The sequence below is a fragment of the Astyanax mexicanus genome, chromosome 12, assembly GCF_023375975.1.
Source record: "Astyanax mexicanus isolate ESR-SI-001 chromosome 12, AstMex3_surface, whole genome shotgun sequence".
NCBI lineage: Eukaryota > Metazoa > Chordata > Actinopteri > Characiformes > Acestrorhamphidae > Astyanax > Astyanax mexicanus.
The window spans coordinates 1,778,055-1,903,117 of record NC_064419.1 but is presented as its reverse complement, the minus strand read 5'-3'; the positions used below and the strand labels follow the sequence as shown (position 1 = coordinate 1,903,117).

The 125,063-nt window shown below is 39.7% G+C and overlaps 1 protein-coding gene across 1 annotated transcript; it reads left to right on the top strand.

The window, feature by feature from the left end:
* Positions 1–3,939: 3,939 nt before the first annotated feature.
* fibcd1a (fibrinogen C domain containing 1a) lies at positions 3,940–114,480 on the top strand. The gene is made up of 8 exons (XM_049486224.1): positions 3,940–4,374; positions 4,662–4,744; positions 28,403–28,882; positions 42,356–42,521; positions 43,433–43,569; positions 70,905–71,001; positions 98,597–98,776; positions 109,419–114,480. Exons 2-8 carry the CDS (start codon positions 4,673–4,675, stop codon positions 109,679–109,681), a joined length of 1,395 nt encoding a protein of 464 aa, XP_049342181.1. The 5' UTR covers positions 3,940–4,374; positions 4,662–4,672; the 3' UTR covers positions 109,682–114,480.
* The last annotated feature ends 10,583 nt before the right edge of the window (positions 114,481–125,063 follow it).

Sequence of the window (125,063 nt, the reverse complement as noted above, 5' to 3'; positions counted from 1 at the left end):
AAGGTTTTTTGTTCAATTAACTATTTATTGTAGAAACTACACCATCAGGTGAATGAAACCATGTTTTTCCACTACTCTTAAGGGCATTAAGAGTGTATATATATAAAAAAGTTGGTATATAACCAGATACTGCAGAAAAAGGGGATTTATTTCTGACATGATCCTCACAATAGAGATTTCTATTTTAAGGCTTTCATACCTTAAAACCTTCAACACATGAAAAACAGGCACGTCAGAATTTGAAAATAAACGCATGTAAATGAATGGCGTCTTTCACATCCAGTCCGGCCAGGACCTTTACACGGACACGTGAATCCATCGTAGCACGCACTTCACGCCTGTACCTGCGTGCCCAAATTTCGGATAACTCAGCGCTTTTGCGGGCGCTTACTGCATGGGTTGTGCACGACTACAAAGAGGTTTTTATTTATGTTCAGATTAAAATTATAAACTGAACACATACTTTGCGCTGCACAGCGGGGTGGTGTTCTCGGAGATGGGAGAACAGGTTTGATGTATTTCCTCCTTTAGCTGTGACTTTACGGCCACATTGATTACAAGCTTGTTGATTACAAGATTACAAGTCTGTTTTCAGGCTGTTTGAATGAGCGAAATATGATCAGAATTATGTAAATTAACACTAACATAGAAGCATAGAACTATTATTTAATTAAAATTATTTTTAAGAACAGCTAAACACAGTGCGGAGAAGTTCACGTGCGAGAGAGAGAGAGAGAGAGAGAGAGAGATTTGCGTGTTCTGATGTGAGCTACTCACAGGTAAAGGTTCTCTTTTAGCTCCTCGTGCTCATTTTAGTCCAATACATAATTCTGCAGTTTCTCAGTGTTTTCTGTCGTATTTTGCGGCTAGCGCGAGCGCTTACAACTAACACCGCGGGCCGCGAGGTGCTGCCGCGCTGCCGCTGTTGTGCCGAATCCGACTCCCTGCTCAATCCGACTCCCGCTTCGCGGACAGAATCGGCACAACACCTCCCGCTGTAGAACTGCGGGAGTGAAAACAGCGCTTATAAATGAGTTAGTTAAGTTTCACTTTCAGTTTTCGTTATTTGGTTCGTTTTCATTAACAATAATAATTGTTAATGAAGCTCTAGTCTGATGCACTTTCTGCCGTTCTCACCGCTGTGTGCTGAGTAGCTGAAGCGGAGCAGAGTTGCGCATGCGCGGGTGAGTTTCTCCGCTGGCTTGCGTTTTACCGGTAATAAGCAAACACACACGGTATGATAACCGTGCATTTTAATACCACGGTATACCGTGAAACCGGTTACCGCTGCAACCCTAGTTCAGACATTCAGTTCCAGGTCCACTCATTTTTTGTAATCCCTTTTCTAGCTGTTAATGTAAGATATAAGCATTTCTTAAAGCCTAGTTTCTAAGAATAGTCCATTCTAAACACGTGGCCATATTTATGAATGCTCATGGATGTACACTCTCAGCAAAATGAGTGGCAATCCTATATAGAAGCCTTTTTTAATAAAGGTTTAAAAAAGAACCATCAACAAAATATTTTCCTTGTTTCTAAAGAAAACCTTTTTCAGACAGAGAACCATTCAAATAGTTATTTGGTTTGACCTAATATCTGTTCAAATATGAAAAACACACAAAATCCTTCTTTGCTTGGCCTTCAAGAATTATTAAACCAGACAAAGGATCATTCAAACAATAAAAATGTTCTTAAGAGTCATTTAACCTTGCAAAGCACAATGTAAGCACCCAAGTGTCTATTTGAGTTGTCATCATTCTTTTTGTAAAACCCCTTCTCTGTACTTAAAATGAACCTCTGAAAAGCCCCTCTTTAAATAGTGTATCAGAAATTAATTGAATGTAATGGCAATATCATTTAATCAGGCAAAAGACAATTTTTTTTTGAGTTATCATGGTTATCTTTTGTAAATAACATTTGAAGAACCACATCAAAAACACACAGTATCTTTCTTACAGTATCTCTCTTTCATTTGCAACCCTTTTAACCAGGCACAAACCTATGTAAGCATCCAATTTGTCAAGTCTAAATCTAAATTAAGGCATCTATAGTGCACAGGTTTTTAGTATTGTGACGGTGCAAAAAATATGCATGCACATGTCAGAACGCGCAAAAGGGATGTACTAATTCTCTTAATTAAACATGGTTGTGTTTTGGGGGGCATCACATGAAATATACCAATCTGTGTATCAGTTGCCATTCACTTTAAGAGGCAGGTGAGCTCTGACTTTGGCATGTTCGTATCGTAACAGCGCAGCACTTTCGTGAGTCTCAGCTGAGGAAACTGAACTGCTCGTTTACGGCAGCAGCTCATATAAGAGAACAGCAATGTTATTTTATTCTATATTCTGTTCATTGTTGCTGTAAAAGCTGCATTCGCACGCTGCAGTTCATGCCCAAGTGTCTGCACAAGGTGGCTTGACATAATTAAACCACTGTTTGTGTGTTTTCTGTCCTGTAGGCTCATTAAAGCCTCTTCACATCTGTTTGCAACCATTCCTTGACACCCGACTTATCTAAGAGCGACAGATTAAATATTAAATATTAAATCAAAACATGACTGTTACTAATTCCATCTCATCTCCAAAGTCAGTCAGCTCAAAGGGGCCAGAGCAATGGGCTGACAGAGCAGAAATGCCTGAGAGCTCTCTGTGGTCATATTCAGAGACTTCTTTTTCAAATGTTCCTCCAAATTCAACAATTAAATTAAATTAATCAATGAAAATCAATGAAATGAAATTAAACTTAATTTGGTGCAATTCAGTTCTGTAATATGGTGTAAAAGAGTGCAAATTGATGTAAATGATCAAAGAAATTTTACTTAGGTCTTTACAATAATGCATGACACCGAACTCATGCACAGAATTTTTGATGGGCATATATGAAGCTGAAGCAGGGAGCCTAGTGCATACCAAATGTATCAACATTACCATTTTAATACAACATTATAGTCGTAATGGCTTTAAAAAAAAGTGTTTTGGGGAGGGGGGTAGTGCACTATAGGACCTTTTGCTCTTAATGGCATTTTCCCCTTCCATTACTTTAACTTTTTTACTTTAACCCTTTCAGACCTAAATTATCTCCAGTAATGGAAGAATAACAACGCACAGAAAAGAAGACTCTAATATACTACTATAAAATCTATATGTCAAATAAATCACATTAACCAGTACTGAAACCACATGAAACCAGTAATTTCACACTTTTACTCAAATAATAATAACCTGAGTTGATGCTTCTACTTCTACAGAAGTTTTTTTAAACCCTAGTATTTATCTCTACAGCCTGAGCAATGGATTTGAATACTCTTGGCACCTTTGCCTGCGATTTATTTTTTATTTTGTGTAGTTTGAGCTGGAACTGAGTAAAACGATGGAAAATATTATGCAGTCAATGCCCAGCTTGAAACAACAAGAAGCAGACATGGTGGATGTTATTATATACTTTGATTGGCTGTAAAACACAAACAGCCTGTTAATAAACAAGTTTTTCCTTTTGAATGTGTTGTTATTATTACTCATCATTATTCAGAATTAAAGCTAATCATGTATTCTACAGTGAGAGGTTAAAATAAGAAGCATAAATCGCCTCAGGGCTCCAAATATCCTCTACTTGAACCTCAATACAACTAATCCAGTATCCCAGTCCGCTGCTTCTTCTGTCTCCAGAGAAATCCACCGCCTCTCCGCGCGGGGTTTAATCATTTCCCACCTGTATTCGTGGAGAAACCCCGCCTCCGGTGCTGGCATTGGCTGGTCAAAACAAGAACCCGCCTTTCATTCTTGTACAGCACTCTATGATTGGTCCGAACTACTCAAGTGCGCAGAGGAAGCCAATGACTGCGGAGGTGGAGGGATTCTTTCAGCCAATCAGTACGCTGCTTCGAGTCAATCTTGGCGTAGATAGGCGGGACTTAGCCTCAATACGGGTGGGTTTACAAAATAACGGTTACTCACTCGCGCTGAGCATCGTCTCGAGCGAGAAGCGTTTGAGAGCGGTGCGCGAGCTTGTTTAAAACGGCGCTTTAAAAAAAGGCTAATTTGCAAGCTAACGCTCGGAGAAGGAATAAAACAGCTGCAGCGGCCGTTGAAAGTGTTATTTTGTCATTTTTTTACTATTTCTGAGGTAAAATCGACATTTTTCTTTAAGACTGGACCGAGGAAGTTTGGGTATTTTGCCTCAGGAGCCCCTGCCAGCTTCACCCGGGGGCTGTTTAGAACATAATCCGTAATCTGTCACCCCAAAACCGGGTGAGAGAGAGAGGGGGGCTCGGGGGGAGGAAGCTTCTCCCGTTCACCACATTTATAAACTATTTTTCAGACGCTTTTTTGTCTTTTTTTCTCGCTGGTTCGTCGGGGAAGAAGTCCCCACTAAGTATGTGATCTACAGCCTATGCAGAATGAACGTAGCTTCAGCAGTAGCGCTTCAGTCTGTGGGGAAATAGTTAACGTTAGTTAGATTAATGTATGTAGTGCGATAGATAGTGAGTGTGTGATAGACAGCTAGCTATCTAACCTAACCTTAACACCTCCTGAAGTAGTTTCCAGTAGGTCCAGTTCCCGTAGAAAACCCGATCTCTCGTTGTCTTCATGGAGAAATGAAAGAAAAACTGATCCTCCCTTCTCTCCTCTCGCCCATGGCACCAACTCTCGGATTTTAAGGACTCCAGAGAATGGTAAATGATCGATGGAAAATCATGAACAGTGTTTCAGAGCTCGAAGATGGACAGCAGCACAAATCCCAGGTAGGCAAACCAAGAATACACGAATACAAGAATAAAAAGTGTGAAGCTCAATTAGTAAATCATCTATCTACCTATCTATCTATCTATCTATCTATCTATCTATCTATCTATCTATCTATCTATCTATCTATCTATCTATCTATCTATCTATCTATCTATCTATCTAATGTTTGGTGCTTATTAGTAAAAAGCATGCATAGCCTACCCAGTCGCATTCAGAAGTAATTTAATTATTTTGCATGATCGAATTAGCTAGATCAGATAAATCTGTGGTCATATAGCTAATACCAGAAACCAAATATGTTTCCTAATGCTGTTATTAGTATTAGAACATGCAAAGTGTGAAGCTCAATTAGTAAATCATCTATCTACCAATCCATCCATCCATCCATCTATCTAAGCAATGTTTGGTTCTTGATATTAGGTATGTATAGCCTACTCATTCAGACCTAAGTGAATTATTTTACATTATCTAGTTAGCTAGGTCTGTATGTTTATCTATCTATCTATCTATCTATCTATCTATCTATCTATCTATCTATCTATCTATCTATCTATCTATCTATCTATCCTACTCCAGTATCAATAATTTTACTTTAATCCTGGATATATTGAAATATATGGAGTGCATTATTATTAGTGTCATGACATTCTGGAAGTTTAACTGCCTATCTTTTAGTCTATCTATCTATCTATCTATCTATCTATCTATCTATCTATCTATCTATCTATCTATCTATCTATCTATCTATCTATCTATCTATCTATCAGTAAGAGGATTGCCATCAATTTACACTCTAGCTGTTGATTTACAACAACACTTGAACATAAAAAGTTTATCATGCAAGCTAATGGTTTTCATAATGGATTGATAATGGTCTTTGCTTTATGAGGGCTGTGTTTAGGACTGCACGATAATAAAAAGAAAAACTGAAATAGAACAATATATTGTTTAATTATATTCTGCAATATATATATTGTGATATAAGACAATACAGGATTTTCACCAGAAGTCAACGATCCTGCATTTTAATATTATATAATGCACTAATATTGGGCAGATATAATCAGCTAATGGTTGCTATGTCAAGAAAAAGGAGAACATTGACAGTTTTCCTTTTACATCAAGCAGCAAACCATGTTTTAACTTTTAATTAATTTTGCTTTATGTGATATTTCACTTTCCACATCGCTTTGGCAATGCTCAAACAATATATTGTGCAGCTCAGTTAACAACAACACTGGACCACAAAAAGTTGGTTGCAGGCTAATGGCTTTATAATGGCTTGATAATGCCCTTTGTTTTATGAGGGCCCTGGTAATGCCCTTTGCTTTATGAGGGCAGTGATAATGCCCTTTGCTTTTTTTGAGCCCAATAATGCAGTGAGCCTTTTGCACGGTCAGGGATATTACTGTTCCCAACTTCAGGCAACATATGTGGCTATTTGTTTTCCAACCGTTAATTATTGTATTTATGATGAAGCAGGGGTGGGCAGTGGGATGATATGTTATTGTTATTGTGATAAATTATGTTAAGTTGTGGTTTCTTGGTATATCAGGGATGCTATCAGTGTGTAAAGAGCACTGCCTGTATATTTTATAAAAAGGCACCATAATGATCAAGTTTTATTGGGATCATTAATGGGGACAGTATGTGAAATACAGAATGAGAACCATTGTACTGAAAGTTTTGATTGCATTTGTAGAATATAGCTGTATACATGATCAGTGCCATCAGTAAAATATGTCTGAGTAGGATGCAAAATGGAGTCCAGTAAGAGTCCTTGGGCAAGACTCCTAACTAGGGATGTATCATATATGCATCAAGTGAACATATTTAACCGAAAATGGCAAAAACACTCTCATTGTTTGAAAAGATATGTTGTGCTTTGTTGGTATGTTTGCTGGGATGTTACACAAGTTCTGTGTTTAACAATATTGTTAAGAAATTGTTAAACGTCTGTAACTTGATTCAAAGGTAAATCTATCTGAATATATAATATATAACATCAGCCAGTGTCCATAAATCTAGTTGTTTTATTACACAAATCCAGTGTACTGTATTTAAACAGAATATGGAAGTATGCACAACCATGCATCATGAAATTTAAACATTTTCCAGTATTGTGATGATGTTATTCTTCTGCTATATTGCCCACGCTTATTCTTACTCTCAAAGTGGGAAAAAAAACAAGCCACAGCAGTAAAGGTCTTACTCAGAGGAGATAAAGCCTTTGAATGTTGTCTCTGGTAAGTGATACCACGCTCCCTGCCCACTGCCCACCAGGGAATGCACTTGTTTCTGTTTCGTGCCGCACACATATGCACAGACAGGGTAAGACTTGAGGGATTATGCTGATCTCCTCAGTGTGCGGGTGATTGCATGTCTGTCTGATAAATTCCTTCATGAGCGGCGGAACTTCTTGCTGCTTTTCCCAGGATAAGGAGGGATACTGCAGAAAAGGGAAAGAAGATGCACGAGGCGGTGCGCAGTGCTGGGCAGCTCAGTCGAAAGGGCATTATAGCTTTGAGATGCTTGTTTTTGCTGGCAATGTCGGTGTTGTTAGTTTAAAATCTTTACAGTCTGGCTGTTGCCTACTTTTTCACAGCCACTGTAATCTGGTGTGAGTATTAAGAGGGATATACATACCTCTGGAGCTTGGGATCGGATAAAAGCTGTAACATCTGTTCCTTAGTACCACAAGCCCTTATGTGATTTCTCCTCTCTTCCCCTCTCTTCTTATGTGGTCTGGCAGCACCACGCGATTGTATAGCCTTACAGTAAGACGTCACTTTTAAAAGGCAACGCTTTTTTCCGTGTCTGCGTAGTGGCTCACTCTTTTGTTTTGTGTGTCAGTGCATTTTTTTAATTGCTGCCATTTATTCACCTGCCTCGCCTCTCCCAAGGTCTTTTGTCATGCGGCACATAACGCAGCCTCTCATCCATTCTCGCCAGCTCATCCCACATCCTACTCCTGTTGTACACAGCATAAGTTATTTCAGGGGTTGCTAATTAATCAGCGTGAATTCATCTGCCACTCCGGCTGCCTGGTGTTTATTAATAAAATACCCTCCCTCCGGAGACAAAGCGGCCCTCGTGGGGCGAATAAAACTCACCTGCCTGAGCTGAACAGAACAGAGTGCTCAGTGCTTGATGGACACGCTTTGTAATCTCTTCTGCTGCTCTTAGTGGCGTGATTTTCCAGTTGAGTATGATGGGACGAAGCAGCTGGCTGCTGTCCAGTTAGGAGTGTACCTGTAAAAAACGGGTAAAAATAGGGCTCGGTGTGATCCGGAGAGACCCAGGCTGGCAGCCTTCCTCAGGAAACATTTTACACAGCTACGGCCTCTTCCCAGCAGTGTGTGTATCAGGGTTATAGTGTAAGCACAAAGCATCTGTGCTTCACACCTTGAGAGCTCCATGCCTCACTTGCCGTCTCAAATTGGCTCTGTTGTGAGTGTGCTTACAATCTGTGCTACACACAGTAACGAGAAAGACAAAGCAGTCCGTGCAGCATCCACAAATGTGTTATACTTGCAAGGTGTTTCAGCGGAAATGAGACGATATGGCAAAATCATCACTGCACAGTAAACACAAAGACTTATTGACTTATTCACCATTTGTGTTACAGACAAAGATGGAATTTGGCCTCCGTCTTTAACCCATTAGTGCATGAAACACTGCACACATGCACACTTATATGGTAAGCACACGTGCCCTGATCGGTAGTCTTCATCACTGCGACACAGAATAAGGACTGTCTAGTATAAAATTTATAGCATATACTGTGGTAGTAATACATTTTAATGGTATCTCCAAACTAAAATACTATTTCATAAAGGTATTTATAGACAATAGTCTATTAATGTTCTCTGTTAAAATCAAAGGCAACGGCATTTGAGCTTGATTAAGCTGGAACACGGTCTGTGCTCTGATGTAAGATATTAGCCTGTTAGCTAATTAGCATTATCTAGCCTTAGCTGACTAGGACTTTCTTAGATGTAAGTTTTTATCATTAGTAACACTATTTATCAAAACTACTGTACTGAGATTTCTGCTGTACGCATTCTCTGTGCATCTGTACTAAAGGCTAACAAGTGAGCTTTAGAAACCAACACCACGTTTAAAAAACCCGGATTCTGTAGTATTTCCTGTAAAACAAAAAGGCAACAGTTGCTACAAAGCAACATATTTATTAGTGGGGAATGAGGATTGGTCACAATGGGGCTTAGAGCCAGTGGGGTGCCAAGTATTTCATTAATGCTTTACAAATGGTCAGTGGCTGGCCACTGTAACTTAAAACCACGCCTGTTATCCCAGAATTACACCTAAAACATTGAGCACCATCTGTGCCTTCCACATGCAAGTAAGCTTTCCATTGTACACAGATATTAAAAGCTGGTAATTGGCTTATTTGTCAGTCAGAAGGCATGTCAGTTGGGAAATCCTGTGGTTCATGGTTTCTGAAAAGCGGCGAGACGCATTTGCTACAGTAAGAAAGACCCGAGCCGTGGCAATTATAACTTCAAGACAGCCTTAGAGCGAGAAAACACTCCTGCTCCTGGATGATAGCAGCCTCTGAGTGGTAAAGAGGATTTTATCAATCCATTTCCTTTCTAAAACGAGCCATTTTACTTAAATTGTGGCTGCTATTAGCATTTGGAGATTGAACCGCCAGGTTCGGATGATTCTCAGGGCTGAATAGCTTTTGCCCTGATGAAGTGGGTCTTTGAGACTGTGGAGCAAATTTGGTGCTGGAGCTCGGTATATGTTTGAAGGCATTTGGGATGCTGTACAAAACCACTGTCTTCTTTCTGTCCATCAAAACTATCCTCCTGTGGCAAACAGCTATTTGAGGTCAACCTAATCCTGAGATTGGCAAACAAAAGATGGGGTGGTAGACATTACCAGAGTGTTTGACAAGTACATCCATACATATATAATCAGTTTGTCTTCTAGGAGTTTTATCAACAGTGGTAAGGTTTAGCATCTCTTGTTACTCAGTTTACAGTGCAGGAAAGTAATGTTTGCTGAGGTAAGATAGACTCATCATTTGTTTATTTACCAAATGACTGGCTGTCTGTCTCTAACATGTGATTTAATATGGCTTCCTGTGTCTATATATGACTTTGACTGCAGTACTATCAAAAGGCTACAGTGCATATGTGCATTTGTTATAATCATTTTACAGTGATGGATAGAGGTATTAATATATCTGTATCTGTTCTTCGCATGGACGCATGGACATCGTAACGTTACATTTTGATAAATCAGTGACCCAGATCGCACCAGCAGCTGCCTCTTTCACACCAAGCTTCTTGCATCTTGTGCCTGATGTTTTTGACAGCTCTTTGGTCCTGCCCATGGTGGCGGAGAGGTTTAAATGAAAGAGATTGATTCTGTGACAGATGTCTTTTATACACATAGCTAGGTGAGATTAAGATAACTTTCTGGAAGGGACAAGACAAATTTTTGTGCTTCATGTGCACATTACCAGTCTGTGGGGGTCAGAGTGCAGTGGATTAAACACCCACCCCCCCCAGACCCCCACTGTAGTAATAGCAAGCTTGACTGCATGGCTGAGCACTATATGGAATGACCATTAAGTCCTAACATTTTGAAATAGTTGCATGGTTCTTCTTCGTACCACAATTTTAGTCCAGCTTCCTGTGACACATGTTGAAATCCATCACCATCGCTTGTGATTCCACTAATAGCATGGGATGCCGTTAATGACAATGGTTGAGTGGTTCATGACAAATTTCTCCTCCAGCCATTGGCTACATTATATGCTCGTCTCCAGCTGAGAGCACTACTTTTGCTGAAAGCTGTAGTTCACAAGTTCCCTTAAAGTGGCATCTGTGGCCTTTTTAATCACACCTTAAGAGAAGCTGCTGCATTAACAGCCTCTTCTTATAGTAGCTGATGAAGTGTAAAAAAATCATCATGTGCAAATTAGTATCGCACCGTGCAGGATGTGCTGTTTAAATCTGTAATTCAGATAAGTATGACAGAGGCAGTAACTGAGGTTTGCAAATTAAATCAACACACGTTTACTGACACGTTTCTCGCCTCGGCCCCTGTCAGAGCCTGCGGCGTTCTCTGGACCTGTCCGCCATGGCTAGGAGTAATGCTGCTCAGCTTTCAGCAATATCTCCCTGATTTCAGCACCTCACCTCAGTCCAGGCCAAGGCCTATATGTATAATTAAGTCTTCTGGCCTTGGTTGCAGCACATTGATTGTGGACGGGTGTGAAATCTCAGCGAGTCTCCAGCTGATGGATGGCTTTTGCTCCTCTGTGGCTGTCTGTGTTGAATTTCCATCATAGGCTTGCGAGGCAGTGTGAGGAGATACAAAATCTGATGCATGCGCTCCCCCAGCAGAGCAGATCAAAGGAGTATGATTGCAGGACATCAACAGCTCTCTCACATGGTGGTGGTTTATCAAAATGCCATCAGTCTCCCTCCCTTTCTCTTTCCATTTGTCTCTGCAGTGCTGTTCATGAGTGACACACGCTTTCTTGGAGCGGACGTGATTCCGTTGATTAGCCTCTGACACTGTATTTGATGTGTTTTTTACTGTGTTTGTGTCACGTCTGCAGTTAAACAACCAGGATTAGTGATAAGTAACTTTTAATTACGCTTTGCTGTATCTCTGACAGTGAAACTGAAGAAAAAAAAACAAGCTAATTTGCTGGAGTTTGGCTTCTTGACTTCTTTGAAAGATATTGCTCTAATTGTCACCAGCATATACTGGCATGCTTTTTTTTCTCTTGCCGTGAAATAAGATTTAATTGAAAACTTTCTCAGTCCCAGTTCAGTCTGAAAAAGCGGTAACATGCTAATGCCATTAATGAAAATTGGATACGATTATTACCCCATTTTAAGAGTCATATGGGTAAGGGACAGATCTATTTTAATTCAGTTCAGTTTATAGGTAGCCAACAGTTTGTCATTGGTGTTAATAGACACAGTCATTTGAAAAAAATAAGGACACCCCATAAAAACCATTAGTCTTTTTGGGTCCAATCCCATTACTTATTTGCACCCCTAACTTTTGTTTACAATGGGAAGTGTCAACCTTCCCATTGGAGCTGAGTTGTGAGGGGTAGCAACTGAGATGTACAACTAGCCTGTGTCTGTTTTAAAGAAACAAGCCATTATACATAACATGTGTCAGACACTTAGTTTAATTTGCTTTTGATGATTTAATCATTTTTAAAATTCTTTTTTTTTTTTGGTTGCATGTATTTACTTTCATATTACCTTTATTATTCAGTACCTTAAACTGAGTTAGTAGATTAAGTAGATTAGTAGATTAAGTAGATTTTAAATAACTAATTTTATTTTCTTATCTGAGTGCACTACATGAATGCATATATCTTAACCTGCACCTTATAGAAATGCTGTTCCAGAATCTCTTTTTACTTCTATCTCACAAAGAACCAGAAAGCAGAAATGTGATCCTGAACCACTGCTACTATTTTAAGCACCTTTATGAATCCCGACCCAGAAGTTTTCTCGAAGAACACTCTGTGAGAGCAGACATCATTTAGGATCAATCAATGCTGGTAGAAGCATGTGAGGGTGTCGGATTTGATTTCCGTCTCAAAGCACCACTTAATTTCGAAGCACAGAGAGCGAACCCAGCACAGCTCCTTCCACACCAAGTGCTGTAGTGCTTTTAAGGCCTGGAGAACAGGGTGGTTTGACCAGGCATGCCCAAAACACAATCTTCATTAGAGAGCAGCAGGCATGTGGGCACGCTGTATCTCACAAGGGAGATGAGCATTGGAACCCCACTGGAAACAGCTCCATTTGAAGTCATAAAGAGCAGATATTAATGGTTAGCTTGCCCTCTGGAATGTCGCTCAGCCTGTTAGCTCTGAGGGATGGCTCATTAAGGCATCTCTGCTGCTGCTTACACTCACGCTTACATTGTTCCCTTACAAACTGCCTGCATAGATTTCCTGCAGAGTTGTTAAGATGCTCCGGAACTCGTGGCCGATCTGAAGAGTCAATCTTAAGTAAACTAGCCTTGAACCGGTTTCTGCTTGATTTACAGATGCTGTATAGCCAGGATTCACCGAGACCGCGGAGAATCTCTCTGATGGCTACCACGTGCTGGTTGTGCCCACACCCTGTGGAGCAAGAGCAATGGTTTTAGAGAATGTGAAATACAGGAAAATATAGCAGCATGACTGGGATGATGTGTTTTTCACATCGGGGGGTTCTTTGAGTGGAAAAGACTGGCTGGATTGAAAGCACAGTTAATCCAAAATAATTCTGTTGTCTTGCCAGGAGGACTGGATGGTTGTTTTTTTTACCCCCCTATTTGATTGTCATCAATTTTGTGTGATGCGGTGCTTTTTCAATGGAATTTTTGATCAGGCCTTTTTTTTCTCTGGCTTTCTACATCAAACAGTCCCATCTGTTGTTGCAGAGAAGACCAAGTGCATATTGTGAATGAACCAATCAACAAGCCAGACATTTTTCACTGCAGATTTATAGATGTTATCCTTACAGACTAATATGACTTTGTTTTTTTTGTTTGTTTTTTTGAAGATTATTGGTGAGACACTGGGAGTAATGCACAGTTTTGTCACACGCTGGTTAATTTTGAGATATTTTTTATATTATATTTTTATACTTTAAAATATATTCTTTGTGACCACTTTGTTTGTTTGTGTTTGTAGATTTCTTTAAAAAAGACAGAACATGCAGTACTGCACTGTATGGCACTTTCTCACCTGTACAATGTTATCAGACCCAAATATAGTCATTTCTTTTTGTTTTTAACAACCAGACTTTTGTGTACACTTGTGTGTACTGTCTATAGTAGAGCTACAACTAATAATAATTTTGGTAGTTAATCTGATGATTACAACTACTTTGCCATGCCCTCTGTCATTTTAAAATAAAAGAAACAGCTGAAAGTGTGAATAAAAGGTCACATTTCCATGTTTTTTCTCATTAATTCTGCGATGGCCACTAGTATAAATGAATGCGCTGTGAGCCATTTTTTTTGTTACTCTGGTTTCATGGATATCTCCCCCAGAATAAAAAACTATTCTATTAGCAGCCCTTCTCTACAAGGACTAGACAAACTGTGTGTGTGTGTATGTAAACATCTGTGCATCTAAAAGGTGCAACTTAAAGTAGATAAATGTATTCATGAGAAGGATGTCCACAGACTGTTGGACACAATGGTTTTCTCACACATTGAGCCAGAAATCTCAACCTCAGTAATAATTGCACACCAATATTTCCAGTTGTTTTATCCCTATCTACTGTATATTTTGAAAGGTCTTTACAAAAGGGATTATTAAAATGTCATTCGTAGCCTGACATTAGATGTTATATAACATCTAATGCATGGCAAACATGGCAAAAATGGGGTTGTTATGGTTGTTATGGTTGTTGAGATGATAATTTCAAAAAGTCCAAAAGGACTTTATCCAGTTTGCTTTATCCACTGTTTGGTTTTATGTTTGTGAAAAAAAAATAGTTTGAATAAATTAATTAAAAAAACATATTGTCTTAATTAATTGGACAAGTTTAATTTTAGTCTCTTCTTATTAGAATTTCTACGTATTTATCTGAACTGGCCATGCTTTTCCATTTTTAAAGATTGTTAGCAACACCTATTTGCCCTTCTTGCAATTATAATAATCAATGCAGATAAACCATAATTGCAATGAATACAAAAGTTTATATTTGCGGCCGTTTAGCAGCTACTTAATGTGCAATCTGATGAGGCATGACTTTTACAACGAAGGGCCCATTTGCGCAATTACAGCTTGATGCCACTGTCAGGCTGAGGAGATGGAAAGCAGTGAAAAGTTAAAGGGTAATAATATCCTGAGCATTGTTCCTGTAGTCATTAAACCAGGACCAGTGGCTTAATGGAATCTATTATTAAACTCATCCATATAAGACTCCAAGGCACACTTGTAAACAAGTGGGGGGGAGGGGGAGGGGATAACAGCACTTAAAAAAGGCACATCAGAGGTGCAGTCCAGGCAGGTGTGGTATGAAGGTAAGCATTCCCTTTAGCTCCTGGTTTGCCTTCCTCGCTAATCTCTCCATATCCACAGTTTTCTCCATTTCCAGCTTACAGTTTTCTCTCTGTTTATGGTGCATTCAATGTGACCCCTTCATCCCCCCGTTAGTGTTTCCATAATAAGCCGAGCGTTTTGTGTGTCGCGGGGGGATTCCTGACGGCTTTTAAAGTCCTGTTAGCGTAGGCACTGGAACACTGGGGGTCGTCTCCCAAGTGGCGTCACCCAGCAGAGGTGCAAATGGCTGTGACCTCTGCCGGCAGCTGGCCGCTGACTTTCAAGAATTTTAAGTAAAGCCACGTAGGAGATGAAAGTTGAAATGCTAAAAGGAAAGGGACTTACAGCTCAGATACAAAGTCTGTTTTATACTTCAGAGCGGCTTCTGCAGCTGTCTTCTGGGACCGTGGACACCAAAATAGCATTCATTGTGGACAAGCTAATTAGTCTCTGCATTCTAAAGCCGTAACAAGCTCTGTCGTTTCATCAGTTCGGCGCTACTTACTTCAAAAAACAATTCAGGTCCTCTGACGGCGTACGGCTCGATAATTCACTGAGGTTCTCAGTGTTAAAATCAGGTTAGTGGGATTGATAAGCACTTATACTTCTGCTTTCAACCTCTACAGCACAGGCATCGTGTTCAATTAAAGGAGGAGGTGCCCATTTTTATATTATGTTTTATATGGTGCTCCTGAGTTAAATGTTACGCTAATTAAAAAAAGGCAGTTGTGTGTGTGTGTGTGTGTGTCAGGGTTGTGTATTAGCAAGAACCTGGCAAAATTAACCACTGTCTCCCATCAGGCTTTACATGCAAACTAAAAAATTTGAGACAAAATTGTAATACTTGGATATATTTCCTTACGAAATATAATAAATGTACATATTTGAGCTTGTCAGATATAAAATAGATGCTCATATAAAAGAAAAAATATATGTAAATATATTTGTGCAAAATATATATGAAACCTATTTGAAGTATTTTGATTATTGACATATTGGTCTATATTGGTCAAGCACTAGGGGGATGAAAACAATTATCATACTGTTAATGCTGAAAAGAGTGGAGAGGTGATAATGGTACTGGTGATAGTGAGCTACTGCCTGATGGTGAACTACATGATGATGCTTTAACAACAGACATCATTATCGAACACTTAATAAAACAACTTAATAAACCTTGTATGAACAGTATATGAATTCAATATATAATACTATTTGAAAGGAAAGTAAATTAAATGCATTAATTATGGATTTAACAGTGGACTATTTTTATGTGCGGGAAAAGGTGAGGTAAAAGTTGAATGCAGATAAAACACAAACAGTCCCATTAAGTGCAGATCCCTGACAAATCTTATTACAGCCTGTATCAGAGTAACTCTCCATTACCTTCACTGGACTGCTTAAATATTTGTTATTAGGATTACTGCAATGATGTATGGAGCGGTGGCTTAATTCATTCCCAAATGATGTTATTACTTCAGAGCATTTTCTCTCCATTCATGTGTGTGTGTGTTTAGCTTGTAGTTGTGTGTGTTTATGTTTATGTGTGTGTGTGTGTGTGTATGTATGTGCAGCTGCAAAGCCTGCTAAATGTGGCTCTGGAGAAGAGCAATGAGTGGATAACTGAAATGAATGACCTTGATAACCCAGCACGGGCTATGACTTCACAGGTGATAAAATGCTTCCATTTGCTTTTCCTTTAAAGTGCTACCTCGCTGAGCATTTATCTTCTCAGCCACTGAGTTTAAACAATTTAGCCTGACACCTTCGTATAGCTGTGCTGAGGAAATCTGGCGACAGCGCGCGCGTGCGAGTGCCGCCGTGCAGCGCGGCGTCCTCGGGGACTTCTAAACTAGTGAACCAGCTCCTTATCAAGGGCACGGCAAGTGCTGCCTCTGTATCGCTCGCTCCGTTTTGCCTGTGTCAAATATTGGATGCATGTTACAATTTCCTTGTAAAATTAGGTACAGCTCCTGCGGCGGTTTCTTCATTTGAGAGCCACAAACGAAAAATGTCACAAATGGATTTCCCTTGCTTGTTTTTCCCTGCTTTCAACTGCGGTGCGAAAGCAGTCAAAGACAACTTGCATTCTCCTCGTGTACAAAGCCTCGTGTGGCTCTCATTGCACATGCACAAGCACACCCACACACACACACACACACACATGGACGCACAAGGCTTGGGAATTCTAATTCTCAGTGGATCTAGCAGAATTATCAATGATTGCTATGGACCTCTCTTGACATGTGGGTCTATGAGTGTGTGTGTGTGTTTGTGTGTGTATCTCTGTGTGTGTACTTGCCCTGATAACATAACTAGGTCTCCTGTTTTCACAATCGATTCGTTGCTCCATTGTGGTTTTGATTAATTGATTAATTGAAAAAAGAAAATGTGCCATTATCTTTTTGTCAGAGACTAAACTAAAAATCTATTTTACTGTATGCATTAATCTTATTTATCTGAACAGCACCTTTACAGGATAAGCAAAATCCTTCCATACAGCTTTCAGTGGAAGTCACAGTGAACAGATTTGATTTTAAGTCATTTTGAAGCATTTTTATTCTTCCATTCATCATCAGATTTGGGCACAAAGTAAAGAACAGCTGCCAGATTCAGGTTACAAGTTATAAAAGTTTAGCATGTCAGCAAAGATAAAGTACTTTAAAACAACCCCCCCCCCACCCCCACAACATCTGTGAAAGAACAAATATCATCAAGCTAAATAATCAGAAAATAAGTTGCCAAACATTTTTCAAATTTACATTCAGTCATTTAGCCAGATGCTTTTATCCAGAGCTACTTAACTACTTTAGTTCGTTCGATGCACAATTCTCACATACTACATATTACATGCATATTAAATAAAGTTAAGAATACAGCCTATATCACTGTTACAGATTGTGATGATTAGTTAGCATTAGCATTATCAACCCTGAGATTAGCAACCCTTAAACCAGAGAACTTCCAATTTGAACCTTGTGTCCAATCTTTGTTTCTATACCTGGTGATACTTTGGTAGGATCGTTTTTCCAGAAAACACCCTCTCCATTAGTGAATTTGAGGGTGGGTTCAGGTAAACATATTGAGCACAATGACAATAAACACCATGTCCATATCGTCGCTGTCCTATGAAAAACACTTTTTTCCATTTTTGTCGATTTTTAGTTTACTACATAATTTGCACAGACAGACGGTCCCTCACACTGTGCCAAAATTTCTTGATGAACGGACTAATAAAAACTCTTCAAAATTACCTGAAATAAACTCTTTTTACATTGACTTCCATTGAAAGTTCACAAGGTATTTCCTCTCTCCTGTAAAGTTACTGTTTTGGAGATAAATGTTTTTCATTGGACAGCGACGATATATACAATTTACAATAATTCAATACCTTAATTACTTGATACTGACTGATCCAGGACTGGAGACTGGATTTAGTGTCCAGTATTGCTGTCACTGAGAAACTGTGCCGATAACTGGGCTGTTTTTTTTTCTCAGTAATATCAAAATGTCAGATATGATTATATGGTGTCATAAAATAGTAATTACAATGCGTGTACTAAGTGTACATCTTTATAAATTATACATTTATAAATTATTATTATTCAAAACCTTCTCAAAACTATAATTATACAACTTCTCAGCCAATATTCCATATCCTTTACATGATTTACAATAATTGTCCACTCACCTCAGAAACATCAAGGCCTTAATTATATTAATCAAGGTAATTAAATAAATACACTAGACTCATTTACATGCTCTCAGTTTTTTTTTCTACACACTAAAACAGTGCTGCTCTAATATGGTCAATGTAATTAGTACCTTTTCATACTACACTGAATATCTACTAATTTCATGGGTCAAAAAGTAATTCTATTCACTGACTGGTATACAGTGTATGTGTGTGTGTGTGTGTGTGCTCTGATCTTTGTGTGTTTTTCTGCTGCCTGAGTGGACATTATATCATATTATATAAATATTGTTATTTATATGCACAGTATACATTTCTAAGCATATTGTGGGGGTCTTTATTGCTTAGACAACACTGACTAACTATACTTTTATTAAAAAGTGTAATTAGTTATGTTTAATTGAATGAAAACTTGAGACGGTTTCAGACCAGATTTAAAGAAAAAATTAAAGTAAAACTTAAACTGCACTTTTAAAAAAAAAATTGTGTCCCTTGTTTTAAGCCAACTTTGGACGCTACGTGGGACGAACAGCTAGCTTATAGCGCCTTGGGCTACCGGAACACTCAAGGTTCCTCAGTCTAGCACTGTCAGGTGGCATTTATGTCCGGCTAACACTGCTAAGCGCTGTTAGCGGCTAAAGCTAATGCTGCTTATTGCTGCTTATTGCTGCTTACTCTCCAGCCTTATTGCTGGAGAAACTTCACTGAAAACTCACCCTTAGACAAAATATTGAAAAGAATTACAGTTTTGTTTACTTTATTCGCTTCCTCCAGCTCTCCCATTAGAAGGGAAACATGGCGAAACCCTTGCTGACTTCGTTGCAGGCATCCTTACTAGTGTCACCTAATGTGCCTTATAATCCAGAGCACTTTTGTATGAAAATAGACCAGAAAATAGATTTTATTTAAAGTGCACCTTATAATCTGGTAACTTTTTGACCATAAAGTCTGAAAAATATGATATGTGTTTCCAGCTCTTATTTTCAAGTGCCTTTAGTCTAGATTGTGAGCTACACAAGGTTGTACAAAAGAGTGCATTGTGTGTGTGTGTGTGTGTGTGTGTATGTGTGATTTTGTGTGTGCATGAGTGTATGAGGGAATCTCTTGTCCTCCTGTGCCTTGATCTGGTGAGTGAGACGGTGCGGAGCAGGGCTGTGTCCTGTGTGCTGGTCCTGAGGGAGCAGAGAGAGAGAGAGAGAGAGAGAGAGAGTGAGGGCGAGAGAGCATGGTGACATATAGCAGCCCTGCAGACAAAGCTTTCTGCAGCCCCAGTGCAGGCTAAAAGACAAATCGCTGCCTGCACACTTCACTGCCTGTCCTTGGAGTGCACTGACAGGGAAACCTGCCGAGAGTAGGCACTGTCACTGTTGCCATTGCCCGTAGATTTACACGCGGCCTCTCTCTCTCTCTTTCTCTCTCTCTCTTTCACAAACACACACACAGACATATATGTGTGCACACACACTGGCACACGGTGGAGCCACTCACTGAGGCTAAATCATGTCAGCACTCAACAGTTGTACGCACTTTAGTTGCATACACTCATTCCGGTTACTTTCCCGCAAATACATAAAACATGCCAGAGAACGCCGGCCGCTGAAGAACCCACTTACATGAAAACGGCAACAACTTAAACGTTTTCCACACACAACCACAGTAGCTCTCGTGCATACACACCTGGCAGAAGTTCTTTAACATCAAGTCATTCTGAACTGTAAGAGGTGAGGTGGTCCACAGCGGTGGTCTATGATTAAAATGTGATGTCGGAAAGTGAGCAGCCACAGATGGCTACAATTTCCTGAGCGAGAGGGTGCCGGCGAAGTGCTGATTTCCCCACCACACAACCACAACCTTTTATTTCCCCTAAGATGCTGTGAAAGCTCGCCGCGCTCTTAACACATTATCAGTAAATATCTTCGCATGAAGCGCTATGCTGTTACATGCCGAGGGATCATAAGCTGCTACACCTGACACTGAGAAAGTGTGCTGTTGCTACTGTAACTGAACCTTCAACTTGTAGTTTTCTGCTGCACTTTTCTCTCGCTGTTCCAAAGTTTCTCAATTCCTTAGACTTCAGGTCAATCTTCAGTTTTTGGTTATTTCAGGTTTTGTTATGCAACGAGGTAAACTTGGTGTTGAAGAGGGGTGTGAATCACAGGGCATCTCTTGATGCAATATTTTTATGATACATTGCTAGCAATAATTGTATTGAATTGTATTGCAAACCAGTTTCCTACGACACTTCATAGCTTCTAAGTTACTAAAGAGGATAAAATACTCCTAAATTAGCAAATACCAAAAATTATGGATTTATTGGTGTCAGTTTCACCTAATTTTACCACCAATATTCTGCAAGTTGAGTAATAAAGTTAAATTGGGGGCAAGTCTTAGGGATTTTAGAGCTCCCTTGTTTCAATGAAAATATTGATATTCGACACCACGTCTCGATACGATATAATAGGATAAAAATAATACTATTACTACAATAACTACAATCACTATTTTGTCCTAAAAGTGACTCTAAGCATAGCTTACTAAAGAGTCTTCTCTTTGGTGCAGAGCTGGAATCTGCCATTGAATGCATTTATTAAGTATTTTAAGTTGTATTTTATGTAGTTTAATATATAAGTAGTAAGTAAACGACTTTGCTTGGGTCAAAATGTTCTGTTGAGATGCTGTTTTACAAGCCTATTTATAGCTTGCTTATGCAAGCTTATGTTTGGGAAGTGAGTTTTTTTTATCTTGTCATACAGCACAACTAGCACAGATGGTTTTAGACTTTAGATGTGGCTTCAGCATCATCTCATCCTGCTTTAATATAAAAAAAAAATGCAAAATTCAGTTTGAATTTGAATGTTTGAAATAAACTGCATTTATATATAATTTATTAGACAAGAACTAAAACCAGCGACTTCTGTAGGATGGACAGAAAGATGAAATTAAAGCTTTTTTCTGTGGGGTGATGGTTCTGTAGCCCACTTTCTGAGCCAGTTTTTACATTACTAGCTCGGTTGCTGATCCTTTTTTCCTTGAGATACTGCTTTAGGATATTATCTTAAAGGCTTGAGATGTTAAAGTTTATAGATGTATATACTTATATACTATGCACTTGTGAAACTGTTCCAAAGTATTTAAATGTATATATCGAGACTAAGCTCGATTAAGTTTAATGGAATGATATACAAAGTTGTATATGGTGGCCTAACCCGAGGTATGTTGTCCCCTACATACGGGGAGCAAGGTTATATACGAGCGAGGCCATGTTAACAGTGTGGGTGGAGGAGTTGTAGGGCAGTTAGAACTGGAGCAGAGTGCTTCTGACAGCCTGAAGCATGAGCGTGATCTCCCTGCGCTCTCTTAAGTAATCATTTATCATCTGAAACCAGTTAATGAAGCTGTACTTTCTGACACAGCACCTAGTGTCCTGATACATATGTGTGTGTGTGTGTGTGTGTGTGTGTGTATGTGTGTTTTGTGTGTTTATGCACGTGTATTTATATAGAATTTTCTGCTCCGGTGAGCTTTGGTTGAGCTGCTATTGAGTCAGTGCCGCACCTCTTCCTTCTTTCAGCTGTCTCGTATAAGCAGTACGAGAGCCAGAGGAAGAGGAAACTGTGCATTTGTAAAGCCATTTTCCAGATCACGGCTAATCCTGTGCATCTGTTCTGCCCATATTACTAAGACCTACTTGTTGGGATTTCTCACTTTCTATTTATGTGCTTTTTTTTGATAGGAGACCTCTGGGTAATGCTGGGCCGAGCAGCATTGCATAGAAGACCTCTTAATCCAGGGCGACTGACGTTGCTTTCAGGGATTTGGCTCTTGACGGTGTCTAATTTACAGAGGAACTGGAGCTTGTCCACGTTTGTGTGTAGATTTGTGTGTGGTTTTTTGAGGTATAGGAGTGTGGCTGGTGTCTTTAAGTGATGCTTTGTTTGGAATTTTGGAACAAAAGGCCGTTTCACACCGAATACATTTTGTTCTGAAGTAAAAAGCAAATGCAATTTTTAATGTTGTGGAACTTTTACACCAAGGTGCATTGCTAATGCAACCCCATTAACAGTCTATTTTCACTTTTCACCTTGCCTTGCACCTGTGTAATTTAAATAGCAACAGTGCTTGTGAATATACTGTATCCATGGTGATAGGCGTGGTGGTTTGGAAATGAGGTATGTGTGAGTAAATTTCTGGTGTATTGCTATCTTGGCAACAGAAAAACAGGTGCACCACTGACTGATTAGAACCTAGAAAACAATCAACTGTCAGAACGTTCATTGCTATCTTTGCAATGCAGGTGTGACACGCCAACACCTACACATGTTACACACACACGTATGGATACACAGCAGTGCACAAACCCAACTTTTACATTATGAACCTTACTCCAACCTTACTTTTACACAAAGTCCTGCTCACGCACCTTTACAGTGTGAACATGCAGGTCAGTTTTCATCTTCTGAGAAGCTCAAAAGTTTTACGTGTTTTTTGTCTTCTGTGTTATGTAATTAGGGATATAAACTCCATAGCTCATAGTTTTCCCGGAAAATCTCTTGCTGACAACTTTTATGAAGAAGCACATTTCATTTTCCAGCAGGACTTGGCACACAACAATACCAATTTGTTGTACATAATATTAAAAAAGACACAGATTTTTGGGTTTTCATTGGCTGTAAGCTTCATAATAATCAACTATAAAAGGAATAAATGCTTAAAATAGATCACTCTGTGTGTAATACATCTATATAATATATGAGTTTTTACCTTTTTAATTGAATTACTAAAATAAATAAAGTAACTTTTCAATATAACCTCAGAAAAAAGGCTATATCTTCAGATAAGGCATCTGATGAAACCAACCCCAGCAGATAAAAGGTTTTTAGCTTTCGTTGTTGTTGTTGTATGCAGTGAAAAGGGATATTCTATGTGGTCGGTTTGTTTTCTGTTTGAAAACAGTAGTATTATCTGCTCATTATCCAGCTATCTATTTTGTTCAGATTAAAGTCCACCCAGCTGTTCAATCTTCTATCCATCCATCCATCCATCCATATTTTGTCATAGTTTGAACTGTTGTGTAGGCAGACACCATTTCACCAGTCCATTATCCAGAATCAGGAATTAATCAACTCTGGTAATGTAAGCTATGTGTGTGTGTGTTTGTGGGAAGTGAAGAAAATCCAGTCGTGTTTTTGGTTTCTGATATCAGATCCATGGTGAAATAATCCAGGCTGGCTAAATCCTGGATTTAGCTCAAGTCCTGCTGAATGTGGTGAGAAGCGTAACCCTGCACCCTCTCTGGCTCGTGTATAATAAAATGAGATCGCTGCAGTGATGTCTGCAGCATATGTAGCCAGCAGGTGGATCAGTGTTTTGATCTAATCCCTGGCTGGGGAAGATAGGTCTCCTTTCCGTCATATGAGAGGCCCTAGGCTTCATCGCTCTCCCAGACTTCTCACAGGTCAGGGGCAACCTTCACTTGTGTGATAGCAGAGCATAGATAGAGCATAGTGGATCTATATTGCAATGCATTCTCTATTCTCTCAAATATGTATTGCGAGGATATAGAAATGTATGAGTAAGCACACTGCAGTATAGGATGTAGGCGGCGGCCTTTCGCCTGAGTGCGGTTATCAAGTTATAGGTGCGCCATTCAGCATATATATCAGTGCAGATTTAATATCTACCTACATCGAAATCATCTTTTCTAGAGGATTGTATATAATATATAATGGTCAGTCGGACACTGAGCGGCACCCCTGGCCCACAATACAAGCCCATTCAGAAAGTCACTGTATAAAACATCATTCAGATTGCCTATACACTGTGGAACTGCCTGTTCAGTGGATTCAGTAAGAGTACAGTGGAATAAAGGCGCTTGTCGAGAAAGAAATGTGAGTTTGACTCCCCTGAATCCTAGACATTGTGGTATTGTAATAGAAGTGAGAAACCTGACCCTGCACTTACAGTATATCTATCTTCAAAGAGTTATAGTGTTGATTGAGTCAAATACATTCATTCACTTTTATAAAATGCCTCAAAAAAGTTGATGGTTGGAATCGAATTTAACTTTATAAGTGTGCATATAATGATCTACTTTTTTTAACTGTATGCAATATCAGATTCAAAGGATAAGTCTATTGAGGACACCTCTACAGTTAAAAAGAAGGCTCTAGTAATCTTTTGGGCCACCTCCAGTGGTCAATACTGGTAACTGGTCGTAACAGGTAGGCAAACAGACAATTGTATAACGCTTTATTGAGAGAAGAACATGCAATACTTAGCAAGGGTGTGTGTGAAGTGAGGGTGTACAAATAGATCTTTACAGTTGTACAGTTGATCTCAATACTCAGGTGATTCACTTCCTGGAGGTGCTGTGTACGGTGTCCTGTGATTGGGAATGGGTGTTATGTCAGTGTGTGGTGCATTCTGAGTATTGTACTCCGAGAGTACTGTAGACTTTACTCTACGGAGTGTGTGTCCCCTTCCCTAGCTCACCATCAGTGTGAAATCTTGCCTAGTAGTGTTATTTTCTCTTTAGTATGTTGCCATACTGCTGCCAGTATTTTACTGTTCATTTACAGTGAAATTCTTTTAAGTCAATGCTTATCTATAATTCTACAGTATTTCGTTGCCAACTGAAGTCCCCAAACATGTTAAGTGCATATAGGTATTGTGAAGAATAATGACACTATTATAATATATTGATTTGTGCCAAAACTGGGACAGTGTGTTGCTCCACAAATCTGAAAAGGCAGGATTGATTGAAGCTCTCACTCCAAGCCCTCCTTACTTGTTGCTAAAGACGATTCGCAAAAGACGATATATATCATCCCAGGATTCACATTCATTCCCAAAAGCTGACCCTTAGAGTTATTATTTAAGCATTTTTATGTCCTCTTGGTGGCGACAGAAGGCCACACCTGTAATCATTTACAAGATATAGCTGCATGAGACTCGTATATACATAGAGAGGCTAGAGAATTGAAGACGACCACAACAAAGAAACCTTCTCAGTTGATAACCCTTCAGTTTCTCCAAAGTGCCCCTGTGCTTTATTTAACTTTAAATGAAAAAAAGCAGCAGCAAGGTGAGAGACCACGACTTCTCCACGTGACTCTCCTCACTCTGAACCTGACACTTCACCTTCACCTCCTCAAATAAGTAATCACAGCTGCTGTCATCTCCTGTGTGTCAACGTGGTTGACCTCCCAACAACGTGACTGCCCTCCCTGCTATCATTGCCGGTCCGCGGCGGGTGCTACAGCTCTGAAAGACGAGCTGAAGAAGAGGAGAAGTCATTTTGCTTTTGTTTTAAGCTACCCTCATAACCCCTGCACTATACCCAACCCACCCCACCTCACCACCACACCATCCCTCAACTCTCTCACACACACACACACACACACACTTCCCATCTCCCACCTCCAGCCTTGCTGGCATCGCTTCAGTGGCGACACATAAAAGCTCTTATCAAATATTGTCCGCGCTCAGCCGAGCGTGGCCTCCCGATCTTGACCCGTCACTGTCCAGGGCAAGAGGTGCCATCTATGCGGCCACCGTCTTGCCTCGTTGGTAGAGGAATCGGGAAGTGGTAGGGTGCGAGGACCCCTCTGGGCTATCCACGGTCAGTGCCTGGGTTGAGATGCAGGTTGTGGTTTGCTAAGCAGAGTGTTTAAGTGGCTGCTTGCTCTTTTTGCGTTTTCCAGTAGAGCTCCTCGAAGGCCCTCACTCTTTCCAAGTGTATATAAAGATTACCGAGGCTACATAGGCGCTGCCTAGCTCAGTGTGCTGCCAGATTTTCTGCTATAGGCCTGCTGGCTGTGTTCACAAATAATTTCAGACGAGCTATGCCAATTTGTGATCCGATTACACCCCCTGTATATGGTGACAAAACATCTGATCCAAGATAAGCACACCTGCTTTCAGCTGCTACATCAGCGTAAGCCGGCCTTTGTCGCTTTTTTTTTTGCAGCTCCAGACATCATACCACCTAATTCCTGTGGGCAGCAGACGTTGTTGCTTTGCCTTTATTGTAACAAATTGATCTATAACTGCTCTCTTGTGCTGTTTTGTGAGAACTGGGGACTGGAGTCTTTTGTGCACATTAATTATCTTTAAAGAAAATATGACAGTGCATGCAGTGGATGCTGCAGGGTGTGGGAAAATAAGTTCTGCGCTCATGCTATGCTTTGTTTCGCTCTATGGGTGCACTGCAAACAGCCGCTACACTACAGGGTAATATTAATTCAGCCTGCAAGCCCCTAAAGCATAATGATCTCTTTCATGGATGGGGGAATAAACATAACGATTGCAAATTTATAGCAGGGAGTTAGCAGTGTTAGCAGCCGTTGGATGGCATATATAGATGTAGACATATTGGATATTTAAATGATTTAAATGATGTAGAGAAAGGTTTGCCACCTGAATTTTATTTTACAGTGTGTGAATGTGTGTGTGTCTGTATTACGTACTGGCTGTTGATTTAACACCTCATGAATAGCCTCCATAGGGGACACATTGTATTCATAAGTACCAGCCTGTTACTGTGGTTAGGCCATACCTCTCAGTGGTTTAATTCTGTTCGCAAATAGCACCCTAGCACATGGGCATTGACTCACTCTGGCATATATATAAAGAAAGCAAGACAATGAAAATGTTCGAAACGCACCCAGCAATTGTACAGGAATGTGGCGTTCGCAGCGAAGTGAAATATCGAAGTGGCAGTCGTAAAACTACAGGGGGGAAATCACAGTCATGGAACAAGCTCACTCTGAAAAATAAGAAGAAAAGAAAAAAAAACACTAAAAGATAAGCAGGGCCTCTTGGTGTGGTGGCTCCCTAAGCCTCAGTGTTTGCCCATCAACTCTTATTCACTTCATTTGTCACTATAGCCGCCTTTGTTGCTATATGTACACAGTCTAGTTCTTACACAGAGGAGAGAGTTGTCAACTCCAGACACTTAACCAAACCTGAATGGATTGAGCTGCAGGGCTCGTATCAGTATCTTCCTTCATTCTTCGGTCTCTCGCCCTGTGGGGATTTTTCCTCTCCGGTCCCACAGAGTAGCTGCAGAAACAAAGCGCCTCCTGTAGTTTATTATTCCAGCCCACTACTCGCAGGCCCAGAGCAATCACAGAAATCAGTGTAAAGCATTCACTGAACTACACTGAGCTAGTACCCCTCTCCACCCCCTACCATTTCTCCCAGCGTGTACCTGCTGCACGCACAATACTGCACGCCTGCGCACGATCTGTACTGCAACACAGTCAGTTTGCACTTATTCATGGTATATGAGTGTGTTGAAATCAGCCGGCGAGAGTCGTGAGAGCAATTTAAATAAATGACAATTAAAACCCAGGATCCTGAATGCCTTTAAATTACACATTAAAATATGTATGCAGATGACTGGTCTTGCGCATTATGCTGCCGCTGTTGTTGTTTCTGTTATGAAATGAACTATGCCTGTCTTTTTATGATAATTGGATCTCGAGCACCAGCAAAACTGGCTTTTTGTCTGTGTTCAAAAACATCATTTCATCAAAATGAAGGGGTTCCGCGCAGCCAATTTGTTGGATTCTTTAGCTGACGCATAATAGCAAACCACATGCAGTTCTTTTTTTCCATGTCTGTCTGTGTTTATGCGCAACAGGGATTTTTATTTATTTATTTTTTTTTAGGTATGTGCTTCCTAATGCTGAGGAAGATACAAAGAACCTATTTCTTACTCTTTCGTTTTTGTGAATGTTTTTTTTTTTGTGCTTAACCACCCCTGTTTTATTTATATGAAGTTTCTTTATAGCCTGCAATTTCAGAGCTGGAAAGTGCATTTGCAGATTTGCGGCGTAGACGTTCATTCCAAAACTCTGAGCAATTTTCTCTGTCTCTTGTCTCTCTGTTTCTCTCTCGCAGAGGATGAGCTGTAGCTACCTCCTGTGCACCATCCTGCTCTTTGTTGCTGTTTTACTGGCTGTCACAGTGACCGGTACCATCCTTCTGATGAATCACTACCAGGTGCCCTCCGGCCCTGACGCTCCTCCCATCATCAGCACCAATCAGGACGAGGGCAACGCCCTGGTGACGGTGGAAAAGGGCGATGGCTCGCGTGTTAACATCTTCATCGACCCCAACTGCCCCGACTACAACAACAACTTCCTGCGGCTGGAGGGGGTGCAGACGTCGCTGCTGCACTCGCTCACCGACCACGACACTGATCTGAAGTCAGTGAAGGGTCAGGACCGGGCCCTGCTGGTCAAACTGGCTGAGGAAGTGGCCAAGCTGTCGGCCCACGCCAGCCAGCTGAAGATGGAGTACAATGCGCTGAGACAGGGCCAGGGGAGCATCGGGCAGGAGATCAGCACTCTCCAGTCAGAACAAGGCAGACTCATCCAGGTTAGAGATGCTCACTCATACACTCACTCATCCAGTATACAGAATAATAGTTGATCTGATGTGGAGGAGACGTTAGGAAGGAGTCAGATTGTTGTCAAACATTAAATAAAATAAAAAAGACAGAAAAGAAGTAAAAATGAACAACAGCAGGATATGGGGACGATAGGATCTGTCAGCAACAGATTGTTCATTTGGCAAATTAAAAATAGTCTTGAGTGTAATGGCAACAAATTAAAAATTAATTTATATAGTTTAAGACAAGCAAATTTCCCAAATTAACAACATGCCAAACATGTACACATTATAGTAACGGGCATGCATTTTGATCTCCTAGTGCAATTAAACAGTGATAAATGTACGCATATTGTTTGATTTCTTATTTCCTGCACTTCTTTCAGCCAATCAGATTCCTTTATTTTCACCCAAGCACCCTGCCCTATATCATCTTGCCTCACCTTGTCTAGCTTCACGCTTCAGTCAGATACCTTATTAATGATAATGCTGTTTATTGCATGCCAAGTTAGCATCAACGCTAATCCAGCTAGCTACCTACTGAGCCATCCACTACTTTCATTTGCTTCACACACTCGCTCCGTCACTCTCTCTTTCTTTGTTTCTCACACACACACTTTAAATCAGGAATTAAAATGTAAGATTTAGTGTGTTTTTTGCTATTTAAAGTCCCTAAAGATAAAACAACTGTTTCAGATATGAAGACATTCGCTGTGTGACCAGAGCCTTAAGTCCAATTTATACTTCCCCGTCAAACCTACACCGTAGCCTACGTGTTGCCGTGTACCTCACGGTGTAGCCCATGCTGTAGCTCGCTGTTCACCTCAATGGACAGCCGCAGCTAGTCCCGGTAGTTCCCACCCACACATTCCTGCCTTCCCGGATTAAACTGCAGAGTGATGCAGAGTCACTGATATGCGCACGCAGAAGTATAAACGCGCTCCACTGCATAGCACACTCTCGCTTGCTACACGTAGTCTACGGCGTAGGTTTGACGCAGAGGTAGAAATTTGATCCTCCTTATGATTTACACACTGAGAAGCTCCTTCAGCTTCTTCTTCTCACAAAGCTTCTAGAAATGATTTAACCATTAGTGAAGTTCATGTGCTGTCTAAACAAATGAGAACCATCTATATGCTCTTCTGGGTATATAATATCATGAGTGGGCAAATGCCAAGCCTCATTGCACATTATGTGCGTTAAGGGGGCGAACAATGCTGTTCTGCAGGTCTATAAAGCAAGGTGAAACACTTACTCTGTGTGTTTTACGTAAATGGTGTAAGCTCCACACAGCGTAGTGCACAGTGCCTTTGTTTATGTTGTTACTCTTCAGACATTAGCAGGATATTTTCTCATCTGACTATTTTAGTCTCGACTCTCTGCATGCATTAATTGCCAGTCTACTGAGTGTGTATTGAGAAAGAGCGGTTCTTTTCTCACTCAAAGTGCAATAATTGTCTGGAGAATTGTCAGGAAGCTGAGCTCTTTTACAAGAGCACTGTCCTAATATGTGTGAGGCACACTTAATTATCACTGTGTAACACAGACAAAACAAAACAACCTGGGGCTCAATTAACTAAGAGGCGTAAAGTTGAAAACTGAGAATGCTTCCCAAACCCTTTGTAACAGTCATTCACCTAACGTACCCTAGGTAGTGCCTTAAAAAATGTGGAAACTCATTTAAGAGCTTGTAGGTACAATGTCAGCACAACCTACACACAGTGTGCAAAGTACTTTCAGAATACTTCAGTGACAGCACTCACAAAGCCCAAAAAAGCATGATTTTTTTATTGAATCAAAATGATGCTGTATTTTTATCTTACAATAACAGCGTAAAATCATTCTAATACTTTCACTGGCTGTTCAGGAGAGAATGGTGTTTTTTCATTGCCACTCTGCATTCAGAACAGAAGCTTACTGTACTATGGAGCTCTGGAACTGTGTACCATATTTTCTGCACGATAAAGCACACTTAAAATGCTTTAAACGCTTTATACTAACTCTTTAGAATCCTTATATATTAACTGTATCAGTCAGATTATAAGCAGCATTAAAGCCACTTCACTGAAGAGCAGCGTTTTAAAGGAGTTTTAGTAAAGTTTCTCCAGCACCGAGGCTGAAGCAGTATCAGCATTAGCCGCTAACCACAGAGCTAGCTCTTTTGTCGTTTAGAGGTGAGTATATTGGACTTTAGTCTGCGTGTTTACTGTGTTAAAACAAGCTACGTGGAATGAATCACTATCTGAGAGGGCCCTGGGTTACCAGAAAATCTATGGTTCCTCAGTATAGAGCTGTTGGGTGGCTAGGTTTACTAGTGCTAAGCTCTGCTAATGGTGGCTACCCCTGCTGCTAACCACGGCAAAAAAAACGGAAATCTAAGCTTACTGAAAATAAATAAAAGCGCTTTACTTAACCAAAAAAAAAACAGTTTTCAGGAGAGAAATCTGTGTAGGTTAACATCCAGCACTTGTTTGACTTTAAAAGAAAATGTTTCTTTAAGAATTACAGTTTTGTTTACTTAGTCGCTTCCCCCCAGCTTCCCCATTAGAACAGAAACATTGCGACACCCCTGTTCTTTATTACCGTCGCATAAAATGCACTTTATAATACGATGCGTCTTGTATTGCATAAAAAACAATTACAATCACATAATAAATGCATGCATGCAAAATAATTGCATTATCCAACAAAGTGTTGAACAAAAGTGGCTTTTGTTATTGTTGCTGCCTTTGCAGTGTAACATCTGGTCTTAACCTGACCTTGTCCAATACATAAGTGCACCTTAAATACTCTAATGCCAAACTGAATATCTGGCACAAGCAAACCTTTGAACATGGATTTCTTATAAGCTGTTAGGAATGTGCATAAAGCCCTTTTTACAATTTCATTCAAGTTGAGAGTTACATGGGAATCATCAGGGTTGAACAAGGGACTGAAGCATTAAACAAGGGACTTTTATCCAGGGCATAGCAACAAATCCATGGCACTGCCCACTAATATGGTATTTTTGCTGACCCAGTAAAGGAACACTACAAACAAAGCTTAGTAAAAACCTAGCAGAGACGCAGGAAGTTTTATAAATAACTTTATATTCCTATCCATGTTACTATCATTGTGTTATTAATAGGGATAGGACAAAATATCAATATTACTGTATGATATATTGAATCAATTTGTTTGTGATACATTATTAGTATATGGCACCAAATATCGATTTTATTTTTTATTAAAACTTAGGGACTTTAACCTTCCTAAGACTCTTCCAAATTTATATTACTGAAGTTACAATCTGGCTGTTATATTGGTTCTGTTGAACTTACTACCCATGCTACCCATTTGAGTTACTAGCTACTGCTGAGAAAGTTTTGTGGGGGTATTTGTGTTTCACCCTTTTTGCTCATGCACAACCCTATTCTGCATTCACTGTAATCTGTATTCTTCCACTTTCAGTCACATGACATTAATGGGACATGCAAAAACAGTTATTAAGCAAGCTAATCCATACCATGATTTGTTGTCAATAATGTTTTAGCAGCGGCGAAACACAATGCTGATTAGTTGTTGAAGATCTAATACAGCTTTAAAAATGGAACATCCCTCAATGAATTCCAGCGTGGTCATTGATTTAGCTTGGTTGGCCTAGAAAACATACTTGAATACAAAGAAAAGACGCTCTGTCAGGTGTCAGAAACAGATTAGCTGCAATGGATTCTGACATAGAGGTGGAATCAATGAAAACATGCATGATTGAGCAGAAACAGAAGACTCATTATCTTGCTTGATTTCAAACTGTTCAGACCCTGCAGCTTCTCCAGCAGTTTATACGCCATTATATTGGGGCGTCTGCATCTACTGCTCTGTCTTCACATAGATTAGTGCAGAGGTTCACAAATGTTTTCATGCATAGATACATATTTAGATGCAGTGAGTGTTGTGCTGCAACTCCGCCAAAAAAAAAAAGACAGTGAGGAAGTCACTGCATGTCTTATACAACTGTTTTAGGCTTCCCATGTGGGTAACCCTTTTTTAAACATGCATTTCTGGACAAGCTGAGAGATGCAGAACCATCACTGAAAGTGATAGAGGCATGTGGACGAAGGGGATTATGTAATATTACAGGACACATCACACTCTAACATGACTTATGGGATTACGCAGAATTATAGACTGTAGTTCTCGCATTAAGTGCTGCCCTGCCTGCTTTACCAAAGTGGCATTGCCGTACAGAAGCAGGCATGCTGATCCAGGAGTAGCAATAGTAGCAAAAAAAGACACTACCCTCCATATTACAGTTGCAAGAAAAGGTATGTGAACCATTTGGGATTACTTGGATTCCTGCATATTGGAGTTCACAACAATAGACAAACACAGTCTGCTTAAACTTAAATACCACACAAAAAAACAAATCTTAAAATTATATGTTTACATGGTTTTATTAAACACAACGCATTAACATTCACAGTTATGAATGAGTTTCAGTAAAGTTTCTCCAGAACCGAGGATGGAGCAGTATTAGCATTAGCCGCTAACCACAGACAGAGCGGTTTCTGCTTCTCTACAGTGCAATCGTTCTCCAAGCATAAATGATGAGAAGACCCTAGTTATGTCTGAAGAAGTTGTGCCAGTTGTGTACAGAGGTTCCCAAATGTTTTTATGCAAAGATACATGTTTAGATGCAGTGAGTTTTTTGTGCTGCAACTCCACCATAAAAGACAGTGAGGAAGTCACTGCATGTCTTATACAACTGTTTTGGGCTCCCCATATAGGGCACCCTTTGAACATGGATTTCTGGACAAGCTGGGAGATGCAGAACCATCACTGAAAGTGATAGAGGCATGTGGACGAAGGGGATTATGTAATATTTCAGGACACATCACACTCTAACATTAACATGAAGTTGTGCCATTACTGGGACGTAATAACAGTGTTATTCCAACCCTGATACCAGAGACAGACTGATACCAGCGGTGTGGGAGACAGATGGGACCAGCAGCCCCAACATTTAGATCAGCATTTAATGAATTCAGCCAGTGAACTAGGACCATGCTTTCATTAGATTTCCTCAGCCAGGCAATAAACACAAGGCTGTCTCCCATAAACCTTTGCTGTGTGCCTGGTTATTATTTGTCATATATTCTTAGATAAGCTTTATAATAGGGTGTAGTTCCTGGCTTGAAGGGCAGCTTAGATTAAAGATTAAAATGAGATGTCTTGTTGATGAGTTGTCTACTTTAATCTCTTTGGCCATATAGGAAAAAAAAATAAATAAATAAACGAAGATCACGTTAAAAGCCGCTGTGGTGAAATACGGTGAAAGTATTTTTGGATGAAATCCACCCCTCAATGGAAGGTATCCTTTGAACAGCAGTGACTCCGCTCAGGGAGGGCAAAGGGTGGCGAATGTTTCTTATAACTCTCAAGCTAACGACTATGTTTTGCTGTTAAATTCCTCAACCTCTTAGAAAAGAAAAGCTCAAATACTGACTCTGACTTGTTTCAAGTGGACACAATAACTGAAGTGTTGCCTAATAGCATAGAAGGAGTAGAAACCCTCCCTTTTTCCCCGAGCAAGACCTTTTCTCAATTGCTTTCTCTCAAGCGTCTGAGCCACATTCCACAGCAGGAGATCAGACTACAGTTCAGTTATCATCTCTTCACAGAGCCAGGCTGTTAAAAGGCAGGTTTGATATTATTTCTGTAAAATACACTAAATATAACAATAATGCCTCACAATTATTGCATGATTTTGTCCTTTCCTAATAAATAAAACGCTTCTCTTCGAGTAAAATAAATTGCTGAGATGCTAAGTCATTTTGTCCTGTGGGTGCCTTTGAAGAGAAAGGGTAAAGGTTTCATTTGTGGATCCCTAGGTACCAGTCATCTCAGCACAAGCGCTGGGTCATTAAGAAAGCAGGAAGGCTGTGGGCTCCCGTTCTCATTATCCCCCTTCACTGCCCGGAAAACACCGCAGTGGCGGCGGATGTGCACAAACCCACTGGTGTGAATATCCCAGCATTAGGGGGAAAGGCATTGCTTAAGCCTTTTACATGAGTAGAGATATGCTGACAGAAGACAAATGAAAGTGAATTGAATGAAAATATCTTTTTTTAATGCCTAATTGATAGGATAAAGATTTTCATCTTTGCTGAACGCCAGCAAAATACCAGCAATTTTACCACATAATCATATGCATTAATATTATTATTAATATTAAAATTGCATAGTGCCCTCTATGTTTAAACACAGAGTAATGTAATATTTATTTCAGACATGTCAGTGTTATATTTGGTATATAATTGTAATTGTATATAGATCCAATAGTGTCAGGGCAGTTTCTCTTTAAAAACAACAGACCATAGTCTGAACCACCAACATTCTGTACATTTACAAGGGAAATGCTCTGCATTTACTTTTGACTTGGAATGAAATCTTTTTACATTGACTTAACAAATTAGGTTAAATATACAGTATTTTTTGCACTATAAGGCGCACTTAAAATAATTTTATTTTCCTAAAAAACGTGCACCTTATAATCCTTATTATGTATTGATTCTACCAGTCAGATATTAAGGATCAGTAAAGCCACTCTGCTGAAGTACAGAGTTATACAGGAGTTTCAATGAAGTTTCTCCAGCAGTGAGGCTGGAGCAGCATAAGCATTAGCCGCTAAACACAGCGCGAGCTTTTTCGACGTTCAGAGGTTTGTGTATTGGACTGTCGTCTGTGTGTTTACCGTGTTAAAACAAGTTACGTGGAATGAACCACTAGCTAATATTACTAGCGCAAAGCACTGTTAACTATGGCTAGAGCTGATGCTGCTAACCCCGACTAGCACTGCTGCTGCTAACCGTGGCTAGCGCTGATGCTAATCACACTGTTGAAAATATTGGAATTTTAAGCTTACTGTATATAAACAGTTTTCAGTAGAGTAATCTGTGAAGATTAACTATTGTTGTGTAAAAAACTAGTTAAAAATCTGGAGTAAAAAAACACACATTCTCTGAACATTCTCTACTTAATGAATTAGTGTGTAAAAATGTAATTTTCTCTACTGTTGCTCAGGAATGTGTCAGATCGTCATTGAAAACTGACTAGACTGACGCATCCTCGGCTTTAATACACTGTAAAAGCTTTAAGGACTTTTCAAGTATGAATGAATCTTGCTCTGACAGGATGGCAGAATGTTTTAGATTCCATTAAAGAAGAGGTAGCTGAAGCCTTTCCCAGTCTCACCTCATTTCAAGTCTTCCAGAGACTGGAGAACTCATAACTAGGTCAGCACCACGGCTGTGGATCTGGCTGCAGATCTGAGGTGGTGAAGGGATAAGTGGAATAAGTTAGGAGATGTAGTTCACACTCCGTTCTTTAAGTTTAAAGGCATCTCAGGACAGCTCGCTGTGTCTTGAAAGTCTCGCTTTGGCAAAGGCCAGATCAGAGAGTCGACATCACTCCTGTAGGAGTGCTTAACATATCCTCTAGTTAATTATCAGAGTGGCCTCATTAGAACGAGTGCCACGGGTAATTGCCTGGCAAGTCAGACAGCGCGCGTCTCGCCCATCGCCTGGTGATCAACCTTTGTCGCCTAGACAACTCGCTTTTGCCCTTTACCTTGGAGAAGTGTCTCGCATGAAAGAGACTGTTGACTCATCTGTCAGAGCTACGATAAAATTAATAAACGTTCCCCTGATCTGCCGGCAAAGACTCATCTGTAATCTGACAGAAATTACTGGAAAATTGAGATACAAAGGAAAAAAGAGTTGGTCTAAACTTTCTTTGACCCCAATAATTTAGCTTCTGATTGAGATGCAGCCAGTCACTATTGAAATACTGTTGATTCTGGAGGCCAAACCACAGAGTATGCTCTCTGGAAATAACGGCCCAAGCTACGTCCGCCCCAGGCACTCTGCTTGATCAACTCAAGGAATATTTTGACAGCACTGAGACTAATTTTAAAGATATGTGAGTGAGTGCGCGCCAAGGCACAGCATTAAACCAGCTTGACCATTTTCAATGGCCTTGTCTCAGTTTAAATAAGCCAGTTTTATACATATTTAGACCACGTCAAACCTGGCAGGGATTTGCAGAGATTTTCAAAGACGGCAACAAAAAACTTGACTGCCTTGTTTTATAATGGCATGCTTCAGTAAAGGCTTAATGCAGCGAATGTCTTCAAGTCCTCATTAGAGTGGGTGTGCATTAAGAATGGGTGTGCTTTGTCGTGGCCTAAGGGATTTTAGTCCGAGAAAATGTAACGGAGCAAAGCCAGAACAGTGGGTTGCACTGAAAGACTCGCTTCTAGAAACCAAGAGAAGAAAGAGAGGAGGACTGCGTTTTGCCCTCAAGGAGGCCAGTTAATCATATAAGGATAATGTTTGGCTGCAGAGTTCTTTATATTAATGGTTTAAAGGTTGTGTCTCGTTGAAAAGAAGAGATGCTATGTTAAAGGGGACATGTCAATGTCAATCTGATTTTCTTGGCATAACTTTAAAATATTAAGTGTTAAATACCTGGAATTGATATACAGTGCAATTTAAATAAAACTTTAAAGCTGAAAAAACTTAGGAAAGGAAACCGGAATCAGTGCTAAGCTAAAAGCTAACAATAGCTGAATGGCTTTTTATTATCTTTCCACGTTTTTATTATCTCAGCTGAATCAAACTGGAATTAAACACAAATATATATATACAACTATAATAGTTTTCTCAGCATCTTGAAGGAAGGAGTTCCTGGAGGTGCTGAACAATAGCTGCTGGTTTTTATCTTCAAGCTGTGATGCTCCAGCTTTTCCAAATCACCCATCTTAGTCCCAAATCATGTATTTAATACAAACATTAAATGAGAAAGTGTGTCTAAAAGTACTTTTAGATGCATAAAAAGTGGTTTAAAAAAGCACAGAAAGCTGAAAATACACTCTACAAATTAAGGTGCGTCAAAAAGTTATTTTAGTGATGCTACAGAAGAACCACTTTGAGTTCCATAAAATAAAAAGCCAAGTTTTTAAGTGTAAAAAAATAGGATTACACCAATTAACACTCCACAGGATTAATTATTGTTAATCAGTTAAGTAATGTCTTAACTAATTATTAATTTAAATTATTAAACTGCATTTTACTGCTTGTATAAAATGAATTGATTAAATGAATGACATATATAAGTAGTGTCAATTAATAATTTTTGAGACATTGTGCCATACATACTGTTAATTAATGTACCCTTATTGTAAAGTGTTACCAGAAACATTTATATTAGGTAAAAGAGTGTTTTATATGTTTAATTGAAGCTAAAAAAAAGATATAAGAATAAAGAAGTGTGATAAGCTTTAGATTTTAGATTTAAAATGTTTCCCACATTGTTTCTGCAACAACAACAACAAAAAAAAAAAAACTAAAATACGAGGGAAAAGAGCAGAGAAAAAAACAAGAATATAAACTGTATTATGCTGTAGAAATATTCTCATATGTTTGCAGTCATTCATGCTGTAAGATTGAAAGTTTTGATTGTCTGGCATGCAGTGCTATTTTCTATTCCATTTCTAGCAGTGCTGTGCTGTTCATTAATCTTTCCTTCTCCAGTGAGCATCAGGCTTTCTGTGTAGTTTTTTTTTTCTGGGCTTTTTTGAGTGTGAGCTGCGTTCCAGACTCAGATGCCCAGTCTGTTAGGGAGATTATTGATGATATGGGAGACTGCAGGAAAAGCAGCTCTGAATGTGTCTGTGATTAATGGATGCACCTCAACAAAGCAAAAGGGGCTTTATTTTAAATAATGTTCAATGCAGCAACAGCAGCCATCAGCAGCGTGCTCCACACAGCTGATAGTATGTTTACAGAGCAGGCTGGGCAGCAGAGATATAAAAGCATGCTTTATCTCCTAACGGAGGACCAGAGGAGCGGTGCGGCCTGAATTCTAAGCGAAAGACATCTAAATCCCGCTCTGTTTTTTCACCGCTTCGCTTAAAGATTCCATCAGGACCGGCGGAAGCGGCAAGCTGGTTTCCTGGGGATGCGTTTTACTCAACATGCAAGAGCAGTTAGATGTCATAATTGGATATGCTGCTATTCAAAAGCCTCTGCTGTTAAGGACTAAAACGTGGCCAACCAGCTACAGAGATTCTTAATTAGGCCTTTAAGACAACATCAGTGCACGCAGCGAAGTTGTTCTATGTAATCTATGATTTTTATTCTAACATCAATGGAAGGAGTCAGGAGAAGACGTTCCATAACATGAGCTCTGAAATGAACGATCAGATGCAGGGGCTGCAAGATAAACCATATTTTTTTATTGTTAGCTTGATAAGAGTTTTCACAATAAATACATCAAAAACATTGCAAATAACAGCAAACTAAAATTGCACTACCTGCAGATATAAACAGAGGATGCTCTTTACACTGCAGACTGTAGTCAAGTGGAAGAGTGAGGTTAAGAGAAACTTTGGCTCTATATTGACTCAATTTAGCTATAAATTTAATGATACATTGACCTGAATTTCGTTTGATTGTCTAGTTTCAATGTCCTCAATGTGGCAACCAGTGTGGCAATCACATATTGGAAGGAGGGGGCAAGATATTGGTACATTTAGAACATAATGGGTCCGATTAACACACTATGTATTAAGGCGTGTTGCGATGCTCATTATTACACTATGTTACACTAATATCTTGGCAACGGAAAACACAGGTGCACCACTGACTGATTAGAACCCTGACAACAGTCAACAGTCAGCCATCAATACCTTCCATATGTCCATATGCCCATAGATCTTGTACAGCCATGCAGGGGTGCCGTGTTCCCATAAATGATCCACAGCATGAACAAGCAGGTCAGTTTCCTCTGCTGAGATGCTGAGAAGCTTAGAAGCGCTGCACCTTTAAAATAGCAATCTGCTAAAGTCATACCACACCTGGCTCTTAAAGGGAATAGCAAGTGCCACATTGATTAGTTTAGTTTAGTTCATGTTATGTTTGAAACCCATGATTAATTAAGAGAATTAGTACATGCCTTTTGCATTTTGCATGCATTTTTTGAGCCGTGCAAGGTGTACTTTTCTCGTTGTTACGATAGCAAAGACACACTGACACGCCCAAAATAAAGTTGCACGGTGCACAGTTGACAGCTTAGCTATAAATCACTAAAATCTGGCCCAGTGTATATAATTCCTTTAAATGCACTCTCATAAATCATTTGAATCAAAGTTTTTGGTAAAAGCAAATATTATTATACAGTATATTTTTACAGAGTCATGAAAATGGACCCTTTTAGATACTGTGTTCCAGTTTTTTCAGTCTAATCAACTTTCTCTGCACATTATGAAAAGTGCAGTAATTGCAGGCCAAGCCTCTCAGGAATTGTTTTTTTGTATCCCGAGGTCGTATGAGTAGGGCAACAGGTTTATTCAACGGTGGAAAAGCATCAACAGGTGACGCTGCCTCTCCCCTTGCCGTCGTCATGTTTTTCTTTCTCTATTCTCCCCGCTATTGGGCCAACCTACTCGTGAATGACAGGTGAGCACGGTTGCTGTGGCAACATGTGAGGAGAGGGCGTGTGAGATGAATCCGTGCTGAGAGCAGAGAGCGTTAATGTCCCCACTGTCCGCTCGGGAGGTGACCAACACGTCAGCTGCCATCATTGTCAACCTAACCAGCGGCCACACACACAAATACTTAGCTTCAGACGTTGCCACACACACCACCGCATTAGCACATGCTCCAACTCTACACACACACAAATACACACAACTGGGTGTTTGTTCACTACACCCCTGAGGGCTTCACGTTTTCAGTGCGTCGAGGGGAAAGAGGAGAGCTTTCAAATATCATTTCCTCTAATTGCAGACTGGGATTTACGTACAGCCGGATGCTGATGTCTCATACGTGAGGACCTGCCCCACATAGTAACTGTGGGGCACAGGACTGTGTAGTGTAGTCTGCATCACTCAGGGTCAGCGCTAACTGTCACACCAGACTGTCGAGTAGTAGACAAGCCTTAGCAGCACTGCTGAGACAGACACAAAAAACTGTGCCTCTGTCCTGTCGTCACCTCTCACTGTGCTGAAGGACAGAATGTCTGATGTAGTGTAATCTTACGGAATGACTTGTACTTTTACTTGTGAAATATTTGTTCTTGTACATCTTGTTCATTGTGTAACTGTAGCCAAAGTCCTCACTGTTTCCACTACATTACAGCTCTGGATTGTTTTTGTTGTTGCTATTTATAGGTTTATGTTTGAGTAAAATGAACTTCGAACAACATTTCTCCTAAATTCCAAATAAAAATATCATCATTTAGAGCATTTATTTGCAGAAGATGAAAAAAATGATTGAAATAACAAAAAAGGTGCAGAGCTTTCCGACCTCAAATAATGCAAAGACAAAAACTAATTCATAGTAATAACAAGTTTTAAGAGTTCAGAAATCAATATTTGGTGAAATAACCCTGGTGGTTTTTAATCACAGTTTTCATTCATGCATTTTGGCATCATGTTCTCCTCCACCAGTCTTACACACTGCTTTTGGATAACTTTATGTTGCCACTCCTGTTGCAAAAAAATAAAAAAAATAAGCAGTTCAGCTTGGTTTGATTGCTTGTGATCATCCATCTTCCTCTTGATTATATTCCAGAGGTTTTCAATTTGGTACAATCAAAGAAACTCATATATATACTCATATGTATACATAAGGGTACGTTATACATGTTTGTATACTATGTATGCATATAGATAAATTGATGGCTAATTTCACTGGTACTTGTGACCATGTGACAATAAAGGCAACTCTGATATGGCAAAAACATGGTTATTGATAATATGTAACTTTAAATGTCAGCAGTTCTTATATATATTGTGGTAGACCCTGGGGTTAGGGGCGTGACCACTGTGACCCGGAAGGAGGAAGCGCACAGATAACACAGACACGGGGAGTAAATAACTCAAAACGTACCTTTTATTTGGCTTTTAACTGCCCTCCACCACACCCAAAACAACTCAAATAAACATACTCAGCCCTAATGGGGCTCTAGAGTCTGTATAATGACTTTTCTTTAGTTCTTAAATGTCCGTGCAGCCTCAGCCCTCAGCTCCCCAGTCAAGCGTCTCCTCCTCAGTGAGCTGAGGCTGAGTTTTATACCTGTCCCAGCCGGCTGCTTAATCAGTCCTGAATGCACACCGGCTGGGCCAGACATGGCTGTGAGTTCCGGCGTGGGGCGGACCCACGGTTCCCCCGCCTCCTCACGCCACAATATATATTATGTATATTAAACACAGTTAAAGTTTTATAGATGATGTTTATCACAATAAAACCAGCAGCCTGAAACAAGATTCCTGGTTACGCCTTGCTTTTGTCCTTGAATTAGTCTGAATCAAAAACAATTAGTCTCATTCTCAACAACATTCTCTATCTCTCCCTTGTTGTTTCTCCCCCTGTCTCTCTCTCTTTCTCTCTTTCTCTCTCTCTCTTTCTCTCGCTCCAGCTGTTGTCGGAGAGCCAGATCAACATGGTGAAGGTTGTGAACTCAGTGAGCGATGCGCTCAACTCCATGCAGAAGGAAAACGGCAACACGAAGGGGCGCCTGAAGGCAGATCTCCAGAGGGCTCCGATCCGCAGCATCCGGCCCAAAGGCTGCGCCAACGGAGAGGGTAAAGAAGCTCCTCATTACCCCTCCATCTCCAACCGGTCAGCTAGTCATAATGAGCCCTACAGTGGATCGGGTCTCTCTGTAGACGGCCGCTCGGCTGGCCTCTCTCTCTGCGGGCTGCAGAAGTCAGTGACGGAGGCACACTGAGAAGCTGCTGCTTAGGCTGCATGTGTAAGATGACACATGTCGAGTGTGCTGTATTTAAAAAAGTTATATACTCTCACCTCAGATGCTCTGACTGGGAGGAACAAAAGGAGAGTGGAGAGTGGAGCTCTTAACCCTTGTGTGGTGTTCATGTTTTTGTTACTCGTTTATTTTGTTACTTGTATTTAATTCAGCAAAATTAAGCAATTTTACATTAAAAATGCTTTTCACATGCTTGCTTCACCTAAATTGCAAGCAATATAAACAAACAGCTTACATGGTTAATATTTGCCCTTTACCTTTCTTATGTTACATTTCTTTCAAAAAGTGCAACACCTTTTTTTTATTATTTTTTTTTTAAAAATGTAAAAGAAAATTAATTAAACTCAAGATATGAGTAGAAAAATTGTTTAGTTTCAAATTTACAAAAGAAGCAATGTTTATTAGCCCTTGGCCAAACATACTGTATGTAATATAAATGTGTAGGGGGGAAGAGGGGGGGGGGGTCTACAGTGTGTGTTTATTGAAAATGTGTTTTGATATATGTTTTTAACAAAAAATGAGCCAATGCCAATGAGTTTGAGTTAGAAAAAATATTTTTTTAGTATCATTTGATGAAAAATGAAAATGGGTCCCACAGACCCAATCACCACACAAGGGTTAAGCATCTCTCTTAATTTGGATGATGATGATGATGATGATTATGATGATGATGATGAGCTTGGCTTGTCCTGTTTTTAATTTTTTATTAATTTTTTCCCATCCCAGGCTCCCGACCAAGAGACTGCAGTGACATCTACGCCAGCGGACAGCGGGAAGACGGGATTTACTCTGTGTTTCCCACACACTTCCCCGCAGGCTTCCAGGTTTACTGTGACATGACCACTGACGGAGGAGGCTGGACGGTGAGTGGCCGCTCGAGGACGTTTTCCCCGCCAGTATCTGTTTAGACCCAGACTCAAGAAACGTGTTTGTCTTGTGTTTGAAAGTTTTATTTTTTCCATTAGAATTAATTTCCCTGGACTAACACACTTGATTCAGCACATGATGGGCATGATAATTAATGTCATAATTAGTTTTTTACCGCAGGGAAGAAACAATAAACTGTCCAGGGTTTTGTGAGGACAGGGACTGAGAGCTGTTGTCTTTTTTAGCACAGAATGTTTTATTGCGAAAAAAAAAGTGTGCATCATCTGATATTTTTAGGCTGTAAGCTTAAGTGGGTTAAAAATCACTTTGGATTTTTTTGGAAATTGATTATTACAACATTAGAACACTTTACCTCATGGATTGCAATAGCAGTAAATGGGTTTAAATCAGTATTTTCGAAAGGTCAACACTGATGGTGTGGTCTAGTCACAGTCATTACCCTGGTTCTTACAAGAGCCATAGCTTGTTCAAAGTTCAAAGAATATTATATAAGACCATTGGTTACTTTTGGAGCAGTGTGGGCAATGTGCCAAGTCCTGCTGGAAAATGAAATCCTCATCTCCATAAAAGTTTTAAAAAAGTCAGCAGAGGGAAGCATGAAGTGCTGTAAGATTTTCCTGGAAAAACAAAACTACACTGACTTTGGAATTGATATAACTCTGCTGACAACTTTTATAAGCATGTGGATTTCATTTTCCAGCAGCACTTGGCACACTGCCCATACTGCCAAAAGTACCAAGTGGTCTTATATAATATTCTAATAAATAAATAGATCACTCTCTGTGCAATACATCTATATTTCACATTGAACTGAATTACTGGAATAAAGCAACTTTCCAATTATATATATATATATATATTTTTTTTTGAGATGCCCCTGTAACACACATATATAATTCATGTTTTACTTGCCATCCAATCTTTAAAAAGCCAAATACATTGTTTTTGCATAACTGTTTCATGCAGGAACCAACAATGTATAAAACATGGACACTGTGGTTCCACTCCTTTCTCAATTCTATAGAAATATAGTAGAAATATACAAAAAAACGTCCATCATGTGCCAGCCTGAGACAACACACTGTCACTTGCATCTTATATAAGTGGGAGTTATGTAGTAAAAATAAAATATCCCATGAATGAATTGTGGCATATGTGCTGGAATATAGATTAACATATAATTCTGTATAAATATATCCAGGCTGTGCTATAAAAATTCACATGTACATATATTTAATATATGTTTAAATAGCACTGCTTGCACTGTGTAACTGTAACCTGTCGTAACATTGTACACTTACAGAACTAAAAGGTTTTTATGTGCTAAATTAGAATTAAATGAATGGCTAGATATGAATAACTGATACTGACTCACCCCATTAGGCAGTCATACATGAAATGCTGACACCCACACACACTAATATCACATACACAGAGCACACACACACACACATATATATATATATATATATATATATATATACACACACACATAAAGAGACGTCTAGAGATGACTGCTTATGTATATATATTTCATAAGAGGAACTCTATAAACAGGGTGAGTGAAGGGGCTTTTCCTAGCATGTCATTTCTTCATTCAGCAGACATACATAAAAAGATGGACTCCGGATAACACAGTCCTTCCCAAACATTAATTATTTCCATTGTTATCTTTAAAGCAATTTACATTTGCGATCCCCTGTGTTAAGCAGCAATCACACGCACAAGCTCACTTGATTGCTTTTTTATCAGCGTGTTTTCAAGCTGTCAGGCTTTCAGGAGTCAATTGTTGTGTCCTTTTTCATCTATTTTTCCAGAGCCATTATTTATTCATAGTTCAGTGATTTAGCGGTCTCGTTTTAAAGGCCGGCCTGTTGAGGTGCGGTGTCAGAAGTGCACTGCAGCGGTTCACTCGGGGTTACGGCACACAGATAAACCCTGTCTTCAGTTGACCCTGCTGAAAAAAAAAAAAAGCTCAAGACTTTAAATTCTGCCTCAGTGAAAATATAATATAGAAAGTTTTATGAAAAGTAGTGTTATTTGAATATTTTTGGGGGGTTCGCTGTTGGCTGGCTGTTTCACTTTTGCAGATACGGTGAAGGGCTTTGGTTTCTGAGCGTTTCTGCTGTCTCCTGTATTTCTAAAATCCTTCATCTCTACACTGGAAAGAGACACAGTCAGGGATTTCTGAGCAGCAGTGTGGCAGCCCTGTCTGCTGCCTGTGAATTTTCTTAAATATAACAGACAAACAGAAGGAGGGATGGGAAATATTGCATTTCTTAAAGTTATAGATAGAGCTGTGAGACTAATTCAGAAATCTGTATCTAAGTATCTAAGAATACATTTCAAGCTACACAGTTTTGATGGACGTTTGGAGTTGAATGGGGAAGAATGGGGAATATTCAAATAGTTGATATGCACTATAGCTTTTCTGTGACTTTAATTTGTAGCACTTTTAGCTTGTTTGCTTTTGCACATATTGAATACGAGATGATAAGGCACACCCCTAACTGACATATTAAAAAATACAAGAATTTTATCGGATTTGTAAATGATCGAGGATTTCACGATACTAATATACTAATAATGCACTCCATATATCTCCATATATCCAGGATTAAAGTAAAATAAATGATACTGGACAAATATAATCTGTCTCTTGTAGATATACAGTATATATAATGGGAAATAAGAACAGTGTGAATTTCTCTTTTGCTTAAAACAGTAAAATAGTAGTACTGTCACGTGGTCCCTGTCTGTTCTCGTGTTTCTGTGTTTATTTACCTTTTCTGTGCCTGTCTCTGCTTGTGACTGTGAGTGTGTCTCCCACGTGATCTGTGTTCCTCAGTGTTTCTTGCCCTCACCTGTGTTCATTTGTAACTCCGCCCCTTAGCCCCAGGTGTTTTCTGTTTCCCGTGTGTGTGTTACACTATTTATAGTCCGTGCTCCTTTTCCCTCGTGTCGGTTCTTGTGCTTTGTTAGCCTGTTATGGTTGCGTCTCTGTTCCCCATATTTCTTGTTTTCAGTTTAGTTTCAGTTTATTTGTTTATTTTTGTCTTTTGTTACTTGTGTAATAAATTCACTCGCATTTGCATCCGCTCTCCTCGTCCTTCCTTCACGCACCCTGACAAGTACCCTGATGTGATGATTAGGGGTGGGTGATATGGCACCATATTTTATGGCATAATATTGCTCACAATAATCAAAAATGTTGGCGATAATATTGTGTAATGATATGATATGAGCACATTCATGAGGGTGGGGTGGGAACTAATGATTTAGCTAATGTTTTTACAGTCGTGTTACTTTTTTCTTTACTTTACTTTTCTTCACTACAGCATTAGATTTACTGATTGCTCTCAACATATAAAGATGATTTCAAGTAATATAGCAACATCTGTTTTACTTCAATTTTTTGTAGAATAGTCTGCTCTTGCTTTAGCTGCATGTTTTGTAAAATAGCAGAAGACTCTTGAGGCACATATCGGTTTGGTTTTGATTGGTTGTGGCCTGTTTTGTAGGCGGTTGAGAGATAATGAGATAACCAAGAGCAAGAGTTTCTAATTTCAACATTTCAACAATGCAAAGCAAAGAAGGCATGGTCCCATCGCATCCTCTTCACTGTAGGAGTGATCCTAGGCTGTCAGAAAACATATTTTCTTTATTTGCCCTCCGTCTCGCGTCTGAGAGGGGGAGTCAGTGATTGCAGTCAAAGCTGCTTTGCGCGTTGAGAGCATTAGCTTAGCGAACTTTCCTCCCCTCGCGAGCACGTCGCCAGCAGTGGGAGCCTGAAGAGGAAGAATGGAGCTGTTATTGGGAATTAATAGTTGCAGTGCCTCTATTCATCATCTCTGGCCTCCAGCAGTTTCTCTGACGAGGATGCGGGGCTTGCTGGCGCTGGAGAGGAGCAGGCTGGGTTCAGACGGCTCGGGGGAGGGGAGAGGGAAGGAGAAGGGAGTGGTAGTGGCAGCACTCTCAGGTTCTCACTCTCTGATGTGCACATGCTGCAGCTCTCCCGGCCTCATTTATCAGACGCATACAAATTAACTGCCTTCGTACTGTTTTCCTTCAGCCCTCACTTAAGTTCTCTTGTGCTGTTTGATTAATTTCAATTTTCTCCCTCTGCATTCTCATTTCAGCGTCTGACGTACAGAAACTGAGAAAAGAAAGTGTATTAAAAAGAGAGAGGGGGCGGGAGGATGCAGTAATGGACTGAGACTGTTTGAAGGACAATTTTTGCCTGTAAATACTAGAGGGTTTTTTAATCTTTGTTTCATAATTGACAACTATTTACTTCGTGTCTTATGTTTGTACCATACTGTAGTTTTGTACCATCAAATACAGTTTATCCTATTGTGAAATACTAAAACTAAATCAGAATTTTTGTCTTACCGAGCATTGTAAGCATGCTTTCACACATATCTTGTTTGGTCCAGACTTTCAGACTGGGTCCAGATCTACTGAACAATGGTCTGGTTCACCTGCAGTGTGAATTAAATAGTAAAGTTCTGTAGTTCACCCATTAAACTGCAGTATGAATTTTGCATATTGTAGAAACTCACTTAGAATATTTAGTTTTAGTTTTAGTATTTTATTTACTTAAAATAAGCTCAACATTAAGTTATTCTTGTTATTCTTGTTTTCTAATTTTAAAATATAAAAAGAAAATAAAAAGAGTAAGAGAGCGTGAAAGAACAAATGAGAGAGGAAAAGTAAATATGCTCTCCTCTATAGTGAGAGCGGCAAACGTAAAGAAAGAGAGGAAAACAGAAATAAGGGAAAAAGATAGAGACATAAAGTGAGAAAAGATAAAGAAAAGTGGAAAAAGAGCAAGAATTACAGAAGAAGATATGAGAGATGAAAATAAATAGTGATGAAAATAAAGAAGAGATAAGGTGACGTAAAGAAAAGAGAGAAAAGAAGATGGAGAGACAAAACAAGGCAGATGACATTGAAAGAGAAAGTTAACTGGAGGGAGAGAGATAGAGTGGGGGTCAAAAAGAAAAAAGAAAACTAGAGAGAAAGATGAGGAGAGAAAAAAAGAGAGGGCAAAAAAAGGAGTAGTAAGATAAAGATGGAAAGAGAGAGATGGTGATAAAAAGAGATGAAGAGAGAGAAAGGAAAAGAAAGAGTGAGAGATGTTGATTGAGAAAGTGAGAGAAAATAAAGAGAGAAATAAACAGTTAATTTATTTATTAAGAGAGGAAGAGAGGGGATAGGGAAAAGTAGATGGCAGAAAGAGAAAAAATGAAAACAGTCAAAGTGAAATGATAAAAGTGAGAGAGAGAGAGAGAGAGAGAGAGAGAGACAGCATGCTGGAATACAGGCAGACAGACAGACAGACAGAGAGACAGACACGCATACACCCAGAATCTGTCAGGCGGAGGGACAGCAGCAGGCTAGAGAGAGAAAAACAAACCCAGAGAAATGACTTTTGGGAGGATAAGACGGAGAAATCATCAGAACATCTCGGCAATTTGGAGCAGATATTTCATCTGTGCTGTAATCAGATGTATTTAACATCTGGAGGGCAGCTGTGGCTGTCAGCCATGTCTGGATTATCTCAGGTGCGCGAAACTCTGCCGCCTGCAATACTCCTGTGGATCAGCGAGCTCTGTGGGGCTGTGAGGAGCAGTGTGGGCTGTGGGCTGTGTATTAGCGTTGGTGTAAAGCGGGGTCTTTTATATAAGCTTTATCTTCAAGGCCTCGTCCTCATTCATCCCTCCGCTCATCAGCAAAGAGCACGACATGCTCACCACTCAGCACAGACCTCTGTCAGCGTCTACCGGCTCTGCAGGAAGCGTGGAGATGATGATCTGTTGCCAGAAGGGAGGAAACGATGACTTGAGTAATTCAAGTTACTCCATAGACTGTGTATAGCTGGACAGAGCATCGTCTCTCAAAAGTGAAGCCACCACAGGTCGGGCGCCCCCTGCTGTTCGGTTGCAGAAAGCTGCGTAACCCCACCCATCCCCATAGGTTTCAATGGCAAAACAGACAACTTTCAACAGCAGCTAGAGTAACCTCTGCTTATATTGTCAGTTTTTTAAAACGGTATTCAGCTCTATTCTAAAAGGTGTGGTTATTGGTGTGTAAAAGGGCTGGGTTACACCTAGCCTGGGTGGGACCAATGACTGTATGGGCGGGACCATAGACTGTGTATAGCTTTGTGGAGGCAGCCCTCAGAGGCGGGGTTATTAAAATGAGTAGGCTGTCTCTCCCAGAGACTGTAAAAAAGATGTCTCCGTTCCCATTCATTCAATGAAAATTAAGCCAAAATTTTCTGCCATGTTGGCGATCCTGAAACCCGAGTCTGCGCAGTAGAGACCAGAGGAGGGAGAAAAACTGTGAAGAGACAGCCTACTCATTTGAATAACCCCACCCCTGAGAGCTGCCTCGAGGTCACAGGCTGCAGAGCCTAGTGGAGCTGACAGTCTGTTATTGTTCCCGGACATAACCCGCCGTTTTTCATTAACCACACCTTTTTTGAAACGTGATTGAAAGTTGTTCTGTTTTGCCATTGAAACCTATATAGGGTGGGTGGGGTTTCACAGCTTTTTGAAACTGAACAGCAGGGGGCGCCCAACCTGTGGTGGCTTCACTTTTGAGAGACGATGCTCTGTCCAGCTATACACAGTCTATGATCTCTCCACAGTCTTACTCCCTCCTCTGGTCTCTACTGTGCAGACTCGGGTTTCAGGATCGCCAACATGGTCTGGAAGATTTTGGCTTCATTTTCATTGAATGAATAATCGACAGATGCAGCCCTAGTTGCCTGCTTTTCTTTTTTTAAAGAACATGGAGCAAAGTGGCGACACCAGGCGGGTCCGGGGTCCAGCCGTCGTTCGAAAGCAAAATTTGCACAAGGCATTTCCAGGCTCTGTTAGCACGGGCTGCAGAGGGCCGGCAGGGCGTTTGAAAAGAATTTGCGCTTCACGTAGGTCGCTCAGTGGCGGGGCATCGCCTCGACTGTGCGGTGCGATGGCACAAGCTCCAGGAGATTCTTTCACACACTGACACACTGCGTTTGCGTCAGGTCGGCGCCTCCGCTGAGCCGGGCTAATAGCGCGGCCGACTCCTGCTGCACTGCGGGACAGCAACGCTGACATTTGGAGCTTCAAAGCTCATTTAACACTGAGGGTCACACACTGTTTCCCTCTCACTCACCCTCTGGCGTTTTCTAAGAACTTCTGATTACTTTATACTTCAATGCATCGGTTTGTTTTTAAGTGTTTTTCCTCCTATAGTTGAACTGAGCTCGGACTAACCTAAGACAAAAATACTAAGTGTCAGATCCTCCGGGCAAATAAAAGCTTCAGCTGCTGCACATCACAAATACCCCCCCAGAAATCATATTTATAAAAGGAGACAGTTGAGAGAGAGTTTGAGTTGGAGCAAAACAATGATAAGTAAAGCCCAAGGTCTAAAAACAGAATCAGAGCTTGTCAGTTAAAATAATAAATAAAAAAAAACAAGAAGTGACTCTTTAAAATGCTCTAAACAAGCCAATGAAGTCAACCAATGAAGAAAAGCCCTAAACTTACCATATCATTTAAAATAATGCCCAAATGGAATTGTTTTTAAAAAAGACAGCAACAAAACATGATGAAAAAACAAAAAAAAACATATTCCAAATCATTTTGAAGATTCCTGACGAGTTTATTATTATGAAATTGTTCTTAACTGAGGAACAAATGTTCCAGTACATGTGTAACATGTAGATCAGATCTAAAAGAACTCTGGTTCTTAAACCAGTTCTGTTCAGGTTTTCAGAATCGTGGTGCTTTACAGTGAACCAGCCCGCATTTCCACATCAGTTTTAGTGGAAATGTCAAAATGTCAGCAGCAGTGAACAGAAGTGGTCAGAGTTTGCGCTGAAGAACCTAGGTTTCTTTGATTTCTGCTGCTGTAGTTGGTTTGGTTTCACACAGGCACAAACCTAAACTTTTCCCACGAGAGAAAGAAAGTAAATACAGCTAGAAGATTCTGTATTACAGGTCGTATATCTGTATATCTGTGCAGTGTGAAGCTGCTTTAACACAGAACGCTAAAAATTTGCGGCTGAGCTTTCAAACACAGTGTTTTTTTAAATGGGACGTGCAGTGCAGATGTACAAGTAGTAAACGCAGTCATGCGGCTGTGAGCAGTGAGCGCTGCACATGCATGCTGTGTAAAATCGCTTATCATGGAGCAGCATTTGTTCACAGTTCACAGCTGTGGTAATCAATGTATTCTGGCTAATATATCAAATTAAACTGCACCTTATCAGCAGGAGCAATGGATCGAAACCAGATCACGTTCTTATCACAGGCAAACCAGTTCAGAGTTCGTTTGGAACCTCTTACCTGGTCTCGATGCAGTTGTTTTAGGCCAAACCCGAGAGCAATTTTTTTTTTTTTTTAAACCTGCTCAAACCTGAATCTGTTTTAATCTGACCAAATTGTGCTGGTTTGAAAACACACTAAAAATAGTGTACACCATAGTCTGCTATTTACCAGTGTTCACTTCTTGTGTTACTTCACTTAAAACCACTTAAAAACTTAAATCCGCTCTCTTTATTATTCAACAGATGTTAATAAAGCAAACTGTAAAATTTTAAAGCTTTTTAAATTTTCCATTAGTCCATTTGTCATGAAAGAGCTAAAGTTTCATGCTCTCAGAAATTAGGCTTCAGCTACAGACATCTTCACAGAGGCGGACGTCATCTGAGCCGGCCCCGGCTACAAGAGTCTCTCTGAAAGATAGCCTGACACGAGCTGCAATCAAAGCATCGGAGTGGAAATTGCAGCGCTGCTAGTGTCTTACCTGTTTGGTGAAAAAAAGAGAGACATGGCAGGGGAACGAAATATATCAATCTAGTTTCAATTTAGTTTGAACCTGGGTAGTTTTTTTTTTTTTTTTTTTACGCTTCCTGCCTCCATTAAAGGCTGTCTCTGTGTTTCGTCCGCTCTCCTGACGTCCCCCCGGTCCTTTCCTGGCCCTTCGGTAATTGCTGTATTTTTCTGCACTCAAAACTCTGGGACGCGGCTCAGCGGACGGGCAGAAAAAAGGGGGTCCATTTTTGATGGTGGAGCTTAAAAGGTGATGAGAGATAAAAGTAACATTAATACGAGAGCGAGGAGAAGTCCTGGCGTATCTTTCCTTTTCTTTTTCCGTCTCCGCGGCTTGAATTTTACATGACCACTAAAGGTCTGAAGCTCTAACGATTCTTGGAGTTGCTCTATTTATATTCTCAGAGCCGGCGCTGCGAGAGTGTGGCTTAAGGTTGGTTTAAAATGACTGAACTCTGCATACTTAAGCAGGCTGCCTCGCCATTGATCTCGCAAAAAAGTAATGATTTTCCGCAATTATGGGCGGGAGAAATCCGTATCCCGAACTTCACTGACGGGAGTAAAAAGGAGCGACATTCATCAGTGTGTAGTTCACACGACGCAGTTGCTTTGGAAACTGGTCGAGTGACCCTAACGGAGTCCACCCACAAATCAATTTTTTATTATTAATATTATCATTTTGATTTGGTAAAAGGATGAGAGCGAATCGAATGCTTTATTTATATCAGCCCACCACACAACTGAAGGTAAAGTGCCTCTACTGAAATATTTAGCGCTTCTGTAAAGCGAATCGTACAAATGCTTGGTCAGAAGTACGAAGTACGATTGCGTGCACTTTGTGTAATGTTTCTGGAGTAGAAGTGGTGGTAAGCAGCCTCTCAAAGTGCCCTTGAGTTTGAAAGCTCCTTGCCTTTCTTTCTTTTCGAACTCGGAGCATCTCTCCATGGGAGTCTGAGCTTTCATAATGTTTGCGAATGAGCCCGGCGTATATTTCACAACAAGCTTCCTTTCCCAAGAAGCGCGAGCACGCTCTGCTCTTTCATCTACCCAATAAAACTGCTGGCCTCCAGGACATTATTGCTGTCCAACTCCATTATCCATCACTGGCTCCAGTTTCCTGCCGTCACCTTTTTACGGCGTCATTAATCCCGCCAGACATTAAGGATTGAGCTATTTACATAAATCCAAGAGGAGGGACAATAACAATGTACAGAGCTGTAAATGACTCCTGACTCCATTTCTGAGACATTAAGCTCGTCTCCTCCAGCTGTGCTTTTCAGGGGAGGTGTGTTAGTTTTCCACCTCTCGCGCAGGAAAACACTGCCTTAAGTACGCGTGCAGTCATAAACAGACTTTAACATGAAGTGAGTTTCTGTTTCACCAAGTCCGTCTAACGTGAGACGACATGAGAAATCAACATGACAATGAGAAGAGCTTTGTGACTCAGATAATATAAGAATATATATATATATATATATATATATATATATATATATATATATATATACAAACAATTTAGCTTTAAGCTGGGCGTAGTAGTATTTGTTGTTCACTTTCATCAGATCAGTCTTTTTTGCATTTTAGCAGTAGTGATGCTATTGTTTTAATTAATACATTTGTAATATTTTTAACTTCTAGGTTTAAACAGTGAAAACACTGTTCTATTGTTTTAATACATATGGGGATGTAAACCCCTGCCATTAAAAATATACAAAAAGAAATAAATCTTATAAATATATAATACGTAGTGATTGAAAGTTGATGATCCCTTTAGAATGTTGTGTATTTTAAAAACATAATCAGATTTTCACAGTTGTAAAGTTGTAAAAGTAGATAAACAGGCTTCAATTAAACAGTTGTGACAAAAATGTCATACGTGACATTAACACTAAGTTATTAAGTGCTTATTAAATATTAGGGACATTATCCAACATAACATAATTGCAAGTGGTAAATGAATATGTGAACCTTTGCATTCAACTCTGGGATATTATTCTGATATAATTAAAATTAATTTATTAATCCATCAGTGAAGGAAAATCGTCCTGGCCCAGATAAAAAAGAGAACAAAAAGAGCAAACCATGATACTACCACCACCATGGTTTACAGATGGTATAAGGTTTTTTTCTGCTGGTATTTTACTGAATTTCATCTTCAAACCAACTGTTTACAGCAGATCACTTTTTATTTTTTATTTATTTTGATTATCAGGACACTGACGCTGACTAAAATTCATTCAAACCACTTTCAGGAGGTGATCTGAGATGCATATGAGCCCTTTATAGCAGTGTAAATGCAGCTAAGACACATTCAACAACCAGAACCCTTCCCAGACAAATACACAAAAAACTGCATGCTTGTATAATAAAGAAAATCTGCCTTCATTTATGTATCTGAAGTTATTAAAGTTAATAAAGAAGTCAGTTACAGCTCTGTGGAGCTGCTGTTTGCTGCACTGCAGGGAGCTGCTCAGAGCGACATGGCATTTCCCCGCAGCAAAAGTTAGAATGTACTGAACATTGACCATCCGCTGCACTGACCTTCAAACAGACACACAATGACAGTAGGCTATTTTTCTGGAATTCTGTCACTGTGGAAAATTAGAATATTAAAGATTAAAAGAAAAAATCTGTTTAAAATAGGGCTGGGTATAATTTTAAAATTTTCAATGTATTTTTCTAAATTGCAACCAAAAAATAGGAAAAAAAAACGATAATTATTTAACAGCTGACATGAGAAATCTCATTCTTATACTGTCACCATGGGAGACTCCATCTTTCTGGATCTTGTTGAGGTGTTTGTGGCACTTTATTAAAAAATAAAACAGCATTACTTTAACTGCTTAAACTACACATATTTTCCCTAAGCATAATACTGGATGCATTTCAGTTTTTCAGAGTTAGAGAGAGATTTTTAAGATATATCAGCATTAGATCTGCATTTGGCACGTTTGGTGAATATGCAATGCAAAACAATGCTCTAAAATCTAGTATAAAGCAAGCCCAGAACAGTAGAGACAGTTACTCCAACAAAAACAGGATAAACTCTATTTTAATACCCTTGATTTCAGAATAAACAATAAATAAATCCAAAAAGAGTTTAGATTCTCTGCCCAAGCCCGAGCCTGACCCGATCCCCGAGTCGGGCCAAGATTTCCCACCACTTTTCTTGGACTGGGTCGGGCTCAAGAAAATGATCTGTGATGTAGGCATCTGGTTTTTAATCCTATTTTTATTTTATGCAATGTTATAGCATGATAAACACAATATAAAATATACATATAAAATAAAAAACTGTGTGTAGCTTTTCTTAATAAACATTTTTCTTTAATAAACATTGTTCTTAAATAATAGGTCTATGCTTCTTCAGTGTTGCAATGTTCATTAACATCATTCTGAACAGATTTCACTCATTCAAACAGCCCAGAAATGCTTTCAAAAAGCTCAGTTTTAACGCTTTACTTACTAATCTGGGCTCAGGCTCATAATAACCAGAGAACATGCACTGCTTTGGGCCGGGTCGGGCCGAATTTTGAGCCCGATCTAAGCTTTAGATGCAAAGTATCCAAAGTATTAGGTGTCCCAATAAATTTTGTACTTTTGTCTATAGAGTGTGTCTGTTAATAGACTCTATCATCTATTTACAATCAGATTTCTCCATCTCCATCTGGATTAACATAAAAGTGGCTCAAAAAAACACTTTATATCACCTTTATTTTTAAGAGTTTATAAATATGACTGCAAATTAAAACGATGTGTTAATAGATGTGACACTTTTTTTTTAAGTGTTTGCTTCCACTGATACAGGATTGTGATGTATACAGTGTTTATAAAAAGAATATAATTAGATTTGTGCATCCAGTTTTATAAGCATTTATAATCATTTTTCTGTTCTGAATATTTCTTAAAATAATTGGACCAGTATTTTAGATGCACAAGGTCATTAAAAATGCACTAACTGCACTAACAAAATGCTATGTGACAGATATGAGATATGAACATTTTAAATGCTTTTAAATGCATACTAACACTCTACCACTCCTCATTTAACTGCAATGCATTTTGTTCCATAATAGACATGCTAATACTTTGGTTATTTGATTATAAATAGCAGAATTATTATAACAAAGAACTCAAAGAATTCACAAAACCTAAAATGACCGAATGATTCAACGTCCTAAATAAATTCAAGAGCGTAACACAGCCCTCTTTATATAGCAGTAATGATTAATGTAGCTCCTAGAACAGGGGCAAGCTTGTGTTAACCTTGAGACTTATAGAGCAGAGCTGTGTAAGCCTGAGCCGTTTCTCTGTGCCTTAAAGACAAAGTAGCCCAACTCCGTGACCCAGTAGTCTTCAGGTACAGCGTGTGTACTAATAAAGGTGGCGGAAGGGCCGTCATAAGCCCGGGGAAACCGTGCTCGGGTACGTCAGAGTTCAGCCGCTATAATTACAGCTGCCCTCTCGCGCGCTTTATCTTCCGAGTGCTCGCCGTGCCCATTTATTTGACGAATGTAGCTGTAGAGCGCTAAGTGTCCTGTGAAAAAGTGGAGGGGAGACCCAGCTGGTATCTGCAAAGTCGTTCGCCCCAGATGCTATCTGTATAATCCTCGATAGCGCGACTGTCTTTTATTGATTCGCTGGTGGAGGAACTGCGAATGTCCAGTGCCACAATTCAATTTGAAGCGCATTAGCGGGTGTTAAATTGCTGATGGGCTGCAGATGGTCCCAATGATTTTGACTGGGCACTTTCTCCCTGCTCTGATTTAATTGCACACTCTGCATATTACATGATTAATGAGTATTTACAAAATTATGCTAAGGGCGTGTTAACCCTTGAGTCACGTTTTTTTGCTGTGTACTTCTTGAAAAGAGAGAGAGAGAGAGAGTTTTACGGCTGCAAAGCTCTCTAAATGTCATTCCGAAATCATTAGAAATCACGCAGGGTAATGGATGGCAGATCAAATCTCAATCTAAATCTTCAGAATAGTAGTAGAATAACTGTTCAGCATTTGCTCTTTTCCTCTTTCCGCAGCTAGCTCTGGCTGTAATGAATGGTCTGAGAAAGGCCGAGAGAAAGACAGCAGGGGTGGAGCATAATGCGAAAGCTTTTTGGCGTAGAGCTTGGACATGGCGCCATTGTAGAGGCCGGATAAACTTGTTTGGTAAGGCGAGAGGAAATAAGCTTGTGCTGAGCTCGAGTCTCTGTGAGGTGGAATTCTTCATCCTCGGTTTTGAGTTCCCATGTCAGTGGCCTGCTTCACTTCAAAGTATGCTATCTACAGGAGCCTGCTCTGGATTAAGAGCCTGAGTTGATTAGGTGTGAAATGGCTCAGCAGCCTATGAAAGCCTGGCCCTTTGAAGTGATGGCGCGCCGTCCGGACAGCGTTGTGTGTTTAGGCCAATTCGGTCCTCTCAGAATGGAAGACAATAGGTGCAAGAATGCTGAATTTATCATGAGGAGGAGGAGAGCATCATCTGGAATGCCAGGGGAAAAAGAAAGAGACAGGGAAAGCGAAAACGACAGGAACAGTGGGAAGGTTGGAAGGTTGATGTGCACACCTTCGTTTTTTTTATGGCTTGTCCTTTTCCTTGCTGAACGATTGAAAGGATTTTGTGAATTGCAATGGTTTGCAAATGGTTTCAATTAGCCTGGCTCTTCAAAAGACGCTCTCATAATGTGACCTGCCTTTTTTCAAGGTCAGAAGAAGCTCCTTCAGAGAGATTATTTGGGGTGAAAACATCTTTAAATCAATATTCATATTGTCTACTGAATAGTGCTTATTACAAGATGCTTTGAAAGGATGGTTCTTAAGCCCAGTTTCAATCATGATGGCTCTTTATTGAGCTATATGTGCAATACAGCTCAAGTAATGTATGTCCACATATGTGTGGACACCCCTTTTAATAAATGGATTTAGATTTAGACTTTAAGTTCCATATATTGCTGACACAGATGTACAAATTAGTCCCTGTTGATAAGTTTTGCCATTAGGGGTGGGCGATATGGCCCTAAAATAATATCACAATATTTCACGGCATTTTCGCAATAACGATACTCTTGGTGATATTAAAAAATACAAGAATCTTATCAAATTTGTAACAGAAGTCAATAATCCAGAATGTCATAATACTACTAATGCACTCCATATATCTCCATATATCCAGGATTAAAGTAAAATTAATGATACTGGACAGATATAATCTGTCTCTAGTAGATATATATATATATATATATTTTCAATAATCATGTATATCATAATAGATGTATTAGTTATATGATTCTGATACGCATTTCCAATATTTTATTACACTATATTTGCAGTGTCTGTCACTAAGAGACATTCATTGCATAGTGATGTGAGTGGATTCATTTTCACTTTAAGTTTGTAAGCGCAGACATCAATTGTGAGTGTTTTCAGAAACACTTTGGCTTTTTTTGTTCATATTTATATAATATCAAAATTCTATTGTTCTGTCCAAAATGAAACAATACATTGCAATATAAATGTTGGTCTTATCGTCCAGTCCCCAGTATTCAGCTTTGGATCAGTGGGACTGTCTTCTATGGAATGATGGTGCTCTAACCAGTACTTTTAGTATGTTTTGGACATTTGAGGCGGTGATCATCCAACATCCTAACCTCACTCATGTTTTTTTGCAGCTGAATTCAATCAAATCTTCACAGCAATGCTCTAAAATCTAGTATAAATCCTTCCCTAGACAGTAGAAACAGTAACTTCACACTCCTTTTTTAATACCCTTGCTTTCAGAAGACACAATAAATGAGCAGGTGTCCCAGTACTTTTGTCCATATTGTGTTTTTCAGCTTACTTGATTAGTCTCTCTATTTCTGGCTGCCTGCCTCATTTGATCACTTGTGTTCACAGCCAGGACAAGACATCCTAAATGGATGTTGGCATGCTGCAGTCACTCACTTGGGCGCGATTCAGAGCTGTGGGGCTGCTGTGACGCAGTCGACTCAAGCCGGCTCCTCCTGATCATCACCTTCCTGACCAATGGCAGCTCCTACACCGGGCCCATAAGCACACCTAGCCTCTGAGCAGGTTACGCTGCTGCACATTAAGGCTTTTACTGTAATAATGAGATTACACGGGTGTTCATTTGTGGAGTTAAGAGGAGCAGCAGCACTTCACAGGTGGTTGAGATGGCTCCGAGCCTGTTCTTCTCACCTATTTAAACAGCATGGACCTATAATCCCCGAAGCTTAACACCGTAACCCCTAAAGCAAAGCATTAGGATCAGGATCAGGAACACCAGCAACCTGTGACACAGATGGTCCTCTTACGAGAGGTGTGACCTTACCTGTCCCTAATGGGCTGTTTGTTTATTTCATTTTCTACATAACATCATATGCAGTAATATGGCCTGAAATAGCCTAGTTATTATAGCTTTTATCGGATGCACAGTTTCCACGTAGAAACAGGATTTCACAGAAACCACAAAAGACATTTTGATCAAAACTTATTTTATGTGATGTAGTTTGCTTGCTTTCCATCCCTTTATCCTCCTTTACAGTTACATTAATTTTGAAACTTTACACCAAATACCAGTTTTCTCTTTGTTCGTCCGCCATCAAACTGTTTGAACTTTTCTTAAGTTCTAATTAATCCACAAGTCCTGAAATTGTCAATCTGCCTGCTCTGGACTCTCATACACACATTAAAGACTCCAACTCCCAGCATGCACTCACACCGGACCTTTCAGACTCTGCTGATCAAGTGACGCAATGGTGTTCATGCTCTGATCACGAGCTTCTGATTACTCACACCTGTATGTGTTTGTATAAATACCCTCTTGTTTCAGTCGCTCTTCGCCAGGTATTCAATTTAGTTTCCTATTGTTACCGACCCATTTTCTATCGTTGTTTTACCGTTTACGAACCTTATGTTTGTATTTAGACTACCCTTTTTGCCTAGCCCTTTTTATCTGTTGGATTTTCTCGTGTATGACCTTTTGCCTGCTCCCTCTGATATTTTCTTTATTCTTTATTGTTATTAATTGTTATTAACCATGCCCATCCTTCGTTGTTCATGTAAACTTTACCACTTGATTAATAAACTTTATGGAAAGTGTCTCAGGTCGAGGAGGTGAAAAATGGCAGCGAGAAGCATGTAGCACATGCGTGAAAGCAAAAAGACAAATGAATTCCAATTTGACCGTTCACAGTAATGACCCATGTCCACGGATCAGATATGTATCAGACTTAGGACCATATTTGGACTCTAATTTGAAAGAGTCCAATTTGGCACGGATTTGGCACGTTCACACAGCCATGAAAAAAAATCCGATCTGAGTTCACTTCAGCTTGGTTATCTGAATATAGCCTTAGATTACTCGAAAATTAAACACTGAGGATAATTTTTTTTTTTTTTAGGTATTAATTAACTAAACAGTTCCTCTCGTTTCTCCTTTTTTTTTAATTTACTCCACGGTTTATGGTCAAAAGCAGGAAGAGGAAAATCGTCTCGCTGCAATATACATCAATCAGTTTATCTCTCTCTCTCTCTCTTCTCCACATTTCTCTCTCTCTTAGTCTCTCTCTTTCACTCTTTTCATATCCCTTTGCTGCAAATTACCGAGGGTCAGAGAGCCGCGGAGGAGGGTCTTGGAGGCGCTGTGGATCCCATCTGTCTCTGTGGAAAGTTAAAAGCTTTGTTTTCGAAATGCCGCCGTTGATGGAGCTGGGCAATTTGCACTGCGGTGGGAACAAGGGGAGGCAGTAAATTGGAAAGAAAACAAGGGCTTTAAAGCAATACCTTCAGTCCCACGTCCCACGTCTTCCTGTCCCCTTTCTGACCACATCTGCACGGCTCACACTTGCCAGATTTCAGGGGGTTTGAAAGCTTCGCATCCCCTTCCACGTCACTTTAATAGAGCGGACTGATTACGGGAGGCTCTGATTGCGGAGCGTGGCCGACGCCGAGGACGCTCTCGGCTCTCTGGGAGACAATAGCGTCTTACGATGGAGTCAGACAGGACACAGCTGCAGCGCTTTGGGCGTGCTCTCTCCTCCTCAATCACTTCCTCATTCCTCTACTCTCTCCTCGGGTGTGCCTCTGACCCCCCGACTCGCCGCCGAGACGCCGAGTAGGTGGAGGAAGCTGTGGTGTCGAGTTGATTGACATCCCTCAGGGAGCGGGTTGACGAGAGCGCCCTGCCCTGCGAGCGGATGGGCTCTGTTGCCTGTCAGGGTGACAGGAGGAGGCCATGTTTGTTGGCGCGAGATGTCCTCTCCTCTTCCAGCCCAGCAGATTGTTATCTTCAGACTGCTGTGCCCTCCTGGCTACGGGAGGAGCCTGCTGGGGAATACGAGGCAGCAACATGATTTGATTTCTGTTATTTTTGCAGCAGAACCTGTTTTTTTTCCTTCCTTTCTTTCCTTTCTTTCTTTCTTTTTCTTTTTTTCATCCTCTGCTCACAGCTATATGAAACCGGGCCGGCCGTTGCCCAGTAACTCCCCAATGAAATGAAGAGCACACCTCTGCTGCAGCTGCACGCAGATAATACTACACACACCCTGGATATGCTCTCACAAACACACATTCACAAGAAGAGTTATTTACAAGCTTCATTCTGTCCTTCCTTTGGTTGATGTAGCAGCATGGCTCCTCAAGCTTCAGGACAAAACCTTGCTGATTTGAGTTCTTGCTATTATTTTTAGCATTATCAGCGTTAGCATAGATGTTTGTTCATTTTGTGGACAATTAGAAGTGCCACGAGACCACTCAGTTCCAATAATAATACTGCAAATTGAAGTATCTGGCAACAGTGATACCAGTCAGATCCCATACTTTTCTATCTTCTAACTAAGCTTTTAATAGCACATCTTTCTGAATGTGAATCGGATATTTTCCACAGAGTATTAGATCGGTACAACCACAACTCTATATAGCACTTTTTTGTCTGACTTGAAATAGGGAGAAAAATGTCTCTCCTTCAGACTTAGAATGCTGTTACTGCACTATATATAACTTTAGTTAAACAGTAAGGAAAGTGCTTGTGAGAACTGTGTGATAGATAGATAGATAGATAGATAGATAGATAGATAGATAGATAGATAGATAGATAGATAGATAGATAGATAGATAGATAGATAGATAGATAGATAGATAGATAGATAGATAGATAGAAGATATAATAATACATTTAAAAACAAATATATATATATATATATATATATATATATATATATATATAAAACAGATAAACGTAGTGTCTTTTAGTGTGTGTAATATATATAGTGCAGTAAAATACAGTAAAACGATAATGTACACCAGCTGTTGTGCATATTGAAAAGATATCTGAAGTCAAGCCTACATACAGTTATAAATGATGCTGCATAGCCTTAGTCTTTTGTTGTGTAAATGTCACAAATATCGCTCTATCCCTTCAGTCCACATGATTATTTGACCTTCAGTTCTAGGTCTAGTTTTGTACCTTTCAGCTTGTCCAGAAATGCATGTGTAAAGCGTGTCCTTCGCAAATGTAGCTGTGTAGTAAAGTGTGAATTACAGTTTTTGACTGTAGTGGGAGCTCAGATTAATAGTACAGTGTGAGAGTGTGAGACTACATAGCAGTGCTCAGATTTCTGAGATTGAAAAGGGAAGTTGAAATGGAAATCATTCTTTTGATGATCTGGATTCTTTATAATTACAATGAGAATGAAAAGAAGAACTTAATGTAATTAGTTATGCCAATAATAGTAGTTTTATTATGAGTAGTAATAATAAAGAGATTGATCTTATCAGGGGGGTGGGTGAAGGTTTTTTTTAAATGGGTGGATGATGCATGTGATTCCATGATATTGAAGACCATTCTCTGGCCATTTATTATCTATGGAGAGACACTAAAGTTGCAAACCTCCTTACTGTTCCCAGGCAAATCAGAAAATAAGACACCTGTATGGTCACCTGGCAGATTCATGCACTGCTGAAGCACTGAGCAATGCTGTGCGGGTCCAGCAGTTTGGGAACAGATACGACAGCAGCCTTCACACACCGTGGAGTTCCTGTGTGCAAACCGGTGGAACTGTCAGGAGAATGGGGACAGAGTACAATGAGGACTGACTGCGAATCAGCTAGGAGAGAACATATGAACGGACCATTTATTACACCACCGTCTCTCACATGGCTGTAGAAATAGAATAGCGTTTTACTCCGTGATAAAGCAGTATAATCTACACACTGAGAAAAGTAAGTACAGATTTGTACCTAAAAGAGTATAAAGCTTGTCGCTGGGGCTGTATCCTATATTGAGGTACAAAAAAGTACCTTTCAGTGAAAGTCCTTTTTTGTACCCATGGTTTTTATGCCAGTAAAAGATTATAAAAATTATCATCAATTAAATATGGCTCAAAAACTTGATGATCCAAAATTGTCTGGCTTTCAAATAAAAAATGTGGAATTAAAATATATATTGTTTATTAGTGCAGTGATACAGAATACTGAATGTACCCTTTGTCTGCAGGTTAAATGGTACAAATTTGTACTTATTGCTGTTAGAAATGTCTTTGTACTTCAGAGGGAACAAATCTGACCCTTTAAAGACCAATATTGTACCTTAGAGGGTACTATTATGAAGAGTGTACCTTTGAGTACAAAAAAGTACTCATATCGTACCTCTATTTTTTAGAGTGTAGCACTGCACAGAGACTGTATTACAGAGCCTTTTGTTGTTGCATTGATTAACTTACAGTCATTTTTCCATTGTCTCAAATATTAACTGCCTAAACTGTACTGCAAGTCTCTATGCAGGCATTCAGAATCAGTTTAGCATGGCTGATAAATTGCTTTCGGGCCACGCCCACAGTGTAATTAATGCTTTGCGGAACCAGATGTTATCTGAACCACCCGTGGATATTCTGTGAACATTATATAATTAGTTCATACAAAGACAGAGTGAACAATGGTGAATATAGGACAGCGAGGATTAAGAGAAGAACAAATTATTATACAGATTTACAAATGCTGAACAACAGTAGGGTGAACAAACTTCCACTTTTTTAGGATATCTCCACGTGATCTTAGGAAAAAAGTGTAAAATTTCAAGGATTTTTTATGTTTCTGTATGGCGAACAGCACCACCTGCCAGTGAACTACCACTACCTATAGGAAACTGGGATTCAATTCCCAGTTTGGAAGACTGTGCTATTCAACACCAATACAAGTCTTTAATCAATACTCCTAACAATATGTTTTACCACCTCTCTACCTCTCTATGTCTAATCTCAGCCAGCACTCTTGGCAAATTCATTTTCTGGCCTGGACTAAGTCCAAAAATCATTTATAACAGTTTATACTGTAATTTTCCCACTATAAGGTGCACCTAAAATCCTTTAATTTCCCTTAAAAATCATCAGTGTGTTTTATAATCCTTATGTAAGAATTCTACCAGTCAGGTATTAAGGAGCAGTAAAGCCACTCTGAACACTGAAGTACAGAGTTATACAGGAGTTTCAGTGAAGTTTCTCCAGCACCAAGGCTGGAGCAGTATTAGCATTAGCCGCTAAGCCCAGAGCTAGCTCTTTCGCTATTCAGAGGCAAGTATATTGGACTGTAGTTTGCATGTTTACTGTATTAAAAGAAGCTACGTGGTTCAAACCACTAGGTAATATTGCCCTGGCTTACCGGAACACACAGGGTTCCTCTATATAGCGATGTCGGGTGGCATTTACTAGCACTAATTGCTGCTAACCGTGGCTAGCGCTAATGCTAACCAGACTGTGAAAAACTAGAAAATTGGGAATCTAAGCTTATTTAAAATAAACATAAGAGCTTTACTCTTTTTACCCACATAAACAGTTTTCACGAGAGAAATCTGTGTAGATTAGCGTCATTGCGACACTCTTGATGCTAACTACTGTCGCTTCAAATGCGCCTTATAATCCAGTGCAACGTCTATATGAAAATAGACCAGAAAATAGAGGTTCATTGATAATATGGTGCACCTTATAGTCTGTAAAAATATATGGTACTTATTACCCTGTATAGAGTGCTTAAGGAAACTCAATGAAGGCAGTCTGAGGCACTTGTTTTTCTCAGTTTTTTAAGAGAAGTGGGAAAGTCTACCAGATTAAAAGATAGTCTGCGTTCATCTCTCGTCTCTATTAAAGAGACAACGACTCTAAATTCATTCTTTTGTTCTTTTGTTTCTTCTTTTCTATAAAACGGAAGACAAAGCAACTACAGTGTCCATACCGTATACAGTCACTGCTATTGGAAGCAAAATATCATAACTCTAGCCAACAGTAGAATAAAGAAAAAGCAGTTCAACATGACTGCTGGCTTCAATTTAAAATGACACCAGGGAGCGAGAATTTGCCGTCACGTTTTAATATTTAAAATTCACAAGTGTAATTTAGTAAAGTGCTGGTGCTAATAGGAGGGAAGTTCATTCCTTTAGAGCGATTATTCATTTCCACCCTCTCGCAGGAGGGTTTCCATTTTTGTTAACCCTGCTCCCTCCGGCTGCTCCGTCTGCCGCCGCAAATCAAAAAGCACTTAATTAACAGATAACCGGGCGAGTCTTAAAGTTTACTTTTCGCTCCCAGCTGATTGCCGGGGCCGCACAGATCGCCGGCTGAAGGCCGCGGAGCCGTTACACCTCGCACTTGCTATGCTGCACACACGCACGTACCGAAGCCAAGCTTTCTACAGCCATCGCGCTGTCTAATAACAGTTTGTAGCATGTGGAACAAGGTCATCCTTCTGTGTTGTGCCTGCAGACAAAGTGGGCCGTCGTGCATGGCAAAGCGGTGTAATCTGGAGCTGAGGCTCATCTGGGCTGAAGGACTAGTGTCTGCTATTGTGTACTCTGTTGGCAGTGGACATTCATTATAGCTGTAGAAATTGCTTTGGGGACACACAGTGTGAAGACAGGCTCAACCGAAACAGATGTATGCCGGGCACGAAGGGAGGTGGAGGGAGCACACATCACGCATTTACCCCCACTGGATCTAATGCTATTATAACATATTTCTTTCTTTTTTTTTTCTGTACACCCAGCGTACGGGACTATACAGTCAGCAGTTTTGCCGCAAAGTTATTACAAGTGCCCCATAGCCATGCCCATCAATCACTCCCAATTTCTCTTCTATCTGTGTGTCTGTGTGGAGTTCCCAGAGATATGCCTGTCCAAAAAATGTAAATGTAGTTAAATGATAAAATGTAGTAACGTGCCTTTCCCTTTTTTTTTTTTTTTTAATTTACAGTCTAAATGCTTTTTAAATTGAAACCAGTCTGCCGGCACCCTGGTGGGAATATTCATATCCATTCTTATGAAATATTAATTGAAACACGAGAATTTCCCTGTATTTTAATTACCTATTTTATACTCCAGATACAATAAAGATTGGGAACGCTTGCTGCTGAGAGGTGACTTGGTGAGCAGAAACAGAGGTTATGGTGAATAATTAAAATCTCTTTGGTTGTTTTGCGGATTGGAGGAGAGGAACAAGAGCGAAAGAGAAGAAGAGAGAGAGAGAGAGAGAGAGAGAGAGAGAAAGAGATTTATTCAGAGTCAAGCTCAGCCTCAGCCATTAATTTTTTAAATGCGGCCCAAAGCACCTGCGTAGAGCGTTGGCATGTTTTATTGAGGGAATCTGTGTTTTTTTCTCCAAGATCTCATGCCCGAAAAGGTCCAGCTCGGGGGCTCCCTGTAGGATCTGGGTTATAAGCTGTACGCATCCTTGCAAATGAACCTGCCTTCAGTTACTCGCTGATAAACGACCCTAATGAGCTCCTGCTGAAGTCTGCTGAAGTCTGCTGAAGTCTCAGGCGCAGACAGCTCGCAGTTCGCACCTTCAGAAGCTTTTCCATGAAATAAATGCCAGGTGACAAGGAGGCTACAGAACCCTGACTCCACACGAGAACGGAGACAATGTCATTATTTCTAATTCAGGCCCGAGGAAGCTTCTCCATCACCGTTTCTCCGTGGATCCGTTCTTGTCTAGTTTGGGGAGGAAGAGGAGTGGCGTGTGGGAAGTGTCCCCCGGGGCCTTTGTGCCTGTGTGTGTTCTCTTCTTGGCAGGAGCCGCCGAGCGCATGAGGAGGGCGCTGTTCTTGGCTCATTTACATTGATGGCCAGGCTTTGCCTTTGCTGGCATTTTCAGCAGCCATTGATCCACTGCCTGCCTGATTAATCTTCTATAACGGGATCAGCAGTCAATTAGTGTCTGAATTTCTCTTTGAATTCTGTCCATGCCTCACCTTCCCACCGTTCCTCTGCCAGGGCCAGGAACTTTCAGTGTTTATCATTTACGGCACGCCTGACAAATATTTACCATGACTGTATTTACATCTACACGAACACTTCGTCCTAAACTGCCTCTTTGTGCCTTTTGTGTTTTGTGTAAAGTACAATATCATGACCTCATCCTCCCTCATCTATGTTTGTTTAAAGTGTAGTCACAAAGACCTTTAAAAACATTTTGAACATGATGAAAGCGGCACTCATCAGGACCGCTCCAGGAAAGGAAGAGCAAGAGTTCCCCTTATCTTGCACAGGATAAGGAGAATCACCAGCCTAAGAAACCAGCTAAAAGCTCCCCAGATGATTTACAGAGTATTTTGGTTTGTTTAACACTTGCCTTCCCATAAGATGGATGACTTCACTATTCATTTACAATGTAGGATAAAAATAAAATATAAAAAATAAAAGCACTAAATAAAAGAAAAAAAAAATCCATCTTTTCAATCTATTGCTAAACATCCATGCCAACATACAGTAAAAGATGCAAAGAAATACAACTCAGGAAAAAAGTAAGAGAGCACTTCAGTTTCGGAATCAGTTTCTCTGATTTTGCTTTTTATAGGTTTATATTTGAGTAAAATGTAAAATGTAAAACATTGTTGTTTTATTCTATAAACTACAGACAACATTTCTCCCAAATTACAAATAAAAATATTCTCATTTAGAGCATTTATTTACAGAAAATGAGAAATGCCTGAAATAACAAAAAAGATGCAGAGCTTTCAGACCTCAAATAATGCAAAGAAAACAAGTTCATATTCATAAAGTTTTAAGTTTTAGGAGTTCAGAAATCAATATTTGGTGGAATAATCCTGGTTGGTTTTTAATCACAGTTTTCATGCATCTTGGCATCATGTTCTTCTCCTCCACCAGTCTTACACACTGCTCTTGGATAACTTTATGCTGCTTTACTCCTGGTGTAAAAATTCAAGCAGTTCAGTTTGGTGGTTTGATGGTTTGTGATCATCCATCTTCCTCTTGATTATATTCCAGAGGTTTTTAATTTGGTAAAATCAAAGAAACTCATCATTTTTAAGTGGTCTCTGTTGCACCTCCACTTCTTCTTGTTTTTCTGAGATAAGGAAGGCATGACCTCACCAGACTGACCGGAATATCACTGGTATCGTGGAGCTCTGGGTTTGATGTAGCACCGCCGCCGAGTCTGTTCTTCTGTCTGTTCTAAATGTAGCTGTCCTTCCAGAACCACACATCCCAGACAGCTCCTGGGAGGATTAATATGTGGCACAGACAGAGGGCACACCTGGAGGCGAGCGAGGGCTGGAGATCTGGATCGGTTTTCTGAGGACTCAGCGGTTTGGAGGGAGGAACAGGAGAGAGGGCTGATAGAGGATAATGACAGATGGTGCTTTGGTCTCCTCTCCACATAATGGTCATGTGCGGTCTCTGAGTGTCGGAGAGGAGAGCTCAGATGCTCTCAGCCAAGACAGACTCTGGTTTCACTCCAGTCAAACACTGCTTAAATAAGCATGGGCTATCTCACTGTGTAATGCCAATTAACATTATCAGGCACGGCATCAGAGATATTGCACCAGTCTATTTGGAGACTGAGGTGCTATGTTTCTGTGGAATAGCATGTTATTAATACTAGAGCTTATATATTTATATACAGTGGCGAGAAAAAGTAGGCGAACCCTTTAGATTGTCATGTTTTTTTGCATAAATTTATCATTAAATGTGATCTGATTTCAATGCAAGGCAAGGGTATTGTCAAATATAATGTGTCTTTAATATTAACACAAAAATTATGATCATTCCAATTTGACTGATAAAAAGACACAGGAAGGATACCCATATCAAGTCAAGTAGTTTTTTTTTATACTGCATATGTACAGGACATACAGAGAATTGAAATGACGTTACTCTCCTTCCCAATTTTACAGCAAGTACAGATAATAGATATAATAAAGGAGAATGGGAGACACTATGGGTACAATACAGCAGGGACACAATAGACATACATGAGACAGAAGCAAGGTGCAGTAGTGTGGGGGAGAAATAGATATATAAATATAAGTAAAAAAAAGAAATAGATATATAATATAAAAGAGTGGGAGACACTATATGTACAAAACAACAAGACACAATAAACATACGTAAGACGTAATAGTGCAATATTGATGGTGATTGAGATGGAATGACAGAATAAATAGTATATAACAGTAGTGTGAATATGGTATATGGTATATGGCTTAATGCTGGTAAAGTGAATGGGGAATTAAAGTGCAGAGTTTCAGTACTGTATTAGTGGGGGTTCAGGATGCTGAGTGAGTGTGTGCTGGGGGCAGGATTGGGATGGGGGTAGAGCAGGTATGTGAGCCATACCACACTATATGTCAAATGAAATTTGGTAGAAGTTCTGTAGAAGTTGGGTAACGCAACAGGACAGTGACCCAAAACACAGTAGCAAGTCCACAACAGAATGGCTTAAGGAAACCATGTCTTCCTCGGAATGGCCAAATCAGAGCTCACATCTCAAAAACTATTGATTAGTATTGAAACATCAATTGATTTCAAGGGTCCACTTACTTTTTCAACTAACATTATGAGCGTTGAGTGAGTGTGTTCAATAAGGACCTGCAAGATCATAATTGTTTTTGTGTAATATGTTGTGCTATTATGGACATGTATATTTGTCAGTATAATTCAATTCATCATTCAAGCGATGATCAGACATCATGTGTTTGTGTGTATATAATGCATCTCAAAAAATATTAAAAAAAATAGTAATTCAGTTCAAAATGTGAAACTTATATATTACATAGATGTATTACACACAGAGTGATCTATTTTAAGTGTTTATTTCGTATTCCTCTGGAATATAATCAAGAGGAAGATGGATGATCACAAGCCATCAAACCACCAAACTGAACTGCTTGAAAACTATACTGCTTTTGCACCAGGAGTAAAGCAGCATAACGTTATCCAAAAGCAGTGTGTAAGACTGGTGGTGGAGGAGAACATGATGCCAAGATGCATGAAAAAAAAACTGTGATTAAAAACCTTCAGGGTTATTCCACTAAATACTGATTTCAGATTTTTCATTTTCTGTAAATAAATGCTCTAAATGACAATATTTTTATTTGGAATTTGGAAGAAATGTTGTCTGTAGTTGTCTCATGTTGTGATGAGGTATCAGTCTTCTTGAGATCAGAGTGGCAATTTTACACACTTCTTTTTTCTCCCAGGTGATCCAGCGCAGAGAGGACGGCTCCATAAACTTCTACAGGGACTGGGCTGCTTATCGCGAGGGCTTTGGCAAGATCACAGGGGAACACTGGCTCGGTAAGCTCTGCTTTCATGCTAGCCGGCAACAAATACTATACACAGCAAGCAGAAGTACAGAGAGGTCCTGAGTAGCTTCAGTCCAGCTGCAGCTACGAGAGCTGTGTGTGTGTGTGTGTGTGTGTGTGTGTGTGTGTGTGTGTGTGTGTGTGTGTGTGCGGACAGCCGAGGAGCATTATCCACAATCAAGAGCTGTAACGTCAACGTCCGTCAAATTTAGTGTCTTTCTGGCACTTAATTGGGGCTTTATCATTGAAATGAGTTTTTCTTTTGGGTGGTGATGTTTTGCATTTGAGCAAACCAGATTAGCAGCTATTCCTGAGTAAATGGAGAAATCATCGCTGTCCTCACAAATGACTGTTGATGATAAGTGTAATTTACTAGAGAGAGATTAACTGCAATTAGTCTTCCTGAATTGCCGTAAAGAGTCACAAAAGCTTGCTGAGTAGATTTTCCACCTCCCCACTGGGCAGCTAACAGTATTTTGATGCTGATAATTGCGCTAAATTCATACCTGCCGACATTCAACCAGGAGACTTACAGTATTTTTTAATCCAGTGAAAACACATTTAAAGCAATGTGAATGAAAGCTTTTTAACATGAATATGTAAAAGTGTGTAAGCTCAAAAATGTGACTTTTTAAAATCTTATATATACATATATATATATATATATCGTTCCTCTGCATATATCAACATTCCTTTACTTAATAATTACACATTTGAGGAGTTGTGCTCGTATTGAGTACTTAGAAATGAAAGTGAGGTTAAATCTAATAATCTAATAATGCTGTGTTTTGGCAAACAAAATTGTCAATGCAAATTACAATATTTACGACAATTATATATTGCACATACACTACAACTGTATTTTCATTGGGTTATTTTATTTATTGTTTTCTATATAGTAAATGAGTAGTGGAGTGATCTATCAGACTATACAGAACCACACAAGGAATCATGTAGTAACTTAAAAACTTTTAAGTTAAACAAACCAAAATACTCTGTTAATGCTGAGTATGTTAACTTAATGTTTCTGAGGCTGGCAACTCTGATGAACTTATCCAGAGGAAAGAGGAGGAAACTCTTGCTCTTCCTTTCCTGCAGCGTTCCTGATAAGAGCCAGTTGCATCATGTACTCATCATTGTACTCATATGAAGGTTCATTAACTCGAATTTCATATATAAAGTCTGTAAGGAAGTACTTTATTGTTAATCCAATGTCTGTGGGAGGCGCCGGTAACCAAGGTAAGATGGATAAACACTTCAGAAATGAGGAGCGTTTTCATGTTTTTTTAAAGGTCTTTATGAAAAGATGCACCAATCTACATATATTTACATATAAACTATTAATTACATAATAATCCAATACTTTAGTGTTTCAATATTTTCTTCCACTCCTAATTTATACATACTCCTATATATATATATATATATATATTTGGTGTAAAGTGCAGATAAGAGATGAGATAGTTACAAAAATAGTCTTTTCTCTGTCTCTAATCTGTCCAGTCAGATTCTGTATCTGAACATTAACTCTCGCCTTATCGTTTTCTCCCACGCGTAACCAGCTTGTATAGAAAAGGCACATCTCTCTGTTTTCCCGTCTTTGACAGATGACTGCGGGGAGTAAAAGAAGAGCGATACGGTGTGTTTGTGTAAGTTTGTGTGTATGTGTGGCTCGCGCACGTGCGTGTGATGGACGGTTACTCTCAGACGCCTCCAACATAAACAAGATAAATGGCATTTTCTTTTATTTACTGCACGGTTGCCTCTACTTCATCAAGAGAAGAAGATGGAGAAAGTCTGGCTCTGGCGGTGACAGGGTTGATCCGCTCTGGGTCTGAGCTGCTTCTGCCTGACACCACTATTTCAGGGATGGAGCTGTTGTCTTATTCCGCACTGTTCGGCAGGCGGCACGAGGCGCATGTGAGGAGCGCAGTGTGTGTTACGGACCGTCTGTATGTGTGTATGTGTGTGTGTGTGGGGGCCTTCGTGTTTTTTGCGTTTTTTTTTTTTCTCTCCGGTCTACGGCTCCAATAATGTCAAGTGACAGGCCTGTCAGGGAGTGACATCTCCCCGAGATTGACAGGCTCAGCAAGAGGAGACGAGAGGAGGCTAACGTCCTTCGCTCTCTCCTGCTGCGGCTGGAAATGACTTTTCCCTCGGCCTGCTTGTTCCCGACCTGCTCCTGCACCGTAAGTAAAACTGGCCCGTAGCGCTTAGCCTGCAGCGCGCTGGGCGGTGACATGGCGCTGAGTGTTGACTGGTGACTGGAGGGGTTGGTCCCTGTGGGAATGCCCAGGAACAAGTGCTCTTCTCTGGGGCGGAGAGGATGATGGCCCCGCCTGATGGTGGAGTCAAGCTCCAGAATGCCTCCGCCGTCAATGAGAATGAGGCTAAACCTCCCCCGCTCTCTGATCAATAAGAGACAAGAGGGAGCTGGGGACAATTAACCTCTGGGGCCACAGAGATGAGCTGGAGAAGCAAAAGAGGGAAGAAAAGAAAAACATCAACAATGCGGAGCCATCAGAATGAGGTGACAGAAGGAGAGCAGAGGCCAAAGCCCCCTAAGCAAAGACAATCTTCTAGGAAGTAGGAGAAAGAAAGAGAAAGAGAGAAAGCATAGAAAGATCTATGTTTCCTTTTTTTAAAAAAAAAGGGGGATGAAAAATACATTTCAGGATGACAGCACAGCTTGAAGTTTCACAACAAGAAAAAACTCCAAAACGCCTCTACTGATGGGGAATATTCAAGAGGGGATCGTTTTAGTGTCGCATTAGCAATCAGCAGGAAATACACGAACGCACAGAAATGTAGGGGCGAATATTGCAGAAAGAAATGAATATTAATGAGAGACAGTGTATTTTTGTGTCATCAAAGGGGAAGGTTTGAATTACCATTCCATAATTCCATAATTTTCTTTTGTAGTATATTAGCATATCCATTCAAAATCAAACTAGGAGGGCGCTATAAATAAACTTAGCCTTTTATCAGTAATTTTGAAATAAATCAACTCGAAATGGTTATAATAAGTCGTTCCCACTCCCTCAGAACCCTCGCAGATATTTACACAGAGTGCTAATACAAAGCTCAAGTGCTCATCAAAAGTGCTCTCTCTCTTTTCTCTCTCTCTCTTTTTTGTCTCAGCCTCTTTCTTTCCCTCTCTCTCTTTCTCAAGTACCCACACGAGCACTGCACACATACACATGAATCTGGGGTGTGTGTGAGAGAGGGATTTTAAAAAGCCTAGCTTCTCCGCTTTGTTGGAATCCCATTTATGAGCTCTTCTTTACTGATGTGCTCCGGTATATGATGACCAGCCCCCAAAAAAAGACGACCTTAAACTTTATCCCCTCGGATCCTGTCTGAAAAAGAAGAAAAGAGTGTTCCCAATCGCGTTAACCTGATCCCGGGCGCGTCCCCGGAAGCCGTCACGCAGCACTGCTAAAATCCAGCCCGGTCCTGCATCAGCACAACCCCAGAACCTTAATCCATAATCTCACTGCTTCAGACCAGCCCTCGCTCTCTGACAGACTCATCGATGAGGTCAGAAGTCAGCACCGTGATCCGGCCAGAACACAGTTACTGCCTCCGTTTCCTGGTTTTGGATGTAGAACATCCTTCAGGGGAGGTGATCGACAGCATCAGGTTGTGGGAAAGGTCTTGTGGTGCAGTGCGTCGTTGGCAGCGTGGAAAATGTTGTTGAGGAGGACGCAGCGGAGCCGTTAGGGTCAGTGAAGTGAGAACAGTCCAAGTTAGAACAAAGACTGTTGCCAAGTCTGTTTTATTGGTTTGGATGTGGAGCTTCATGCAGAGATTGAGGTCAACAGCAAGAGGCTGTGGAAAAGGTCTTACCATCCAGTGCTTTGGTGGTAGCCTGGGAAGTATCGCTCAGAAGGACCCATCAGAGCTGTTATACCAGAGTGTTAATGCAGTAATAACAATTGTTTGAACAGAGTTGCTGCCTCCATTACTTTCTTTTAGAGAGAGAACATCCTTCTAGGGAGGTCATCAACAGCATCAGGTTGTGGAAAAGGTCTTATCGTGCAATGCGTTGTTGGCAGCAAGGAAAAGCTGTTATGTCAGAGGCTATTTCTACCAAAAAATGAGAGGTCAATGCCGTGATCCGGTCAGAGCACAGCCTGGTGCTATCTCTGTTTTATTGGTTTGGATGTAGAGAAGAGAAGACTAGAGGTCAGTGAAGTGATTCAGGTCAGAACAAAGATTGTTGCCTTGTCTGTTTTATTGGTTTGGATGTGGAGCTTCATGCAGAGATTGAGGTCAACAGCATGAGGTTGTGGAAAAGGTCTTACCATCCAGTGCTTTGGCGATAGCCTGTGAAGTATCGCTGAGGAGTCCCCATCAGAGCCGTTATACCAGAGTGTTAATGCAGAATAGGCCATAGTACCGTCATGAGCATTGGACTACTTGTGTGTAAACATAGTGTACTAAAGGTACTATTTGAATTTCCAATCCATAAAGAAGTCTTAAGGATGATGATTTATCTTATTAATCATTTGTCAGCCCTAGGATAAACACCGCACTTAACAAAAAAACAGTTTCTGATCTCGTCTAAAAAACTCTTACATAATAAAGGTTTAGAGATCTATAGAGGACCCACGACTGTGCACTATAACAGCTTTGAACATTAAACATTTGAGAATGATAGAGCACATCCACCACGCATAATCAAACCACACTGCTGGATGTTGTTGTTTTAATACCGTGGGGAGCGAGAAAGAACCACTGATGAGACCATATTGAAAATTCAGCACAGTTGCTAATGAGCAATGAGGCGTCACCTCTCAGCTCCCGCTCAATACGCTCAGAGGCATCAGCAAAGTGTCGCCGGTGTCATTACTGCAACGATGCTCCAGCATAACGGCTCTGATGCGTCCTCTTCAACGACAAGCTTTGCGTCGTAAGACCTTTTACACAACTTGATTCTGCGCTTCTAAAACAAGGAAACAAAGGTGCTGTGCTGGGCAACTTTCACAATTAATTTGGTTATTTCGAACAACAGCTCCCATAGACTAACCCGTGCATATTTTCTAAACATTCCTCTGAGGACTACCCTATGTTTACACACAAGTAGTCCAATGCCCATGACGGTACTATGGCCTATTCCTGCTACCAGCAAAATCATAACACTGCTTACTCATAACTTACTACGGGTTTCTTTAACGCTCAAATAAAACCATAAACATTCTACTCTTTTACTATGAAGGTTTATTATTATGTTTTCAGATGCCAAGATAGCAATTTACGAACACAGCTTATCAGTGTCGATATATTCACAAGCTCTTTGCTGTTTAAACAGCGCACAAAGGCATGAAAATAGAGTGTTGGCAGGATGAAGTGAACATGTTGAAGTGCTCTAAAGTCTGGCTCTACTTCGAAAAAGAGTTTCTGAGAGCATCTACAGGTGAAGTAAATGTCTTAAAAATAGTGGCTCATGCAATAAAAAATACTGTTAAATAAATATATAGACTGCATTTTTTGTCACAATTGAGAAAACAGTATCAGAAAAGGAATAACATTGTTTAAAATGATACCCAGCCCTAATTATATACTATAATGTTATTATATGGTAATAATGTTGAGGTCACTGTGACATTCAGTTTTATAACCTTTCTCTAAAATGTCCCTTCACTTTAGGCCATAACTTAACAACACATCACTTATAATACTTATATAATATAAAACTTTGAAATATAGATTATTATTGTTTTACAGAATTAATCAGGGATCCTCACCGAAAAGCAATGGCGCTGCAGTAGAATTTATTTCTAGATAAATATTTCCTTTTTTTTACCGGGTGTTTGTATCAAACGTGCTGGAACAGTGCTGGAACTTTTTTCAGTATGAGCTCAGTCCTCAGAGGAATGTTTAAAAAATATGCGCGGGTTAGTCTGTGGGAGGTGCCGGTAACCAAGGTAAGATGGATAAACACTTCAAAAATGAGGAGCGTTTATTTTAATTTAATTCTTATTGTTTTATGCAGGTTTAAATTCTTGGGGTCATGTTGATCCAGAGAATAAAGGGTTTTGCAAATTTGAGGATAGTAGGAGGGTTAATGATTTTGATGGTTGATGACGTGCTTTCTGCGCTCAGTGGTACTCAGTGCAGCTCTGTGCTGATTCTGGGTGTTGGGGAAAGGAATCAGGCTATGAGGTGTAATGTGCCTCGACACATTTTCTCTCTCTCTCTCTCTCTTTTTCTCTCTCTCCTGCTGCCCTGCTGAAGCTACTACACCTCCTCCACTGCAGCACATACTGCTGACTCCAGTAATATAGTAATCCTTTATCCTTCACACTCTCTCTCACTCTCTCTCTCTCTCTCTCTCTCTCTCTCTCTCTCTCTGTTTCCTCTCTCGTTATCTCTCTAATACTTTCCGCCTTTGTTGTAATGTTCCGTTCCTCTCGTCCTGCTGATTTCACTGAGCTCAGACGGGTTGCCAGTTCTCCATTGATCCAGACTTCCTGCGGGCTGTCCTGCGTCGGACCAAGTGCATTTTCAAAAAGTGGGTTAAAAACATGGCGCCTCCTCTGGGGTGTTCCTCTCCTGCCCGCTGATTCATTATGCTACACCGAGCCTGGGTAAAGACACTGCTGTGCATCCTGTTAGCCGTGCCAGTCTCAAAATGAGCTGTACTGCCACAAGAGCCCGGCGCGGCCCACGTCCTGTCTCTGCTCTTGGCTGGGTGATGCGCCTCACTGGTGTTATTGCTTTATTTGCTTCTTATATAAGCTCTGAACACTGTCACGAAGGACACAGAGATACCAGTGTGGGGTTACTTTATCTTAGGATGTTATAGAAAGCTTGATTACGCCATTAAATGTGATTACTCAATAGGGGTGGGCGATATGGCCTAAAAAAACAATATCACAATAATTCATGGTATTTGCGTAATAACGATACTTTTGGCGATATTACAAAACACTGAATTAAAAATCAATCAATCAATCAACCTTTATTTACAATGCAGGCGAGCAATTACATAAAGAAGGGATTAACATCAACAACAACAACAACAAAAAAACAAAAAATATATAGATAGAATAAAATAAGTGATAGAAAATAAAAAACTGCATTTTAATATGGTATAAGAATTATTTTAAAAAAGGATAATTTCAAAACTATTAAAAATAATCATTTACGAGTAGAAATCACAAAATCATAAGTAAAAAAAAGGTAATAGAACTAATAAAAATTCAACTACAGATGAATAAATAAAAAACTAAACACATAAAAGAGTAAAATATAAATAAGCAATACCTAAAAATAATAAAATAAAAGAAAGAAACTAAAAAGAAATGTCAATAACAAACCAACTGCTAAAACGAACCAACATTTAAAAAACGAAAAAGTTAACTAAAAAAAATAACAATAATCATAAATGAAAAAAAACAAACAAAAAAATACAATCAGCTAAAACAGTGGCATATACATGATTCGATATGGCACACCCCTATTACTCAATTATAATAATTATAAAAAAAATTGATTGCATTTTCTACATGAATCTACATGATCTGTAATCAGATGTAAACATACATCTGTAATCAGTCATTAGTATCAGGCATTTTATAATGTATCCTTTATATTCTTCATCTTTGGATATTATTATTTTATACTATACTATTATACTATTATATATATAGTACTAGTATAATATTATATATATATTCTATTTTAAATACAGTATGTCATTTTTTAAAATAGTATGTAATATTGATTTATTTTATTTATTAGATAAATAGAAGAATTATTAGAATCTTAAAAGAGTTTATTAATATAATGAAACAGTTAAGATGTAAACAAGGATGTTTAGAGATGGAATTTTCAGTACCTGCAAAAGTTTGGATGCACCTTAAATTTAGTGTAATTCAGAAAACTGCATTAAATTGTTAATTGTTAAATTTTAAATGCTTTATAGTAGCACCTCCTGTTTAGATGACAGTTTTGCACATCTTTGCAATAGATAAAAAATACTGATGACGCTGACAATGGAAGTGTCTTTAGAACAGAGTATCAGACATCTCTGATTCACTTTGTTTACACCTTAACGACGGATCTTAAAGGAACCATTCATTTACCATGCATTCATTTATTACTGTGCACATTCATTTATTATTTTGCATTCATTTATTATTGTTTAGTCAAGCCATTGTTAATCGTTTGACCTTTTTAAGAACTGATTACTCGATTAGTCATTACAGTCATCATTAGATTGGATGATTACTAATAGAATTTATAGTGACAGCAGTGAAGAAGTTTCACAGATTGTGGCACAGTGGTGTGTTCTAGACCCTGTTTATTCACCGCAGTATCAGATATGCCAGAGCAGACAGTGATTTCTCATGCCAGAGCTTGTGCGCTCTCTGTTGCAGCTCCCAAATGTCTTTGTTTCCTGTTGTAACACATGACTTGCTTCCATTACGAGTTGAGTAGATGTGCGAGGTTCATACACAGCAGCAAAGAACACTATCAAAGGGGAAAGCAAAATAAACGTAATAAACAACGGGATAAATAACGGGAAAAAAACAATATTCTTCAAGGGACAAATGTCTATAACTAGCTATAAAGTACAATATAGTACAGAGAGCAGTTGAAAACAATTAGGAATCAGGTGACTGTGATCTTTGTGAGAGGTGTTCTGGGAAATGGAGTTTGTTAAGCAAAGTCTTCTGTTGGAGACAGGTGTATGCAGCACAGGAACATCAAAATCGGATAGTTGTGACAGATTTTAGGGTTAGCATTAGATTGGATGATTACTAATAAACTATAAACGGATTTATAGTGACAGCAGTGAAGAAGTATCACAGATTGTGGCACAGTGGTGTGTTCTAGACCCTGTTTATTCACCGCAGTATCAGATATGCCAGAGCAGACAGTGATTTCTCGTGCCAGGGCTTGTGCGCTCTCTGTTGCAGCTCCCGCATGTCTTTGTTTCCTGTTGAAACACATGACTTGCTTCCATTACGAGTTGAGTAGATGTGCGAGGTTCATACATTTACATTACATTTTACATTACACAGCAGCAAAGAACACAATCAGAGGGCAAGGTGAAATAAACGTAATAAACAACGGGATAAATAACGGGAAAAAAACAATATTTCAAGGGACAAGGGACTTCAAGGGACAAATGACTATAACTAGCTATACAGTACAATATAGTACAGAGAGCAGTTGAAAACAATAAGGAATCAGGTGACTGTGATCTGTGTGAGAGGTGTTCTGGGAAATGGAGTCCGTTAAGCATAATCTTCTGTTGGAGACAGGTGTATGCAGGACAGGAGCATCAAAATCAGATAGTTGTGACAGATTTTAGGGTTAGCATTAGATGTTTTAGTTACTAATAAACTATAAACGAATTTATAGTGACAGCAGTGAAGAAGTTTCACAGATTGTGGCACAGTGGTGTGTCCTAGACCCTGTTTATTCACCGCAGTATCAGATATGCCAGAGCAGACAGTGATTTCTCATGCCAGAGCTTGTGCGCTCTCTGTTGCAGCTCCCACATGTCTTTGTTTCCTGTTGAAACACATGGCTTGCCTATTCTCCCTCTTCTCCTCGCTACACTCCGCAGATTCTACCGAGTTTTCCTGAGATGTGTGACACAGATTCTGCTGACAAGCATATTCACTAGTCAGTGTACAGTCTTCTCTCCTTCCTTTTTTATATTCTCTACCTCCGAGCTGCTGCTGCTCCTCCCTCTCTCTCTCTCTGTCTCCAGCACCCCCTGTGCGTATGTGTGGTGAGTGTGAGGGCTTGTGAAGCTTTGTGTTATGACACTTTGCTATTGTTTACTTTTAGAAAATGCGGCAGCCAGTTACAGAATGACCTCCTTAATATTTCACAGCCCTCAGAGTTTCAAAGAACTGGTAGCATCCGTCGAGACTCTCTATTGTACCGAGGCACGAGTGTGATGTTCCTGCCAGAATGTGTTAATATAGAATGAATATTTTAGGAATCTAAAGTACAGTTCATGCCGTCGTTAGCTGATCACAGCGGGGAGGGAAGAAACCATTGAATCTCACTGGTGGAGAAGGGACTGACATTTCCACATAAAACACTGCAACAGCTCAGCCATATTTTATTTATTTACAGCTCCGTTTAGCAAACATTTCCAACTCTAGCCCTCTTTCAATCCTGCTCCTGCGAACATCCTGAATCTGCCAGCAGATTTTAGGTCACCTTTTTAATGCATTCGGCAGATGCTCTTCGCTGAGTGACACCACAAAGCTGTAAAGGAATAATCTTAATAATAGTCTTAATTTGCACGTTCTTGGCGGTGTGAAATAAAGCTCTTGTCTTTAATGTCTCAGGAAATGAGACAATAATGCTCTTTCTTACACCAGTTTCTATTTTCACTATGTGCTCTCTGTTGGTCGGTGTATCACTTAGCGGAGAGACAGAATTGGGTATCGTCACCCTATCGTATCCCTTATCTGACACTCCGATTGTGGCGGCTTTACACCTTCAGGGAGTCCTGTCCAATCCCGTGATGTGCAAGAGTAACACCTTAATAAAACATGAGTTTTTACTGAGCAGTAAAAACAGTATCGTAAGTCTTACACCACATCAGACTTTTTGTTTCTAATTTTTCCCATTTATCCCCAATTTACATGGCCAATTACCCACCCAACTCACTAGGACTCCCTCTATTACTAGTGATGCCCCAATAATAACACACCAGGAGGGTGAAGACTAAAACATGCATTCCTCTGATACATGTGAAGTCAGACACCACTTCTTTTCGAGCTTTACAGCGCTAACGCTCGGAGGAAAGCGCAGCGACTCAGTTCCGATACATCAGCTCACAGATGCCCTGTGCTGCGGACATCACCCTAGGAGTGATGTGGGGAGAGAGTGCCACCTATTGTACCCACCCGGAGGGAGCAGGGCCAATTGTGCTCCCTCTGAGCGCCGGCAGCCTGATGGTAAAGCTGCATGACCAGGGGTTCGAACCTGCGACCTCCCGCTCATAGTGGCAGCGCTTTAGGATGCTGGACCACTCTGCGCCCCGATACACTTAATTTTACATCACTTTAAGGTTGCGGCACTGTTTTGATTCCTTTTTTATGCAATGTATGTTTATGAAATTATGTAGGGTTGTGTAATGGCAAGATCACATACAACACAATACGTATTACATTACTCATTACATTACAATGAAAGGCTCTGTTTAAAAAGGACAGATCAAAACCAGTCTTTTGGCAACAGAAGGCAAATATGCAAAAGAGGGTACAAACTACAAGTAGTTAGACATGCGAGGGTCATACACAGCAGCAAAAAAAAAAAGTCAAAATCATAAACAAGATAATGGAAACCACTTGCTGTTGGGAGAACTGCAAACAATAATCTGCAGGAAAGGAAAAATAACAAAAAATGGATGTACAATATAGTACAGATAGCAGTTGAAAACAATTAGGAATCAGGTGACTGTGACTGAGGCAGTGACATCATTTTTAAGTGATCTCTTATTTTTTTCCAGACCTGTATATATATATAGATATTTTGATATCTCCTTATCAAAATAAGCTTTAAAAGAAGCACTGTAAATGTAAATCCATTTTCACGGACCAAAGCTTGACTTCCAGTGATGCCACAGCCATCCACAAGAGCGCAGCTGGAATCCGAGAGCTGCCCGCCGTGTAGGAAAAATGGTTTAATTTCTCTCCTGTCAATCTGCAGTCCTTGGGCAGTCGGCACTCTGCAGGCGAGCGCAGCTGACCTGTGTTACTGTACGAGCCGCAGATCACCAGCAGAAAGCACCTGCACTTCACAGTTTCTCCACCAGCCAATTGAAAAGTGTGAAGGCGAGCACGGGCTTCCACTGGTTGGCGCAATATGACACGAGGGGGAACCAACAGCAGGCGGGAATTGGTGACTACTAACCTTGGGGAGATAATTGGGCAACAATCCCTAAAAAATAGAAGAGAGAGAATTCACACCTCAGCGGGCAGAATTACAGACATGGCACAAGTGCAGCACCTGCTGAGTCCTTGAGAACTAAAAAAATATTGCCAATGTTCACGCTCTCTTTATCTGTGATTTATCTGCAAGTATGATCTACCGGAGGCCCTGAATAAAATATAACCTTGTTCTGCACCCACAAAGCGTTCAATTAATCCTGCTTCTGATTGTTTGAGGCTCACTACTTATCTTTTTCTACTGGAGAACACTGAGCGGACTCTACTCGTATTCATGGCTTACGGTTTTATACAGAAGCTGAGAATAAAAATAAAAAAAACCTCAGTAATATTCTTTTTTGTTTGCTTTCTTTTCTTTTCATTTTTATTTAAGTGGAACTTTGAATCTGCATAAACCAAGGCTCTGATTCACCTTTGATACAACAAGACATCAAGGATTTTCAGAATTCCGAATTAAGAGTTCAAGGTGTTTAAAAAACTTAAATTGTTCTTTAAGAAAAGATGCTTCAGTGCTTTACACCCAAAATGTTTTTTCACTTTTTGATCTACTTCAAGTCTGGTGGTTCTTCATCACATTGTGTCATTGTTACACTGGATAAATAGTTCAATAGAAAAGCTCTAAAATTACTTGGAGTTAGATCTCTTTACATATTTTTATTCTTCGATTGAAGGTTAAGACATTTTTTTCCTTCTCCTGAAAAGTAAGTGAAGGATAACCAAAAAAGCAAATTTACAGGAAAGAGATAAAACGAAATGAATGTAAAAAGAGTTTATTTCAGGTCATTCTGGAGAATTAAGTATAAGAGGCTGTTTTATGTTAAAATTATTTAGTAAAATACTAGGTTTTCTTTGGGTAGTGATAAAAACATGTTTATTAAAGTGTAACATGGCATGACCAAAGGTTTATAGATTATAAACCCAAGAAAAGCATTGCATTCCAGCATAAAAACCTTATTCCACCTGTGAAACATGGTGGCGGTAGTATCATGGTTTCAGTCAGGTTTGCATACTTTTTCCATTTACGGATATGGAATATTGGATAATTTACAGAACAACGTTTCAAACTTGTTTATAAATAAAGGTCACACTTTACTTGAATGGTCCAGTTGATGGTGCTCATTTGACATTCAAAAAAGCTAAAAGTTGAAAGTAAATGATTCTCTATTGAATGTAACCCAACATCCAACTCTAACTCTACACTTGGGTTCATATTTAAAGTTTAGGTTAGGGTTAGATGTAGGGTTATGTTCTATTTTAAATCATTTAAATTCAACATATGTTTAATTGTTGCATTTAATCGACATTAAGTTGAATGTCAGTTGAGCATCAATGAGGCCATCAAATGGACAATCAAAGGAAAGTATTACCTAAATTAAAAAATGACTAAAAATGCATAAAATAATACAAAAATTCTGAACTTTCAAGCACCACTGTATGTTTTTTTTTCCGTGACAATAACACCATGCTTCACAGGTTCACAGTTCTATAGGCTGAAGAAGGTGACGTGTAAATTAAGTGAAATATTACGACCTCAGTCATTTTCAGCTCTGATTAATTATCCAGGCATTTTTTTTTTTTAATTCCAGCAAAGCAAAATGAATTTACGAGTCGTGTGACGCTTAGAGAGAAGATTATCCACCCGAGCACTGAAAAAAAAATTCTCATACTTGTTTACAGGGCCGGATACAAAGCGTGCTGCTGTGAGGTATGAGCGCTGTTTCGAAGATAACTGGTTGTACTCTGTTTCATGATTCAGAAGCTTAATAGGAGTGATTTTTCAAAGGCCATTATTTTCTTAGGCTCTGCAACCTTCTGGATGCTCCACATGTTTCTTCGCCCCACGGTGCCCATTTATTTAGCTGAACCTGAAAGCAGTAATGAACAGTAATGTGTATTTTGTGAAGCGTTTCGGAGAGAGAAAGAGGCAGCCAGCTGGAGAGGGGAAATCGGGTCAGCTCTCTGAGAGATACGGCATGAAGCTGATGTCCCTGATAAGATTTCCGTCGGTGGCGACACAAAGCCGCCTCGGTGCTATCAGAAGAATTTCTCCACACAAAATGATCAGCCATTAGTGCAGCCTTGGTGAAGAAGAAGGAGAAGAAGAAGAAGAAGATGGAGAAGAAGGACTGCTGTCACACTAATAGTGATATAAACTAGCTTAAAGCCTGTAGATACACTTAAAAGGACCAACTCATAGCATCAGTGCATAACCATCAGATTAATACACTACAATCTACTTTAATTGTTGATCTAATTGATTGTTGGTATATTATGAATCATACAGGACTGGCAAACAATGGCTAAGAAAAAAGTATTTTTAAAAACAAAAACAAAAAAACATTAACCCATCTCTACCTTGTTTTTACATTTATTGTCCATTAAATAAGCTCCACTTAGCATTTAAGAGCATGTTGTACTTCTATAACTATAACTACATACTGTAGTCCTGTATTTGTATCTCTGCATACTTTATTATCCGTAGTTTACCCTGTTATTCACAGAGCTGCTTGTGGGTGCACTGCTCAGAAGCCTTGTGACCAACATTTTTGTCCTTTATTTATTTATAAAAAAATTTTTACCTTATAATCTGTTGCTTATAAGGTATGAATTCTATCAGTCAGGTATTAAAGAGCAGTAAAGCTTCTCCACTGAAGTACAGAGTTATACAGGAGTTTCATCAAAGTTTCTCCAGCACTAAGGCTGGAGCAGTATTAGCATTAGCCGCTAACCGCGCTAAGAGCTAGCTCTTTCGCTGTTCAGAAGTGAGTATATCAGACTGTACTCTGTGTGTTCACCAAGTTAAAACAAGCTACATGGGATGAACCGCTAGCTGAGAGCACCCTGGGTTACCCGAACACTCAGAGTTCCTCAGTGTAGCATTTACTAGCGCTAAGTGCTGCTGCTAACTGCGGCTATCGCTGCTGCTAACCATGCTAAAATACTGGAAATCTAAGTTTACTGTAAATAAACTTTCGTTTGACATGTTTTGTTGACTTAGGCGACTTGAATTAGAAGGCAAAGATGGCGACACTCTTGTTCAATTCAAGTAGGCATCATTAATAGTGTCGCTTAAAATGCACTTTATAAATGGTAAATTGAAGTTAATGCATTTTGCAACAAAAAGATTGTATATGTGTGTTTATGAAACAATATTAATAAACTCTTTATAAACTTTTTATGACATACACTGGTTTAGTTTTGTAAAGATTTGTGAAACACATCCTAAACTCCACCTCCTCCATTTTCAAGCAATATTAAAAAAGGTGTAAAAAATGTTGAATTGCAATATTTCGTTTTGCAATACTGAATCAATCTTTAAAGCGTTTTACTGCATTTACTGCATAATTATTCACATGAAATAATTGTAAAATCGTATAGCATTTTTTTCTCGGATCAGATCTATCTCTGGGTAAGGTCAGGTTAACCAGTTCTTGGCAAATCCTGAATCAAACTTCAGCCCACATTCTCAGTGTTCTTTTCACAAATCCTGAATCTAACTCTCTCTCTCTCTCTCTCTCTTTCTCTGGTTAAATCCGATATTTTTTACTGTTAACTCCTTTTCCTGTCTTTCCTCTGATTCCACAGTGAAGCAGCCGTGGTTACAGACATCTTTGTGGATAAAGACAGTTGGGATCAGGTCTGTTCGGTATAGCTCTTTCTGATCCTGCAGTTCGGTCTCTGCACATACTGGGGCTTTTGTAGATTGTATATTCCATGCAGTCAGCGCTTGTTTATTTCCTCTTTTCTTTGCGTCTGGGTTCATATTTCAGTGTTTTCTCTTGAATGGACAGATCCTCGTTCCTGCGGGGGTCAGTCGAACAGTGACTGCCTCTACTAGAAAAGCCACTGACACTACAGGAGACGTTATTTCTGTCTGTAAAATGTGCACGGGGGGGGGGGGGGGGGGGGAGAATAAAAAATAAAAAAAAAAACAGAAAACAAGAACCTAATTAAATTTCTCTCTCTCTCTCTCCTGATTTGCATATAATTGAGCTCAAGGCAGAAAATGGATTCGCCAAGACAGTTCAGAGGAAGGAATGCATGTGCTGAGCATTTTTAATTCACACGGGGGCATGGAAATTGAGCGAAATCAATATTGGTCCAGAGGTGTGTGTGTGTGTGTGTGTGTGATGTATTTGGAGGTTCAGGCGGTTGGGGCCAGGCTTGTTATAGAGGAATGATTCATCCTGGAAAGGGCTGAAGCTACTGTCACTTAGATGCCAGGTGTTCAAAGACCCCATACCAGGACCTGAGAGCACAGAGGCACGGCATAGTCATCTCTAGAGTACATGTGTGTGTGTGTGTGTGTGTGTGTGTTTGGAATAAAGAGAGAGAGTGCTAGAGGGCGATGTGTGTGTGTGTGTGTGTGTGTAGTTCATGCCGTGTGTGTGTAAGTAGGCAATGTGCTTGTGAACATGGGTACACCAAACTGAACGCAAAAGGAAATAGTACAGTAACTGTAATGTTTGCTTGATCATAAATTAGGATTATCTGCCTTTTACTCAGGTTTTACTGATTCCATTAAATTAGCATTATTCTTTTCCTTTCCCTATTTGAATGTGGTGTTGGAGATGTGGTGTTAGGAGCTGCTTTTATACACCTGTGGAAATGGAAGTAACTAGAACCTGTGTTTCAGTTGGATGGGTGAAGTTTAAGTGCAAGTGTTCAGAGGAATTCGTTTATTAGAAGCATCAGATGTAGATGTATTTAGAGTTGAATTAGGACTTAATTAGCTGAGTATAAAAATCTCAGGAAGTGTTTGGTATTGCACACATGCTCACAATAGGGGGGAATGACCATTTAAATGGCCTGGGCGATATATGTAACGGACAGTATTAAGTATTTTGTGTGCACTGTCCCTTTAACACGGGTACACGTGTGTGCATAGAGAACCAGAGTGAGTGCTGTACCTCATCACGGAGACCACTAGACTAAATATCTTTGTTTTATTTATTTTATTTCTGTAAATAACGTCATAAATGTGTAAATAAGCACATGCAATACTGCCAGAGCAAGTGCAAGTGTCCTATCTGCTCCATGTGCTTTGTGTATCACCTGCCCCAAAGCTTACTACAGGTATCTGGGTCGGAGCTGGAAGTCTGAACCGAGACTCTGTCATTGTGTTGTCTACGTTGAAGCCTCTTAGTTGTTCGGCCAGAAAAAAATAAATAAATAAATCCAATATCTTACAGCCCTAGCCTTAGTTTTTATTGCTCATATTTCGCAGTACTTCGGTTTTTTTTATAATGTTCTAAAAATGTTCTGTCCATCTGATGATAACTACTAGTCATTAATATGTATGAGATCATTAACCTGCCAGACTTGTTGATTGGCTGAAGAAAAGACCATATTGGTTCAAAGACAGCCACGAATGGAAAAATGCCATATAATGCATTATTTTATCATTCTGCACATTTTGCATAGCGTAGCATCATTACTGCTACTACTAAGTTTTGTGAATCGTATCCAGTATGTTTAATCTACATTATAATGAAATTCACATTTGAACATCGATGTGCATCGATTGTTTTCAGTGCCACATTAGACTCTGCCCTCAAGGCTTCACTAAAATGTGTCCAGACTGTCCAGATTTAGCTAAACGACCTCTGCAGCAGAGCTCATATCTCGCAGAGCTGGACCAGCGCAGAGGGGCAGCTGGCGGAAGGCAGTGACAAACTGATTACAGATTGATGTTAAGTGTGATCCAAACAAGTGCAAGTGAAGCCTCAGAGCAGGAGTCTGGGAAAAAAGGAAAAAATCACATGGTGCCAGTTTTATAGTGCTGTTTTAAAGGAAAGAGCTGAAAACAACAATATTTGCACTTTTATTAGTGCACAAGATTTCTAAACCATCTGAGTAAAGCAGACTGTTTCTTCTTAACTGTTTGCCCAGATAGTTAATTTCAGTTCATTTAAGGTGTTTTCACACCTGTACTTTGTTTGTCTTTGTTTGTTTGAATCAGTTAACAAGTTTTTTGTAGTAATTTGCAGTTTTTCACCCTTGTTTTGGCTTGATTCACACATTATACAGATGAGATTGGTAGATCTAAGGGCTTCTTTTTGGATTTTTATTTAATTATATTTTTATAATTATGTACTACTTCATCTTGGTCTATCACTTCAAATCTCATAATAAAATATATATATATATATAGGATTGGGAAAAGTTCAAGCGATATAAATACTTTGCAAGCCACTGTATATTCCACTTATTTCAATGTCATTTTTCATGTAGCAGCAGAAGAGATGGCATTAGTTCAAAGCAGTAGTTGTTATCTAGGTAATTAATCAGGTTAAACTGCACCTGAACAGCCGTTCAGCTCAAACACAAGGAGTATGTTTGATAGTTGGATAGGGTTGGATTGATTGACTGTATTACCATAGGTTAATGTGTAGTTTCAATGTTTTATGGCTGAATTCTTACGTTGTAATGGAAAAATAAAATAATATAAAAGCTAATCAAAGCTAATTTTCTTGAAGACATACGATAAAATATGCCCTAGTTTTACGTCTTAAAATGTTTTAAATTCAAATCGCGATAATAAAGGGCTTAAATTGTCTTAAATTTACTGTAGATATAATTTTTTTAGATGCCACATTTAATTCCAGTGGGAAAAGCACGTACTAACATTAGCTGCGAGTTACTTGGGAAAGAAATAAGGTTAGCGTAGAGCTAGCTAACATTAGCTGCGAGCTAGCTAACGTTAATGGGGAGAGAACTAAGGTTAGCGTGGAGCTAGCTGATATTTGCAGAGAGATAGCTAATGTGTAACGGAGAGAGAACTAAGGTTAGTGGAGTTAACATTAGCGGTGAGCTAGCTAACATACTAACGTTGGAGGCGAGTTAGCTAATGTTACTGGTGAGAGAACAAAGGTTAGCAAATTAAACATTAGTGACAAGCTAGCGAACATACTAACATTAGCGGCAAGTTAACTGTGTTACCAGGGAGAAAACTAGGGTTAGCAGAGAGTTAGCTAACGTTAGCGATGAGCTAGCGAACATGCTAACATGTTCTGCATCACAATGGAACAAAATTGAAAAAGAAAATTGATTACAAATGGGAAATGTTAAGTTTTAGTTTTCAATACAAAAATTTATTTTCTACTTAAGAAGTTATGACTAAATGTTTAGGCCTTAAATTATATTTATTGAGGTCTTAAAAAGGTAAAGTTAACTAGTTAACCAGCAGCTAGGCTACTGAACTTTAGTGCTCCACTGCTATCACATCTTGAAGGATTGTCCCAATTCTTAGGGGGACGATTTCACCCCAAAAAAAGGAGATAGGGGTAAGTTGTAGGGCCAAGGTGTGAAATGGGATTGGGCTCAACTAAGTCTCTGGCCTCACACTACTAAAAACTACTGTTCTACACATCTAATCTTAACATATATCCACCTTAATTTAAGTTGTTGTGAATGTATGGTTGTGTGGCTGATGGCGGTAATGTTTGTTAGTCTGGAACACAAACACAGATGGCGTGGATGTGGTTTACAGACAGGCTGGACAGCATGTCTTTTCTGTAGAACTGATTCTGTTATCAGTAACCTATATTCAGCGCGCGTCTGTTAAAATATGCTTGAATTATGTGGGCAGAGTCTGGAGTCGTGCGATGACTCTCGATGGCATGGTTTAGGTCTTGTTGTGATTATTGTATCTTAGTCATTAATCTAAATAAAGCATTACTGTGTATATTCTAAGCTCATGTCTGCTCCCTCTCTCTCCTCCTCCTCTTCCTCCGTGAGCAGCAGAGCCCCTCCTGCTGCACAGATGGACAAGTCTGATTAAAAATTAATGGCAAAGCCTTGTTGCATGGGGAGAAAAGGAGAGTAGCCCTGACTCTGCCAGGCTGCTTTACTGCCACGGTGCAACATGTGAGCTATCGTCCCTCTGCAAGCAAAAAAGACTTACGCTGCATTTATATAAATACATTTATATATATATATACTGCATATGCTTGTATGTATGCGAGCACAAAACTCATCTCTCAGTTTACTACTTTAATGCACTGTAATACACTTCCCTTCATTTTAATTTTGTGCAAAAGAATGTGTCACAAAAGCCACATGATATATCTTGTATTTTTCAATGCAATTTAGTATAAAGCAGCAAAAGGTGACATTAGTTCATCGCTGTAGTAGTTATCTCTATAATTAATCAGGTGAAACTGCACCTGAACAGCCAATCAATCAATCAACCTTTATTTCCGCTTGGTAATGCTGAAATGGGACTGAAATATAAGTTTAAATTATAAAAACAAGCAAAAAATAAAATATTTAATTAAGAAGAAATAAAATAATAATTCAGTATAAAAGGATATGCAGACAGGCTAAAATAAATTATAAACACAATTATAGAAATAGAGGACTAAAATAACACCACAGTTATAAAAAAATATGTGTTGGAACTAAAATAAATAAGAATAATAAGTAAAAAAAATTAAAGGACAAAATAAAATTAATAAAAATGAATAAAATAAATAAAAGGTTGAAATGAATAAAATAGAAGGGCTAAAAAGTAAAACATAAAAGTAGACAAATAAAAAGACGAAATCATTAAAATACATAAAAAGTTAACAGAAAAAACTCTAAATGCTAAAACAATAATAGGCTGTCTAAAGGTGATATTTAAAGTAGATTTTATTTATTATGTTTTTATTATGTTCATTATGTCATACACAACAGTGGTCATGCATTTCTGTAAATATATATTTATATATATATATATATATATATATGTTTCATTTTATTAATAACAAGCTCACATAAGCATCCTAGTCTAGATAGTCCTTGAGTCCTTCACACATAATTATACTGCTATACTGCATATGTCTGTATGAAAAGAACATGCAAAACTAATCTATCAATTTTCCGTCTGCGCTACACTTCCCTTCATTCATAACTCTTATTTACGGACAGAGCCTTAATTAGAAGTCATTGAATATCTCGATTCGCACGCTAATCAGAGCAGGCGATTCCCGCCTTTCACTCAGCTTCACTCTGAGTGTTTTGAGGTTAAAACGCAATATTAAAGTGCTTTTTACAGATAAGGTAATTAAGCACTGTAAGGGTAATTATTACGACTATACCTGACACTCTCTCTCGCTTTAATTCAGAAAAATATAAAATATCGCTCGCAGTTTGATGATGAATCTTCTCCAAGAAATGACTTTACTTCATGAAATGAGAGATTCTCTGGAGATTTAATTAAACCCTTAAATTATGTAAATTCTGAGGAAACTGACTGTTTAAATATAAGCAGGGAACTTAATTTTCCTTTTCTTTCATTTTTTATTTTTTTGATGCCTTTGAATTTTACATTATTTGCCCGGAGATGTGTATTCTCTCAACCCAATAGCCAAGAGCCATGCTCCAGCGTCTCTCTCGCGCTGGAGTGTGAGAGTGCTCTAATTGGGTAAGCACAGGGATCAGCGCATGAGGTGTAAATTTATTCCATAAAGTTTCATCATTATACGAGAGCGAGCCTCAGCATATGGCTGGAGAGACGTATTAGTGATTCTGGATTAAACAGGAAATAATGACACGTATTTGACAAGGCATATAATGGCCCATTTTTATCAAGCTTCAAGTTCAGCGTGGTGAAGTGCTGCCAGAAATATGAGGAATGACATATTAAAGTGCAGCGTTTTTCATATGACGTGTCTGTTATATAGAAAATGTAATGTGTGAAAATAATGAAAAATGTACAGAGCTTTCAAACCTTAAATAATGCAAAGAAACAAAGTTGATATTGGGTTAAAAACAGCAATGATAGTGGTAGAATTAATCACAGTTTTTAATCACAGCTTTCATGCATCTTGGCATGCTTTCCATAAGTCTTTCACACTGATTTTGGGCGACCTCATTCTACTCCTAGCGCACAAATTCAAGCACTTCAGCTCTGTTTAATGACTTGTGATCATAAAACGTACATCTTACATGATTACATGAGGTTTTTCAATGGGGTTCAGAAGATTGTCTTTTTTTTTTTAATGTCAGTCTGCAACCGCAGAATGACATCAAGTGACCTACAAAAAGAATGGCAGAAATAGCAGTGATTCATATAGAAAAAATGAAATGTGATGTGCTCTTCTTGTTATACAGTGGCTTAATGTGATCAGGTGTGTTCTTTAATAATTTATATGATGTAGCTCATCTGTGCATCATCTGTTTTCTGAGCCAAGCTTTTATGTTCTGCTATAGGCGCTATAGGAGTTCTCAAAATCATACAAAATCATCCAGTCAAACATGATAAACTCAGTGAAATTAAACAGATTTTACAGTCTTACACAGAAAATACAAATGCACTTATTATAGAGCAGAATAATATTGTTCAGCTCGAACCACCAGCTAAAAATAAACGTTTTCAAACAGAAACTCAAGTTACTTTTAATTAGATTCAGTTTTTCTTAATCAGAATTATGTCTTGTTTTCTTAAGTGTAAAAAAATAAATATAACCACATATTTATTGCATGCTTATTAATGTAGATAAAGACCTACAGTAAGTAATTACTGTCACTGTGATGATCACAACCTTTTAGTTCTCTAAAAACATTTAATACAAAAATGAATTAGTTTGCAATGGAAGGCCTAGAAAATACGTAATTTACTGAGGTGCGTTTCCCAATAATGATTCATAATCTCAGCGTTTTAAAAATGACTTTAAGAGTAAATTAACAGTGGATTTGTTAATGGTTTTCCAAAAAAAAACACCTCTATTTGGTTGAGGCAACAAATGACCTCAAATGATTTGAGTAGTATTAACTTATAAGGGTTTACAATCTACCTTTAAAATAGAGAGGCTATTTGCTGCACCAAGGCTAATTTCTACTTTCTACATTCTACTTTATATTTCAGCCTGTTTAAATGAACTGGATTCTTTAATGACCTCGTATTTCGTGTCTTATCTAATATCATTAAGCTGCTACGCTTCAGAGCCCAAGCTTTCAGCTTCCATTTAGCTGAGCAGGCCTTGTAGGACATCAGTTAGATGAAAGGTCCTGAGATTACCTTTTTTATCGCCGTCAATAAGCCCTCCAGATTATTGGTTCATAATTAATGCTTTGAATTAGACTCAAGGTAGGGTTGGTGAAGTAGGTTTTAGTAAAGCTACTTTACTTTTAATTCTATTAAACCGGGAGCGTGCGTCTGATTCGCTTCGTTTTCCGAGAAGCTTTTAATTCTCTTATAATGATAAGATAATGACTGTAATAATCGTGCTGAAACTGGACGCTTTACCGAAGATGCACTGCTTGTACTGTGCCAAAAGCTTTAGGTCATCAGCTAAGAAGAAAGAAGGGAAAAACAGAAGAACGTCTTCTGTTTTATAAAATCATAAACGACCGGAATTCAGAGGACTGCTTTAGTTCATAAACACTAAAAACTAATATTAAAGGCCATATTGAGTTAAAAACAGCAATGCTGTTTCAAGTTTTAAGAGATCAGAAATCAGAAAAATCTTTGTAGAATCATCCTTATTTTTAATCACAGCTTTCATGCATCTTGGCATGCTCTCCATAAGTCTATCACACTGATTTTGGGTGACCTCATTCTACTCCTGGCGAACAAATTCAAGCAAATTCAAGTCCAAAGTCTTGAGGTCATCAGCTAAGAAGAAAAAACGGAAAAAACTGAAGAACGTCTTCTGTTTTATTAAATCATAAAACGACTGGAATTCAGAGGACTGCTTTAGTTCATAAACACTAAAAACTACGAATATTAAAGGCCAAAAGGTGTGTGTTTGATTTCGCTGGGTTCTATGTATGTCGGCTCTCGAGGATGGCAGGAAGAAGCAGCCTGTCAGCGGAAGCAATCAATGCTCAGAACAGCAGATATCAAACTGGCTTTGTGTAAACAGCCCTGGCTGAGAGAGGACAGAGCGACGTGACTTTTCATTAACTTCACATGAAGCTTCAGAACTTCTGAGTAGCACTTCTGTGCAGAAAAATCCAGAAAGGCAGGGTTTGGATAAAACTTCTCTTTTGGACTTCTCTTTTAGTTCAGTATTTTTATGCCGCATCCCAAAATGACGGCGTCTGCAGCAGCACGCTCTCTGTCGTTCATCCCCGTTATTAATTTCCATGCCTGAATGTGTAATAAATAATTTACAGCCGGAGCGGGACCACGAGTTAATGGTGCGAGTTTCCACATACAAGGAAAGTCTTAAAGTTCAGAAATACCCATTTGTAACTGCAACACTCCCAGCATAGCAGTAAATGTCTGTAGACTGAATATATGATGTAATTACTCTCTAAAGTTGTATCATATCATATTTTTTGGACTTCAGAGATCCTGCAAGTTGCTTTTTGCTCTTTTGGTGCTGTATATTGAACTGCACAAAGTGTTATCCTACATATATATATATATTAACACTGACTAGTTAAACATTGTAAAGCAATATTGCAGGTTTATTAAGGAAGTACAATAATCCACAGGCAAACAGACAAAACAGACAAGGGGCATCCAAAAGTCATGGTCGAGGTACACTGAGAAGTATATTTCATTATGGTTGGCTCAATAGTATCTTGCATCAATTTAATGAAAAAATACAGCAACGAACATCTTGCCATGTTCTCCTCCACCAGTCTTACACACTGCTTTTGGAGAACTTTATGCCAAGGTTAAATCAGTTGGGTAAATAAACCGCAGATAGAGATTATGCTTCAAAATGAATGAGAATACAGACAAGACGTCGCATAGATAGTCCAGAGTAGCGTTCGTGGCTTATTTACTGAGATAATGACTTAGAGAAACCAGGTGTGCATTGCACTAATACTGAAGTGAGAGCGACCTCTTGAGGATAGGAGGCGCAACATCAGGGTTACCGGTAACAATTAGCTTGAGGTCAAATTAGATTCTTCTAACAGTTCACGTGCTACCTTAACGATTTTAGATCGAAGTGAAATCAAATTGGATTAATGTTTACTTTAACTCTTAAAATCTATGGGCTCTAACGTATAACCTGTGCAAGGCGTTTCATGATGCTCGTTGCTATCTCACATCCTGTCAATACTCTATTTTCATGCCTTATCCCTGTGCTGTTAAAGTTAAGGACATATTGAGGAATATATCTACACTGATGAGCATGGTGGTCTGCTGGAAGTGAGGTGTGTTCAGGTAAATTTCTGGCGTGTTTATAATTTTGGCAGTGGTGCGCCACTGACTGATTAAAACCCTGACAACAGTCAACACACCCATGATTGTTTAAGAGAATTATAGTACATGCCTTTTGCGTTTAAAGCATGCTTTTTGTGCCCTAACGATACTATTTGATGCTATTTTACTAACATGGGCGCAAGGCGTGAAAATTTTCCTTTCACAGGGAGTACAATAAGGCAGTAGTTCTTTAAGAAATGTAAGTTAATCTGTAATATATTGGATCTGCTGCCTCCAATGAATGTGTGAATGAGTCACCATCACAAAGCTGCAAATGTGCTCAGGATGCTGTGAAGAAAAAGTTCTTTAGCCCCGAACTTGCTCTTGTTAGTAATTCTACAATTAATGCTAATAATGACTCAGTTCTTCCTGGCATCTCTGAAGCATCTGCTAAGCACAATATGTTGTTTTTGAAGCGAGGAGCTCACGAGCAAGCAAATCCGGCCTCCATCAGATGCATCGCTATCACCTGACACCTTCCCCTCTATTCAGTCGAGCGCGTGCTACTGTATACATCCACTTTAGAGCACAGCCAAGTCACGATTATACCCAGCAAAACTCGGCCATATTGATTTTCTGTCCTGTTTTGTAACACACACAAACACGGGCTCACGCCACTGCATGGTCTTCAAAGGGAATTTATATGTAGGCAAGTACATTAGTTTCCTGTCAGACGGGCAACCTGCTCTTCATGAAGCCAGGGTAAGAAATATTAGGCGTGAAAACTTACTGGAATTGGAGTCTGCAATAGAAGTATTGATTTTAGAGCAGGACTTGTACTTTGTAGTGCTGCTTTACTCGCCTTTAAACAGGAGTCGACCTCCTATTAATTGCAGGATTCACTCTGGAGAGCTGTGGAGAGGAGCAGTACGGCCACCCACTGCTTTATTGGATTGGGATCAAATAGTTATATAATGATACAATCACACAATGTACCATGACAGTTTGGACATGTCTGTTTTACTTTAGCTCCTTATAATCTAGTGCACCGTATGTATGAAATCTACCAGCAGTAAGAGAGCCACTCTACTAAAGTTTCAGCATTATACTTGCGTTTTAGTAAAGTTTCTCCAGCACCAAGACTGGAGCAGTGTTAGCATTAGCCGGTAACCCAAGCGCTAGCTCTTTCGCCATTCAGAGGGGATACTGTAAATCTGACTGTTAATAGTCTGCGTGTTTAACATGTTAAAACAAGCTACGTGGAACAATCCGCTAGCTGGAACACTCAAAGTTACTCAGTTTAGCTCTCTCAGACTACATTAGCCGCTAACCACAGCTAGCGCTGGTGGAAATCTGGAAATTTAAGCTTACTGTAGATAAACAGAAGTGCTTTACTCACCCAAATACACAGTGTTCAGGAGATATGAGAAATATGAGTAGACTAACATTCAGCACTTGTTTACAATAGATGTTTTAGCTCCATATTCCACAGAAAAGCACATTTAGGGTGGTCTTAGTCAAGTCCAAAACTTGGAGCCGGTTCATTTGTGGTGAGACCATAATCTGACCTTAAACTGACCCGAATACTCCGCAATTTGAGTTTAGGTTTAAAGCAGGTCCACGTTCTCACTTTCAAGTGAGAGACCTGTGAGCTTCGGATTGATCTACACAACTTTGAGAACAGACCCTCTTTTGCACAGTACAGATCCTTTGAAGTTCGTTTGTTCTCGACCCCGGTGAGGGTGCTACCCCTTAAGCATAGCGGACTAATCGGCCAGTGTGGTGGTCTCTGAAAGTTTAACTTTCAAATTGCTCAAATACAGGGGTTGGACAATGAAACTGAAACACCTGTCATCATTTTAACGTGGGATTTTAGGATTCATGGCTAAATTGGAGCAGCCTGGTGTTCAATCTTCATTAATTGCACATTGCACCAGTAAGAGCAGAGTGTGAAGGTTCAATTAGTAGGGTAAGAGCACAGTTCTGCTCTAAATATTACAATGAACACAACATTATGGGTGACATACCAGAGTTCAAAAGAGGACAAATTGTTGGTGCACGTCTTGCTGCAGCATCTGTGACCAAGACAGCAAGTCTTTGTGATGCATCAAGAGCCACGGTATCCAGGGTAATGTCAGCATACCACCAAGAAGCACCAACCACATCCAACAGGATTAACTGTGGACGCTGTAAGAGGAAGCTGTCTGAAAGGGATGTTCGGGTGCTAACCCGGATTGTATCCAAAAAAACATGAAACCACGGCTGATCAAATCACGCAGAATTCAATGTGCTAATTAAGATCATGTAACAATGATGCTAAAAATGATTAGTATTCAGCAATGTTGCATCATTTTAGTGAGGACGGAAATATACAGTATTCTGTGAGAAGGTAGACTTCCAATGACTCAAGGGCTGCTGATGCATCCAAATACGAAATATCACAACCAAACTTTTTACAGTTTTATTGAGAAACCTTCGCCTGCACTTTGCACTTGCGCTTTTATTTTAAACTTCTTTAAACCCAGTCCAGTCATGTCTTACCTGACCTCGCTGCTGTTTTTCAGGTTTGAAGCGGATCAACATCCTCACCATTCAAGCTAACTACGAGCTGAGGATTGACCTGGAGGACTTTGAGAACAGCACTTCCTTCGCGCAGTACGGATCCTTCGGAGTGGGTTTGTTCTCCATCGATCCCGACGAGGACGGCTACCCGTTAAGCGTGGCGGACTACTCGGGCACGGCCGGTACGGTGCACTCCCTCACTCCCTCTTTGTCCAGGAACTTTAGTATTCAGCTGCTGTGCTGAGTGCTCCATATACCAGACTGCATCTATTAGATTTATGGGCAGGAGGAACCCTCTCGGAGATGCATTATGTCCTATTGCTTTATGAATTCTGTATTCTAAAGACACACTGTCCAGCACAACAGCAATCTCCACAGCTTTCTTTCCTCCAGAGCAAAGACTCAGACTATAGGCTAAACCAAGGGGGAAAAAAAAACAAGAGACCAATCCCAAATTCCAAATAAAAATGTAGTCATTTAGAGCATTAATTTGCAATGAGAAAATGAAAAGTTATCAGATTAAATACAAAGATGCAGAGCTTTCAGAACTCAAATAATGCAAAGAAAATAAATTGATATTCATAAAGTTTTAAGTGTTCAGAAATCAATATTTGGTGGAAGAATCCCGGTGGTTTTTAATCACAGTTTTCTTCATGCATCTTGGCATCATGTTCTTCTCCACCAGTCTTACACACTGCTTTTGGATAACTTTTTGGTAAAATCAAAGTAACTCATAGTTTTTAAGTGGTCTCTTAATTTTTTCTACAATATCGCTCAGTCCTATTACACACTGTATATCAGCCTGGTGATTATATTGGGGGCTAAAATGGAACTGGGAAATAATACAAATATAAAACAGTCAGAGGCTTTAAACAACAGCATTTTTTTATTGCTTTTCTACCGCTGGAAAATTTTAGCATCATGCCCAGGGGAGATATATTAAAGTCTAAACAGTTTGCGGTTTAGTATGTGAATATACTGAAATTCAGTGGATACTGGCGTAGCGTCTGTATATTTTGGATTACAGCAGAGTTTGAGGCCATTTGTTTCTGGAAAGAAAGAATTGATATTTTTACATTTAGAAGAGTTTGTGTTTTAATTCTGAAACCCAAGAATAGAAAGTAGAATATAAATCCATATATTAATTTAAAGCCCCCAGTCCTACAGTCAATACTCACACAGTAAGGTAGATATATTTCCTCTGCGCAGCGTGAACACACGGGGCTGTGGGTTATCTCGTTCTGTGGTGAGGCACAGAGAGCGGCGATTCTCTATGCTTCACCTGTGCTGCAGCCTGGGCCTTTTTTTAACATTAATTGGGTCTCTGCACTCGATCAGTCCCGGGTTCTGCTCCCCTGCCGCTGGCCTCCTCACCGGAACCGGGTCCACAGCTGACCTTCGGATGTGCCAGAAAGGGCACGGATAATGAAGCGACCCAATGCATCTGTGGCATTCCAATAAAGCGGACAGTTTGCTTATTATGGGATACATAAACAAACACTCCTATTAACATAAATCAGAGGGAGAATGCTGCTTCTGGTCTGGCCTAATTAGCTAGGATGCCTTTAACTTCCTGCCTCACAACATCCAGAGCATTAATTCCTTTTCTTATAAAGTAAAAAAAAAATATGTGTTTGTTTTGTTTGTTTGCATTTTCCTTTATTATTTCAGAGTAATCAAAACATATGTCATATTCCTTTTCCCCATTATTAGCATTGGGTTCAAATCAGAGTGTAGGTGCTTTATAGATAAGATTATTTATTTATTTTACTTTACATTTTTATCCCATTTACCCAACCCACTCATTAGGACTAGTGATGTACCCCACAACAGAAAGGTGAAGACTAGCACATGCCTCCTGCGACACACGTAAAGTCAGACTCCGCCTCTTTTCCTTGCAGCGACTCGATACATCAGCTCACAGACGCTAGTACCTTGTGCTGATCAACGTCACCCTAGGAGCGATAAGGGAAAAGAGAGAGCACCATCTACTGTACTGTACCCACGCAGAGAGCAAGGCCAACTGTGCTCTCTCAGGGCTCCGGCAGCTGATGGCAAGCTCGGAGCCCAGTATTCTAGCCAAGAGTTCTAATTATTACTTATATTATTATTATTATTATACTACTAGTTCTACAAGTATTTGTACTTTATTACTTAACACATCTGCATTCAAGCTTACAGGCTCTTCACCTCTGCAGACTCATGTTGCCTCTCAGTGTGTTCCAGTGTTCCAGTCACTTGGGAACTGGAATTTTTTAATGAATTGTTGTGATGAAATGGCAGCAAGCCATGCATTTAGTAATCCGTCTGAGTAAAGCTTTCTGATCAGTACAGGGAGAATGAAGCACACTGAGGTCGTTTATTAGCGGCGATTAGCAGTCCTGCACTGACTCTGCATCAGTGCATGCAGCACCACTACCGCAGCCTGAGCCCGGACTGAGTCATCTATCAAGATCTAGTCCCAGATCATTAAAGTTATTAAAGTTTCATGCTCCAAACATTTTAACAGACGCTAAAAGCTAAATCTGAACATAAGCATCGCTATTTATGTCAGGATGATAATTAAGGTGGAAAGAAAAGAGCCTTTTTTCTTTTCCTTTTAGCTTATACAACCAAAAACCCTGCTCACAGTCCAACAGGCCTCTTTAGAAAGCTGCATTTCTTATCTTAAATAATTGTGTCTTTTTATTAATGTTTGTAAATGTCTTTTCCAGCCCTATGATAATGTTTGTTGGATCTTATATTGTATTCCTATATTTTTATACAGTAAATTCATATAGGAAAAACTATTTAACGATGTTTCGCTGTAAAATTGCAGAATACAATGCATCTTGGGATGTGCTATAAAAGCAACTGCCACTTGCATATCGTCGCTGTCCAATGAAAAACACTTATCTCCGTATTTGTCGATTTTTAGTTTACTACATAATTTGAACAAACAAACTGTCTCTTACACTGTGTCAAAATTTCTTGATGAACGGACCAATAGAAACGCTTCAAAATGACCTGAAATAAACTTGTTTTTACATTGACTTCCATTGAAAGCTTACAAGGTTTTTTCTCTCTCCTGTAAAGTTGCTGTTTTGGAGATGTGAAGTGTTTTTCATTGGACAGCGACGATATATACCAATAATATTCAAGTTAAGAGTTAGTGCTTAGATTCAACCCTAAGTTAGGTCTGTTCAAATCATTTGAGGTCATTTGCTGCCTCAAATGAATAAATTAATCTTAGGGTTAAACAGATAAACCACAAATACTTTACACTCAAAATGTGGTGAACCTGAAACTTAACTTTTAGTTTAAAAAAAAAACTTAGTTTTTAAATTTATAGTAACTAATGTACAACCACTTTATCTTACTTGTTTAGGTTTATTGCAATGATTACATTAATTTAGGCATAATAACTAAAGGTTTTAATCTATTTAAGATTTCAGTAAATATTACTTAAACAATGTGAAACAACAAATCATCTCAAATTAGTACATTTGAGTAAATTCAATTACAGTGTACTTGACGCTCAAAATGTGGTGAACCTGAAAAGTAACTATTGAAATATGTCTAGCTTAATTGTTTACGTTTATTGCAATTATTACATTGAGTTGCTTTCTCTCTGCATATTTATATTGTAGTATTTATAGCCAAAAATTATAAAATAAAAGGAAAATCAAAATAAACAATGACATCAAAGTTAAGTTGAACTCACGTAGACTCTTAACGTAGCCCAGGGGGGAATCACTACACACAGTGATGGTGAGCGTCAGAAACCAGTATGCAAATAGATTGCGCCAGAAGCCAATAGAAAAGCTTATAGAAAATTATAAGATTTTCAACTCAAAGATCTCTGTTTGAATGTATAATATGTGCTCAGAAATGTTCAGTTCACTCAAAATAGTTGAGGAATGTTTAGAAATATCCAATTTTATCTAAAAAACAGACTTAATTTATTTGAGTTCAAACTATTTATGGGTTTACAGTGCAGGATATTACCCACAGTGCTGTGTTAAAATAAAAGGCAGACTGAGGTCATGTTGGGGCGAGAAAGCTCTGCAACCTCGACAACTTAAATAATAGTCTGTCCAACAAACGGACGGCCGCCGCTCCGGAGAGCCCGACCATCACCGAAATGAGAAAAGAGAAATTCCGACAGGAGGTGGAGGTTAGAGACCTATCAGCGCTGTGATCCGCCGCCTGTGCCAGGAAGTAGCTTAACGTATGGAGCATGGTGTTATTTACTGCCGTTCCCAGCAGGCCTCTGTTGTTGTTTGGAAGGATGTACCTGCATAGGTAATTATGAGAGGACCATCCAGACATTAGCAACTGCCTGAAGCATCAGAAAGATGCAGCAGATTAGTTGAAATGCCTCCGTTGGGTGTGAACATATATATTATATTAATTCCACTAGATTGACTCTCTTAAACCTCCTGTAATTTGCCCATTATTCTATAATGTCAGGACAGATATTAAATGCCTTTTGTCTGCATGAGCCCGAGCCATTTGTTGAACATCGCACATCGTTTTCTGCTGCGACAGGATCATAATTCTATCCTGAGAAAACACACGAGTACAAGTGCTCAGGATCATTAATAGTTAAATACTCGATCAGGGAGGAACTGAAGTGTGCAGAAGCTAGCTGAGAGATACAGAACACTGTAAACCTGGATAAATTACATTTACTCGTTGCCTCAATTTGTTTAAGTAATGTTTACTAAAATCTAATAATAATAGTAATAATACACTAAAGTTTTAGTTTTTACACCTAAATTAGGCCTTTATTTATGTTTTTTATGTCAACTGTTTTCCTCAATATTTCTACTCTGAAACATGTGGTCAGGAGCGAAAAACTGATTTTTATAAAAATGCTTTTTCTGCAAAAAAAAAACGATAACAAGCAGTTAATTACAAAATAATAGCATTCAAGTTTACCTAGTGTAGAGGAATGACTACACACTGATGGTGAATGTCTGAAACTGTGGATTTGCAACCAGTATGCAAATCAGTTATTCCAAAAGCCAATAGCAAAGAAGTGATCAATGGCAACAGACTAAACTCAGTTATTATATGTTGATTCAACTCAAATAGCTATGTTTTAATGTACGTATATGTGGCCAAAAATAACGGAAAATAGTTGAGTATTGTTGGGAAATATCCAATTTTACATAAAATAGACTTGACTATAACTATAATTCTCTTTTCCAGGATTTATATACTAAAGCTCCACACTATATAGAATTAAATCTGCACTTTCAGAATAGTTAAAAATGTAACTCCTTCCGAGAGTTCCTTAAAAACTCAGATTTGTAATTGTTTCGCCAACATTGAAAAGAGTTTTAAAAAAAAATAAAAGATGATTAATCAATTCATATGTCAATTTATTATTAAATTATTATTCAAGGGAGGTTAGCTTGTGTTTTAAGTTCACTTCTGCTTGTTCACTTCCAGTGTATTTTTTCCATTTTCTTTATAAAATTTAATTGGATACCCAATGGAAGATAGCCCTGGTGGGCAAGGCAAGACCACACACTGATGGTAAGTTAGAATTGGGGAGGAGGGGAACGCCCATTATACAAAAATTAGGTTATTTGGACGGAGTTTTACTTAATCTCTGTGAAGTTGGGCAGTGTTTATTGGGTTTATTTGGGTTAACACTGAAATGTTCAACTCTGTTAAATCTGAATTATTGAATCCAAGTTAAGATTACACTTTAACAGTTAAAAAATCAAAAGTCTCAGCTGTTTAACTCTGAAATTTCAACTCTCCAGTTTTAGCTGTGATGCCGTTTCCCATTTTCCTTTATAACTCAATCCCAGCAATCATCTCCAATGCTTCAACTTTTCCTCTTTACCCTCAGCTCTGGTATTAATGACAGTTTTGTTGCCGCACGCCACTGTTTTCTCCGCCATTAGGACGGCCGGAAAAAGAGGACCGGAATTATACTCCGTCGTTTGATAATTTTGTAACAATGCTTGTCCGAGTGCAGGCATGAATAATTCTGCTCTGATGTGGTAATGTATTCATGGCGAGCCTGTTTATGCATTCCTGTGCATGCCTAATGACTCGTATTGCTTTCATGGGTAGGTGGGTCCGTCCCAAGATGTTTGATTTGAATTTGTGTGGCGTACCTTTGTGCAAACATGCTTTACCCAGCCTTTCAGGTGCTACTGCAGCTTTGAAGGCTGTTCTGCTGAGAGAAAATGTTTTGGTAAAATGATTGACTCGGTGTATGAGTAGAATATTCTGGTATCAATTTGTACATGATCAAAGATTTGTTATGCTTTGAAATGCGCTGCCTCGCAAATACCCACCTACAGTGGAGTTTGCTCCTGAGGGAGCCTGACGGAGGATTCCACCCAAATACGGCGAGCCGAGAAGAAGCCGGAAAGATCTGAACCGTATTTTCTATAACGCAGAGCTCCTGCGTCTCGAAAACGCTTTGCCCAGAGCAACTTATGGACGGCCTCCCGCATCCCCCTAAGGTTAGCCGTCTTGCTCGAGGGCAATAGCCAATCACTCAGGCGCTCTGTTGCACCTTCACAGATGTTTCTGTAACAGAAAGATTTTTGGAAATGTGAAAAAATCATTTTAGACTCAGGGTCGAATTGCTAGGCAGTATATCCCATCACTGGAATACCAACATTGTTGTCTCACAGTATTGATTTTTCTGTTATCTGTGTATTTTTTCTCTGAGTTAGAGGAGAGTTTGAGTGTTTCTAGGATGATAGATGCTACTTTTAGACGATCATATAAAGTGAAGCTCCTTAATTAAGACAGATCATCTTTAAAGTGTAACTAAACCCCCTGATTTTAGCTGACTCCACCCTCAGCTCGAATTAAAAAAAGACTGGGTGATGTATGGGTTTAGAGGTGAAGCAGGAGGGAGCTTTTTGATTTGGCTGACCATTGTGCTTCTTATAGTGCTGAGGTCATATATGCAGATGGTTGGACGTTGTCAGCAGAGGTGCATTAAAATTTAAAAGGGCTATGAGTGGAGTAGTTTGGGAGGGTCACTGGGTGATGTATGGGTTTAGAGGCGGGAAAGTAGGGAGAGCTAATTGTGCTGACCATTGTGCTTCTCATAGTGGTGAGACGCAAATGATTATATCTGTTGATGATCAGCAGGAGGGGCGGTGTTATTGATTGACTAATTTGCATATTGTGATGTGTCTGCGTACCAAAGTACATGGAAACATCATCATCAGGCACTGTAGAGGCGGAAATTACCACAATAAAAGCGTTTTCTAAAGGTTAGGAAATGTTTATAAAACAATTATTTTAGGCAGGACTGGTATGTTTCATTATGTCAAAGCAGCACATTTGAGCTATTAATGTAAAAAATACGATTTAGGGTTTAAATGTAGTATTGGCAAAGTAAAAAATATTTTTTTATCATTGGTAGTGACCTTATACCAATATAGATTATCGATTTTCAATATCAATACATCAGAATATTAGAATCACTATATATGATGATAAATGCATAGCTCTAATTTTATGTATGAAGATGTATTTTATGTAATGGTTTACCGCCTGGTCATAGTGTTGTAGGCTATAAGAGCAAGTTACTATCTCTTTTGCCAATATGAGGGACTGAATGCTGAATGAAATGAAAATAATAATAAATAATAATTTTCAATTATAGTTAGTTTAAAATGCCATAGTGTCTAAAATGCCATGAATTGCATTACTTTTTTATTACAGATATACAATATATACACAATATTTTATTTTTTCTTAAGAGAACACCACACCCACACCTAGTATTGTAATACTTAATATAAAAGTATTATCTGGACCAGATAAACATGAACTTACTGGTAGTGAGCTGTGGAACAATAGAACTATATTTTATCTGTTCCCAATACGTTTTTTATTAGGAGATTAGGATGAATGGTAGTCATTCAACATTTTAAACTTATTAACTTACTCTTGTTGAGGCATGCAATCAAATCTTCATAGTGATTATGCTCCTAAATCTAGAGTTACTAAATAATAGGGTACAAAATCAGGGTAAACTCTTTTTAATACTCTTTTTTTTTTTTTTTTAGAAGAAGAAGAAACAATGAATGAGCAGGTGGCCCTATGCTTTTGTTCGTATACTGTATATATAGTGTTTATCAGGTTTCTAGGACAGTGTTTCAGCATGATCTGATAACGTAATGCATCTGGATTTTGTTTAACATCCGTTTTTATCCGTTTCCAGCGCTAAGGGACTGTTATACAGCGGAGGTACTGTGAGATGCACAGCATGTCAGTCCCATATTTCAGATGGATGACACTGAATCCCTCTCATTACCTCTACAGTTAATGCAATCCCTTTTCACACTCCAGCATTCAATTGTTTTACTGGTGCCATCATTTCGGCCATTCATCACCCCTCAGAGCAGCGTGATGAATTCACGAGGCACCTGCAGCGGATTTATGACGTGTAACTCTGCTTTACGGCATGACATAACTATATCAATAGGATCTCCTCGGTTGGAATAAAAGGGCGAGCTCGATCCACGCCGCCGCAGAATGGAGAATCGGCGCCGGTGGAGTGCAGAGCCCGGCGCTGCTGTAGCTCCGGCAATAACGGCTGATCTCATCAGCAGGGCCGGGGCTCGGATGAGCCTGGCAGCGGGCGGGCAGCGGAGAGCTGGGATTAGATTAGCCTGAGCTCTCACACCAACATTACATTCACAAGCTCTGCAGTCCATCACACCATTTAAAACGGGCGCATTAACCCCGCTGCTCCCTCCATCTCACTTCTTCTCCTCTCCTGGCCTGATGCATTGTCTTCCTGCTCTCCTCAGTCTTTCCTTCCTTTGTGCTGTCAGGAGTAAACCTCTGAGACAGAAACATTAGAGGAGACGAAAGCGCTGTTTTAATAGAGCTATAGTTTTAATGGAGCTACATTTCTATTGCATTGTGTGTAGCTCAAAAGACTTGTGTTTGGGACTGGACTGCTTTATTCGACCCCTGCCTGTTTTTTCAGTTTAAACCCTGGATACACTAAACTAAGTCCTAACAGAGTAGAAGCAGACTGGCTATCTCATGATATCCCACTAATTTGTGCAGATTTCTTGCTGACTGAAAGATTGGCATCACACACTAAACAGCTTGGCATCACAGACTACACAACTGAGGTTACTGCTGAACTGAACTCACACAAACACACACGCTCTGTCTCGTTCCTAAGAGACACAGTGATCCTGGAGGAACATGGAGACGATTCCTGCTGTTTTCACTTCTGTTTGCACTGAAACAGTCGAGAGGAAAAGACCCCAGTCTATTTACAGAGTATCTGCTATCTCTCTTCATTTGCTGGACATATGCCTTAATAGGCTGTTCTACTACTACTACTAATACTACTAATCTACTACTACTACTTATCTACTAATCTACTACTACTGTTACTTATATACTAATCTACTACTACTGTTACTTATCTACTAATCTACTACTACTACTACTTATCTACTAATCTACTACTACTGTTACTTATATACTAATCTACTACTACTACTGTTACTTATCTACTAATCTACTACTACTGTTACTTATATACTAATCTACTACTACTACTGTTACTTATCTACTAATCTACTACTACTGTTACTTATATACTAATCCACTACTACTACTACTTATCTACTAATCTACTACTACTGTTACTTATATACTAATCTACTACTACTACTACTAATCCAATAATCTACTACTGCTTATAATCTACTACTACTACTAATACTACTAATCCACTACTACTACTACTACTTATCTACTAATCTACTACTACTGTTACTTATATACTAATCTACTACTACTAATACTAATCCAATAATCTACTACTGCTTATAATCTACTACTACTACTATTTATCTACTAATCTACTACTGCTAGTACTGCTACTTATCTACTAATCTACTATTACTACTACTTATCTACTAATCTACTACTACTACTTCTGCTTATCTACTAATCTACTACTACTACTAATTTACTACTGCTACTACTTATCTACTAATCTACTACTACTACTACTACTTATCTAATAATCTACTACTACTACTTATCTAATAATCTACTACTACTACTTATCTACTAATCCACTACTACTGTTACTTATCTATGTATCTACTACTACTAATCAACTAATGTACTACTGCTACTACTAATCAACTAATGTCCTACTACTACTACTAATCAACTAATCTACTACTACTACTACTTATCTACTAATCTACTACTACTTAGTTACCAATCTTCTATGGTTCTTCTGAAAACTCCATTTCCCTGCATTCTCAGCCCATGAACTACAATGACTCAGCTGAACATGTGACTCTGCAGCGATCAGCCTCGCCCACCTTCTGATTGCTCGTTTCCCACACCTATTAGTATTAGTATATATAGTCCTCTGTTTCCTCTGTTCCCTGCAGAGTATTATCTCGTTTTCTCACCTTGTCGTGGCCCTGGTGACAATCAAATGGACCATCCAAGTAAAGTGTTACCAATCTTTTTGGAGATTTAACTGTGTTTTATCGTTTGCAGACACTTCTAAAAGCAGATTATCAGTGTTTTAGCAGATTGTGCGCAACAGAAACACAGAGGCAGTGGGGATTATGTGTGGTTTGACATGCTGAATTATACCCAGCTCTGTTTTCTCAGAGTCATTTAGTCACGTAATAGAATGTAATGGAGCTAATGATTCAGCGTTTTTTTCTTCTTCTTTTTTTTCTGTCTATCGGTGTTCATTAATTGTTCTTGTCTTCTCTGCATAGTGTCACTGTCTCACACCCTAATCATCTCTCTCTCTCTCTCTCTCTCTCTCTCTCTGTGACATTTCAGGAGACTCTCTGCTGAAACACAATGGCATGCAGTTCACCACGAAGGACAAAGACAACGATCACTCGGAGAACAACTGTGCCTCCTTCTACCACGGCGCCTGGTGGTACCGCAACTGCCACACCTCCAACCTGAACGGACAGTACCTGCGCGGCCAGCACACGTCCTACGCCGACGGCATCGAGTGGTCCTCCTGGACTGGGTGGCAGTACTCGCTCAAGTTCACCGAGATGAAGATCAGGCCCACCCGGGAGGAGAATAAATGAGGGGACCCGCGGGACGGACTAAACCACAGCGACCACAGAAACCACAGCAACCATGCAACGAACCACGAGAGCGAGGAGAGCCGGCCTGTAGGTGCCGGCCTGTAGGTGTTAGAGACACTATAAACTACGGAAAAAGTGTGAGAACTGTGTGATGTAGTATCTTCTATCTTCCCCTTCCCATTTTGCGTGGCTCTGTTTTTAAGCCCTCGTTCCTAAAAAGTTCCCGACCCTTCCTGTCCCATCTCATAGTGCATAGTGTTATAGTGCTGAAGCGCATTAGGCAACAACCGTTTTGCTCTTGCTCTCCTGGTCAACTCTTTGAATTGCTATTATTATTATTATTATGATTATTATCATTATTATTATGAAAAAAAAAAGTGTTGATAAAAATGCAGAAAAAAAATCCGTAGCTGTTGCATTTAGCGAGGATTATGTGTAGCCTTTTTTTTATGTTTCAGAAGACAAACGACGAGTTAAACGAAGAATTATCCCTCTAACCCACAGAGATCCAGACAGAGATCCAGGGTTGTCTTCAGGGCAGAAGAAGACAAGCCTCTGTTTCGTTTTCTTCCGTTTCTCTTTCGTTCGTTTTTTATTCTGTCATCGTTCTGGGTTTACGCTTTGTTAAGTAGCCGGGTGTGTCAGGTTCGCGCCGCTGTATCCGACCCCTGCTTTGGTAACTATGAGATAACTGACTGCCCCATGTCGAGTAAAAGGCGTAATTGACCTGCAGGGAAGCAGAAAAGGAAGACAGTCGCTCCGGCGGCTCTCAGAGCGATGGGCCCCAATCAGAACAATTTTTCACTCTGACAACTCAATGGCACCATAAAGCGTACAGCACAGCTACCGCCAGGCTTATCGGTGGAGCGGTGAGGTGCTCCATGGGTACAGTGCCCCTATTCTCACAGAGCAGTTTGTTTCATTATGTTGTTCAGGAATTCTCTCACACCGACCCGGGCCGGCGGTCAGGTGGTGGCGCTATTGTAGCATTTTATGGAAAAAAAAAACGTTATTTATTTTATAAGAAACAGCTTCATTCTGTTCTGATTTACAGAAATCATTGGTCTGAAATAGATGTGCTCGGGCTGCAGATCCTGTCAGTACCAGACTCATTTAGGACCAGTTTCTCCAGACGTTAAATATTAGAGCCAATTCATTTTAGTCCAGGCTTGGATTAATCTGGATTAATCTGTGTGTTTACTGAACCTTCCAAACGTTCACTTTCACTGTAAAGGAAAGTGTTCATCATCTCCAACTCTCAACTCAACAAATCTCAATAATTGTAGATTCCATAATCCATATACATAAATTCACCAGTTCAGAGGTGAGTGTTTCCTTCCATTCATTCAGCTGTTTGGATCCAGGGGAGGGGGAGGACAGATTAGAGCAGATTCAGAGCAGATTCAGAGCAGATTCAGAGCAGTCAGATGGGGGTTCACCATAAAGCAGTTCAGTTCCAGAAAGTAGAGCCTGACGAATATGGAAAGTTTATGGCTTATGTCACCAAATCAGATTTTTTAAGAGACTAACTAATTCAGATAAGTGATAATATCAGCTGATATCAATTTTATGGACTGCTCTTATTAGTCAGCTCATCAAACCAACAACCTTGTCAAAGCAACCAAGCAAAAACTGTACAAATGTACATATATTAAATATATTAATTATATTAACTTATAAGAACTGTAGATACAACTGCAGAAATAGCCATTAAAGAGTCACTAACCACCTTGATTTTAGCTGATTCCACCACCCTCTGCTCAAAGTAGTTTGGGAGGGGCACTGGGTATGTGTGATGTATGGGTTTAGGAGCGGAACAGGAACAAGAGCTGATTGGCTAAGCTGCATATTGTGTACCATAATAAGTACAAAGAAACATCATCCACACCTATAGCACAGTTGAACCTGAGGTTCAGGGTTATATATAGTTTAGGGTTTAGTGACTCTTTAATATCTGATTCAAACGGTGTAATCCTCATCACTGCCAATATATCTTCTACGCATCCTTTACGTTGGCATTACGATGGATGTCTAGCATGTTTGGTTCCACTGGAGGGCAGTTCAAAGTCAAAAGTTTATGACATTAACACGTAACACACATGGTGACAATTATATAAAAGTGTGTACAGAGTTTTTGTATTTTAGTGAAGCTGCACCCAAAGTTTTACACCAAATACCAAAAAAATTAAAGTGTGTGTTAAAGTCGATATCAGCCGATATTAAAGACAGAAGTATTGGTCAGGCTCTACTGTAATGTTTCCTGGGCTGGTAGGGGCGTGTGCAATGTTTCTTAAACTCTTAAATGCAAACTACCTATAATTTATAAATATATATAAATATATAAATAAAGTCTTTATCTCTAACAAAGCAAGTTTACAGCACAGAGCCAGTTCATGTGTAAATAACTCATGATAAACCATAATCAGTTTCTTAGTAATTCACTTTTTATGGATTCATGTTCATACTTTGATACTTGCTGATCAACATGAATCAGATTAATAGAACTGGTTTATACAGAATGTGAATCGGGAATTGGATCAATTGGAAAGCTTCAGCCTGCACACACACTCACACACTCTCACACACACACACACACACACACACACACACACACAGTATGGTGTCACAGTCTCCAAGTGTGGAAATGTGTCCGTCTGTTCTGTTATTTTATCTGTTATCTGTTAAAATGATGATATTTGATGTTATTGTACAAAAAAAGAAAAATTGATTGTTGTTTTGAGATGGAAGGTGTCTGCACTTAAAAAAAAAAGCAAAACAAAGCAGTGTTTTCATAGCAACGTGTCACCTTTATATTTTTACTGAAAAAAAAAAAAAATGTGTAAGAAGTGAGAATGGCACAGTTTTCCCCTCACGCTGGAAATGAACAGCCGTCGCAATTTTAGTGGTGTTATTTTTGCAAATACTGAAAGCTAAAGAGGAAAAGTGTGATGACTCCTGGTGAAAGGCCAGTATTTACGTGTCGAAAAGCTAACTCACTGTCAGCGGAGCTCGGAATTACAGCACCATGAATAACTGTCAATGGCCCTTCAAAAGTAATGCACTCAGGCAAGCTGACGTTTATTATTTTATTTTTTCTTTTCCACGATTATGTGACACATTAACTCCCTCAATAAGCCGAGCCCGATGCTTCCGCCAGCAGCCAGCGCCTGAGAGATGAAGTGATTTTTATAGGGGATGATGTCCTATAGACGGAAAGGGTTTGACAGCTAAAATATTCCCCTCAGACGAGAGTGGAGGGCTTTTTGTTCCAGCATGCAGCGACAAGGCTAATGCCATTACCTGCACCATTTCACCGGCTCCACAATGAGGGGAAAGCTTTTCACACAGCGCTCTGCGTACGTCTCCTCCTTCCCTGCTATTCCACTGCTTAAAAATGTCAGAGACTACTGTTCAGAAGTTTGGAAAGACTTTTTATAACAGTTCTTTTTTACTTATATATACATATCTGGAAAAAATATGTATATTTATAGATTTATGTTTGATTAAAATGAACATTATTGTGTTATTTCAAATAAAAATATCGTCATTTAGAGCATTTATTTATTTGCAGAAAATTAGAAATGGCTGAAATAACCAAAAAAAGATGCAGAAGATGGATGATCACAAGCCATCAAACCAAACCAAGCTGAACTGCATAAAGTTATTCAAAAGCAGTGTGTAAGACTGGTGGAGGAGGAGAACATGATGCCAAGATTATTTCTGAACTCTTAAAATTACTTTATGAATATGAACTTGTTTTCTTTTTTTTTTTTGCATCGTTTCTTGTTATTTCAGCCATTTCTCATTTTCTGTAAATAAATTCTCTAAATGAGAATATTTTTATGTGGAATTTGGGAGAAATGTTGTCTGTAGTTTATAGAATAAAACAACAATGTTCATTTTACTCAAATATAAACCTATAAATAGCAAAAAATCAGAGAAACAAATTTAGAAACTGTTTTTTTTTACAGCGCTGAATGTGTTAAAAGGGTTAAGTTATGTAATACTTGTAAAAAGCTGTTGGGAGTCTTGCCCAAGAGTTTTTATATATATTGGTGTAGTGTAGCAGGTAATCATACCATAGTCTTTTTAGAGGTATGTTAGGGTTGTTATCCATTACACTACAACATCTAAATGTCATAATGCTCTTCTCAGCTTCTGCACAGTAAAGTTGTCAGTGTTAAATTAACAGTTTGTTTAAATTCTACTGTGTGGAAATCTGTAAAAGTTGTTAATCAGTGTTTCCAAACTTTTGAACGGTGCTTTGGGTGCTTTATTTTAATACGAGCACAAAGAAATACTTATCTGAAAGGCGAAGGCCTCAGGACGCTCACTATAAGGGGATCTCTGAAACTGTACCTGCCTCCTGTTCACCTATAGGCCTTGTCCACTCATCCACTCAACCTGTATGAGCAAAATCCCATCCTTCACCTTCTCCATCTGACAGCATCTCTCACCCTCAACCTTCTCAACCCCCTCAAAACCCTCAAAACCCCCAAAACCCTCAACACTTACAGACTCTATGACCAAGTACAGCAGGAGGGATTCAGAATTCTGTAAATGGGAAAAGATTGAGGATCAGATCAGCGCTTTTCTCTCTTTTAAAGGAAATTCAGTCTTTCAGCATTCGGCATGCTCCGTCCTATACAGGCTCTCTTATTCCAGCTGGACCTTATTTCTCGTCTCGTAGGCCTCGCTCCATCCTTCCTTCCTTTCTCTGTTTCTGTTTTCCCTCTTTTTCTTTTCTGTGTCTCAATGTTCTGAGTGACATTTAATAAACCTTCAGAATTTCTAAACTATCTGGTGTGAATAAAGAGCTGTTTTGCTGTTTTATTAAAGGCAATGAGACGAAACTCGGAGATGTGCATCTGGATGGAATTAAAACTACTGGAGGACCACAGAGTTCAGAGAAAAACAGTAGATAATTCAGCCTGTAAAAACACGTACGTGGTCGTTCTGGACGGGAATAAAATTACAGAGGATAAAAAAAAAACATAAATAAGAAAGAATTACCCCAGAACCCCCTGAGAACAAAACTATTGGAAGCACCTTTATTTTAAGAGTGTATAAAAGGTTTTTTAAGTCACATTTTTGTCATGTCTCAAGATTTAATCAACTTACTTTAGTTGCATTATTAAATTGTTTTTTAGAATCATTTTTAGAAACATTTTAGAATCATCTAGTTCTAAAATCATTCTAGGTCAAAAAGTTGCATTTTGACACTTTTACTCAAATGTACTTAAGTTACACTTTGACATTTATTATCATATTAGACAAAGACGTCTGAGAAAAACACGTACATGGTCGTTCTGGACGGGAATAAAATCACAGAGGATAAAAACCCCCCATAAAAGAGATGAGAAACTAATCCCATCTGGACAGGGCTTATGCATCAGTCTTTCTTCCATTCTCTGTTTCTGTTTTCCCTGCTTTCCTTTTCTTTGGTTCAACCTATGAAACGTGTCTCAATGTTCTGAGTGACATTTAATAAACCTTCAGAATTTCTAAACTATCTGGTTTGAGTAAATAGCTATTTTATTAAAGGCGAGGAGACAAAACTCAGAGATGTGGATCAGAACGGGATTAAAATTACCGGATGACCACGATTACAGGAGTTCAGAGAAAAACAGTAGATAATTCAGCTTGTATTTTTTTTATCTCAGAGGACGTCTGAGAAAAAGACGTACATGGTTGTTCTGGACGGGAATAAAATCACAGAGAATAAAAAGAGAGAGAAAATTACAGGAGGATCTCCTTAGAAAATAATCCTGTCCGGACAGGGCTAATGCATTTCTCTTTCTTCCTTCCTTCCTTTCTCTCTTTCTATTTTCCCTTCTTTCCTTTTCTTTGGTTCAACCTATGAAACGTGTCTCAATGTTCTGAGTGACATTTAATAAACCTTCAGAATTTCTAAACTATCTCTCTTTAATGCGTGTGGTGTGTTTGGGAGGCGGAGGTAAAGCGTATCACCGTGTGGTAATTACTCCTCCGCGGTCAGCCGGCACACAGTGGCTGCGGGTCAACTCATTAGTAAGTAATTGACTAGATGGACCGGGCATAGATCATTAGCCGAAGCCTCTTCTGTGTGGACGTCGTGGGAGCATCACTTTTTATGCTTTTTATTCTTTTTAACTCGGGATCTCGCGGGGAACGGTCCAGAGAAAAGAAAAAAAACAGGGCCTGGGGTTTCTTCAGAGAGCCGTAGGGTACTCTGCACTCGCGTCTTTCAGGTGAGCGCTGATCGAAACTGCACAGCGCCTGACATTAAAGATGACAGAAAGAGAAACGAGGGAGTTTTCGCCGTTTCGTCGCTGTGTGAGGATGGATGGGGACCGATGAGGCTCATTAAAAATCTGTAGGCATCAAACATTCATAGCTATGAAAGCAGCTTGAAGTCAGTGTGACTGTCTCGTAACAAATGACGAGCCATATTTCAACATGACAGAGGAGCACTCAGAGGACAAATATAAAATAGGACAAACTTTACTGTTTTTGACATTTTTACGTCGAAATTCTGAAAGGACAGCGCTCGGAAAGAGAGAAACAGCAGCACGCAGTAAAGGGCAGCTTTTGAATCACAAAACTGCAGCGAGCGCCTCTGGAAAGCCCCTTAGATTTCTCAGACGTTTGGATGATATCAGGTTAAATGTCCCCTTATATCATAACCATTTACTGTAAAATTTACGGTAAAAAAAAGAAAGAAATGAACTCAACTGACAGAAGCCCATCATCACAGTTGATCACAATGACAGCTGCTGCTGCTGCTGCTGTTAGTTCTGTGTGGGTTTATATTTGGATTAACATCCATCCATCCATGGGATACACAAAAAGAAAGGATATTTATTCCTCTTTTTATCCACTTCTCACTGCTCAGTTACTGCTTTAAGCATATTGAGGATATCAACATTACGGAAAACAGAATTAATTCCGTTTAATTTGATGAATTGCAGTAGATTTTAAATGCTGTCCTCACTGCATTTCAGTCCCTTTCAGAATGAGTCGTTTAAGGGCTCTGTCACTTTTATGCAAATAAGCTATTACTCCCTAATTGTATAACTTAAATTTAGACACATCAATCAAAATAACTTGACTTGTGACTTTCTTGTGCTTATTTTGGGTTAAAATTACTTAAAATAAGATGAACATTTTAAGTGAGACTGATTGGGGGCTTGAGGAATCTCACACAAAAAGAATTTTTGCCTTGATATGAGATATCAGATTTCACTTTTTTGCATTTCTGCACTCATTAAGACATATATAACATATAACATCTTGATCAAGAGAATATTATTAGAATTTATTGCAAGAAGAGACATTATACACTGCAAATAGTCTTGCCCGGGGGCTCACACAGAGCAGGAATTGAACCCCAGTCTCCAGCATGGTGTGATAGCTCACTAGTGGTGTGGCAGTGGTGTTTTTATCCGTTGTGCCACAATATCGCCACTATAAGTTTAGAAATATAAGCGTGTGTATTTAGTAAGTGTATTTAAGGTGGAAAGCTTTTATTAAACCCGTAACATTAAACCCACACAGACAGCGTTTTAACAGCACAGCATATTTTAAATGGCAGCGGCAGAATCTGGGGAAATCCTGAGATCTGAATAACATGAATATCTATTCATTAAAAGCGCAGATCTTCCCCAGTTCTGAGAGTTATCACACACACACACACACACACACACTGCACACATCATCAAAACTCTGCAGGACTCATTAAGACTAATTATCATGTCCTGCTAATCAGTTCCTGCACACAGAGTTCAGGAAATGAGCTTTAATGGAGATTATAGTAGTGTGCAGTATTATAAAACACTTATGACCAACGTTTAACTGTAGTATAAAGACGATAGACGAGTGAACAGCTGCCTGAAAAACTCAGAGAGAAATCAGATACAGATGGAGAAGCAAACTGTTAACGATCAGAATCTGCAGCAAAAATGAGAACTGAGAGGAAGAAGAGGAGGAGGAGGAGGACGGGTGGAAGATGGAGAAAAGTGTGTTAAAGAAGGAAGTATAAAATATAATAGATATAGAAGAGAAGAAAAGACAAAAGAAGAGGAGGAACGAAATCAGGAAGGAGGAAAACCACCAGAAGTAAGATGAGAAAGAAAGAAAAGAAAAAAATGCAGAAGGAGATGAATAAAGAAAGAGGAGAAAAGGAGGAGAAAATGTTAAAAATAGTTAAAGACAATAGAAAGAGCAGGAGAAAAAAAGGAGTACAAAATAAGGATGGAAAAGAAACGTGTAGGAGGATAAGAATGACTTTAAATCACTGTTATTCAGGGTTTGTAGAAATTCAGGGTGCTTGAAATTCTGGAAAATGCTTGAATTTTACTGTTCTGTTTTTTCCAGGCCTGAGAGGTGCTGGAATTTTGGAGAAAGTGCTTAAAAAATCCTGAAATTCTAACTATATTTTACTTTACAATAAATAACTAAATCTGACTAAATACGTTTACTTAAAGAAAAAAACATTAAATATCATCTAGTTCAATAATTTTGAGTATATTTTGAGTATATGTATGGATGAGTATAAATTCTCTCAACTTTGACTACCCATAATTTGACATATACTACAGTAACTCCATCAGCTCAATCAAATGAATAGAGTAAACATACAGTGAAGAACTTTGGTATTTAAATGGTCTGAAACTGATGCAAATAAATCTTTAATTCCTGCTATTTACTTACTTACAAGTATTTTTCCTCAGTAGTATAGTCACTGTGAAGTGTGGAGAATAGCTTTGATTATCTCTGAATTGCAGTTTTAAGATATCACCATTATTATTAAAAAAGTGTTAGAATTTTACCTTGTAAAAAGTGAATGATCTCTGGTTATTACATTGGTTATTACATGATTGTTAATGTGTAATTACACAGCTATTAGAAACACTTACTATAAAGTGGGACTGAACAAACTTTTTTTAAAAAGAGGGCAAGAAGAAACAGAGAAGTAGATAAAGAGGAAGGAAAAGGAAGGAGAGGAGGAAGTCACAACAAGAAGGAGCTGAATAAAGAACAGACAAAGAAGAGGAGAAATAATCCAATTAAACAACATAAAACAAGAAGAGAAACAAACTAAGAAGGAGGTGGAAGAATAGTAAAAATGTTAACTTCTGTAGAAGTGAAAGTTTCAACTCAACTGGGTAATTATTTAAACTATTGTTTGTGGTATCCTGACTCTGGATTAGGGCTGGGCGATCTGGTAAATATAGTATATCATGATATTTAAAGAGACTTTTTTTTTAACAATACACAGTATTTATTACTGCACATGTCAACCTGGAGCAGAAGTTACAGATCCTTAAATTTGACATATTTAGCAAAGCTCACTTTTTTGCGTACATATTGTACAGACAAAAACTCCTCCAGCAGACTTTGTCTGACTGAGGGATCTGTACCTCTACCTGACACAGGGGAAAATAGACTGGGGGAACCGACTACACACTGATGGTGAGCAAATAAAAGGGGGAAGACAAGCAGAGTACTCAGACTGCAATCAGTATAACTCAACTTATAACTAGCTAATCCCAAATTTCTATAATTTTTAAGTTGTGTTTATTTAAGTTAATCAGTTTAATATGTAGGGCAGTTCTATTTTACAGTGTGAGATAATAAAGAAAACAAGTAAAGAAGGTGATGATGATGAAGGAGGAGGAGGAGGAGATGTAGAGAAGGAGCAGAAGAGTAGGAATGTGAAGGACAAAATGGAAAAGGAAATGAAAGAAGAAGAAGGAGAGAGGAGGAAGAGCAGTAAAATGGTTAATATCAGTGTAAGACGGGGGGCCGGGGGGCGTTTCAGTATCAGGTCGGGGGGATTAATGACTGGAGCTGAAGCGTTCACATCAATGGGAGCATTCTTCACCACAGATCAATTACTGTGTAATAGGAGAGCTGGGCCAGACCCGCCTGTTTTTCATTAAACTGCAATCACAGAATTACTGCAGCGGGAGGAGTCAGAGCGAGAGGTGAGGAGAGTCCTCCTAAATCTCCATGCAGAGACATGCAGACCTGGTGATGGATCCGTCCAGTGGGTCTGAGCCTCTGCAGCCCTGCTGCTTAACCGCTCTGCAGGTTATCAATCGATCGATCGATCGGCTCGGGCAGGAGACCAGAGAGATATCTGACGACTCATCCCTGCCCTGAGCCAGCGGCCACTCTGCTGTTAATGTACACCGTAAAATATTTATATATATATTTATTGGCTCAACTTAACTCAATTAAGTTGTAAATATATAAAATTTTAAGTTTATTCAACTTAACTGAGTCAAAGCTTGATGATAACTTGATAAATTCTGTGGGCTTAAATAATTGAGTCTATTTAGTGTGTATATATAAAAATATAGCTAATATAAGCCAACATACTGTGATACTAGGAACACAGAATAATGGTAACTTACAGCTCTTATAGCCTATAAACACTGAGGCCTGGAAATCAACACATACATCACACTAAAGCACGACAAGGATAAAGTATAAGTAGCTTTGGGCAACAGATAACATAAAGATGGTTAGGTTGAGAAAATCTGACAGTACAAAGCATTAGGATTAGCCAGCAGACTTTGTCTGACTGAGGGATCTGTACCTTTTGTCCGAGGCAAGTCAGCAGATGAGGGAGATGTAACTACAGTACTTTCAAAACTGTATGAACCAACACTGTAGAAAGAGCATTGACACATGTTTATTATAGGAAAAGTCGGTTAAAATCAAATGTTTTCATTGGCTCAAAGATCAGTTTTCAGGTTGAAGTTCTCTGAACTCTGAATTTTATTGAGTTGTTCTTTCCAGTAAGTTCACTCAACCTGATAATATTAGTCTCCTGACTAAAACACACAATCACGTTTTAGAGTGTAGAGCTCTGATAGGAGGTATCAGAGAGGTCCGGTCGTGAGGGAAGCGTCCGGACGCAGGAGATGCGAGGAGCTGAGGGATGAGCAGGTGATCTGCTGAGTGTCGGATATTTAAAGTGGTCCGGCGGATCCAGATTTACTCCTGATTGAACGGCCGACCTCCTGCTGAACCGGTGCTGCGAGCGCTGCCTCTCAGCGTATTACATTAACACCTGCCTCCCACACACCCTGCGCTCGCACTGAACATGACAGGTTAACAGGAAGCGCTCCCATCACGTTCAGCTCCCCCTCGCTAACCAGACAACTCGCCGATGAGAAAGAGGAGGACGGTAAGCAGAGCGAAAAAAGTGGTAGAGAGAGGTAGAGAATTTCTCTATGGAGTGTCACTAGTGGACTCCCCAGTTGAAAAGGTTCACTAAGTGCCTCATTTATTACTTGAAAGTACTGTAGTTACATCTCCCTCATCTGCTGACTTGCCTCTGACAAAAGGTACAGATCCCTCAGTCAGGTGAAGTCCGCTGGCTAATCCTAATGCTTTGTACTGTCAGATTTCCTCAACCTGAAGACTAAAATGGCATATTCTTCAGCTGATCTAGAGGGTGGGAATCATTTCTGATTCAAAAAAAGTTCAACTGATTCACTGAAAATTTGATTCCACTGTGGTTAAAAAGTTTCACTAAGTGATAATATTATTATGTATTACTCATTATTTAAAAGTACTGGAGTTACATCTCCCTCATCTGCTGACTTGCCTTGGATAGTAGTTACAGATCCCTCAGTCAGACAAAGTCTGCTGGCTAATCCTAATGCTTTGTACTGTCAGATTATCTCAATCAGAAGACTAAAATGTATCATATTTCTTCAGCTGGTCTTGTTGGTGAGGCTCTGGTGGGGGTTGACCGGTGAGGGGTGGTGCCAGGGTGGTTCTATGCATGTTTTTTTATTGCGACATCACAATAAGGAAAGAGCCTAAAAATGGCTCGGAAACATATAATTTCTTATTCTAAAATATTTCAACTGATTCACAGAAAGCAGATGGATTTTTTTTTTTTTTGCACTTTGAGTGTTTACAGAGGCAGTTGAGTTCCACTTTGGAGAGGTAGAGAATTTCTCTCTGTAATGATGAAGGAAATGAAAAACAGTAAGCGCGTCACCGGTGGACTCCCCGTTTCCACCATGGTTGAAAAAGTTTCACTAAGTGCCCTCTAGACTGGCAAAAAGGAACAGAGTGCTCTATTGGCTGCACTTTTTCGTGTGTAAAAAAGGGAACAAGTGCGCACTAAATGCACACTACACTCCAAAAAACTCAATCTTAGCAAGTGAATTTATCTAAATCTTCTCTGATAAGATTTTTTAGCTGTTTTAAACCAAGTTTTGTAAGTGTAAAATTATTTAACAGTAGTTTATTACAGGAACACTGACCTTAATCAATCTCACTTAGAATTTAAAGGAGACAGATTACACCTCTTTTTACCTCGTTAAGGTAAAATATATTTATTGGTTTAACTCAGTCAAGTTATCATTTTGCTTTGACTCAGTTAGGTATAAATATATACACTTTTAAGTTAGATGATGACTTAAATCAGTTAAGTTTATTATGTTCAACTTAAATGTATTCCACTAATGTATACTCAGGATAAGTTAACTTTGGGCAACAGACAAAACAAAGATGGTAAGTAACGGGAGGCCACGCCCAATATGCAAATATATGGTGTCAGGAGCCTATTGGAAAGCTGTATGGAAACCTCCACACCTCCTTGTTAGAATCCGGAGAGCCCGCCATCACTGTACTGATAATAACATAGACATATATATATATATATATATGGTACAGGCTGCTATGCTATGAGTCTATGTATATATATATGTCTTTGTTATTATCAGTACAGTGATGGCGGCGCTCGGAGCTGAAGCTAGTAGTGTTATGGGATGTAAACAGTGGTTTTTAATAAGATTCTTCTGCACTTTTAAAGTTATTAATGCCTCGTTTTAAATGTCAGGGCTCTCCTCTTGGATTCTAGTAAGGAGGTGTAGAGCTACTTTGAGGGGGATAACAGTGTAAAAAGTGATTTATCAGGGTAAATTATGCCCCGTATCTCCCAGTCTGAAGGGTGTTTTGGATAAACTGTTCAAATGTCTGGATCTCTGAACGCTGTGGGAGAACGGAGGTGTGCTATTCATCAAAGGTAAGAACTTTTTATCAAGTTTTACTACGGCAAAAGTCCCTTTTTATCACCAGAGTTCTCCTTTAAGTGGTTTTTATTCTCAGTTATAGTTTTAATATCCCCTAAACAAGTCTGGAGCTGTTACGCGGGAGACGGAGGGATGGAGGAGGAGGACGTAAGTGCAAAGATATTTATTATAAATAAACAAGATAACTTAAATCAAAACAAACAAAACACGGGTTACGCAAAACAAGACTTGGATAATAACAAACTAAGAAACACAGACTAAGAAACTAGGACTAGGAAACATACGGGCAGCAAGGATACATACAGACTAAGGATATAGGATATAGGATACAAAATACAGGATACAAAATACAAAAGACTCGACACAGCACGTACAAACAGAGGGGCTTATATACAGGAGGAGAGTGAGAAACACCTGGGCTAGGATGACGAGGGGGCAGGGTTACAAACAAGACACAGGTGAGAACACTAATGGTTAGGGCGGGACTAGGGCGGAAACAGGTACAAAAACACAACACAAGCACATGGCAGGGAACACATGACAGGTAAACAGAGGGGCAGGAGCACTAGGGAACAAATGAGGGAGAAACATAACACAGACATGGGCTAAGGTGTAACATAACCCCCCTTCAACAGCGCCACTACCAGGGGCGCCGAGAGAGAGGGAACAAAGGAAGGGAACAGACGGGACTAACGACCGAACAGGGGCTGAGACTGGACACGAAACGGGGACAGGACCTGGAACGGAGACGGGACAGGGGACTGGACAGGGAATGGAAACTGGACAGGAGACGTAGACCGGACAGGGAACTTGACATGGGACGGGGACAGGACACATGGCTGAACAGGGGACCGGACAGGAGACAGAGACTGGACAGGGGACCGAACAGGAGACGGAGACTGGACAGGGGACCGAACAGGAGACGGAGACTGGACAGGGGACCGAACAGGAGACGGAGACTGGACAGGGAACGGAGACTGGGACTGGACACGGGGCTGAGACTGGACAGGGGGCTGGACAAAACTGGACAGGGGAACTGGAACAAATACATGGACAGGGACGGACACAAACACAGTGACAGGGACGGGAACAGGAAAACCACCGGGGACAGGAACGGGAACAAACACAGACACGGGGACCAGGACAGGGAGAGACATGGGTACAAACACAGCCCTGGGGGCAAAGTCAGAAGGCCTCGGGGCAGGCCGGGAATCACGGGGCTTGGGACCAAGCATTGATCTGGGAGTAGGCTTGGGGGTGTACAAAGTTCTGGGAGCAGGTACCGGGTCAGGGGCAGTGGGTACCACATGGGTGGCAGGCACTGCTGGTGCTGGAGCTGAGGCTGTAGCAGCGGGTGCTGCTGGTGCTTGAGCTGGAGCTGAGGCTGGAGCAGCGGGAGCTGCTGGTGCTTGAGCTGGAGCAGCGGGAGCTGCTGGTGCTTGAGCTGGAGCTGAGGCTGGAGCAGCGGGAGCTGCTGGTGCTTGAGCTGGGGCAGCGGGTGCTGCTGGTGCTTGAGCTGGGGCAGCGGGTGCTGCTGGTGCTTGAGCTGGGGCAGCGGGTGCTGCTGGTGCTTGAGCTGGGGCAGCGGGTGCTGCTGGTGCTTGAGCTGGGGCAGCGGGTGCTGCTGGTGCTTGAGCTGGGGCAGCGGGTGCTGCTGGTGCTTGAGCTGGGGCAGCGGGTGCTGCTGGTGCTTGAGCTGGGGCAGCGGGTGCTGCTGGTGCTTGAGCTGGGGCAGCGGGTGCTGCCGGTGCTTGAGCTGGGGCAGCGGGTGCTGCCGGTGCTTGAGCTGGAGCTGAGGCTGGTGCGGCGGGTGCAGCTTGAGCAGGCGCGGCGGGTGCAGCTTGAGCAGGCGCGGCGGGTGCAGCTTGAGCAGGCGCGGCAGGTGCAGCTTGAGCAGGCGCGGCGGGTGCAGCTTGAGCAGGCGCGGCGGGTGCAGCTTGAGCAGGCGCGGCGGGTGCAGCTTGAGCAGGCGCGGCGGGTGCAGCTTGAGCAGGCGCGGCGGGTGCAGCTTGAGCAGGCGCGGCGGGTGCAGCTTGAGCAGGCGCGGCGATCCTAGGAGCTCGTGATCTGGGAGCAGGCACAGGAGCAGAGGCGGGTAGCCCAGGCACGTGAACTGGGGTGGCAGCGGGCACAGAGTCAGAGGCGGCCGGAGCCGCGGGCACAGAGTCAGAGGCGGCCGGAGCCGCGGGCACAGAGTCAGAGGCGGCCGGAGCCGCGGGCACAGAGTCAGAGGCGGCCGGAGCCGCGGGCACAGAGTCAGAGGCGGCCGGAGCCGCGGGCACTGGGTCAGAGGCGGCCGGGGCCGCGGGAACTGGGTCAGAGGCGGCCGGGGCCGCGAG

What these genes read in the sequence shown, in the direction of transcription:
- fibcd1a (XM_049486224.1), top strand. Translation starts at nt 4,673, where the DNA reads ATGGTAAATGATCGATGGAAAATCATGAACAGTGTTTCAGAGCTCGAA. An exon ending in AACAAGGCAGACTCATCCAG is followed by an intron (nt 28,883 to 42,355) that starts GTTAGAGATGCT and finishes CTCTCGCTCCAG; the next exon opens with CTGTTGTCGGAGAGCCAGAT. An exon ending in CACAGGGGAACACTGGCTCG is followed by an intron (nt 71,002 to 98,596) that starts GTAAGCTCTGCT and finishes GCTGTTTTTCAG; the next exon opens with GTTTGAAGCGGATCAACATC.